Source organism: Hyperolius riggenbachi, chromosome 5 (assembly GCF_040937935.1).
Source record: "Hyperolius riggenbachi isolate aHypRig1 chromosome 5, aHypRig1.pri, whole genome shotgun sequence".
Lineage (NCBI taxonomy): Eukaryota > Metazoa > Chordata > Amphibia > Anura > Hyperoliidae > Hyperolius > Hyperolius riggenbachi.
The window spans coordinates 287,736,704-287,880,882 of record NC_090650.1 but is presented as its reverse complement, the minus strand read 5'-3'; the positions used below and the strand labels follow the sequence as shown (position 1 = coordinate 287,880,882).

The 144,179-nt window shown below is 46.1% G+C and overlaps 1 protein-coding gene across 1 annotated transcript; it reads left to right on the top strand.

The window, feature by feature from the left end:
• The first annotated feature begins 73,756 nt into the window (after positions 1-73,756).
• LOC137519395 (1,25-dihydroxyvitamin D(3) 24-hydroxylase, mitochondrial-like) lies at positions 73,757-128,077 on the top strand. Its single transcript, XM_068238349.1, has 13 exons — positions 73,757-74,250; positions 76,204-76,615; positions 80,614-80,622; positions 92,580-92,770; positions 95,942-96,035; positions 98,474-98,570; positions 98,648-98,739; positions 102,440-102,551; positions 104,658-104,800; positions 105,649-105,815; positions 116,452-116,530; positions 118,777-118,974; positions 127,845-128,077. The coding sequence occupies exons 1-13, from the start codon at positions 73,757-73,759 to the stop codon at positions 127,953-127,955; spliced, it is 2,199 nt and encodes a 732-aa protein (XP_068094450.1). The 3' UTR covers positions 127,956-128,077.
• The last annotated feature ends 16,102 nt before the right edge of the window (positions 128,078-144,179 follow it).

The window sequence follows — 144,179 nt, the reverse complement described above, 5'->3', positions numbered from 1 at the left end:
GGCCAGTGGCTATGGGAGGAATGTTGGCCACTGACGCTGCTGCTGCGGAACTGTGCATGGTGGCGCGGCCGCGGCCTGCCACAATGCTGCTCCCTCTCCTCCTGATTCCCTTGCTGCCCTTCCCCTTGCCCAAACCGCGCTGGCTGCCACTTCCAGACATCTTCGATGTTTTGGGCGTATAGACAAAAGTTTTTTAAAAGGGCGGGTGAAAAGTGGGGTACTTTAATGGAGTGGGTTGGTGGGTGAGGTGACTGAGTGAGTGTCCCTAGTACAGTAAGTAAGTAGTAACAGTCAGGAAGTACAACTAGCAGTTACAATAATCAGTAGTAATCACAAGTAAATTTAGTGTGTGTACACTACAGACAGTGAGTGCACGCACGCGCAAACACGCGCAGGAGCTAGCCTATGAACAGTGACTGAGTGAGTGTCCCTAGTACAGTAAGTAAGTAAGTAGTAACAGTCAGTAAGTACAACTAACTAATTACAATAATCAATCAGTTATCAGAAGGAAATAGAGTGTGTGTAGTGTGTGTACACAGACAGTGAGTGCACACACGCAGGAGCTAGTAGCCTATGAACAGTGACTGAGTGTCCTGGACTCCTAGTACAGTAAGAGTAAGTAGTAACAGTAAGTACAACTAACTAATTACAATAAGCAATCAGTTATCAGAAGGAAATAGAGTGTGTGTAGTGTGTGTACACAGACAGTGAGTGCACACACGCAGGAGCTAGTAGCCTATGAACAGTGACTGAGTGTCCTAGACTCCTAGTACAGTAAGAGTAAGTAGTAACAGTAAGTACAACTAACTAATTACAATAAGCAATCAGTTATCAGAAGGAAATAGAGTGTGTGTAGTGTGTGTACACAGACAGTGAGTGCACACACGCAGGAGCTAGTAGCCTATGAACATTGACTGAGTGTCCTAGACTCCTAGTACAGTAAGAGTAAGTAGTAACAGTAAGTACAAACAACTAACTAATTACAATAATCAATCAGTTATCAGAAGGAAATAGAGTGTGTGTAGTGTGTACACAGACAGTGAGTGCACACACGCAGGAGCTAGTAGCCTATGAACAGTGACTGAGTGTCCTAGACTCCTAGTACAGTAAGTAGTAACAGTAAGTACAACTAACTAATTACAATAATCAATCAGTTATCAGAAGGAAATAGAGTGTGTGTAGTGTGTGTACACAGACAGTGAGTGCACACACGCAGGAGCTAGTAGCCTATGAACAGTGACTGAGTGTCCTAGACTCCTAGTACAGTAAGAGTAAGTAGTAACAGTAAGTACAACTAACTAATTACAATAATCAATCAGTTATCAGAAGGAAATAGAGTGTGTGTAGTGTGTGTACACAGACAGTGAGTGCACACACGCAGGAGCTAGTAGCCTATGAACAGTGACTGAGTGTCCTAGACTCCTAGTACAGTAAGTAGTAACAGTAAGTACAACTAACTAATTACAATAATCAATCAGTTATCAGAAGGAAATAGAGTGTGTGTAGTGTGTACACAGACAGTGAGTGCACACACGCAGGAGCTAGTAGCCTATGAACAGTGACTGAGTGTCCTAGACTCCTAGTACAGTAAGTAGTAACAGTAAGTACAACTAACTAATTACAATATTCAATTACAATAATCAATCAGTTATCAGAAGGAAATAGAGTGTGTGTAGTGTGTACACAGACAGTGAGTGCACACACGCAGGAGCAGCTAGTAGCCTATGAACAGTGACAGTGAGTGTCCTAGTACAGTTACAGTATATAACTACAATACTAATACAATCAGTAGTAAAGGACAGCAGAAATACTGGTATAGAATAGAGAGAAATAAACAGAGGACAGGAGGACAGCTGCCCACACAGGCAAGGCCCTGAGGCCTAAAGCTGTAAGCCTGCAGCAGCTGGCCTGTCTCTATGTAACACAAAAGCTACTAACTAAAATACAATGTCTAACTAACTAACAACAATATAGGTGTGTATAGGAGGTGTATGTGAGCAAAAACGCTAGGTAAATGACCACAATAAAGCTCTTGCTAAGCCAAAGCACAAAGGAGCAACTTTCTCTCTATGCAAGTCTCAGGCAAGGACGGAGAAACGTAACATGGCGGCCGCTATTTATAGGGTAGGGGCTGGCCAGGGTCCCCCTCTGTGATTGGCTGCCGTCAGAGGGCCTGGGAGCCCTCTGATTGGCTCTAAGGACATCAATCTGGGCTATGACGCTATTCGAGCTCGGTACCGAGCTCGAATAGCGCCGTTTGCTTGAATAGCTCGAATAGTGAATGGGCTATTCGAGTGTACTCGAATAGCCCATTCGAATAGCTACAGCTATTCGGAGCTCGAATACCGAGCTCGAATAGCTGGAAAAGAGCTCGAATATTCGAGCTACTCGAATATTCGAGCTCTGCTGAGCACCACTGGCCGGCGGTGTGACTGGCTGCCTGCCAATAGTACAAGTGTATAACTGTCACTGAAATATACAAGTGAACACTGCAGCTGCACTAATCTGCCTGCCTGCACTACACACAGATAATCCCCACTCCCACTACACTGACTACACTGCAGCACTGAACCTGCCTGCACTACACACAGTTAAATAATCACTAGACTCCCACACTTCCACTACACTACACTGACTACAACTAACTACAGCAATCACTCACTGACTAGCTAACTGTGTACAGTATAAGAGCAGTGTTAGCAAAAAAAAACCCTTTGTTTTTAACACAATAAATGCACTTGCTCAAACAACAATGGCCTGGAGATAATCCTCTCAGCACCACAGTCTAGCAAGGACAGAGCTTTTCCATCATGGCCGCCGCTTTATATTCAGGAGGGGAGGGCATAGCTCCCCTCCTGTGATTGGTTGCTAGGGCCTGGCTGGGGCCCTCTGATTGGCCTGCAATGTGTCACTTCCGCATAGTTTGACGCATTTCCGCTAACCACGACTTCAGCGCCGGGTTTCACGAGCGTGAATGCGGATTTCTGTCCGCATTCACACGAAGCCGAAGCAGATTTTCGTGGTTGAAAATCTATTCACGGCTTAGCGTGTCCGAGGCTGAATGCGTCAAAATGGTCGTGAATCCACGCGTAAGCGTGATCACGACCTGGCGGTGAGCACCACTGGTCACAGGCAGCACAACGCAATAAAGGTACCACTGCCAGTAATCCTTCTCCCATGTCCACGCAGGCAAGGACAGGACGCTCCAGCGATCTCATGGTGATGTCGGACATGCAGACATTCTTTAGTCCCACGCCTCACCTTAGCCCTTCCGGATCCACCCTCCACCAATGCCTGGAGCGGCAGATAGCTGACTACCGGGCCTTAAGTGTGGATGAAGACACTGTGAGCAGCAATGAACCCTTGGACTACTGGGTGCACAGGCTTGACCTGTGGCCAGAGCTGTCCCAATTTGTCATCCAACTTCTGTCTTGCCCTGCCTCAAGCGTCCTATCAGAAAGGACCTTTAGCGCAGCTGGAGGCATTGTCACTGAGAAGAGAAGTCGCGTAAGTCACAAAAGTGTCCAGTACCTCACCTTTATCAAAAAGAATGAGGCATGGATCTCGGAGGGCTATTTCCCGCCCAAAGACTAAGTCAGTCCCCACACACAGCATCTCTGCCTGCACTCCGTGTGACTGCCTGCCCCATGACTAAGTCGCTCCCCACACAGCATCTCTGCCCGCAGGCTGTTTGACTGCCTTCTCTGCCACCACCAACAGGGTCCAGGACTCCAGGTGGATTCCTGAATTTTTAAGGCCGCTGCTAGCAGTGGACGCTATAATAATTTTTCTGGTGCATGTACATGCCTGCCTAATTTTTCTGGCTGCACTGCAGCTGCAACAACAAAATAAAAGGCATGTACATGTGCCAATTCCCCTTCGTGATCATAACCTTGCTGTGGTGAAGGGGCTTGCATATCACAATAAAGCAATGACCGCCGGAGTGTCTCGGGGGGGGGGGCACACCCAAGATAATAAGGTTGCTGCTTCATTGTGGACAGACCAAATTTGATCAGCTAGACAGTCACTGTTGTTCTATCATTGAGCTAACACCGCCCGGCGACCATATGGGCTTGAAAACCGCCATGGCCTGCACTCCCGCCATGGTGCGCACCGGTCCAGCATGGCCGCCACTACACAAACAGCTGTTTGCGGTGCGTTACACAGTGAGTTTGAGTGTCAGTGTGAAGCAGTACTCTAATTACACTCCCTAATTGATGTATACACATGCAAGATGTTTTAAAGCACTTTAGGCCTGCAATTTAGCATTCAAAGTGATTTCTGCCCTTAAACTGCTTTGCGTCAAATCCAGATTATTCCCCCGGACTATTGGTGTCTATACCACTCCGCCATGCCCCCCTCCAGGTGTTAGATCCCTTGAAACATCTTTTCCATCACTTTTGTGGCCAGCATACATTTTTCTAGTTTTCAAAGTTCGCCTCCCCATTAAAGTTTATTGTGGTTTGCGAAAGTTCGCGCGAAACGAACTTTCGCAGAAGTTCGCGAACCTAAAATCGGAGGTTCGGGTCGTCTCTATTTATTAATGTATTTTTTACTGTTATTATTATTATTATTATGCATTTACAGTAGGATGACACATTTTTCACAGAGCTTTAAATAGTATGCTGAAAAATCAGTGCTATGTAAGCTATGTACACACCTAAGGTAGCTGTTCTGCTCACAGAACAATTGTTCCTGATCATTTGAGGTGACAATCTAAGAATCAGTGTTTTAGAGAAACACTTTGGCTATCAGACAGCGATGCCACCTGTTTTGTTTAGTAGAGAGGTAGAGGACACGAGTGGGAAATAACAAGAGAGTCAACCAAGGGTTTTATGTCTTTTCTGATCATAGTAGGCCACCGACTTCAGGAGATAAGGGTACAAATGGCAGGGTTTCACCTGAAGTGATGAAAAACAAATGCATTGATTAAATGTAAGTTATTCATGTAACTTACCTATTCCTCAAGCAGGCTCACACACCTGATGTTCTGCAATCTAAGATTAATTTTAGGGGAAGCTGATTACCACATTACTATTTATCAGTGGAGAGAATGAGGTCAATCAGGCACTGAAAATATTCATTACCGCCATTATTTTACCATCGCTGCTTTATCCACAACTACAGTATTTGGAGTTTAGGTACATTGTACCTGAACTCAGCTCCTTTCGGCAGTGTCGGACTGAGAGGTGGTAAAGCTGAGGAAATCCACTTACTGGCAAAGTAGCAGTTATCATGTGTTGCTGTTCACAGTGAAGACTTGCTACAGGTTTCTATTGGGAGTGATAACACATGGTTTCTTCTGCTTGGCCAGCAAGTGGATTTCCTCAACTTTTCCACCTCCTAGTCCAACACTGTCTTTTGGCACCTGTTCAGCACCGCAAAGCACCTAATTTGAGATCCGCTATAGACCATAATGTTAATTACGGCTATAGGGGTGCAGGGGGAATTTATGTAAAATCACTGCTGTCAAGGTGCGGGCAATATCCGGACCCAAATTAAATTTCCAAAATGTCAATTTAGGTAATCAGAAGGGGAATAAATGTGTTATATTCCCCCATATCTTGGTTTCTCCCTGCACCCAAATAACCACCACAGGGAACTTGCATATGCCTTGAACTCCATGGGCCGACACTTTTTCCACCCAAAGATTTCGGAATTTGGTTATGTAATAGATGAACCCCGGCATCTCTGGTGCCCAAATTGTAGAATTTGCACTGCCATAGCTGAAATTAGCTTCAGTATATGGTAGGGTTCAAGTTTCTAGGTGTGCTATGTCCCCAATTCCTAGTTTGTTAATATTTTGAAAATGGCTACCTCTGGAAACTGCAAGTTATTGCATGCAGCCTCAATGACATGGTAACTGGCAGATACATATCCACAGACCAGAAAACCTTAAAGAGAATCTGTACTCTAAAATTCTTACAATAAAACGCATACCATTCTATTCATAGGGCTTGATTCACTAAAGGGTGCTAACACAGTTAGCACGCATAAAAGCTTTGCATGTGCAAACTAGGGTGCTAAGGTGGTTTGCACGGCAAAGCTGTTACTGTTCACGTGCTATTTTAGCACGCGCAAAAGTTTGCGCACGTAAAGTTTTACGCGCACTACTTTGCGTGCAAAATTAGCTGCTTCGCATGCAAAGTATGTTTATCACACTACTTAGCAGCGAAGCGGCTGATTTTGCATGCGAAGTAGTGCGCATAAAACTTTACGTGTGCTAAACTTTATGCACGCTAAACTTTACGCGCATTAAAGCGCAAAGAGGCAGTTTGCACGTGATAAGCGGCTTTTCATTGGCGTGCTAACACTTAGGACGCTTTTGTGAATCAAGCCAATTATGTTCTCCTGGGCCCCTCTGTGCTGTTTCTGCCACTCCCTGATGCAATCCTGGCTTGTAATTGCCAGTTTTAGGCAGTGTTTACAAACATAAGACATGGCATGTGATAGGCTGAGAGGAGCTCAGTCTGTGACTCATACAGAGCCTGCAGGGGGCCTGGAGAGGGTGTGTATAGCTGCTATCCTATCACAAACAGAGTAGCACATTCCTGCCTAAGTGCCTGAGCCCGACAAAGCCATCAGAGGAAAGAAGATTAGATTATATAACAGAGATAATACAGCCACTGTGCAACTAGGAAAGGCTGCAGTAAGACAGACCACATTAGAACATGTATAGGAACTTATAGGATAGAAGAAATAAGGCTGAAAATGTTGTTACAGAGTCTCTTTAAAGTAGTTTGGAAATCATTAGTGGACACAAGTATTCAACCACCGTTGGCATTGGGCAGCAAACATGACAAAACCAGGGCTAAGCCTTTCCAAGGATTATCCCATGTATTGCTATTTGCCAGCCATACACAAATGGCAAATGCAAGTCACATAATTTGGTCCCTAAACAATAAATGTAAACATCGGAGGCAATGTTGAGCCCTGGGCCCATATGCAATTAACTTTTTCTCCTGAGTTATCTCCAAGGAGATCATTTTTTATAGTCTGTTTAAAATATGTATTCAGCACTCTGCAATTGAGAAAGTACCAAAGAGTAGGTGAAAAAGTACTATAAAAATTATTTTGATTATTTTCTTGCTTGCTGTTGGTTTACAGGGCCCTGGTGTTTGCATACATTTGAGTTGAACAATATGCTAATTTTTGTCTCACCATTTTGATATATTAATGTCAGATGGTTACAGAACAGGTGTAAAAAAATGACACTGCTGATGACTGAAGTGAGGGAAGTAAAGTCTTTCCCTGGGGATCCTTCCTTGGTAACAGAGAAAAGAGCCTTCATGGATTGTGAAAGAACTCTGGAAGGAAGAATCATAACTTTACTAATGACCAGTGGCGTAGCTAAGGAGCTATAGGCCTTAGTGCAAGTTTTATATTGGGTCCCCCAAGCACTCTATAAATAACAAATGATACGACACAGCAAAACCTGCTACAGTGTCCGAGGTGCAAGAAGGGGATGGGAAACAGTTTGTGAATGATTACTACTATTCAAAGCACATATAGAAGTGATTATAGCCAGCACAGGGCCAATAAAGAGCTAATATGGCAGTTGGGAGAGGGCCCCTCTGGCCCAAGGGCCCTGGTGTGGTCGCAACCGCTGCGTCTGCTATTGCTACGCCACTGCTAATGACTTGTTTGTCAAACTCAAATTCAAAATATACCTTTGTAAGTCTAAGAGTAAGTTCACACTGATATTGTAAGCAATGTGCATGTGGCACATGGCAACAGATTTAAAAATGAATGTCTTCTGGTAATGCATACATTGCAATGTATGTTACCATGTTGTCAGTCATTTGTAACACGCAAGTAATATGTCTGCTAATGCACAACTCGGCTCACATGCTTATGTAATTCAACATGCATAGTGTGAATATACCCTTAATGTGAACTGTTCTTCTTTTCTTAAAGGAACACTACCCATAACCAAGTGTTATAAAATGACAATGTACACATAATGCCTAAATAGCAATTCTCATCTCAATTTGAAAACAAACAAACAAAAAAAAAAAACAAGTTAATTGATAGTGTTCCTTTAAGTCACATGTGTCGAACTCCAGGCCTGGAGGGCCAGATCCATGGCAGTGTTTAGGATGGACTGAGAAAAAAATGAATGTGTTCTACCTGATGGACCACACCTTTCCTGATTCAGACCCACCAATTCATTTGAGCTGTATCAAAAATGTGTGAGGATCTCGGCCCTCGTAGGACCGGTTTGACATACTTGCTTTAAGTGGAAAAATGCTTTTACAGTATGATAGAACAACAACTGATTTTACTGTTATGACTAATACTAATACTTTGAAATTAAAGTGAAATCTTTCAACTGTAATCCAAAGAAGTATTGTGCTTCTGAAAAGTTAGATAGTTAGATGTGAGCATTAATTACCTGAAACGCAAGCCATGTTCAGATGAGCAAATAAAGAAAAACAATTTTAGATCAGCAATATAGTTAACCTGATGAAAAGATATGTTGCTCCATTGTACTGTCTTTAATTCTAATGACACCATTATATAGACTTACTGAACACTCAGAACTTATGTTGAACAGATCAGCTTGATCCAGAAAGGATTTTCAGTGGATTAGTTTGAGGCAAGGTTCAAGGAAACCTGAAATGAGAGGTATATGGAGGCTGCCATATTGATTTCCTTTTAAACAATAACAGTAGCATGCCTGGCAGTCCTGCTGATTATTCTAGCATTAGTAGTGTCCGGATCACACACCTGAAACAAGCATACAGCTAATCTTGTCAGATTTTTATCAGAAACATTTGATCTGCATGCTTGTTTATGGTTTAAAGCTACAACTATAAAGGCTCGTACACACGCTTGATAGTCTGGAACGACGGGTCCGTCGGACCCTCCCGCTGGGCGGGCGTTGCAGCGACAGTACAGAGTGTGTACAGTCTGTCTGCAGACTGATAAGGCTGTTTCTGAGCGATCCGCCCGGCGGATCGCTCAGGAACAGCCTTTCAGCCGACAGAAGTGCGTGTGAATGCGGATCGTTCAGAAACAGCCTTATCAGTCCACCAACAGTGCGTACACACGCACTACTGTCGGCTGAACCTCCACCCAGAGGGAGGGTCCGGCGGACCCGTCGTTCCCAGCGGTAGTGCGTGTGTACACACCTTAACTCTATCACCGAACATTTTGAGTAGAGGATCACAATCAACAGTCGTAAAACATCAGACTTTCTAAAGAGGCCTGTTACCTTGGAAATGTCTTTACTTTCATACAAAGTAAAAAAAAAAAAAGTTTCATGGAGAAATCTGCAGTATTAGTTATGAAACTAATATATTTTGGATCACAAAATATACACTTGAGTAGAGAAACAGTAAGCAGAGAGAATATACAATAGCTTGCCCAACAGTGCCAAACTTTTATTTAAGCAAATGTGTAGACAAAGATTTATACATCTTTCAGCAACAGTTAAAAACTCTTCTGTAGCATATTCTAGTTTTCATTACTTTACTTTGCTTCCTGATTACTGACAAGTAAATTCAGCACCAGCCTGCCATCTAGAGGTTGATTGATGCAAAACACATAGGCGATTTTATTGTATCTAAGGGAAGCAAAAGTGAGAGAAATGAGGAGGCTGCCATTATCATTTCACTATAAACAATGCTAGTTGCCTGGCTGTCATGCTGAGCTTTTGGTTTTTGTTGTTCTTGAGTCACACACCTGCAGCAAGCACAAAGTCAGTTGAGTCAAGCCTGAGTGAAAGTATCCTATCTGCATGCTTATTCTAAGCTAATGTCTAGAGGCAGAACATCAACCTAGAAGGCAGGCAACTGGAATTGCTTAAAAGGGAATGAAAATGGCAGCCTCCATTTTCTTCTCACCTTAGGTTCCATTTAAAAAGCACCAACATGCAATATATTGTAGCATTTTGCAGTGAAAAACAGGTATAGATTACAAAAGCTGTAACAAACTGTCATAACAGTGACACTGAAGAAAAGCAAATAAAAAAAATGTCCAATGGGATTTACAAGCTAAACATTACTCTATTTTATAGCATTGCTTATTATAACAGAATGCACACACACATGCACACGCACACGCACGCACGCACACACACACACACACACACATCATGCCCCCCACCGCAATGATGGCCCCTGTAACATTCTCAAACCTTTCATTGCCACTCCTTGGCGACCCTCATTGCTTATCTTATAAAGATCATAAACCAAGTGAGGTCAACAGGATCTCCACACCCATAACACATGCAGCCACAAAAAGAACCCTTGATCTGGAGTATCAGAGGGAAGGAAGGTTAGTAGTTGGGGTCTCCCTGTACCTCTTGGCCCCCATGCAGTCGCAGGCACTGCTCCCCTATAGTTACACCTCTGGCAAAATACCTCAGGCACTTAACAATAGTACAATAAATGACCACACAAGAAGTTATTAACAAGCAACATGATGGTAAATTACTAAAAACACTATTATTGTTTACCTCACTGTGTAGCAAGCAACACCTTGTCACCAGGGCCGGATTTGTGAGAAGGCCCCCAAAGCCCAGGACTAGGGCGACAAAATTTGCTACAGTGTGTGGGGCGGGTGACGGGTAACTGCACCTGTCACCCTCCTCCACGACCACGATGTGTCCGAAGCTGATGAGCCAGCCACTCGCAACTGTCCGCAACCGCCCGCCCCGCTGGCTGCATTGCTCCACGTGTGATGTGTGCAAGTGGAGGCGGCCGCGGTTGCCTGGCAACTAGGAGGAGGGAGCCTGAAGAGGAGGAGATCGGAGGTGTGCGCGGCTACAATGGAGTGAAGCTGCCTGGAATCAAACGAGTCTGCCTGCACCAGTGGCAGCCAGTATGCAGACTCGTGTTTCCGAATCCCAGGCAGTTCAGGCTACAGACTTTAAACTTAAGTCGCGGCAGGGAGAGTGGACGGATCTTGCGTAAGGGTAAATCAACTTCACTGACATGACTATGCTTGTGACGTCACATCAGCATAGTGTAGGCTAGGAGACTTTAGTGGATGGGGAGGTCTCGCAGTGCAGCTGGGGCTGATAGATGCATGAAAGCCCCAGTGCACAGGCAGGGAGGAGAACGAGTCCCTCTTCTCTCCAGCTTTCACTGTCTGCACCCTGCACTTTAGACTTGAATGTAAGTGACCATCACCACAAGCTGTGCCTGTGTATGTTGCAGATGCTGCCCAGCTTCCTTTCCTCCTCGAGTCACAGGACACTATTCTGCCTCCATCCCCGTGGCTTCAGCTTGAGCAGGATCTCTCTCTCCTCCTTTTCTGTTTAGCACTCGGCAGCCTCTATATATCTCTGGCAGCTATCGTCATGACTCACTGGTCAGATGAGGTCAAAGGTCTTACAGCTGCCGTGCTGCTGGAGCTTACATTCCTTAACCAGGTAGCATGTGGAGGAAGGAGAAAGCTTTAGTAAGACACTCTCTCTCTCTTCCCCTCTCTCTCTCTGCCCCCCTCCCTCTCTTTCTACCCCTCTCTATCTGCCCCCCTCCTTCTCTTTCTCCCCATCTCTCCCTGCCCCCTCTCTCTCTTTCTCCCCCTCTCTCTCTGCCCCCCTCCTTCTCTTTCTCCCCATCTCTCCCTGCCCCCTCTCTCTCTCTTTCTCCCCATCTCTCTCTGCCCCCCTCTCTCTCTTTTTCCCCATCTCTATCTGCCCTCTTCCCCATCTTTCTCTCCTTCCCAACCCTCTTTCTCCCCATCTCTCTCTCCTTCCCATCCCTTTTTCTCCTCATCTCTGTCTGCTCCCCTTCCTCTTTCTCCCCATTTCCCTCTGCTCCTCCCTCTCTCTCTGCCCCCCCTCTCTTTCTCAACATCTCTCTCTGCCCTTCCCTCTCTTTCTCCCCCCCCTCTCTTTTTGCCAGTCTCTCTTTGCTACCCCTCTCTTTGCCCCCCCCCCATTTTCTCCCTGTCTCTCTCTCTGTACCCCTTCCTCCCCCCCTCTTTCTCCCTGTCTTTCTTTTCCCCCCGCTCTCTCTCTCTGTACTCCCCTCTCTCCCCCGTTTCTCCCCGTCTCTGTCTGCCCCCCCCCCCCCGTTTCTCCTCTCCCCTCTTTCTTTCTCTCTCTCAATCTGCCCCTCTCTGTCTCCCCCCTCTCTTTCTCCCCATCGGTCTCTCTGCCCCCTCTCTTTCTTTTTCCCCATCTCTCTCTCCCTGCCCCACCCTGTGTCTCCCCCCTCTCTTTCTCTCCACCTCTCTCTCTTCAGCCCTCCCTCTCTCTCCTCACTTTCTGCACCCCTCTCTTTCTTTCTACCCATCTCTCTCTGCTCCCTCTCAAAACACACACACACACACACACACACACACACACACACACACACACACACACACACGTGCACACACATCATACACACATACTCAACACATTATACCCACATCACACACATATACTCCATGCACATACAAATATCACACATATACTGCATTTAAATGCACACATTACACATATACCATACATAAGCGCACATCACTCATACACACACGATTTTACTTCCTGATGCACTTTTGGGAGAGTACATTCTCCCTGGGGGAAAACAGAATGCCCCCAGGAGATGACATTAAATCATTCTAGTGGATCCTGTAAACCTGTAAGTTTTTTCTGGGGTACATAGAGATCTATGGTGCTGTACAGGTAACATAGCTTATAGCTGCTACCTCTAGTGCTCCTGTGAGAACTATACTTCCCAGGGGGCATTATATTTCTGCTTTTATTGTGGGAGAATACTTCTGTTCACAGCGTTAGTTGGTAAGGATGTTAATAGTTGGGGAGGGTGGTTGATGACAGTGGGCCTTGGGCGGTAAAAAGTACAAATCCGGCCCTGCTTGTCACATGTTGGAAAAAACTTTAAACATTAAATTTGCCTAAGATGACGTATTAGTTCAGTTCTGGGACAGCGTGGGCAGCGCTGTTGCAGCTTTCTTAGGTCCATTTACTGTTTTATTGGGTGAGTCTTATGTCCTCTCTCCTCTGGTGTTGGTCATTATCTGGCTTAATCTTACACTTTATATTGGCATTTGTATATCACCATCCTTTCATGTTGCTGCTTTTACAGATCTACCTCCATGTTAATGTTTTATTTTTTCACTAATTTATCTACCTCATTGCTCTTTGCACATTCTTTGCATTGGTCACTATTTGTTGATGTAAATTGTTGTCAGGATGATGTGTTTATTTAAGATATATTATATTTAGACGTTAATGATTAGCACTGATTGGTGATTAAAGTTTAGCACTAGCACCTTATTTAGTGGCTACTCCAGAGGGGATTTAAAAATATTTTTGTATAATTATACATCTAGTGTTGTTTCCCTGTGGGTCTATATGTGGGGTGGATGTCTCTAGATAACAATATTGATAGATAATTCATGGGACACCACTTTGTAATTTTCCACATGATCCCCCAGGCAAACAATTGATTGATTTAGGCATTTTTGACATGTGACTCAGTGTATGATTTAATATTTTACATAGGGGCCTGTGACCTTGGTTGGCTGCTTGTTTTTAATTGTTGAGTTGGCTATTAATAAAGATTTTTCATCTTGATTCTATTGTCTCAGACTCTAAACTTTACAATTGCTCTATAAGCCATTCATTTATGATTAGTGAGGGGGAGTTTTGTTCTTTTTTGTGTTGGTCAGTTTAATTGGAGGTCGATGACCTCTTTCCTCCTGGTTATTTAACCTATTTAGGTTTATTAGGTAATTATTGTTGCCTAAATATGTCTGCTCGTTTGTTGTGGTGCTAATGACTTATTAGTTCATGTCAGCTCAATTGAATGGGTCATTAGGTTTTTGAAGGGCTAGATCCCCCCCCCCCCACACCCCTCCCCCGATAGGAATTTTATCTGATATTGGCATGGGAATTTTCCAAGGATATTGTAATGGAAACTTTATTTTTAAAGGTACAGTATTTATGACTAATTAGGAATATTAAAATGCGTTTCTCGTGGTTGTGTTTTCATTTCATTTAACCCTTTTTGTAAATGGATAAGGGGTACTCTTTACCCCTATACTTATTTCTCCTGGGGTGGGGGTAGGCATCCGGGGGTCACCTTTTTACCAGATGCCACCATGTGGGCTGGTATAGCTCAGAGTGCAAACCCACACGCAGCTGGGGCTCCACATTCTGGCTATCCCAGCCTGCATGGGGGACAAGGGGTTAAAGAGGCTCAAGAGGGAGGACCCCACATCATTTTTTTATATTTTCCACACTCTGAACATATATAAAAAATAAATAAATACATTTATATACATAATAATACATTACCTGTCATTTTACCGCAGTAACTTGGCTACTTTTTTCCTTTAAATGTAACGTAGATTTTCTCAAAAACTGTAAGGTCTTTTTTGAAAATTTTTTCAACTTGTTCCCACTGCCCTCCTTAACATACTCTGCAAATTTGGTGTTTCTAGCATCTTCAAGGGCTTTTCTATTAACCACTAAAGTTGGTGGCCGTTGAAACATTTCCCACACTCATAACAAGAACCTTAAAATTGATTTTCTCAAAAACAATAAGCTCTTTTTGAGAAAAAAAAATGTTTTCCTCTTGTTCCCACTCTCCTCCTTAAAGAGTAACTGTCAGGCTGCAAAAGCTAACTTAAACCTCTATTCTCCTGTGTTAAACAGTTTAGAAGGAAGCCAAAAAGGCAATACTGAAGTTAAAAATCTCTCTTACTTTGATGTTTGCTGAACAGCAAGGCTGTATATTCACAAGCCCCTAAGAAGAACGACAGGCCGCATAACAGATACTGCAAAGCATTCTGGAGCTCCTTCTTCTCCCCACTGAACTCCCTTGGCCCTCCCCTTCATTTACCTATCCCGCCCTAAGGCTGCTTACAGTGAGAAGTTACAGGCTCATGTTACAGCAGCTTGTAACCTCGTGCAGCCAAGCTCCCAGCACTGAAAAATCAACGTGCTTTTCACAGGGCAGGTTCCATTAGAGTATACTGCAGGAGTCCGCTATTGTTCCTAGCCACATGGCTAATTAATATTCACAGCACAGTAGTGTTCTCCGGATCATGAACCATTTTTTGTGAGTCGAATCATCAGGAAGCAAGGTGAGGGAGGATATTACATCACAATTGGCTTCATACAAGACAGACAAACATGAAACCTGCCATGAACTGTCAGGAGCATAATTCTCTGCAAATACTATATACAAATTCTGTGAAATCCAAACGTGGACAGTGAAATGCATATGTAATGTAAGTACAGCCAATATTTAGCTACTGATATATGTGTTTTTTTTTCTCTGAGACCTTATACCTAACAGCTCCTCTTTAAAGCGACACTGGAAAAAAACAACTTATGATATAATGAATTGTATGTATAATACAAATAATTAATAGAACATTAGTAGCAGAGAACAGCCTCATCTTTTTATTTTCAGTAATATAGCTTTTTTTTAAATAAAATTGGATCATTCCATCATATGAATCAGAGCAACGCTAATGATCCTTTGAACTCCCCTGCAGTAAAACCTTTTCTAAATCTGTCCCTGACTGTTTCTTTGATGTATAATTGCTTTAGAAAATAGCAAAAATCTATTAACCCTTCGCACACTCACATGCAAATGTCCAAACAATTGCATTCACAGATTCACTCATCCAGGCACAACTGTTATCCCTACAGCTAAATTAAAAGCCAGGGTTTTAGTTCACAGAAGAATGCATTCTTATGCTTAATCACCTATACTGCGCAGAAGTACCCAGGTAAACATAGGTGTCCTAACTCTGGCCCTGTAACATGCATAGTGCAGACATGCAAACACATTCATTGCATCAAACCTATCAATGGATTAGGAGCACACATCCTAACTTCCTCTCCTGGGAAAGACAGTGCATCTTACCAATCGCACAAGGGAGCTAATGTTATGTGTCCATGTGCACAATGCGCATACACCAGCATAAGCTGTCTGCATGCTGACAAACATACAGGGGAAGGGGGGAGTGCACCGAATTGGACCCTAGCCACAGGGGTCAATGATAAGAATAAACATACATATATCCAGGCACATCGCCTCTAGTTAGGACATTAAATAAATTATTAGGGAAAGGGAGGTGCTGAAGGGGGTGTGGCTAAAAAACAGCAAAAATCTATTAACCCTTCGCACACTCACATGCAAATGTCCAAACAATTGCATTCACAGATTCACTCATCCAGGCACAACTGTTATCCCTACAGCTAAATTAAAAGCCAGGGTTTTAGTTCACAGAAGAATGCATTCTTATGCTTAATCACCTATACTGCGCAGAAGTACCCAGGTAAACATAGGTGTCCTAACTCTGGCCCTGTAACATGCATAGTGCAGACATGCAAACACATTCATTGCATCAAACCTATCAATGGATTAGGAGCACACATCCTAACTTCCTCTCCTGGGAAAGACAGTGCATCTTACCAATCGCACAAGGGAGCTAATGTTATGTGTCCATGTGCACAATGCGCATACACCAGCATAAGCTGTCTGCATGCTGACAAACATACAGGGGAAGGGGGGAGTGCACCGAATTGGACCCTAGCCACAGGGGTCAATGATAAGAATAAACATACATATATCCAGGCACATCGCCTCTAGTTAGGACATTAAATAAATTATTAGGGAAAGGGAGGTGCTGAAGGGGGTGTGGCTAAAAAACAGCAAAAATCTATTAACCCTTCGCACACTCACATGCAAATGTCCAAACAATTGCATTCACAGATTCACTCATCCAGGCACAACTGTTATCCCTACAGCTAAATTAAAAGCCAGGGTTTTAGTTCACAGAAGAATGCATTCTTATGCTTAATCACCTATACTGCGCAGAAGTACCCAGGTAAACATAGGTGTCCTAACTCTGGCCCTGTAACATGCATAGTGCAGACATGCAAACACATTCATTGCATCAAACCTATCAATGGATTAGGAGCACACATCCTAACTTCCTCTCCTGGGAAAGACAGTGCATCTTACCAATCGCACAAGGGAGCTAATGTTATGTGTCCATGTGCACAATGCGCATACACCAGCATAAGCTGTCTGCATGCTGACAAACATACAGGGGAAGGGGGGAGTGCACCGAATTGGACCCTAGCCACAGGGGTCAATGATAAGAATAAACATACATATATCCAGGCACATCGCCTCTAGTTAGGACATTAAATAAATTATTAGGGAAAGGGAGGTGCTGAAGGGGGTGTGGCTAAAAAACAGCAAAAATCTATTAACCCTTCGCACACTCACATGCAAATGTCCAAACAATTGCATTCACAGATTCACTCATCCAGGCACAACTGTTATCCCTACAGCTAAATTAAAAGCCAGGGTTTTAGTTCACAGAAGAATGCATTCTTATGCTTAATCACCTATACTGCGCAGAAGTACCCAGGTAAACATAGATTAGGATGTGTGCTCCTAATCCATTGATAGGTTTGATGCAATGAATGTGTTTGCATGTCTGCACTATGCATGTTACAGGGCCAGAGTTAGGACACCTATGTTTACCTGGGTACTTCTGCGCAGTATAGGTGATTAAGCATAAGAATGCATTCTTCTGTGAACTAAAACCCTGGCTTTTAATTTAGCTGTAGGGATAACAGTTGTGCCTGGATGAGTGAATCTGTGAATGCAATTGTTTGGACATTTGCATGTGAGTGTGCGAAGGGTTAATAGATTTTTGCTGTTTTTTAGCCACACCCCCTTCAGCACCTCCCTTTCCCTAATAATTTATTTAATGTCCTAACTAGAGGCGATGTGCCTGGATATATGTATGTTTATTCTTATCATTGACCCCTGTGGCTAGGGTCCAATTCGGTGCACTCCCCCCTTCCCCTGTATGTTTGTCAGCATGCATACAGCTTATGCTGGTGTATGCGCATTGTGCACATGGACACATAACATTAGCTCCCTTGTGCGATTGGTAAGATGCACTGTCTTTCCCAGGAGAGGAAGTTAGGATGTGTGCTCCTAATCCATTGATAGGTTTGATGCAATGAATGTGTTTGCATGTCTGCACTATGCATGTTACAGGGCCAGAGTTAGGACACCTATGTTTACCTGGGTACTTCTGCGCAGTATAGGTGATTAAGCATAAGAATGCATTCTTCTGTGAACTAAAACCCTGGCTTTTAATTTAGCTGTAGGGATAACAGTTGTGCCTGGATGAGTGAATCTGTGAATGCAATTGTTTGGACATTTGCATGTGAGTGTGCGAAGGGTTAATAGATTTTTGCTGTTTTTTAGCCACACCCCCTTCAGCACCTCCCTTTCCCTAATAATTTATTTAATGTCCTAACTAGAGGCGATGTGCCTGGATATATGTATGTTTATTCTTATCATTGACCCCTGTGGCTAGGGTCCAATTCGGTGCACTCCCCCCTTCCCCTGTATGTTTGTCAGCATGCAGACAGCTTATGCTGGTGTATGCGCATTGTGCACATGGACACATAACATTAGCTCCCTTGTGCGATTGGTAAGATGCACTGTCTTTCCCAGGAGAGGAAGTTAGGATGTGTGCTCCTAATCCATTGATAGGTTTGATGCAATGAATGTGTTTGCATGTCTGCACTATGCATGTTACAGGGCCAGAGTTAGGACACCTATGTTTACCTGGGTACTTCTGCGCAGTATAGGTGATTAAGCATAAGAATGCATTCTTCTGTGAACTAAAACCCTGGCTTTTAATTTAGCTGTAGGGATAACAGTTGTGCCTGGATGAGTGAATCTGTGAATGCAATTGTTTGGACATTTGCATGTGAGTGTGCGAAGGGTTAATAGATTTTTGCTGTTTTTTAGCCACACCCCCTTCAGCACCTCCCTTTCCCTAATAATTTATTTAATGTCCTAACTAGAGGCGATGTGCCTGGATATATGTATGTTTATGCTTTAGAAAATAGGACTGCAGACAACCTAAATTGGGTCGCATAGTTTAGAGAAGCCCTTTTGCATAGTTAACAAGTGATGTTTCTTAACTCTTCCTGTACTGGAAACAATATGAGACTCTTTTCTTTGCTACTAATGTTTTATTTCTTACCTGTACTACACATACAATTCATTATCTTATAAGTTTATTTTCACTTCAGATTATTTTTAACATACTCTGTAAATTTGGTGATTCTAGCATGTATGGCGACTTTGCTATTAACCGCTGACCAGGGCTGGCCCGCTAATGAGGCGGGGTGAAACTTTTGCCTCAGGTGGCACTTCTAGGGGGCGGCACCCACCCGTCTGTGGGTGCGGGGGGCCTGCAACACCGCCCACTGTATTGTAAGTGGACGGCGTTGCAGGAAGTGACGTCAGTGGAGCGCATGCTGGAACGCGGAAGAGGTGAGTCATCCCCGTCTGTGCCTCTTACTATCGGCTGCTTCTTAACTATTTAAAGCTGAAGGGGGAGCGCAGATCGGGGGACCCAGGCGAGGGGGGGTCCGACCCCCCCTCCCCACCGCTAGGCCCAATACCCCCTTCCTGCCCGCTATCCCTCCAGCTTGGCGACCCCCCACCCACGGCTTGGGGGGGGGGGGCCGCAATTTTTTTTAAGTTTGCCTCAGGCGGCAAAAAGTCTAGGGCCAGTCCTGCCGCTGATGTTGGCAGCCAGTTACTGTAAAAAAAATGTGAATGCAGATGTGTGAACAGAGAACAGCCCAAGAAGGTCAGAAACTGTCCACCAGTGATAGCCCAAGATAGTTCAGGCTATCTCTCATCAATGTACTGTATAAAATCCAGAAATTAATAAACAGGATAATAGACAGGAAAATAAAATTCAAGGGAGGGAACAGATAATTTGGACATCAGTCAGTGCAATCTTCATATCTGTAATGGAGAATATGTCAGATCAGGTAAGATAATTAGTGGAAATGTACAATTTAGACAATTTAGTTACCTAGTCATAATTATGGTTAATTCATATCCATCATGATGGTTTGAAGACTATACAGCTGAGAAGTGATTGTCAGTAATGCTAATAATGGCATAAGTAAACGGAAATTATAGTAATTATTAGTTTGTAAACACTTTTTGGCAGTTTTCCTCTGTTTTTTTCCAGTTTGTTAAAGTGAACCTGAACTCAGAACTTCATATCTGCTCAAAAAGATACACAACAGCAGAATAACCTTTAAAGAAAAACATTGGTTTGTTACAGCTGATACAAATCCAGAAATAAATCTGCACTGTTTCTACTTCCTGCTTTCATGGAAGCAGACATATTGTTAACATCCTGTACTTTCAAATGAGCTTATCTGCCTTCTCTACCATGGCAGTCTGGTAACACAGCTAAGAGATCAATATACAACTTCTGATTAGACACAAATAAGGGAGCATTAGACAGACTAATCTCTCTAAATACATACATTTCTCTATATTTTCCTCTTGTCCTGAGCAAGAGTTCAGGAACACTTTAACTACACCTGTTATTCACACTGGAGGTAGATTGGTGTTTTATAAATATAATATAAATAATGACCAAGAGTACTGCATGATCCTCCACTATTAAGGTGTCGACTCCCAATGTGATTCTGCCTGCCTCCTGGTACAAGCCTGCATGTAAATGACCAGTCTAATGTACTTTTGACAAAATTACTACTTTCTAATGTAATTAACACAAAGAAGTTGAACATGAGACATTTTCATTCATGCATTAACCTTGTGAATGACAATAACATGGATAATTAGATAACAAGCAAAAGGAATCAACTTCATTAAGCAAGATAAGACCACAATAAACACTCATTAAGCAAGATAAGACCACAATAAACACGCAAATAGAAAATAATCCCTACATTTTTTTAGTAGATACATCTGACCTTTGAATGAAGATTCCTAATAGTTTGCTGCCACCAAGTGAAATTTGTTAGCACTACATCACTTACACAACGTTCTCATACAACCTGTTTTATACAGTTTTAAGTTCCAAAATAAGTGTTCCCCATTGAGTTAAATAAACAGAATATCTGCATTTTTTCCAAATCACCATTTTGAAAAATAAATCATTTTTTAAAAATAAATCCTGAACAGTTTTAACAATTGGGGAATGGAAAATTGTAAAATATTTTGCTCAGAGTGCTACACTCTTCTTGTAACAGTTGTGTTTCTTCCTCTACATTTCATCATTAATATTCCATACTACTACTTGACTAACTTCTAATTTATTGGATGATATTTTCACGTATCCCATAAAGTTTACCATAACTTAATGCTCCCTGATCTGACACTTTTTCAGAGATCCAGGGGCAGCATAATGGTGTAGTGGGTAGCGCTCTCGCCCTGCAGTGCTGAGCCCCTGGTTCAAATCCCAGCCAGGTCAACAGCTGCAAGGTGTTTGTATGTTCTCCCCGTGTCTGCGTGGGTTTCCTCTGGGCACTCCAACATCCCCAAAACATACAGATAAGTTAATTGACTTCCCCCTAAATTGGCCCTAAACTATGACACATGCACCACATAGACATATGACTCTGGTAGACTAGATCGTGAGCCCCTCGGAGGGACAGTTAGTTACAAGACAATATACTCTGTACAGTGCTGTGTAATATGTCGGTGCTTTATAAATACTTAAATAAATAGGATCCTAAGACTATACCGAATAACTCTGAGGCCCCTTTCACACTAGCTTTACCCTTTTTTACCACAAGGTAATGCTAAAGCAATAAAAGTCTATGGGACAGTTTATACCTGATGTGGTGCGAAGCATCACATCTGCCATGAAAGCATCAGTGTGCTATTGGTCAATATCCACAGCGATGTGCAGTGACTGGAAGTCATGTAAGTCAGTGGCGCCACAGATATTTTAAAATGTTTCGCTTTTGTGTGCATGCTCGGTAGCAAGTTTTGTCAATACACTTGCTTGCAATGCGTATTTCCGATACAGGAAGTGAGCGCTAGAGAGCCTCACTTAAGATTTGAATTGCTGCCAGAATTTACATAAAGGCACGGTGGTGGAAGGAATGAAGGAGACCACAGCAGCACAGGATAACCTAGACCCACATGTTCTTGTGAAATGGGGTGAGACAACTATACAGGATGGCAGCAAAATTTTGTTTTTACATAATGAACTGTACACACACATTGCCAAAGGAGACATAGACCGCAACAGAACAGATCTAAAACCAAAATTACAGTGGAATGTTGTTGAAACAGAGAGTTATCAGACATGACAACAAGCCTCAGTTGTGTGAATAACAGGTGTAGTTAAAGTGTTCCTGAACTCTTGCTCAGGACAAGAGGAAAATATAGAGAAATGTATGTATTTAGAGAGATTAGTCTGTCTAATTCTCCCTTATTTGTGTCTAATCAGAAGTTGTATATTGATCTCTCAGCTGTGTTACCAGACTGCCATGGTAGAGATGGCAGATAAGCTCATTTGAAAGTACAGGATGTTAACAATATGTCTGCTTCCATGAAAGCAGGAAGTAGAAACAGTTGTTTAGGGTTAGGCACTACTGGGGGGATCTTAGGGTTAGGCACCACCAGGGGAGTCTTAGGGTTAGGCACCACCAGGGGATCTTAGTGTTAGGCACCACCAGGGGGGTCTTAGGGTTAGGCCCCACTGGGGGGAGTCTTAGGATTAGGCACCACCAGGGGGTCTTAGGGTTAGGCACCACCAGGGGGGTCTTAGGGTTAGGGATAGGTGGAGGGAGGGTTCTGTGTGAGAGTAGGGTTAGGTTTAGTTGTAGTAAAATGTTAGTAATATTTACTAATGTTTTACTACAGTTATTACGAACGTACTTATATTATATAATAATATAATTATATTATATAAATATACCTATATATATTTTTTCATTGTTATAAACAATATTTTCAGATTTTATTACATGAAGAAGTGATAATTGAACGTTATACACAATATTCTACAATTATAACGATTATACATATATTAACATTTTCAGCGTTTTTTAATGGTTTGTTCAGTGTTATTACATGAAGAAAGAATAAAAGAAGGTTATACACAATATTATACAATTATACATACATTATTGTAAAAAAAAAAAATGTCCTCACATGGGCACCAGCTGATGTTGAACTGCCACATTTATTGGCAAGGTTTGCAATATGAAGGACAATACTGTACAGTAGAATGTATCCAATCGCAATACATCACCATTCCATCGGATAATTAGAGTTGGGCCGAACGGTTCGCCGACGAACGTGGTTCGCGCGAACGTAGGTGGTTCGCGTGCGGTTACCGCACGCGAACCTTTTGCGGAAGAAGTTCGGTTCGCCCCATAATGCACTGAGGGTCAACTTTGACCCTCTACATCACAGTCAGCAGGCCCAGTGTAGCCAATTAGGCTACACTAGCCCCTGGAGCCCCACCCCCCCCCCCTTATATAAGGCAGGCAGCGGCGGCCATTACGGCCACTCGTGTGCCTGCATTAGTGAGAGTAGGGCGAGCTGCTGCAGACTGTCTCTCATAGGGAAAGATTAGTTAGGCTTAACTTCTTCCTGGCTGCATACCTGTTCTGTTCAGTGAGCCCTCAGCCCACTGCATACCTGTACTGTGATCCTGCCACTGCATACCTGTTCAGTGATCCTGCCACTGCATACCTGTTCTGTTCAGTGAGCCCTCAGCCCACTGCATACCTGTACTGTGATCCTGCCACTCCATACCTGTTCAGTGATCCTGCCACTGCATACCTGTTCTGTTCAGTGAGCCCTCAGCCCACTGCATACCTGTACTGTGATCCTGCCACTCCATACCTGTTCAGTGATCCTGCCACTGCATACCTGTTCAGTGATCCTGCCACTGCATACCTGTTCTGTGAACCCGCCACTGTATACCTGTTCTGTTCAGTGGACCCGCCACTGTATACCTGTTCTGTGAACCCGCCACTGTATACCTGTTCTGTTCAGTGGACCCGCCACTGTATACCTGTTCTGTTCAGTGGACCCGCCACTGTATACCTGTTCTGTTCAGTGGACCCGCCACTGCATACCTGTTTAGTGAACCCGCCACTGCATACCTGTTGTGTTCAGTGAACCTGCCACTGCATACCTGTTCTGTGAACCCGCCACTGTATACCTGTTCTGTTCAGTGGACCCGCCACTGTATACCTGTTTAGTGAACACGCCACTGCATACCTATTGTGTTCAGTGATCCTGCCACTGCATACCTGTTCTGTGAACCCGCCACTGTATACCTGTTCTGTTCAGTGGACCCGCCACTGTATACCTGTTCTGTGAACCCGCCACTGTATACCTGTTCTGTTCAGTGGACCCGCCACTGTATACCTGTTCTGTTCAGTGGACCCGCCACTGTACACCTGTTCTGTTCAGTGGACCCGCCACTGTATACCTGTTTAGTGAACACGCCACTGCATACCTATTGTGTTCAGTGATCCTGCCACTGCATACCTGTTCTGTGAACCCGCCACTGTATACCTGTTCTGTTCAGTGGACCCGCCACTGTATACCTGTTCTGTTTAGTGGACCCGCCACTGTATACCTGTTCTGTTCAGTGGACCCGCCACTGTATACCTGTTTAGTGAACACGCCACTGCATACCTATTGTGTTCAGTGATCCTGCCACTGCATACCTGTTCTGTGAACCCGCCACTGTATACCTGTTCTGTTCAGTGGACCCGCCACTGTATACCTGTTCTGTGAACCCGCCACTGTATACCTGTTCTGTTCAGTGGACCCGCCACTGTATACCTGTTCTGTTCAGTGGACCCGCCACTGTATACCTGTTCTGTTCAGTGGACCCGCCACTGTATACCTGTTCAGTGAACCCGCCACTGCATACCTGTTGTGTTCAGTGAACCTGCCACTGCATACCTGTTCTGTGAACCCGCCACTGTATACCTGTTCTGTTCAGTGGACCCGCCACTGCATACCTGTTCTGTGAACCCGCCACTGTATACCTGTTCTGTTCAGTGGACCCGCCACTGTATACCTGTTCAGTGAACCCGCCACTGTATACCTGTTCTGTTCAGTGGACCCGCCACTGTATACCTGTTTAGTGAACACGCCACTGCATACCTATTGTGTTCAGTGATCCTGCCACTGCATACCTGTTCTGTGAACCCGCTACTGTATACCTGTTCTGTTCAGTGGACCCGCCACTGTATACCTGTTCAGTGAACCCGCCACTGCATACCTGTTGTGTTCAGTGAACCTGCCACTGCATACCTGTTCTGTGAACCCGCCACTGTATACCTGTTCTGTTCAGTGGACCCGCCACTGCATACCTGTTCTGTGAACCCGCCACTGTATACCTGTTCTGTTCAGTGGACCCGCCACTGTATACCTGTTCAGTGAACCCGCCACTGTATACCTGTTCTGTTCAGTGGACCCGCCACTGTATACCTGTTTAGTGAACACGCCACTGCATACCTATTGTGTTCAGTGATCCTGCCACTGCATACCTGTTCTGTGAACCCGCCACTGTATACCTGTTCTGTTCAGTGGACCCGCCACTGTATACCTGTTCTGTGAACCCGCCACTGTATACCTGTTCTGTTCAGTGGACCCGCCACTGTATACCTGTTCTGTTCAGTGGACCCGCCACTGTATACCTGTTCTGTTCAGTGGACCCGCCACTGTATACCTGTTCAGTGAACCCGCCACTGTATACCTGTTCTGTTCAGTGGACCCGCCACTGTATACCTGTTTAGTGAACACGCCACTGCATACCTATTGTGTTCAGTGATCCTGCCACTGCATACCTGTTCTGTGAACCCGCCACTGTATACCTGTTCTGTTCAGTGGACCCGCCACTGTATACCTGTTCAGTGAACCCGCCACTGCATACCTGTTGTGTTCAGTGAACCTGCCACTGTATACCTGTACTGTTCAGTGAACCCACCGCATCAGTGCGCATACCTGTGCAGTTAAGTGAACCCACCTACCTACGTGAGTGCACGCAGTGTGATATACCACTCCGTGCATACCCGATATGGACAAAACAGGTAGAGGAAGAGGAAGAGGTAGTGGCAGAGGCAGAGGAAGGCCACCCGGCAGGTCTGCGCGAGGTCGTGTAAATGTAATTTCGTGTGGACCTGGCCCACAGTACAGTGCTCGGAAGAAGGCACGTCCCATCACCTCCCAAGATTGTCAGGACGTGGTTGAGTATTTAGCGACACAGAACACCTCATCTTGCTCAGCCACCAGCGCTACTACTAGCACCACTTCCGCTGCATTTGACACTTCGCAAGAATTATTTAGTGTTGAAATCACTGATGCACAGCCATTGTTGTTACAGCCAGATGAATTTTCACCAGCTAATATGTCTGAGTTACGCGGCAACACTATGGATGTAACGTGTCAGGAGGATGAAGGACCTACTGATGGTGCAAGTTTGGATTTGTCTGAGGCATGCGAAGCTGGGCAGGATGACTACGATGATGACGGTAATAGGGATCCTCTGTATGTTCCCAATAGAGGAGATGAAGAGGGGGACAGTTCAGAGGGGGAGTCAGAGAGTAGTAGGAGGAGAGAAGTTGCTGAAAGAAGCTGGGGCAGCTCTTCGTCAGAAACAGCTGGTGGCAGAGTCCGGCACCATGTATCGCCACCTATGTACAGCCAGCCAACTTGCCCTTCAGCATCAGCTGCTGAGGTCCCCATAGTGCCCACATCCCAGGGTGGCTCAGCGGTGTGGAAATTTTTTAATGTGTGTGCCTCAGATCGGACCAAAGCCATCTGTTCGCTCTGCCAACAAAAATTGAGCCGTGGAAAGGCCAACACTCACGTAGGGACAAGTGCCTTACGAAGGCACCTGGAGAAAAGGCACAAACAGCAATGGGATGGCCACCTGAGCAAAAGCAGCAGCAGCACACAAAAGAAAAGTCACCCTCCTTCTCCTCTTCCTCCTTCAGGTGCATCATCTGCTTCTGCCGCTTTCTCCCTTGCACCTTCACAGGCACCCTCCTCCACTCCGCCTCTGCCCTTGAGCGGTTCCTGCTCCTCTGCCCACAGCAGCAGTCAGGTGTCCGTGAAGGAAATGTTTGAGCGGAAGAAGCCACTTTTGGCCAGTCACCCCCTTGCCCGGCGTCTGACAGCTGGCGTGGCGGAACTGTTAGCTCGCCAGCTGTTACCATACCGGCTGGTGGACTCTGAGGCCTTCCGTAAATTTGTGGCCATCGGAACACCGCAGTGGAAGATGCCAGGCCGCACTTATTTTTCGAGAAAGGCCATACCCCAACTGCACCGTGAAGTTGAGAGGCAAGTGGTGTCATCTCTTGCGAAGAGCGTTGGGTCAAGGGTACACCTGACCACGGATGGCTGGTCTGCCAAGCACGGGCAGGGCCGCTACATTACCTACACAGCCCATTGGGTGAACCTGGTGGTGAACGATGGCAAGCAGAAAGCGGCGGACCAAATTGTGACACCTCCACGGCTTGCAGGCAGGCCTCCTGCCACCTCCTCTCCTCCTGCTACATGCTCTTCGCTGTCCTCCTCCTCCTCCTTGGCTGAGTGGCAGTTCTCCTCTCCAGCTACACAGCCCCAGCTCCGCAGGGCCTATGCTGCATGCCAGGTACGACGGTGTCACGCCATCTTAGACATGGCTTGTCTCAAAGCGGAGAGTCACACTGGAGCAGCTCTCCTGGCTGCTCTTAAGAAACAGGTGGATGAGTGGCTGACCCCGCACCACCTGGAGATAGGCAACGTGGTGTGCGACAACGGCAGCAATCTGCTTGCCGCTTTGCATATGGGGAAGCTGACACACATACCCTGCATGGCACATGTCATGAATCTAGTGGTTCAAAGATTTGTGCAAAGTACCCTGGCTTAGCGGATGTCCTGAAGCAGGCCAGGAAGTTCTGTGGGCATTTGAGGCGCTCTTACACAGCCATGGCACGATTTGCAGAAATTCAGCGTAAAAACAACATGCCGGTGAGACGCCTCATTTGCGATAGCCCCACTCGCTGGAACTCGACCCTGCTCATGTTCTCCCGCCTGCTAGAACAGAAGAAAGCCGTCACCCAGTACCTCTACAACTGGAGTAGAACGAAACAGTCTGGGAAGATGGGGATGTTCTGGCCCGACAACTGGACACTGATGAAAAATGCATGCAGGCTCATGCGGCCGTTTGAGGAGGTGACCAACCTGGTGAGCCGCAGTGAGGGCACCATCAGCGACTTAATTCCCTACGCGTACTTCTTGGAGCGTGCTGTGCGTAGAGTGGCGGATGAAGCTGCGAATGAGCGTGACCAGGAACCGTTACGGCAGGAACAGGCATGGGACCAATTTTCATCAGACCCAGCTGTTTCCTCAACACCTGCGGCAGCACAGAGGGGGGAGGAGGAGGAAGAAGAGAGGTCGTGTGCAGAAGACGAGTCAGACTCAGAGGATGATGAGCAAGGTGTTTCTTTGGGGGAGGAGGAGGAGGAGGGGACAGCGGCAGGAGAACAACCGCAGCAGGCGTCGCAGGGGGCTTGTGCTGCTCAACCTTCCCGTGGTATTGTTCGCGGCTGGGGGGAGGAGGTTGACTTACCTGACGTCACTGAGGAAGAGCAAGAGGAGATGGAGGGTACTGGATCCGACTTTGTGCAGATGTCGTCTTTTATGCTGTCCTGCCTGTTGAGGGACCCCCGTATAAAAAACCTCAAGGGGAATGAGCTGTACTGGGTGGCCACACTACTAGACCCTCGGTACAGGCACAAAGTGGCGGACCTGTTACCAACTCACCGGAAGGTGGAAAGGATGCAGCACATGCAGAACCAGCTGTCAACTATGCTTTACAATGCCTTTAAGGGTAATGTGACAGCACAACGCCAGCAAGGTACCACTGCCACTAATCCTCCTCCCGTGTCCACGCAGTCAAAGACAGGACGCTCCAGCGATCTCATGGTGATGTCGGACATGCGGACGTTCTTTAGTCCAACGCCTCGCCGTAGCCCTTCCGGATCCACCCTCCACCAACGCCTGGAACGGCAGGTAGCCGACTACCTGGTCTTAAGTGTGGATGTAGACACTGCTGTGAACAGCGATGAGGAACCCTTGAACTACTGGGTGCGCAGGCTTGACCTGTGGCCAGAGCTGTCCCAATTTGCCATCCAACTTCTCTCCTGCCCTGCCGCAAGCGTCCTGTCAGAAAGGACCTTCAGCGCAGCTGGAGGCATTGTCACAGAGAAGAGAAGTCGCCTAAGTCACAAAAGTGTTAAGTACCTCACCTTTATCAAAATGAATGAGGCATGGATCCCGGAGGGCTGCTGCCCGCCCCAAGACTAAGTCAGTCCCCGCACACACAGCATCTCTGCCTGCACGCCGTGTGACTGGCTGCCTGGCCTGCCCCAAAAAGACTAAGTCGCTCCCAGTCCCTCCACACAGCATGTCTGCCTGCAGGCCGCTTCACTACCTTCTCCGCCACCACCAACAGGGTCCGGGACTCCAGGCGGATTGCTGAATTTTTTAGGCCGCTGCTAGCAGCGGCCGCTGTAATAATTTTTATGGTGCGTGTACATGACTGCCTAATTTTTCTGGCTGCACTGAGGGCAGCTGCAACAACAAAAGAAAAGGCATGTACATGCGCCCATTCCCCTTCGTGATCATTACCTTGCCGTGGTGAAGGGGCTTGCGTATCACAATGAAGCAATGACCGGCGCCTAGATGAGTGTCTCGGGGGGCACACAAAAGATAATAAGGTCGTTGCTTCATTGTGGTCAGACCAAATTTGATCAGCTGGACAGTCACTGTTCTGTCATTCAGCTACATCAGCCAGGCCGACCATATGGGCTGTAAAGCCACCAAAACCTGCACTCTCGCCATGGTGCGCACCAGTCCAGCACGGCCGTCACTAGTACAAACAGCTGTTTGCGGTGCGTTACACGGTGAGTTTGGTGTGTCAGTGTGAAGCAGTACCTTAATTACACTACCTGATTGATGTATACACATGCAAGATGTTTTAAAGCACTTTAGGCCTGTCATTTAGCATTCAATGTGATTTCTGCCCTTAAAACGCTGCTTTGCGTCAAATCCAGATTTTTCCCGGGGACTTTTGGCGTGTATCCCACTCCGACATGCCCCCCTCCAGGTGTTAGACCCCTTGAAACATCTTTTCCATCACTTTTGTGGCCAGCATAATTATTTTTTTTTTCAAAGTTCGCATCCCCATTGAAGTCTATTGCGGTTCGCGAACTTTAACGCGAACCGAACGTTCCGCGAAAGTTCGCGAACCCGGTTCGCGAACCTAAAATCGGAGGTTCGGCCCAACTCTACGGATAATACCACCCACAGAGACCTGTCCGGTCTAACATATATTATTGCTTTCAGTTTTGTAAACAATATTTTCAGATTTTTTTTATTACAAGAAACAATAAAATATGGTTATTGACAAAATCATTAAAATTCGCTACTCCATGCGCCATTTTTTCCAGGTGCCCTTTTTGATGTATGTGTGTGTGGGGGGGAGGGGGAGGAAGGGGGGAACAAATTAAAAGGACCAAAATAATGTTGAGGAAATGTAAATCAAATGTACAGCTGCTAGACAAAATTGTGAAGCAGATGAGGGCAGTGGCAAAGCAGGATGGTGATGGCAGGATGGCATTGCGCTAGGAAAATGTAGTGGTCAGACATAATGGAAGAGGATGTGGGGCAGCATTGATAACAGAAAAAAAAATAGATTTTGTTGTGAAATATTGCTAAAGTTTAGTATACCCATACTGGCGCATGGATCAGGAATAGTGGAGGATGACACAATGACAGCATCAGCATCAGCAGTCCATCAGCAGCCCATCAGCACTCCAGTGGGACCCAGAACTAAGTTTTCAAGAAATGCTGTAGATAAAAACCCTATGCTTGCAAGCATTATTGCATTTTTTATTCCTGTTACAAGCAAAGCATTTATTAAGCATAGGCCACATACCCAGCTAGCTATATTAGAGGTGTGCATTATATTTTAAAAAAATGTCCCTTACAGCTGTTAGGTTAAAAAAGTAAACAGTGATCTTAAATGGCATAGATATCAAGAAATTTCAACATGAAGTGTCTATATGTGTGCTGTATCATAGTTAACATAGTTAAAGAGAAAACGTGACCAAGGATTGAACTTCATCCCAATCAGTAGCTGATACCCCCTTTCCCATGAGAAATCTTTTCCTTCTCTCAAACGGATGATCAGGGGGCTCTGTATGGCTGATATTGTGGTGAAACCCCTCCCACAGTGTGATGTTAGGACCATGGTGCTGACATCACACTGTGGGAGCCTTGTTGCATTGTGGGAAATAACAGCTGTTTCCAACTGCCAAAAAAGCACTTGCACTGACTTCACCTGCCAGCAGTAAAAATGGCACAATATGATAAATATCAGAATGTAAATCAGGTAGAGGAAATTTTTTACAATGGGCAAACACTGACTAAATCATTTATACATAATTATTGTAAAAATTAAGTACTTTTGTTCATTACGTTATTTTCACTGGAGTTCCTTTTTAAGAGGATAGCACACTTGCCTAGCGCCACTAGGGCTGCTATCTATATGAACTTTCAGTTTTCTCTGCATTTGTGCGCGCTTCCTCTGGGTTCTCTGATTTCCTTCCACAACTCAAAAACATATTGGTGAAACTGGTTTCCTATTAAAAAAAAAAGTTACAGTGATGTAACTAAGGACCAATTGATATAGATCACAAATGCCTGCTAAAGACAGTATCCAAGTCAGAAAGATTTAAGTGGGGAAGGGAAACAGTTTGTAGATTCCTACCACTATTTAGAACTCCTACAATATATATGTGATCATTACCAGCACAGCACCAATTAAAAACAAATATAGTGGTTGAAGGAGTGCCTCTTGAGGGCCATACTGGTCCAGTCACAACCTCTTAATCCCATATCGCTATGCCACTGGAGGCCTTAGACCAATGATTTAAAAAAATGTCCAGGTCAGGGCATCCTTTTGACTGAAACTTTTTCAAGGCACCCCTTGGCACAAAGGAGACTGAAGGTGGTGAATTCACTACCTGTACACTGCTCCGTGCACCGGCCAGTGCTTGCTAGTGCTCAGGGCATGGTTGTTGGAGATGCAGCCACTGAAAAAAAGCTGTCACATCTGGGGTTACAAATTTCGCCATTCGGCTGTATTACACTGCAGCCAAAAGGCACTCATGGCCGGCAGGTGGGAAGATAAAGATACCACTACAGGCAGCAAGCACTAAGGACCCCCCAACCCCTTTAGATTGGCAGTGACTCTCTTAAATGAACTGTCCCTTCCAGGTAGGCAGTCACCTCCCTTTAATTAGGCAGCATCCCTCCTCCTTGAGTTAGCCAATGGTCCCTACTAGGTAGCACCCTCCGCTCCAGGTAGCCGTGTCCCTCTCCCCTACTAGGCTATCAGCAACTGTTCCTTACCCGTCCAGACTTTGTCCTATTCATCAGCCACAAAATTAACCTCCCCTAATCTTCTTTCTGCCACTTCCTTCCATCCCATGCTCCCCTCGCACTGCTCTGCTGCTTGTCTCATGCCTTTCAAATTATACAGCACCAAACTGCTTAGCATATATTTGAAAAAGGCACCTGTTTAAAATGGCACAGGATAGCGGTAGTAGAATATCCAGGGCCAGATTTGACTCTTTACCACCCAAGGCCACTTTCACCAGCCGGCCCCCTTCAGTATAGGTAGCAAGATGACCCCCCCCCCCTTCCCTCCAGTATAGATAGCTAGATGACCCTTCCCCCTTTTCCCTCTAGTATAGGTAGCCTGACGACCCTCACAGTATAGGTAGGCAGACTCTAGCTTAGGTTAGCACAAGGCTTAAATTAAAGAGGCACTGTAGTGACATATAGTAGAATACAGACATAAAGTAGTAGAAATAATACAAGCACTTTCTAGCTGGATCAATTCTCATAGGTCAAAGCAGCTGCCAGAGGCTCCCACTGTACTTTAGGTGCAACAGAATCACAGAAACAGCTTAAAGAGTAAAAAACTGTAAAAAATAATGTAATAAAAAAGTGCTCCATTTTTACAATAATTATGTATAAATGATTTAGTCAGTGTTTTCCCAATGTAAAATCTTTCCTCTCCATGATTTACATTCTGACCTTTATCACATGGTGACATTTTTACTGCTGGCAGGTGATGTCAGTGGAAGGAGATGCTGCTAGCTTTTTGGGCAGTCGGAAACTGCTGTAAACCCTTAAAGCCTCTGGCTGCGATTTGTTTGTTGTTGTACCTTTTAATGGTGGCAACTGTCCCAAAAAGTTGTACTTCCCTCTCGGACAGTTTGCCCAGCCTTTGTTCAGCAACCTTTATTCCAAGGACTTTGCTGGATGCTGTGCCCTTTGCTGTGTCCATCAGGAAGTCTGCCAGTCGCTGAGTCCATTTTGTACTACGGTAGTGGCAGGTCTCGTCCCAATCACAGATGTACCTTGCTGTGTTTCCACGCTCGTACTCAGAGCCTACATCTGTGCTCAGCCCCGAAGTAACAGTAGATATATTGGTAGAAGACAAGAAGGGATCGGCACTAGATGACTGGCAGACCGTTGAGGGGATCAGGTGCAATGCTGTGCCACCAGACCAATCAGACAGTCTGGGAGTCCGGGCATCACCAGGCATGAAATGCAATTCACCTTTATTCCATCCTCAACATACAGACAGACAGTGGTTGCATAGTGTATGGCCTGACAGCCTCTTTCACAGGATGCCCTATTTCACCAGAGGCAAAAACAATATACCGCGGTGGTGGCAGGTATTGTCCAAATTGTAGACGTACCTTGCTTTGTTTCCTGCTCATACTTGGAGCCTACTATATTATTTTTGCCTCTGACAAAGCAGGGTATCCTGCAAAACAGGCTTTCAGGACATACACTATACAACCGCTGTCTTGTAATTTCAGGCCTTCTGGTGCCTGGACTCTACTTTGCTTCTTTTTCTAAATTAAAAACATGCATATGCATAACCTGGGTGTGACAAGAAGTGCAAGTTTAAACATGCAAAAAAAGGGTAGATCAGGGCATCACCATGCCGCCTCTGATTGGGTACCAACAGCGATGCACTGAGCCCCTCCAGAGACAACAAACGCACCTTGAATCCAAAAACAGAAGCTCTGCATATACACGTGTTGCAAAACTATTAAATGGGAGTGACTCGCCATAGAATAAACTTACAATTTTTGTACACAGCAGAGAAAAGCAGCGCTACTTAAGACAAACTGAATTTAACCACTTCGCGTCCAGACCTTTTTTCCTACTTATTGACCAGAGCAGTTTTGACAGTTTAGCTATGTCCTTATTTGATCAGAAATAACTTTATCCCTACTTAGGACACAGAAATGAAATAAATATTGTTTTTTTTCAAGACAAACTAGGCTTTCATTGTATGCCATTTTTCCTCGAACAATTTTGTTTTCTATGAATTTTAATTGGAAAACAAAGAAAAAAAATAGAAAAAACATTTATTTCTCAGTTTTACCAGTTCCAGTTTAAAAATAAAAAGTGCTACTGTAGATAAAAAACAGAAATTTTGTTTTGCTATTCTTACTGCTTATCACAAAACTTAGATTATGTTCTGGTCACAATTTATGGTGAAGATATTTGATTCTGAAATAATGCTATAGAGTGTATTTTTCACTATGAAATGAGAAAATAAAAGTATTTTTAATAGTAAAAATCAATCTCATTAGCTCAGGAAACATATATTCCCATTCACCAATTTGTGCTGCATCAGATAGTGCCAGAAATGTGCACAGGACTCAGAGCAAGCCCAATCCTGCACAGCACTGCTTCTGTACAAGTCAGTAGATCTACGGACTTGTGGCTTATGCTGGGGATACACGGTACGTTTCTGTACCGTGTATCGAGCAGCTGATCCGGCCAGCTGATAATATTCACGCTGCTCGACCCCCGCCCGCTCGATCCCCGCCGGCGGACAATGGCAGGGAATCGAGCAACTGATAAGGAGCGATGGCGGGGACGAGCGGTAATCGATCCGCGCGCACGCGCGGACGAGCGGGGACGCGGCGGGGACATGGCAGGGGTATACCCAGCATTAGATGAAGTCACAGAGGACCTATATCTACTAACTTGTGGATAAAGTGGTTAAAAGACCAACTGCATGAGTGTGCAGAGCCTACTAATAGACCACATGAACACCTTCAATCAAATCGGATGCACCAAATTACCATTCGAGGATGTTGGTTTCCATAATAGCTTGCATGCAAAATATTACGTACGTGACCCTCCCACCACAATGAGGATCCTCCTCTGCGGAAGTGGACCTATCTCTAACTAAATTAAAAACATGCATATGCATAACCTGGGTGTAACTAGAACTAAAGTTTAAACATGAAAAAAAAAAGGTTAGATCAGCGCTTCACCAGGCCGCCTCTAATTGGGTACCAACAGAGATGTACTTAGCCCCCCCAGAGACAACAAACGCACCTTGAATCCAAAACAGAAGCTCCGCATAAGCACTAGTTGCAAAACTACTAAATGGGAGCGACTTGTCATAAAATAAACTTACAGTTTTTGTATACAGCAGAGAAAGACAGCGCTACTTTATACAAACTGCATCCAAATTAGTAGCTGCATGAGTGGGCAGAGCCTTCTAGTAGACAACATGCACACCCCTGCATTCAAATCAGATGCACCTAATTACCATTAGAGGACGTTGGTTTCCAAAATAACTTTTATGGGGGCAACATTTTCACCCTCTCTCGACAATCTCTACATGGGGTGGTGGGAGGAGGAGCTCCACATCTTTGAAGATGCGAACCCCTTTTCGGAGTATGTGGTTTGCTACCGTTTTATTGATGATCTTCTTGTGATGTGTGGTAGCCGTTCCTGCTCCTTTGCCCACAGCGTGCCTGCTGCCTTCCTTGAATGTGTGGTGGTAGCCATTCCTGCTCCTTTGCCCACAGCGTGCCTGCTGCCCTCCTTGGATGTGTGGTGGTGGTAGACGTTTCTTAGGCTCCCACTCCGGTCCGGAATCGAACCAGGATTCCCAGGCCTTTACCAGTGGTCACTCACAATGGCAGACTTGCCCTCCATAAAAGATTCTCATTGCAGGCACAGAACAGCAAGCAGTATTATAAGAAATTTTTGGCTAGGGTTCACGATATGTAATTCAAGTAGTAAAGAATTTATTGATAATACAAAAAGACACAATTACATAACTTGATTGCATGCAAAAATCAGTTTCATAAAAATACCCCAGTAAAAACTTGCGGAGCAACTAGGCAACTAATGAGAGATGTTATAACCTTGACTGCAATTAAACTAATCTAGGCCGGCATCATGCGTCCATCCATACAACCAAACAATGGCGCCCACTCACTCCTAAGCGTTGCTCGATTCCATTGCTGTGCGTATTACTTGGAGGGCTGCTCCCATAGGGGCCATAAAAGTCCACCTGCACAGCAGCGATGTCTAATGGGATAGATACTAATCTCCACAGGGATAAAGGATAACTTCCAACTTGAAAATCACTCTTACCACCTCCGTGATGACTGGCTGTGTGGATACCCACTTGATAACGCTTCACAATGTCCCATATGGTAAGTGGATGGATCAGCCCTTTTATCTGTGTAGAGCATACGCTCAGGCAGTCCTTCTTGTAGCGGTGGCCGTGATGAGGTATGTCTCGTCAAGGCAGCGCCTTGGTGCTGTGCTCTGCGTCAGCATCAGCCGTTGGCTATGTACCGCTAGTACAAGCCGCGATCAGCAATGGCGGCACACATGGAGAGGTATATTGCGGCTCCGAAAAGAATGTCATCCGCTGGTGTGGATATGACGTGCATAAGGTGCACTAGGCTCCGCCCATCGACGCGTTTCCCGCCCCTTACAGGCGATTCGTCAGGATGTACTGATAGGCGTACTCTTTCCTTCCTTTATACAGTGTGCAGTCCCTTGCTCCTCCTCCCATCTAGCAACCATTGCTAATGCATATCGCAAATCCGTGGAGGTAAGGGAAATTTTGAAAGATTGTCCCTCACAGACACAGAGTGTTCCAATCTATTTTGCGATGGTAACTGTATAATATTACGGTTCTTCTTGGTCAGATTGTCCAATAACTCACACACACTGTCTTTAGTGGCATTTCACTTCAACACGGCAAAAAGGGGAAGACAGGAGAGGTGAAATCACGGTGAATTGAATTCTTGGCATACACATATGTACTTCAAGATCACTCAGAAAGGTGGCAAATCAATTTCCTCTATCATACCTGCATTCACTCATAGGTTTTGACAGTCATTCGCCTATAGCTAGCTACAGGTGGGGAGTCTCAGTTGTATTTTTATCTCCTTCCAGTATATATCTGCTTTTTCAGGTATGGTCTTAAATTAAAATCATTGTTTAAACCATGGGGGTTAAGAGTCTGGAGTCGAAAGATCCACATCCCTTCTTTGCACAATAGTTCATTAGTGATGTCACCTCTCCGCCTCGACATATTTAATTTGTAGATACCCTTGAATAGTGTGCCCTGCAGTCTACTCCCATGTTTAGTGGCATAGTGTCTCCCTAGGGTCGTGTCCATATCTCCATTCACAATATTACACATATGTTCAAGGATGCGGGCTTTTAAAGGCCTCTCAGTCATTCCTATGTACATAAGGCCACATGGGCAGGATATCATATAGACTACATTTTCAGTATCGCAATTTATGAAAGATCTTATTTGGAATTCATTAGCACCTCCACTATCCCAAAACGTTTTGGCCTTATGTACATAGGGACATGCCTTACATTTTCCACACCTATGCATCCCCAGAATTGGGGTCCTGTTAAGCCAAGTCCTCAGGGGTGGGCTGCTCCTGTATTCACTGCTAACTAGCATGTCTTTCAAATTGTTGGCCCTTCTGGCCACTATCTTAGGAGTCGGGTCAATTATTTTTGCTATCTCGGCTGAGCCTGTCAAAAGATACCAGTGTCGTTCCATCAGTCGATATAGTTTGTCCCAGTGCGCCCCATATGTGGTGATTACTTTGATCTTATCCTCAGATGGACCACTATCCTTCCCACCTAATATATCGTGGCCTGGCACATCTCGCTCAGCTCGTCCATCTAGTAGATCATCTCGATTTTTATCCCAGGCCTTTTTCAGTGCCCTTTTGAGGATCTTATGAGGGTAACCTCGCTCACGGAATCTCTGGTACATTTCTCTAGATTCTTTCCTAAAATGGGTGTCAGTGGAACAGTTCCTGCGTAAACGCAGAAACTGACCATATGGGATCCCTCTAATTAAGTGGTTTGGATGATGGCTGGTGGCGTGGAGGAGGCTATTACCTGCTGTTGGTTTACGGTATGATGATGTACAAATCCGATCACCCTCTATGGTTAACAGCAGGTCCAGGAAAGATAGTTTTTCCTGACTGAAACTATAAGTGAGCTTTATGTTCCGCTCAACACTGCTAATGCGTCTCACGAATTGATCAAGTTGTTCAATCCCCGCCTTCCACACCACCAGCACATCATCAATGTACCTAATCCACAAGGCCACTCCCTCCAGGAAGGCTGGGTCAGAATAGACCACCTGCCGTTCCCAGAGGCCCAAGTGGAGGCAAGCGTACATCGGGGCGCACGCCGCCCCCATCGAGGTCCCCCGCATCTGTCGGTAGTACCGTCCCGAAAAAGAGAAGCAGTTGTTACCCAAAATGAGATGCATTGCCTCAACCACAAAAGCATTATGGGCATATGCCTGGGGGTAATGCTGATATGTGTAGAATTCTAGCGCCCTGAGTCCCTCCCGGTGAGGAATCGACGTATACAACGATTCAACATCAATGCTCACCAGGAGGGACCCAACTGGCATCCTGAACCCCGACAATGTCCGAAGGACATCTCTGGTATCTAAGACAAAAGAGGGGAGTGTCGTGACGATAGGTTTTAGACGGAGATCTATGTATTGCCCTAATCTTTCAGTTGGCCCACCATTCCCAGATACTATTGGACGGCCTGGAGGATTTTGGCTTTGTTTATGCACCTTGGGTATAAAATAAATCGTTGGCTCATTATATTCTACCACCCTTAGGTATTCCCATTCTTTGTGGTCAATAACCCCAGTGTATAATGCTTCATCAAGTAAGTCATTGACTTTTTGTTTTATTCGTGGGAAAGGGTCCCCATCAATTCTCTGGTATGTCTCGGTGTCGTCCAACTGTCTGAGGGCTTCTTTAACGTAGTCCCTCTCGTCAAGTAGTACTATATTCCCCCCCTTGTCACTAGGCTTAATAATGATCCCGTGGGCATTCTTTAATTCTTCAAGGGCTCTGAATTCATTAGGAGTTAGATTACCCTCCAACTTTGAGGAGGACCAATTTTCATCACGCAAGTCCCTTTCTATAGATTCCAGGAAAACTGACAGATATTTGTTGTTTTGTATAGGCGGTAGGAAGGTGGATTTTACTTTTAAGTTAGTATTTGGGGGTGGGTTTTCTTCAATACCATCGGGGGTAAAGGGCAGTAGGTCCTCAGGGTTGTTCCCAGCTCCATCCCATAAGGATTCCAGTGCCGCTAGGGCCTCTCTCTCGCCCAGTGTGAGGCCAGTGTAGACCGGGGCAGCTTGAGTGCTGTTTCCTTTATCTCCATATGTGAGTCTCAACATGATCTTCCTCACAAACATGTAGACATCTTTATATACATCAAACATATCGCCTCTAGACACTGGGGAGAAAGAGAGGCCCTTTTCCAATAATTGCACATGGGTGTCACTCAGGGTGAAGCTGGACAAATTTATCACTACACCTGTCCCCCCTATCTGTGCTTTTGTGTCTGTCTTTGTGCTTGTCCCCTCCGAGTCTTTACTCCCACTCCCTCCTCCTCCACGTCCTCCTCCTCCCCGTCCGAACTGTCTGTTCTTTCCTCGTTTTTTGATTGCTTAGGTTTACTTGCTTTCTTGTGCTGTTGTTTTTTTGTCTTTCTATTCCTATTCTGGTTCATCCCCCGATTTTTATCTTCAATGATAACATCTCGCCCTGAAAAAGTAACCGATCTTTTACTGGCTGCTGATTCAACTGAGGTGTCAGTTTCACCCTCTGAAAAGTCATGTCCACTTCCCCCAGTGTGCCTCCTTCTCCTCTTATTTCTCTGCTTATTTTTAATAATACGTTGTCTTGGATCTAGTGCTTCATCTGAGTCCCAGGCCAGAACAGCAAGCAGAACAAGTATTTAAAAAAATAGATGTAAGCTTTAACCACTTAACCACTTCGCCATATCTGGACGCATATATCCGTCCAGATAGGCAGTGGTGCTGCAGCCGTGTGGTGCGCGCGATCGGGCGCGCCCCCGCTGCCTCCCGCTGCCCCCCCGATCAGTGAATGGGAATATAATTCCCATTCACCGATCCAAGTCCCCGGCAGAAATACCGACGCTTTCTCATCAGAGAGCGTGGTATTTCTGCCCCCAGGAAACAACTTCTCTTCATTTTAGTTCCTAGATGCGACATCGTTCGCATCTAGGAACTTTTTGAATGTGGCCATCTTGTGGCCAAATAGTAAACTGCACCCACATACCTGTATTGAATAAAAAATACATTATTTTACACCCCAAGGTATTCTGTTAGGTGTATGATGAGTTCATAGAAGATTTTATTTTTTGTCAAAAGTTAGCGGAAATTGGAATTTTTTTGTTTTTTTCACAAAGTGTCATTTTTCACTACCTTGTGACAAAAAATAAAATCCTCTATGAACTCACCATACCCCTAACGGAATACCTTGGGGTGTCTTCTTTCTAAAATGGGGTCACTTGTGGGGTTCCTATACTGCCCTGGTATTTTAGGGGCCCTAAACCGTGAGGAGTAGTCTAGAAAACAAATGCCTCAAAATGACCCGTGAATAGGACGTTGGGCCCCTTAGCGCACCTAGGCTGCAAAAAAGTGTCACACATGTGGTATCGCCATACTCAGGAGAAGTAGTATAATGTGTTTTGTAGTGTATTTTTACACATACCCATGCTGGGTGGGAGAAATCTCTCTGTAAATGGACAATTGTGTGTAAAAAAAAATCAAAAATGTGCCATTTACAGAGATATTTCTCCCACCTAGCATGGTTATATGTAAAAATACACCACAAAACACATTATACTACTTCTTCTGAGTACGGCGATACCACATGTGTGACACTTTTTTGCAGCCTAACTGTGCTAAGGGGCCCAAAGTCCAATGAGTACCTTTAGGATTTCACAGGTCATTTTGAGACATTTGGGTTCAAGACTACTCCTCACGGTTTAGGGCCCCTAAAATGCCAGGGCAGTATAGGAACCCCACAAGTGACCCCATTTTAGAAAAAAAGACACCCCAAGGTATTCTGTTAGGTGTATGATGAGTTCATAGAAGATTTTATTTTTTGTCACAAGTTAGCGGAAATTGATATGTATTGTTTTTTTTTTTCACAATGTGTCATTTTCCGCCAACTTGTGACAAAAAAAAAAAAAATCTTCTATAAACTCACCATACTCCTAACAGAATACCTTGGGGTGTCTTCTTTCTAAAATGGGGTCACTTGTGGGGTTCCTATACTGCCCTGGCATTTTAGGGGCCCTAAACCGTGAGGAGTAGTCTAGAAAACAAATGCCTCAAAATGACCTGTGAATAGGACGTTGGGCCCCTTAGTGCACCTAGGCTGCAAAAAAGTGTCACACATGTGGTATCACCGTACTCAGAAGAAGTAGTATAATGTGTTTTGGGGTGTATTTTTATACATACCCATGCTGGGTGGGAGAAATCTCTCTGTAAATGGACAATTGTGTGTAAAAAAAATCAAATAATTGTCATTTACAGAGGTATTTCTCCCACCCAGCATCTGTATGTGTAAAAATAAACCCCAAAACACATTATACTACTTCTTCTGAGTACGGCGATACCACATGTGTGGCACTTTTTTGCACCCTAACTGCGCTAAGGGGCCCAAAGTCCAATGAGTACCTTTAGGATTTCACAGGTCATTTTGCGACATTTGGTTTCAAGACTACTCCTCACGGTTTAGGGCCCCTAAAATGCCAGGGCAGTATAGGAACCCCACAAATGACCCCATTTTAGAAAGAAGACACCCCAAGGTATTCCGTTAGGAGTATGGTGAGTTCATAGTAGATTTTATTTTTTGTCAAAAGTTAGCGGAAATTGGATTTTTTTTGTTTTTTTCACAAAGTGTCATTTTTCACTACCTTGTGACAAAAAATAAAATCCTCTATGAACTCACCATACCCCTAACGGAATACCTTGGGGTGTCTTCTTTCTAAAATGGGGTCACTTGTGTGGTTCCTATACTGCCCTGGCATTTTAGGGGCCCTAAACCGTGAGGAGTAGTCTAGAAAACAAATGCCTCAAAATGACCTGTGAATAGGACGTTGGGCCCCTTAGCGCACCTAGGCTGCAAAAAAGTGTCACACATGTGGTATCGCCATACTCAGGAGAAGTAGTATAATGTGTTTTGTGGTGTATTTTTACACATACCCATGCTGGGTGGGAGAAATCTCTCTGTAAATGGACAATTGTGTGTAAAAAAAAATCAAAAATGTGTCATTTACAGAGATATTTCTCCCACCCAGCATGGTTATATGTAAAAATACACCACAAAACACATTATACTACTTCTTCTGAGTACGGCGATACCACATGTGTGACACTTTTTTGCAGCCTAACTGTGCTAAGGGGCCCAAAGTCCAATGAGTACCTTTAGGATTTCACAGGTCATTTTGAGACATTTGGGTTCAAGACTACTCCTCACGGTTTAGGGCCCCTAAAATGCCAGGGCAGTATAGGAACCCCACAAGTGACCCCATTTTAGAAAAAAATACACCCCAAAGGTATTCTGTTAGGTGTATGATGAGTTCAAAGAAGATTTTATTTTTTGTCACAAGTTAGCGGAAATTGATATGTATTGTTTTTTTTCACAATGTGTCATTTTCCGCCAACTTGTGACAAAAAAAAAATCTTCTATGAACTCACCATACTCCTAACAGAATACCTTGGGGTGTCTGCTTTCTAAAATGGGGTCACTTGTGGGTTTCCTATACTGCCCTGGCATTTTAGGGGCCCTAAACCGTGAGGAGTAGTCTAGAAAACAAATGCCTCAAAATGACCTGTGAATAGGACGTTGGGCCCCTTAGTGCACCTAGGCTGCAAAAAAGTGTCACACATGTGGTATCACCGTACTCAGAAGAAGTAGTATAATGTGTTTTGGGGTGTATTTTTATACATACCCATGCTGGGTGGGAGAAATCTCTCTGTAAATGGACAATTGTGTGTAAAAAAAATCAAATAATTGTCATTTACAGAGATATTTCTCCCACCCAGCATCTGTATGTGTGAAAATACACCCCAAAACACATTATACTACTTCTTCTGAGTACGGCGATACCACATGTGTGGCACTTTTTTGCACCCTAACTGCGCTAAGGGGCCCAAAGTCCAATGAGTACCTTTAGGATTTCACAGGTCATTTTGCGACATTTGGTTTCAAGACTACTCCTCACGGTTTAGGGCGCCTAAAATGCCAGGGCAGTATAGGAACCCCACAAATGACCCCATTTTAGAAAGAAGACACCCCAAGGTATTCCGTTAGGAGTATGGTGAGTTCATAGAAGATTTTATTTTTTGTCAGAAGTTAGCGGAAAATGACACATTGTGAAAAAAAAACAATTAAAATCAATTTCCGCTAACTTGTGACAAAAAATAAAATCTTCTATGAACTCACCATACTCCTAACGGAATACCTAGGGGTGTCTTCTTTCTAAAATGGGGTAATTTGTGGGGTTCCTATACTGTCCTGGCATTTTAGGGGCCCTAAACCGTGAGGAGTAGTCTTGAAACCAAATTTCTCAAAATGACCTGTGAAATCCTAAAGGTACTCATTGGACTTTGGGCCCCTTAGCGCAGTTAGGGTGCAAAAAAGTGCCACACATGTGGTATCGTCGTACTTAGGAGAAGTAGTATAATGTGTTTTGGGGTGTATTTTTCCACATACCCATGCTGAGTGGGAGAAATATCTCTATAAATAGACAATTGTGTGTAAAAAAAATTAAAAAATTGTCATTTACGGAGATATTTCTCCCACCCAGCATGGGTATGTGTAAAAATACACCCTAAAACACATTATACTACTTCTCCTGAGTACGGCAATACCACATGTGTGGCACTTTTTTGCAGCCTAACTGCGCTAAGGGGCCCAAAGTCCAATGAGCATCTTTAGGCTTTACAGGGGTGCTTACAATTAGGCACCCCCAAAATGCCAGGACAGTGAACACACCCTACAAATTACCCCATTTTGGAAAGTAGACACTTCAAGGTATTCAGAGAGGAGCATAGTGAATCCGTGGCAGATTTCATTTTTTTTTGTCGCAAGTTAGAAGAAATAGAAACTTTTTTTTTTTTTTTTTTGTCACAAAGTGTCATTTTCCGCTAACTTGTTACAAAAAATAAAATCTTCTATGAACTCACCATGCCTCTCACTGAATACTTTGGGATGTCTTCTTTCCAAAATGGGGTCATTTGGGGGGTATTTGTACTATCCTGGAATTTTAGCCCCTCATGAAACCTGACAGGTGCGCAGAAAAGTCAGAGATGCTTGAAAATGGGAAAATTCACTTTTGGCACCATAGTTTGTAAACGCTATAACTTTTACCAAATCCAATAAATATACACTGAATGGTTTTTCTTTTATCAAAGACATGTAGCAGAATAACTTTCGCGCTCAAATGTATAGGAAATTTTACTTTATTTGAAAAATGTCAGCACAGAAAGTTAAAAAGTCATTTTTTTGACAAAATTCATGTCTTTTTTGATGAATATAATAAAAAGTAAAACTCGCAGCAGCAATCAAATAGCACCAAAAGAAAGCTGTATTAGTGACAAGAAAAGGAGGTAAAATTCATTTAGGTGGTAGGTTGTATGAGCGAGCAATAAACCGTGAAAGCTGCAGTGGTCTGAATGGAGAAAAAGGCTCTGGTCCTTAAGGGGCGAAAAAACTGTGGTCCTCAAGTGGTTAACAATGGTAGAGAATGAACCATCAAAAGTTGATAAGGCAGTCAGACATTACATGATACCACTGAGGAAGAACAATCTCGCCATGGTGCGCACCTTTCCAGCATGGCCGTCAGTAAGCAAACAGCTGTTTGCGGTGCGTTACACAGTGAGTTTGGTGTGTCAGTGTGAAGCAAGCAATACTCTAATTACACTCCCTGATTAGAGATGGGCCGAACCTCCAATTTTAGGTTCGCGAACCTTCGCGGAAGGTTCGGTTAGCGGAAAAGTTCGCGAACCGCAATAGACTTCAATGGGGATGCGAACTTTGAAAAATAGAAAAAATTATGCTGGCCACAAAAGTAATGGAAAAGATGTTTCAAGGGGTCTAACACCTGGAGGGGGGCATGGCGGAGTGGGATACATGGCCAAAGTCCCAGGGAAAAATCTGGATGTGACGCAAAGCAGCGTTTTAAGGGCAGAAATCACATTGAATGCTAAATTGCAGGCCTAAAGTGCTTTAAAACATCTTGCATGTGTATACATCAATCAGGGAGTGTAATTAGAGTTCTGCTTCACACTGACACACCAAACTCACTGTGTAACGCACCACAAACAGCTGTTTGCGTAGTGACAGCCGTGCTGGACTGGTGCGCACCGTGGCGAGAGTGTAGGGCGTGGCGGTTTTCAAGCCCATATGGTCGCCGGGCTGTGGTAGCTCAATGATAGAACAACAGTGACTGTCCAGCTGATCAAATTTGGTCTGACCACAATGAAGCAACGACCTTATTATCTTCTTGTATTTACAGTGGGTTGCAAAAGTATTCGGCCCCCTTTAAGTTTTCCACATTTTGTCATATTACTGCCACAAACATGAATCAATTTTATTGAAATTCCTCGTGAAAGACCAACACAAAGTGGTGTACACATGAGAAGTGGAAAGAAAATCATACATGATTCCAAACATTTTTTACAAATCAATAACTGCAAAGTGGTGTGTGCATAATTATTCGGTGCTAACGACTAAATAGAGTGCACCTGTGTGTAATCTAATGTCAGTACAAATACAGCTGCTCTGTGAGGGCCTCAGAGGTTGTCTAAGAGAATATTGGCAGTAGTGTTGGGCGAACAGTGTTCGCAACTGTTCGGGTTCTGCAGAACATCACCCTGTTCGGGTGATGTTCGAGTTCGGCCGAACACCTGATGGTGTTCGGCCAAACCGTTCGGCCACATGGCCGAACTAAGAGCGCATGGCCGAACGTTCCCCGAACGTTCGGCTAGCGCTGTGATTGGCCGAACGGGTCACGTGGTTCGGACCCGAACGCGCTCTGATTGGCCGAACTGTCACGTGGTTCGGGTAAATAAATACCCGAACCACGTCATATTTCCGCCATTTGTCTGTGGGTTTAGCTTTGGGTAGGCAGGCAGGGTAGTTCGCGCTCCAGCCACGCTAGCCAGGGTCCCCCCAGTCATTGTGTCGCTGCTGGGAATAGTAGTACACCGCTCGCTCAGCATTCTGTTTACTGCCACTCTGTGTACCTCGCTCAGCCACACTATATAGCATTCTGTTTACTGTTCTGTGTCTGCTGGGAATAGTAGTACACCGCTCGCTCAGCCACACTATATAGCATTCTGTTTACTGCCACTCTGTGTACCTCGCTCAGCCACACTATATAGCATTCTGTTTACTGTTCTGTGTCTGCTGGGAATAGTAGTACACCGCTCGCTCAGCCACACTATATAGCATTCTGTTTACTGTTCTGTGTCTGCTGGGAATAGTAGTACACCGCTCGCTCAGCCACACTATATAGCATTCTGTTTACTGCCACTCTGTGTACCTCGCTCAGCCACACTATATAGCATTCTGTTTACTGTTCTGTGTCTGCTGGGAATAGTAGTACACCGCTCGCTCAGCCACACTATATAGCATTCTGTTTACTGCCACTCTGTGTACCTCGCTCAGCCACACTATATAGCATTCTGTTTACTGTTCTGTGTCTGCTGGGAATAGTAGTACACCGCTCGCTCAGCCACACTATATAGCATTCTGTTTACTGTTCTGTGTCAGCTGGAAATAGTAGTACACCGCTCGCTCAGCCACACTATATAGCATTCTGTTTACTGCCACTCTGTGTACCTCGCTCAGCCACACTATATAGCATTCTGTTTACTGTTCTGTGTCTGCTGGGAATAGTAGTACACCGCTCGCTCAGCCACACTATATAGCATTCTGTTTACTGCCACTCTGTGTACCTCGCTCAGCCACACTATATAGCATTCTGTTTACTGTTCTGTGTCTGCTGGGAATAGTAGTACACCGCTCGCTCAGCCACACTATATAGCATTCTGTTTACTGCCACTCTGTGTCTGCTGGGAATAGTAGTACACCGCTCACCCGCCACTGTATAGCATTGTGCTCTGTGTCGCTGCTGGGAATAGTGGTACACCGCTCACCCGCCACTGTATAGCATTGTGCTCTGTGTCGCTGCTGGGAATAGTGGTACACCGCTCACCCGCCACTGTATAGCATTGTGCTCTGTGTCGCTGCTGGGAATAGTGGTACACCGCTCACCCGCCATTGTATAGCATTGTGCTCTGTGTCGCTGCTGGGAATAGTGGTACACCGCTCACCCGCCACTGTATAGCATTGTGCTGTGTGTCGCTGCTGGGAATAGTGGTACACCGCTCAGCCACACTATATAGCATTCTGTTTACTGTTCTGTGTCTGCTGGGAATAGTAGTACACCGCTCGCTCAGCCACACTATATAGCATTCTGTTTACTGCCACTCTGTGTACCTCGCTCAGCCACACTATATAGCATTCTGTTTACTGCCACTCTGTGTCTTCTGGGAATAGTAGTACACCGCTCACCCGCCACTGTATAGCATTGTGCTCTGTGTCGCTGCTGGGAATAGTGGTACACCGCTCACCCGCTACTGTATAGCATTGTGCTCTGTGTCGCTGCTGGGAATAGTGGTACACCGCTCACCCGCCACTGTATAGCATTGTGCTCTGTGTCGCTGCTGGGAATAGTGGTACTGTATAGCATTTCTGTACTGCCACTGTACTGCTGCCAGTCAGCGTGTACTGTAAGGATAAGTGAAATGAGGAAGAAATCCGGTGAAAGAGGGAGGGGCAAGGGAAGAGGTGTTTCCCCTGATGGTTCACATACAGGCCACAGGGGAGCACCCAAGAAAACCCACTCAATACCGCCCATGTTGTCCAGGACAACAACCCTCACAAATCCAAAAGAACAGGACCAGATAATTACTTGGATGACCTCTCAAGCGTCCAGCAGTGGGTTAAGCAGCACCAGCACATCACGCACGAGGTCCGAGTCCTCAGCCAGTTACAAGGAGCCAGTGGGCACAAAGCTGACACAACCGGCAGCGACACCACGCACACAACTGCCAGATAACCAGTCCGATGAATTACCTCAGGACACAATGGGGTATTCGCAGGAGCTATTCCCAGCCCAACAAACTTCCACCTTTCAAAGGTCAATGGAGGAACAGCCAGAAATGTTGTGCCCGGATTCACAACCATTAACTGAGGGAAATGCACCGCGCACTGAAATACAAGGCGAGTCCGAGGAGGACTCGGAAACCCAAATCCCAGAGCAAGTTGGGCAGGAGGGGTTGCAATTGCAGGAGGTCGGCCGACAAGATCTGGAAGACGACGTTGGAGTGAGCTGCGCAGAGGTTGTTCTGGGGAGCTCTACTCCACGGCGGCGGCCCCCCACAATGACATATGACGAGTTTGAGGAGATGGAAGAGGAGGGTATGGACAATGTGGACAGAGACCCAGATTTTGTTTGTGAACGAGAACATCGCCGTCGTAGCAGCAGCACAGATGAGTCTGTTGAAGAACCCACTGCTGCACGAGTTCGCCTTGTGCCACAAGGTAGGCGGCGCGCAATTTCAGGCACCACAAGCGTGGAAGTTCAAGTGAGAGGCAAAAGAGGAGCAAACAGAAATCGCCAGCAAGGCAGGTGCTCCAAAGTCTGGGCTTTCTTTGAAGACTGCACTGAGGATGTTACCATGGCGATTTGCAAGGTGTGCAAGACCCGCCTGAGCAGGGGGAAAAGTATTAACAACCTCTCCACCACCAGCATGAGCCGCCACATGCTATCCAAACATCCCACTCTGTGGGCAAACTCGGCAGGACAAGGTACCAGCAACACTGCCTCCCTTGGGTTCACCAGACTCACCACCAGACCCGCCTCAGCAGCAGCGGTAGCCCAGCCATTGCGTGGTTCACAACATTCACAAACATCAGACGACGCTGACACTGTCACTTTCCGGAGTAGTGCTCTTGAGGTCTCCCAGTCTTCATCAAACACAACAACCAACAGCCCTTCCATGTGCAGCGCTATGGTTCAGTTGTCTGTGTCGGAGATGTTTGAGCGCAAGAGGAAATTGCCAGCAAATGACCCCCGGGCCGTGGCAGTAACAGCCAGCATAGCCAAGCTTCTGGCCTGCGAAATGCTGCCATATCGAGTGGTGGAGACAAACAGCTTCAAGGGCATGATGTCAGTGGCCATCCCACGTTACGTGGTTCCCAGCCGCTACCACTTTGCGCGCTCTGCAGTGCCTGAGTTGCATGAGCACGTGGTCAGCAAAATAACCCGAAGCTTGAAGAATGCCGTTGCCTGCAAGGTTCACCTCACCACTGACACCTGGACGAGTGCGTTTGGCCAGGGTCGATACATCTCCCTTACCGCGCACTAGATGACCCTTGTGGAGCCTGGCAGCGATTCCTCACCTGCTACGGCGCGGGTGTTGCCCACGCCGCAAACAGCTGCACCGCCGTCCCTCCCACTGGATAACAACAGCAGCACCTACCTCTCTGACTCCTTCTCCTCCAACGCATCTCAAAGCTGTACCTCATCCGGAAACGCTAACCCAGCAGCAGTAGGACCGTGGAAGCAGTGCAGCACAGCTGTTGGCATGCGTCAGCAAGCGTTGCTGAAGCTGATCTGCCTTGGGGATAAGCAGCACACAGGGTAGGAAATTTGGAGGGAATAAAGGAACAGACGGATTTGTGGCTGGCACCGCTGGACCTGAAACCGGGCATGGTTGTGTGTGATAATGGGAGTAATCTCATTCGCGCTTTAAGGTTGGCTAAGCTGACACACATCCCTTGCCTGGCGCACGTGATGAACCTAGTAGTTCAGCGGTTCCTGAGGACATACCCAGGCGTGGCCGATCTTCTGTTGAAGGTGCGTCAAGTGGCCAAACATTGTAGAAATTCCAGTACTGCTTCGGGGGCACTCGCCAAGATGCAGGAGCGCTTCAATCTCCCCCACCATCGCTTGCTGTGTGATGTCCTTACGCGCTGGAATTCTACGCTGCACATGCTAGCCCGCTTTTGTGAGCAGAAGAGTGCAGTGGTCCAGTACATGACGGCGCAGTACCGAGGCGCATCCGGACAGCTGCCAAGCTTCTGTGGATCCGATTGGGCCAACATGTTGGACCTCTGCCAAGTCCTCCAAAATTTTGAGCAATCCACGTTGCTTGTGAGCAGTGACAACTCTTCAGTCAGCATTACCATACCACTGCTGTGTTTACTGAAGAGGTCAATGTTGAAAATCAAGGAAACAGCTGTCATGATGCAACTGGGGGAATCTGAAGGAGAAAACGATCAGCGTGATGGTACCAACATCAGGCCATCCGCCTCAGGGAACGCTGGCCCCAGCAGCTATGACGAAGAAGAGGAGGAGGAACAGCTGGAGTTGGAGCAGGAATTTCATGCCACCACTGACGAGGGCCAGAGCGGTGCACGTTGGACTTCCACAATTCAGCGCGAATGGTCAGCAGAAGCAGACCAGGAGGAAGGTGACGACTATGATGCATCACAACAACTATCACAACGCTCACAAGAGGATGATGAGGATTCTGGTAGGACTCTGGCACACATGGCTCAATTCATGCTAGACTGCATTGAACGTGACCCACGCATTGTGCGCATTTTGGACAACACCAATTACTGGGTTTATTCCCTTCTGGATCCACGGTACAAACACAATGTTCCAAAACTGCTTGAAGAAAGAGTCAGACAGGTCAAAATGGAAGAATACCAGCAGGCCCTTGTGGAGACTTTAGAGAGGAGATTGACATCCTCCCCCTCCTCTAGCCAGTTGTACGCCGACAGACTGACTTCCGCAAACCCAGGACGACCAGGAGGGCAGCAAACAATGCAAGCCGCAACTAGTGCCCAAAAGGGAATGGTATCGGCAGTGTCCTTGGAGTGGGAAAATTTTCTGACACCCATGCAGCAGCAGCCCACTGAACAGCAAGCGTGCAGATCCACCTCCAACACCGATCGCCTGGAGAAGATGGTCAAGGACTACATGTCAGATGATGTAGCTGTGTCGAACAATCCATCTGCACCCTTCAACTATTGGGTATCGAAGCTAGACACCTGGCACGAACTGGCAATGTACGCAATAGAGGTGCTGGCTTGCCCGGCAGCCAGCGTTATGTCGGAACGCTGTTTCAGTGCTGCCGGAGGCATCGTCACAGATCGGCGTATCCGCCTCTCCACAGAAAATGCAGACCGTCTGACTCAAATTAAAATGAATCAATCCTGGATTGGAAATGACTATGCAACACTCCAGGACCCCAACCAAGTAACATGACCAATGAACATCTGGGATGGCGTAGCGTTACCGGTCCCTGTTTATTGAACCTCTCATCTGTATTACATTTATGACTACATGGCGGCAAAAAGCATTGCTGCTATATCCGCACGCTTTTTGTCCTCATGCAAGGCCTGGGTGGTTGTGTCTCACAAAGCGTGGCCTTCTCCTCCTGCGCCTCCTCCTGTTCCATCACGTCTGCTGCTGCTGGGTTAGCGTTGCCGCGTGGTCCCTGTTTATTGAACCACTTATCTTTATTACATTTATGACTGCATGGCGGTACAAAGCATGCTATCCGCACGCTTCTTGTCCTCATGCAAGGCCTGGGTTGTTGTGTCTCACAAAGCGTGGCCTTCTCCTCCTGCGCGTCCTCCTGTTCCATCACGTCTGCTGCTGCTGGGTTAGCGTTGCCGCGTGGTCCCTGTTTATTGAAGCACTTATCTTTATTACATTTATGACTGCATGGCGGTACAAAGCATGCTATCCGCACGCTTCTTGTCCTCATGCAAGGCCTGGGTTGTTGTGTCTCACAAAGCGTGGCCTTCTCCTCCTGCGCCCCCTCCTGTTCCATCACGTCTGCTGCTGCTGGGTTAGCGTTGCCGCGTGGTCCCTGTTTATTGAACCACTTATCTTTATTACATTTATGACTGCATGGCGGTACAAAGCATGCTATCCGCACGCTTCTTGTCCTCATGCAAGGCCTGGGTTGTTGTGTCTCACAAAGCGTGGCCTTCTCCTCCTGCGCCTCCTCCTGTTCCATCACGTCTGCTGCTGCTGGGTTAGCGTTGCCGCGTGGTCCCTGTTTATTGAACCACTTATCTTTATTACATTTATGACTGCATGGCGGTACAAAGCATGCTATCCGCACGCTTATTGTCCTCATGCAAGGCCTGGGTTGTTGTGTCTCACAAAGCGTGGCCTTCTCCTCCTGCGCCTCCTCCTGTTCCATCACGTCTGCTGCTGCTGGGTTAGCGTTGCCGCGTGGTCCCTGTTTATTGAACCACTTATCTTTATTACATTTATGACTGCATGGCGGTACAAAGCATGCTATCCGCACGCTTCTTGTCCTCATGCAAGGCCTGGGTTGTTGTGTCTCACAAAGCGTGGCCTTCTCCTCCTGCGCCTCCTCCTGTTCCATTACGTCTGCTGCTGCTGGGTTAGCGTTGCCGCGTGGTCCCTGTTTATTGAACCACTTATCTTTATTACATTTATGACTGCATGGCGGTACAAAGCATGCTATCCGCACACTTCTTGTCCTCATGCAAGGCCTGGGTTGTTGTGTCTCACAAAGCGTGGCCTTCTCCTCCTGCGCCTCCTCCTGTTCCATCACGTTTGCTGCTGCTGGTGCTGGGTTAGCGTTACCGGTCCCTTTTCGTGGAACCTCTTATCTGTATTACATTTATGACTGCATGGCGAAAAAAAGCATGTTACCTGTGCAAAGAAACATGACATTTTCCACATTTAAAAGACAGTTTTTCCTTTGAAACTTTACAATCAATTTTCTCAAAAACTATAAGCTCTTTTTCAAATATTTTTTTCCCTCTTGTACCCACTCCCAAGGTGCACATACCCTGCTAATTTGGGGTATGTAGCATGTAAGGAAGCTTTACAAAGCATGAAAGTTCGGGTCCCCATTGACTTCCATTATGTTCGGAGTTCGGCGCGAACACCCGAACATCGCGGCGATGTTCGGCGAACGTTCGCGAACCCGAACATCTAGGTGTTCGCCCAACACTAATTGGCAGCAACAACACCGTGAAGTCCAAAGAACACACAAGACAGGTCAGGGATCAAGTTATTGAGAAATTTAAAGCAGGCTTAGGCTACAAAAAGATTTCCAAAGCCTTGAACATCCCACGGAGCACTGTTCAAGCGATCATTCAGAAATGGAAGGAGTATGGCACAACTGTACACCTACCAAGACAAGGCCATCCACCTAAACTCACAGGCCGAACAAGGAGAGCGCTGATCAGAAATGCAGTCAAGAGGCCCATGGTGACTCTGGACGAGCTGCAGAGATCTACAGCTAAGGTGGGAGACTCTGTCCATAGGACAACTATTAGTCATGCACTGTACAAAGTTGGCCTTTATGGAAGAGTGGCAAGAAGAAAGGCATTGTTAACAGAAAGCATAAGAAGTCCCATTTGCAGTTTGCCACAAGCCATGTGGGGGACACAGCAAACATGTGGAAGAAGGTGCTCTGGCCAGATGAGACCAAAAATGGTACTTTTTGGCCAAAATGCAAAACGCTATGTGTGGCAGAAAACTAATACTGCACATCACTCTGAACACACCATCCCCACTGTCAAATATGGTGGTGGCAGCATCATGCTCGGGGAGCAGTGGAGTACCTAGGGCATTTGACACCCGGTGCTGGGTGTTAAAAAGACACTCCCCCCCCCCCCCCCCCCCACACACACAAAAAAAAACAGCAAATGTGGCATGCTAAACGTGACACGGCGGTAGTGTTGGGCGAACAGTGTTCGCCACTGTTCGGGTTCTGCAGAACATCACCCTGTTCGGGTGATGTTCGAGTTCGGCCGAACACCTAATGGTGTTCGGCAAAACTGTTCGGGTTCGCCCGAACTGCGCAATGGCCGGCCGAACAGGGCCCTGTTCAGCCGAATACGGCCCCCCTATGGGGTCGCAGGCATAAGGGGGGAGCATGCCCCGATCACGGGGGGGGGGGGTCAGAAATTCCCCCCACCCCCTCCGCTAGTGATCCCCCCTCTGCCCGCTTCCCCATAAAAAAAGTTTAATGCAAGTTAAATAGTACCGGTGGCTGGCAGTGGAGTGAGGAGGAGGAGTCCGAGTAGGAGAGTGACGCGTACTACCGCTGAACCGCCCGCTGCCCGGCCTCAACGCGTCATACTCGGACTCCTCCTCCTCACTCACACCACTGCCAGCCAGCCACTGCAGCAGCCACCACCGGTACTATTTAACTTTACGCCAACTTTTTTATGGGGAAGCGGGCAGAGGGGGGAGCGCTAGCGGAGGAGGTGGGGGGAATTTCCGACACCCCCCCCCCCCCCCCCCGTGATCGGGGCATGCTCCCCCCTTATGCCTGCGACCCCATAGGGGGGCCGTATTCGGCCGAACAGGGCCCGTGTTCGGCCGAACTCGAACATCACCCGAACAGGGTGATGTTCTGCAGAACCCGAACAGTGGCGAACACTGTTCGCCCAACACTACTGCTGATCTATTTGGCTGCAGTAGTGAACTGAATTACACCAGAAACAATCATGCAGCTAATCTTGTCAGATCTGACAATATTGTCAGAAACCCCTGACCTGCTGCATGCTTGTTCAGGGTCTATGGTTGAAAGAATTAGATGCAGAGGACCAGCACAGCAGCCAGGCAACTGGTATTGCTTAAAAGGAGATAAATATGGCAGCCCAATATTATTCTCACCTCGGGTTCCCCTTAAAAGTGCAACACAAAGACAGTGGGCCTTTCCCCAGAAAATTCACATAATTGTTCAGGTTTTCTCAAGAAAATACACGTAATGTGAACAGATTTGCCCAAAAAACACGTTCAATCATGTCGGCAGATTTGCCCAAAAAACACATTCAATCATGTCGGCAGATTTGCCCAAAAAACACGTTCAATCATGTCGGCAGATTTGCCCAAAAACACATTCAATCATGTCGGCAGATTTGCCCAAAAACACGTTCAATCACGTCGGCAGATTTGGCCAAAAAACACATCCAATCATGTCGGCAGATTTGCCCCAAAAACACATTCAATCATGTCGGCAGATTTGCCCAGAAAATACATGCAATCATGTCGACAGATTTGCCCAGAAAATACATGCAATCATGTCGGCAGATTTGCCCAGAAAATACATGCAATCATGTCGGCAGATTTGCCCAGAAAATACATGCAATCATGTCGGCAGATTTGCCCAGAAAATACATGCAATCATGTCGGCAGATTTGCCCAGAAAATACATGCAATCATGTCGGCAGATTTGCCCAGAAAATACATGCAATCATGTTGGCAGATTTGCCCAGAAAATATATGCAATGATGTGGAAGATTTGACCAGAAAATACATGCAATCATGTGGCCAACCTGGCCAGAAAACACTTCAATCATGTAGCAGACCTGGCCAGAACAGTCGATACACCTGCTAATATAAATTAAATAAAAATGTACTCACCTGAAGCAGCAGCAGACCTCCTGTCCCGGCCTCCGTCCGGCGCGCAGCTCCCACGATCCTCTGCAGCCAGCAACTGAAACTCCCGCGCTGAGAGCAGGGCTACGGGAAAATGGCGCCCGAAGCCCTGCATTGCAGGCTTCGGACGCCATTTTACTGCCCTGCTCTGCCGCTGTTGGAGCTGCGGGCTGCTGCCATCAGTGAACTGACACAGCGTCTATTAGATGCCGAAAATCAGTTCACGCTGGGGGTGCTTCGACAATATTAGGGGGTGCTTAAGCACCCAACCCCCCCCTGGCACCGCCACTGCCCCAGTATAGCTAGTATAGTTGCCCCAGTATAGCATAGTGGCCCCAGTGTAGCATAGTGTAGCATAGTGGCCCCAGTGTAGCATAGTGGCCCCAGTGTAGCATAGTGGCCCCAGTGTAGCATAGTGTAGCATAGTGGCCCCAGTGTAGCATAGTGCAGCATAGGTGCCCCCAGTGCAGCATAGGTGCCCCCAGTGCAGCATAGATGCCCCCCAGTGCAGCATAGGTGCCCCCAGTGCAGCATAGGTGCCCCCCAGTGCAGCATAGGTGCCCCCCAGTGCAGCATATGTGCCCCCAGTGCAGCATAGGTGCCCCCCAGTGCAGCATAGGTGCCCCCAGTGCAGCATAGGTGCCCCCAGTGTAGCATAGGTGCCCCCAGTGCAGCATAGGTGCCCCAGTGAAGCATAGGTGCCCCCAGTGCAGCATAGGTGCCCCCAGTGCAGCATAGGTGCCCCCAGTGCAGCATAGGTGCCCCCAGTGCAGCATAGGTGCCCCCCAGTGCAGCATAGGTGCCCCCAGTGCAGCATAGGTGCCCCCCAGTGCAGCATAGGTGCCCCCAGTGCAGCATAGGTGCCCCTCAGGGCAGCATAGGTGCCCCCCCAGTGCAGCATATGTGCCCCTAGTGCAGCATAGGTGCCCCCAGTGTAGCATAGGTGCCCCCAGTGCAGCATAGGTGCCCCCAGTGTAGCATAGGTGCCCCCAGTGCAGCATAGGTGCCCCCAGTGCAGCATAGGTGCCCCCATGTAGCATAGGCGCCCCCAGTGTAGCATAGGTGCCCCCAGTGTAGCATGCAGCATAGGTGCCCCCAGTGCAGCATAGGTGCCCCCAGTGCAGCATAGGTGCCCCCAGTGTAGCATAGGCGGCAGAGGCGGCAAAAAATGGGCGTGGATAGAACCTGCGGCGCGTAGCGCCGCGGCAAAAAATGGGCGTGGCAATGACCGGATAAGGGCGGAGCTAACTGTAATTTAAAGTGATCCCGGGGTGAGAGTGATATGGAGGCTGCCATATTTATTTCCTTTTAAACAATACTAGTTGCCTGGCGGCCCTGCTGATCTATTTGGCTGCAGTAATAAACTGAATTACACCAGCAACAAGCATGCAGCTTAATCTTCTCAGTTCTGACAATATTGTCAGAAACCCCTGACCTGCTGCATGCTTGTTCAGGGTCTATGGTTGAAAGAATAAGAGGCAGAGGACCAGAACGGCAACCAGGCAACTGGTATTGCTTAAAAGGAGAGAAATATGGCAGCCTCAATATTATTCTCACCTCAGGTTCCCTTGAAAAGTGCAACGCAAAGACAGTGGGCCCAAGTTTTGGTGACCCTTTCCCCAGAAAATTCACATAATTGTGCAGGTTTTCTCAAGAAAATACACATAATGTGAGCAGATTTGCCCAGAAAATACATTCAATCATGTCGGCAGATTTGCCCAGAAAATACGTGCAATGATGTCGGCAGATATGCCCAGAAAATACGTGCAATGATGTCGGCAGATATGCCCAGAAAATACGTGCAATCATGTCGGCAGATATGCCCAGAAAATACGTGCAATCATGTCGGCAGATATGCCCAGAAAATACGTGCAATCATGTCGGCAGATATGCCCAGAAAATACGTGCAATCATGTCGGCAGATATGCCCAGAAAATACCTGCAATCATGTCGGCAGATATGCCCAGAAAATACGTGCAATCATGTCGGCAGATATGCCCAGAAAATACGTGCAATCATGTCGGCAGATATGCCCAGAAAATACGTGCAATCATGTCGGCAGATATGCCCAGAAAATACGTGCAATCATGTCGGCAGATATGCCCAGAAAATACGTGCAATCATGTCGGCAGATATGCCCAGAAAATACGTGCAATCATGTCGGCAGATATGCCCAGAAAATACGTGCAATCATGTCGGCAGATATGCCCAGAAAATACCTGCAATCATGTCGGCAGATATGCCCAGAAAATACCTGCAATCATGTCGGCAGATATGCCCAGAAAATACGTGCAATCATGTCGGCAGATTTGCCCAGAAAACACATGCAATCATGTAGCAAATTTGCCCAGAACATACATGCAATCATGTGGCAGACCTGCCCAGAACATACACGCAATCATGTGGCAGACCTGCCCAGAACATACACGCAATCATGTGGCAGACCTGCCCAGAACATACACCTGCTAAAATAAATAATAAAAAAAAACCATTTACTCACCTGCAGCAGCAGACCTCCTGTCCCAGCCTCCATCCGGCGCGCAGCTCCCATGGGTGGTTGGGTGGATAGGTAGCCTGGTGGGTAGGTAGGCAGCCGGGTGGGTAGGTAGGTAGCCCTTAGCCGGGTGGGTAAGTAGCCTGGTGGGTGGCTGGGTAGCTGGGTGGGTAGCCTGGTGGGTGGCTGGGTAGGCGGGTGGGTAGGTAGCCTGGTGGGTGGGTAGGTGGGTGGTTAGGTAGCTGGGTGGGTGGGTAGGTAGCCTGGTGGGTTGGTAGGTAGCCGGGTGGGTAGGTAGGTAGGTAGCCTGGTGGGTAGGTAGGTAGCCGGGTGGGTGTGTAGGTAGCCGGGTGGGTGGTTAGGTAGCCGGGTGGGTAGGTAGCCGGGTGGGTAGGTAGGTATCCGGGTGGGTAGGTAGCCGGGTGGGTGGGTAGGTAGCCGGGTGGGTAGGTAGCCAGGTAGATAGCCGGCAGGGTGGTTAGGTAGCCGGGTGGGTAGGTAGCCAGGTAGATAGCCGGCAGGGTGGTTAGGTAGCCGGGTGGGTAGCTAGGTAGCCGGGTGGGTAGGTAGCCGGGTGGGTAGGTAGCCAGGTAGATAGCCGGCAGGGTGGTTAGGTAGCCGGGTGGGTAGGTAGCCGGGTGGGTGGGTAGGTAGCCGGGTGGGTAGGTAGGTATCCGGGTGGGTAGGTAGCCGGGTGGGTGGGTAGGTAGCCGGGTGGGTGGGTAGGTAGCCGGGTGGGTAGGTAGCCAGCAGGGTGGGTAGGTAGCCGGGTGGGTAGGTAGCCAGGTAGATAGCCGGCAGGGTGGTTAGGTAGCCGGGTGGGTAGCTAGGTAGCCGGGTGGGTAGTTAGCCAGGTAGATAGCCGGCAGGGTGGTTAGGTAGCCGGGTGGGTAGCTAGGTAGCCGGGTGGGTAGGTAGCCAGGTAGGTAGCCGGCAGGGTGGTTAGGTAGCTGGGTGGGTAGCTAGGTAGCCGGGTGGGTAGGTAGCCGGGTGGGTAGGTAGCCAGGTTGATAGCCGGCAGGGTGGTCAGGTAGCCGGGTGGGTAGCTAGGTAGCCGGGTGGGTAAGTAGCCAGGTAGGTAGCCGGCAGGGTGGTTAGGTAGCCGGGTGGGTAGCTAGGTAGCCGGGTGGGTAGGTAGCCGGGTGGGTAGGTAGCCAGGTAGATAGCCGGCAGGGTGGTTAGGTAGCCGGGTGGGTAGCTAGGTAGCCGGGTGGTTAGGTAGCCGGGTGGGTAGGTAGCCAGGTAGATAGCCGGCAGGGTGGTTAGGTAGCCGGGTGGGTAGCTAGGTAGCCGGGTGGGTGGGTAGGTAGCCTGGTTAGGTAGCCGGGTAGGTAGCCGGGTGGATGGTTAGGTAGCGGGGTAGGTAGCCGGGTGGGTGGGTAAGGTAGCCGGGTGGGTAGCTATCCGGGTGGGGGGCCCGACTCCTATCCTCCCTCACTCACCTCGGGGCCCCCCTCCCGGTATGCGCTGCAGCCGGCGGGAGAGCAGAAAATACAGGAAGTCTCCGGCCGGGGCTGCAGCAGACGCTAGAGGCAGCTGCTGCTTAGTTTCCGATATGTCTCCAAAGTTGGAGACCAAGCGGCAGCTGCCGCCCCGGCCGGAGACTTCTTGTATTTTCCGCTCTCCCGCCGCATGAGGGGGGGGGGGCGAGGTGAGGGGGGAGGACAGAAGTTGGGCCCCCCAGGTTAAAAAAAAAAAAAAATAAATAAAAAAAAAAAAAAAAAAAAACCTGCAATACTTAATGGGCCCCTGAAGCAGCAGAACTTCAGGGGCCCTCGTGCGGCGGCACGGCCTGCACGGCCGTATGTCCGCCACTGCTAGAGGCCACAGCTTCTTAGCTACGCCACTGCACACGGTGGAGGCAGTGTGATGACTTGGGCATGCATGATTGTCAGTGGCACCGGGACACTAGTGTTTATTGATGATGTGACACAGGACAGAAGCAGCTGAATGAACTCTGAGGTGTTCAGAGACACACTGGCCCATAGGCAATTTACTTTTTCTCCATAGTGATATTTTGAAACTTGTCAATAAATTGTATTTTATATCACCAACAATCAAGAAAATACTTAAATCGGACCCAAACCAAACATTTTTTATAAATAAACACTCCTTCAAGCCTATGAGCATTTCAGTGCATGCTTTTCACACTTCTCTTTTCATAACTAGGGTTATTCAGTTGGCAGCCATTACTTCTGAGCTTAGTAGGAGGTTTTAGATCATGGGTGTGTTTTTCATCAGCTACCCTCCCTCACAGGGGCGTCGTCTATGCGAAATCTCACACAAGCTGAGATGACCTCCCCTGTGACATTAACAGTAGCAGCCTGTGTTTTGTTTTTTGTCTCCTCCACCATTCTGCTGGATTCTGTCCCGGCATAATAAAAGGAAGGGAGGGTTTCCTCCAATAAATGTAAAATATTTTATGTTTGTCATCAGGCAGCTGAATAAAGGCTGCTATTTATTATTATAAGTTAGAAAATAGATTTTATTTCTGAAATCTTGTATTTTTAATTTGGGTCCACTTTAAAATAATTGCGACAGTACCTTTCCACTTAATTTTTCGTAGTTTTTTTAATTGCAGAGTGCTGCAAAGTTATTCTAGCTGAAAAATTATCTCTTAGGAGAAAACTGAGGAGAAAAAGTTAATTGCATATGGGCCATGCTTTCTGCTCAGATCCAGCTAAATGCAGTCAAACTGATTGGGTGGCATTTCATGATACAGATGCAAAACATACAGCCAAAACAACTCAGGAGATGATTAACGCAAAGAAGTAGAACATTTTTGAATGGCCAATTCAGTCACCTGATCTTAATCCAATCTAGCAGCATGCATTTCACTTGTTGAAGATAGGGATGCTCATCCAGATTCCGTGGAAATTGCATTTCTGCATTTCCGATTGGAATTCCTTCTGCATTTCTGATTGGAAAATGGAAATACGATTTATGTGGAAATACTGCATTACTGCAACTCAATAACAAAACTCGGAAGCATTGGACCTATCAGAAAATGCAGAGTACACTCTGAAGTATTTGGCCAATGAGACGATGCAAAAAAAGACTGCTCGGAAATCGAAGTTGGAAATCGGAGAAATCTGCGGAATCGGTCATCTGCATTCCGCATAGATCGAAATTTCTGCGGAATCGGAAATTGGCATTTCCGACCATTCCTCTCCCTCTAGATTGTAAGTCTTCGGGCAGGGTCCACCTCCTTATGTCTCGTGCACCTCCATTGCCGTACACCCATCCTATGGATCTGAGTGAACCTAACTTGCCTAATCTCCATGCTCCCATCCAGTGACTGACTAAGCAATACCTTCTACTCATACTGTGCTGCGTGATCTGGTTTGCATGTATTCCTATATTGTCTTTTTGCTGTATGTCACCCCTAAATATTGTCTGTAACCTTAAAGAGAACCTGAACTGAAAATAAAAAGTCAAAATAATTATACACAGGTCATACTTACCTCCCGTGTAGTCTACTCTTCAATCTCCTTCTCCTTTCCAGCGTCCTGTTTGTCCACTGTGATCAATGGAATTCTCCATCCTCCATTTTAAAAATGGCCATTACTCCATAACAGCTTCCTCGACAGCACACTTTTAAACTGTAATATCGCCCACTTGAGCCATAGGGAAACATGGACCTTTTCTTGCTCATAAGTTGTCCTTTCAGTTATAACTGACAGAAACTGATATATAACTGACAGTGTAAGGAATTGCGGAGATGCTGCCGCATCAGAAAGTGGCATTGCGGCTATCTCCGCGTCTCAGCCGGCGGTTTACGCCGCGCAGATACATGATGGAATTATGCCTGGGATTGTGGGGAATGAGGAGGAAGACGACGCCTATCTGATCCAATTGCCGACTTAGCTTATCCCTCACTCTGATTCTTTCTTCTACCTTTGTACCGTATCTGTCCATGTGTTGCCGAACCTGCTTGTCTGACTCTTCTGCCCTCACCAGTGAGCTTAATCCTGGTGAGGGACTCTCAGTTTAGTATCATTTGCTTCTCAGGTTGATAGCAGCAGTATAGTCGGAATCACCTGCTCCTCCGATTGATAGCTGCAGTATAGTCTGAATCACCTGCTCCTCAGGTTGATAGCTGCAGTACAGTCTTAGTCACCTGCTCCTCAGGTGACTAGCCTTATATGCTGTCTGCGTCTCCTGCCTCTCAGGGGATTACCTGTTGCAGTACAGTCTGTATCACTCGCTCCTCGAGTGATCTCGCTACATTGTCTTACTGTGCATCACCTGTTACTCGGGTGAACCTATCATTACTCCTCCGAGTCTCCAGCCTGCTGGAATACTGATTACAGTGTTGATTAGAGATACCTCCCTTCACCAGCTGCTCTGGACAGTGGGTATCTCCATCTTTATTTACTGTTGCACCAAACACCATCCTACATCTTGTATCCTGTGTGTCTTGCTATACTTGTATTATTGGTGATTCTGCAGATCACCACATAATCAGGTATAACATCTGTATTATTGGTGATACTGCAGATCACCAATAATCAGAAAATCTGTTCTGGCTGACACCGATCGTTACAGAACAGCAGACCAAACAATATGTACGCACTGCGTAGTCAAGTTGAAGCCCTGATCACTACGGTAAACGATCTTACCGGAGGCTGGTGTTGTACTTTGTACTGGTTGGACTCGATGGGTGTATGTCTTTTTTCAACCAAAATAACTATGTAACTATGTAACTAAATTACGAATTGTTCATACCTTCCTTACACAGACATTTATGTTCTATACTTTGTTTGCTAATTTGGTCAGACAGGTGGATCACATTCTATCTACTGCATATGACTACATCTGTCTAAGTGAATCTGTAAACATTGTATGTTTATTTATTCTTCCGGTCTGGTTTCATTCAATAGCTGTGTGAACAAGAAAAATAAGAGTGTTCTCTTTTCATTGTTTTCCACGGTGCTGCAGTCGGCTGAAAATAGGGTAAAGAGTTCTACTCAAGAGCAACTTGTTTCATTGTTAAATATTCTAAATTAATTAAAGTAATTAATGGTGTGCCTTTTTATAGGAGCACGACTAAATATAACCTTTTTTGCAAAAAATATATTGGGCTGATTTTGCCTAAAAATAAAGCTCTTAGATAACTTTTTTTCTGTTACTAAAAGCCTCTGAATTCACAATTCCAAATGTCTTCCTAACATGAAAAAGACTCCTTTGTATTGTTCTTCATGTTCCCATGTCTTTTTACTACAGCTGGTTCAAGTGAGTTCAGTAGTACAGCTCTCACATACCTCTTTAGTTCCAAGAACAAAGACTCATCCGAGGTTACTGAGTTAGGTGCTCAAAAAGGTAAATTAATTCTATGTTTATACTGAATTCAGATGGTAATAGGTTTTTCTTAAGTGTTTTCACCGAGGATCTTCGGATTCTTCTGTAGTAGTGAGTGAGGGTTCTGCACCCTCAGGCGAACAATCAGGTGAGCATAAAAAACCCAGATATCCTCTGAGATTACTTGAATCAAAGAAAAAGAATCCTAAGACAGGGGGAAAAGGGAATAAACAGAAGTCTGATACTGAGGATTCTGACATAGGAGCGTGCGGTGGGTCGACATGTGGGCCAGGGAAAGAGATAGGTGGGGGCCATGGCTCCTTCTCCTCCTTTATACCATGCACGCCCGTTTCTAGGGCCATGCGGGGCGTGCCACTGCCCTAAGCGCTGTTGGGAGGGGGGCGCTGTAATGGAGGGGGGAGCCGGAGCCGCGGGGAGGGCAGCCCAATCTCTCTCTCCCTTCCTCTACTCTCCCGGGCCCGCCCTCCGTGCTCCCCCCTCAGATGCAGAGTGAGCAGGAAGCGCTGTACACAACTCACCTCCCTGCATTCCAATCGCCGTTCTCTCGCCGCCGGTCTTTTCCTCTCTGCACACACGCTGATACACACGCTGCTTCCTGTTTAGCAGGAAGCAGCGTGTGTATCAGTGTGTATGCAGAGAGGAAAAGACCGGTGGCGAGAGAGCGGCGATTGGAATGCAGGGAGGTGAGTTGTATACAGCGCTTCCTGCTCACTCTGCATCTGAGGGGGGAGCACGGAGGGCGGGCCCGGGAGAGTAGAGGAAGCGAGAGAGAGATCGGGCTGCCCTCCCCGCGGCTCCGGCTCCCCCCTCCATTACAGCGCCCCCCTCCCAACAGCGCTTAGGGCGCAGGGAGGTTGAAACGATTGGGTGCTGACGCTATACCTGATTATGTGGTGATCTGCAGTAGTGATGGGCGAACACCTGGATGTTCGGGTTCGGGAAAGTTCGCCGAACATGGCCGAGATGTTCGGCATGTTCGGGCCGAACCCCGAACTTTCCGAACATCCAGCTTTTGGGGGCCATATGGGGTCGCAGGCATAAGGGGGGAGCATGCCCCGATCGCGGGGGGGGTCGGAAATTCCCCCCACCCCCTCCGCTAGCGCTCCCCCCTCTGCCCGCTTCCCCATTCAAAAGTTTAAGCAAAGTACCTGTAGTGGATGGCCTGGCAGTGGGCGGCACTGTGGAGTGAGGAGGAGGAGTCCGGAGAGTGACGAGTTGAGGGAGGCCGGGCAGCGGGCGGTTCAGCGGAAGTACCCTTGTGGTACTTCCGCCCTTTCTCTGACCTCACGCCCGCTGCCCGGCCTCCCTCAACTTGTCACTCTCCGGACTCCTCCTCCTCACTCCACAGTGCCGCCCACTGCCAGGCCATCCACTACAGGTACTTTGCTTAAACTTTTGAATGGGGAAGCGGGCAGAGGGGGGAGCGCTAGCGGAGGGGGTGGGGGGAATTTCCGACCCCCCCCCGCGATCGGGGCATGCTCCCCCCTTATGCCTGCGACCCCATAGGGGGGCAGTATTCGGCCGAACAGGGCCCTGTTCGGCCGAACAGGGGCCCTGTTCGGCCCTGTTCGGCGGCCATTAGAAGTTCGGGGCGAACCCGAACTTAAAAGGCCGAACACCATCAGGTGTTCGGCCGAACGCGAACATCACCCGAACAGGGTGATGTTCTGCAGAACCCCGAACAGTGGCGAACACTGTTCGCCCAACACTAATCTGCAGTATCACCAATAATAGTAGTATAGCTGGCTGAGAGTAAGGTGTAGTGTTTGGTGCAACAGTAGAGTAAATGGATAGATCTCACCATAGGAGCTGGTGAGTACTATCTGCAACAACAGTGCTAGACCTCACCAGAGGAGCTGGTGGGTACTAGCTGCGAGAACAGTGCTAGAACTCACCAGAGGAGCTGGTGGGTACTAGCTGCAACAGTATAGACTTCTCCAGAGGAGATGAAGGGTCTATCAACACAAATAACAATACCTTACCAGAGGAGCTGGGAAAGTACTAATAATGAGAGAACTAAAGAAGTTTGGCTAAACCTTACCAGAGTGGCTGGTAAGGTACTGACAGTACAAATGACTGAATAGTTAAACTAGACCTTTCCAGAGGAGCTGTAAAGGTAATAACAGCACAAGTGACTGAATAGTTTAGCAAGACCTTTCCAGAGGAGCTGGGAAGGTAATAAAAGCACCAGTGACTGAATAGTTTAGCAAGACCTTCCCAGAGGAGCTGGGAAGGTACTAACAGTCACTGGAGCTTATACTAGTGAGTCTGAACCTCACCAGAAGAGCTGGTGGGTTCTAATGGCCAGAGCACCTCACCAGTGGCAAGGGCCCACTGGTGAGTAGAGTAGTCAGACAGGCAAAGTACGATAACAGGCAGGCAGAGACAGTACCAAAACGACAGGCAAGAGAGTAGTAATATCAGGCAGAGGTTCAGCAACTAAAGTCAGAAAGGCAGAGGTACAGAATCGTTTAGCAATAACAAGGTCAGAGAGTAGCCAGAATCATACACAGGTTATCAAAAATACAATGTAATAATAACTAACTATAGATAGATGTATATTGCAAACACTGCATATACATCTATCATCAACTGGAACCTCACTAGGTCTGAGCGCTAACACGAGTGTATTCGCAACAGCAGACGAGTTGCCAATGAACCGTGAAGGCTTAAGAAGCCGAGGAGAGCCCAGCGCCACGCCCCCCTAGCAATCAGCCAATCCTAGCGGCCCGATTCCATCCTGACGTCAGCCGACCGGCAGGTCAGCTGACGCGCCTTCTTCCAGCATAAAGCTCCTGTCTCCGTGCGCGCCCGTGCGATACAGAGACCCCATGAGCCAGAGACAATGCCATTCCCGGCGTGCTGGACGCCGCCGGGACGGATAAGGCCTGTGAACAAGGAACAAAGGCGGCTGCGGATCTATCCTGCACATCCGCAGCTGCCATAGCTTCAGACGTTACAGTGGTGAGTTGTATACAGCGCTTCCTGCTCACTCTGCATCTGACGGGGGAGTACGGAGGGTGGCCTGGGAGAGGAAGGGAGGGAGAGGTCGGGCTGCCCTCCCTGTGGCACCGGCTCCCCCCTCCATTATGGGGGGCAGTTACCTATCTAACCTATACTGGGGGGCACCTACCTAATCTAACCTATACTGGGGGGGCAGCTACCTATCTAACCTATACTGGGGGGCAGCTACCTAATCTAACCTATACTGGGGGGCAGCTACCTATCTGACCTATACTGGGGGGCACCTACCTAATTAACCTATACTGGGGGGCAGCTACCTATCTAACCTATACTGGGGCAGCTACCTAATCTAACCTATACTGGGGGCACCTATCTAATCTAGCCTATACTGGGGGGCAGCTACCTAATCTAACCTATACTGGGGGGCACCTACCTAATCTAACCTATACTGGGGGGCACCTACCTAATCTAACCTATACTGGGGCACCTACCTATCTAACCTATACTGGGGGGCACCTACCTAATCTAACCTATACTGGGGGGCACATACCTATCTAATCTATACTGAGGGGCACCTACCTAATCTAACCTATACTGGGGCACCTAACTATCTAACCTATACTGGGGGGCACCTACCTAATCTAATCTATACTGGGGGGCACCTACCTATCTAATCTATACTGAGGGGCACCTACCTATCTAACCTATACTGGGGGGCAGCTACCTATCTAACCTATACTGGGGGGCAGCTACCTATCTAACCTAAATTCAAAGTAAGAAAGATGAAATTCCAGCAATCTTCAACATTACAGCAGGAGACTGGACTCGACTCCACTTAGCTTTAGACTGTAAGGATGTAATTTCCTTAGAAGGCGTGCACAGGCTGTATAAAAGAAAGCAATCTTGTATGGAGAGGAGAGACGAGATGAAGCCAGCGAAGCGATTAGGATAATTTATTCAAAAGATATTGGTAAAACACGTACAGTCAGCAAAGGGTCAGATGCAATGCGGAAGAGTGAGCGCCAGGTCTATGTCCCGCTGCGGCAGGGCCAGCCCGCTCATGAGGCGGGGTGAAACATTTGCCTCAGGCGGCACATCTGGGGGGCGGCACCCGCCTGTCCGTGGGTGGGGGGCCGCCCGCCGAGCTGGAAGAGTAGCGGGCAGAAAGGGGGTATTGGATCTGGTTCTTCTGATCTGCGCTCCCCTCCAGCTGTAAATAGTTAAGTACCAGCGGCAGCGTATAGATTAAGAGGCAACGGGCGGGGATCACTCACCTTTTCCGTGTTCCAGCGAGCGCTCCACTGACGTCACTTCCTGCAACGCCGCCCACTTACTGGGCGGCGTTGCAGGAAGTGACGTCAGTGGAGCGCTCGCTGGAACGCGGAAAAGGTGAGTGATCCCCGCCCGTTGCCTCTCAATTTATACGCTGCCACTGGTACTTAACTATTTACAACTGGAGGGGAGCGCAGATCGGGGGACCCAGGTGAGGGAGGGGGGGTCCGACCCCCCTCCCCACCGCTAGGCCCAATACTCCCTTCCTGCCTGCTACCCCTCCAGCTCAGTGCCCCCCCCCCCCCCACCCGCGGGTGGGGGGGGTTTATTTTGCCTCAGGCGGCAAAAAGTCTAGGGCCAGCCCTGCGCTGCGGACGTCCGTTTCGCGCTGCTAGCGCTTGTTCTCCCCATTGTGATGAAGACCTCTTCCGCATTGCATCTGACCCTTGCTGACTGTAAGTGTTTTACCATTATCTTTGGAATAAATTATCCTAATCGCAGTGCTGGCTTCATCTCGTCTCTCCTCTCCATACCTATCTAACCTATACTGGGGGCACTTATCTAACCTGTATTGGGGGCACTTACCTACCTAGCTAGCCTATACAGGTGGCAATTATACTGGCTACCTATATTGGAGGCACCTACCTAACTAACCTATACTTGGGGCACCTACCTATCTAACCTATGCTGGGGTCAACTATTCTGGCTACGTATACTAGAGGCACCCACCTAGCTAACCTGTACTGGGGCACCTACCTATCTAACTTATACCGGGGTGCTTGCCTATCTAACCTATACTGGAGGCAACTATACTGGCTACCTATACTGGAGGCACCTACCTGGCTAACCTATACCGGGGGCAACTATACTGGCTCACCTATGCCTGGCTACCTATACTGGGGGGACCTATAGCTGGCTACCTATACTGGGGTACCTATTCTTGGCTACGTATACTGGGGGGACCTATACTAAGTGCAACTAGACCTGGCTAACCTATACTGCGGGCACCCATACCTTGCTCTGGGGGGGCTGCAATTTTTACACCATTGCCCTGGGTGCATTTTAGCCTAGAAACTGCACTGATACCGGGTGTTTTTTAGATCAATCGGGCCTTTAGGAGAAGACCATACGTGCTCCCTATCGGCCAAGATAAAACTAAGTGCTGGAGTTGCCACAAAGGACAAAGACAGTCTATGAGTAATCAATCTAACGGGCACTAAGTTACCGACCGCAGTGGAGTCTCTGCTGAGTCGAGGTTTGGGATATTGCCCTGTTGAAAAGTTAGACAAATTTGAATTTGTAGTTGATCTTCAACTGTTTTGTCATAAGTTACTGTTTAAATCCTTTCGTGGCAAACAACAGCCTCAACAAGTCTCCCCTAAATCTGGACTCACTAGTAGTGATTTAGATACATTGGAGGATCTTGAAGCCCTGTTTGCAGAGGGACAGATTGATGACTGGTCGGGGGCCGCGGACAAGGTAGCACTTCCGTCCCAGTCCTCAGCCGGCCCACAGAGGAGTCATGCATATACTGACATTAACAGTTTTGCTGTAAGTCACGTCGGTCCCCCCCCCCCCCCCCCCACTACAAATGCAGGATTAAGAATGTTCATACGGGCTGTGGAACGTGACATCTCACAGTTGAACATACAGGGCAATACTGTCCCCCCTAATTTGAGTGTGGAGGAGATGGAGGCGCTATCCTGGCTCAAGGAGAAATCAGATTGGACAATTAAACCGTCCGATAAGGACGGTAATGTCGTCCTAATGACTACATAAAATTACCGTAAGATGTGCCTTGAGCTGTTGGAGCATCCGGGGTGCTACCGGAGGGTCTCCCCGTCCAGGCTCATGAGATGTAGTGTGGAGCTGGGGGTGCTGGTCGATGATGCATTTAAAAGTGGGGTTATTGACACGCATGTGGTTGAATACTTAAGGTTATTGACCCAATAACTTCGACATTTTATAGCTTAATCAAAGTGCACAAACGGTTGGTTGATCCCCCTGGGCGACCAATCGTGTCCAGTAGAGGCGCCCTTACTGAAAAAATTAGCATCTATATCAACAGGCACCTCTATCCCCACGTGCAGAGTTTGCTATCCTATATAAAAGATACCACGCGCCTGTTGTGCGTATTAGATGAATTAATGGTGCCACCTGGCACCATTTTGGTGTCCCTGGATGTGGAGTTTTTGATGGGACCCACTACCTCCAGGTGCAGGGAGCAGCGATGGGCACAACGTGTGCTCCCTCATATAGCTAACCTGTACCCAGAGGAGTGGGAACGGTCGATTTTCTCAGATGAGGGTCTCGACCTGTACCTGTGCCACATTTTGTCGGGGCACGGGTTCACTGATGACATCCTCGTCTTATGGACCGGTACACGCGAGGAATTAACCCAGTTTGTGACAAGAATTAATGTTAATGATCGGAAATTGAGCTTCACTATGGCCTGTGATGAGACTACGATCTCATTTTTAGACATCCGTATTTCAATTCTGGAAAATGGCCTCATTTCAACTGATCTATTTAGGAAGGAAACGGCTACAAATGCCCTACTCCATGCCAGCAGCTTCCATCCCTTCCACACCATTAGGGGGATTCCATTCCAACTGGACAGTATCTGAGATTGAGGCGCAATTGCTCCTCTGATGTGAGTTTCAAAATTCAAGCAGATTTTCCGCGCACTCGTTTTTTAGACAGAGGATATCGGGATGGGGTACTCAGGAAAGCATTCAAGAGAACTAAGGGAAAGGATCATTCTAGCCTTTTATGTCATAGACCACGCGATACAATGAGACAGCCAGAGGTTGATAATGAATTACGCTTTGTGACAAGATACTGTACACAGCATTCTGCCTTGCGCAGTATCCTGCAGAAACATTGGTATCTACTATTAAATGATCCAGTAGTTGGTCAGGTGGTTCCTGAGCATCCGTCCCTCACTTTTCGGAGAGCTATGTCCCTTCGTGACACTCTACTGCAGAGTCATTTTGGTGGTGTGAATCCAAGACGGCACTGTATTTTGTTCTTGGTACATACACATGTGGCGGTTGCACCTTTTGTCGATACATAAGAGTAGGCAGAACGGTCCCACTCCCAAATAGAAGAACCTTCACTCTAAAGCACTATACTAATTGCCAGACTGAGTTGGTGGTATATCTATTGCTTTGCCCTTGTAGGGCCTTCTATATTGGCAAAACTAAGAGACCATTGTGATGACGAATTTCTGAACACATGCAAAATATTGGTAATAAAGAATCTCTAACTCCCATTGTGCGACTGCGACACGTGAGACAGTGTCAAATTTGCACTGGTGACAAAATACGGTTTGTAGGACTTGATAGAGTCCATGAAACTGTGCGTGGTGGCAATTTTGATTGTTTGTTGCTACAGCATGAAGCACGATGGATCTTTGAACTTAAAGCATGTCAGACCCCGGGCCTCAATAAGTCTTTTAGTTTTGCGCATTTTTTGCCTGTATAGAAATTTTCTACTCTGCTCTTATATTCTATCTCCTGCTCTTTTTATCTGCATGGGTGCCCCTGAACTCGAGATCTGTGTTGGCATCTGCCCTCCCACTGTGTGACATATATATTTAGAGCTGCATTTATATAAGCTGATTCCTGCCCAATATGTTTCCCAAAGCAATGGGATGTACATTAGCAATATTTGATGTCAATATACCTTTTTGGACATCATGCTATAACAGTAAAAATGTTGCTCTTTCTCCTTGGTATTTACTTATATTCAGTGACTTAGATCACTAGCTCATTACTTGACTGTTGTTATAGATTTGGAGGTGGCCTCTCATCCCGGGGGGGGGGGGGGGCGTTTTGTGGGTGGTTGGAGGGCCAGCGCGCGCGAGTCGTGGAGCGCATTCGTTTCCTCTGCTTGGGGCACGTGTCACTTCCGCCTCCCGCTTCCGTCCCTCGCAGCTGATTGGTTGCATCAGTGTATTTGTACGCATGTGTTGTAGTTAGGGACATGCCTTCTGATGACGCCAGAAGCCGGCGAAACATGTTAGGGCTGTGCACCCCTTAAGGCGGCTTACCGCTGACGATCTCCGCGATTTCCCACACCCATCATCCTCCATCTACCATTTGTGGAGCTGTACTGCTGGACCCTGCCTGGTTCCTGCCAACTATCCGGACAGCCCACACACACCCTCATATCCTCTTACTGGAGCCACGCTGCTCATCTGGCGGAGCTGCAGCTCACCTTGCAGGTGCTAACTTTGACACCAAGAACACTGATCTTGACCTCCTTTCAGGGTCTACGAAAATATCATCTATTGTGAGTATTGTGCAGCAGATACAGTCGAGGAGCATCCGAGGATTGGGTGAGACCACTGCGCTTTATTGAACTGTTTTGCATTTTGCATTTTACGCTCTACATACGCTTTGTGACTGGATATCTGCTACCTTCTGGCTTATCTGTGGACTTCTTGCTCTTTCGTCATGTGCATGTTCATGACAGGAGGCATTCATGCATGTTTGAAGCAGCTTTTTGCACATGGGACTACAGCTAGTGGACTATCTGCACAAGGCGACTATATAAGCTTATGAAGCACTCGAGACAATTTTCAACATCTCTGTGGAGCATTAATGCATTCCAGCATCATAATCATTCTGGCCAGTGTAGCTAGTGGATGAATGGAGTGGTGTGTGAGACGTGGTTGGCTGCTTGCTGGGATGGCCATCTCATATAATTTTAAATACATGTTTTTGTAAAGCATAGCGGAGATGCCGCCGCAACAGGGAGCGTTATGGCGGCTATCTCCACGTCTCAGCCGGTGGTTTCCGCCGCACGGGTACATGATGGAGTTGTGCCTGGGACTATGGTGAATGCAGGGGAGGCCGCCGCAGTGCTGAGCGGCATGGCGGCTGTCCCCGCGTCTCAGCCAGTGGCCTCCTCCATGCTGTTACATGATGGAACTTTGCCTGGTCCCTCAGTCGCACATAGACTGAGGTCTACGCGCGCACGCGCACAGATAGGACCTTTTTGCAAGCAGAAGGGGAATCAGCTGATCAGCCCGTCAGCTGACTCCAACACTGATCCTGATTGGCCAGGTGACTGGGGCGGTGCTAAGGAGCGCTCCCAGTATATATAGGACATGCCTGTCAGTTGTTCCTCGTCTGCTGTTGCATATGCTACGTGTTAGCACTCAGACCCTTAGTCAGATCCGAAAGTTTGCTAGAACCAGCAGGAGCTGGGGATCCACACTTAGCCAGTTTCTGTTGATAGCTTAAAGTACTAATTGAATTGTATTATTTGTTATGACCCTCTGCTAGCCTTGACTACTCTTCTGTCTTTTGATTCTGTGCCTTTGCCTATCTGATCTGGTTACCAACTTAGCTTATACCTCACTTTGATTCAGTCTTCTGCCTTTGTACTGTATCTGTCCGTGTGTTGCCAAACCTGCTTGTCTGACACTTCTGCCCTCACCAGTGAGCTTAGTCCTAGTGAGGAATTCTCAGTTTAGTAATCACCTGCTCCTCAGGTTGATAACTGCAGTACAGTCTGAATCACCTGCTCCTCAGGTTGATAGCTGCAGTACAGGCTGAATTACCTGCTCCTCAGGTAGATAGCTGCAATAGTCTTAATCACCTGCTCCTCAGGTAGATAGCTGCAATACAGTCTTAATCGCCTGCTCCTCAGGTGACTAGCTAATACGGTGCTGTCTGGATCTCCTGCCCCTCAGGTGGTCACCTGCTGCGGTGCAGTCTGAGTCACTCGCTCCACGGGTGATCAGTGTACGTTGTCTTACTGTGCATCACCCGCTCTTCGGGTGAACCTATCACTAACTCATCTGTGTCTCCAACCTGCTGGAGTACTGATTACAGTGTTCTTTAGAGATACCTCCTTCTACCAGCTCCTCTGGGATAGTGGGTATCTCTATCTATATTTACTGTTGCACCAAACACTTATCTTACACCTGGGTGTCCTGTGTCTTGCTATACTTGCATTATTGGTGATTCTGCAGATCACCACATAATCAGGTATAACATCTGTATTATTGGTAATACTGCAGATAACCAATAATTAGAAAATCTGTTGTTGCTGACACCGATCGTTACAGAACAGCAGACCAAACAATATGGACGCACTACGTAGTCAAGTTGAAGTCCTGACCACTGCGGTAAACGATCTTACCGGAGTTATCAATACCCAACAGACTCAGATCACCCAACTGTCTGGGACAGTTCAGGTACTTCAAACGACTATTGAAGCAGTGCGATCCCCTCCAGTAACGGACCTTCTCATGCCCGTACCAGAGAAGTTTTCTGGACATAGATCTGACTTTCAGAATTTTAGAAATCGTGTGCTATCCTATTTTGAGTTAAGGCCTAATCTGTCAGGATCTGAGAACCAGAGGGTAATATTTATAAAGACTCTTTTGTCAGGAGATTCACAAACATGGGCATATGGTCTGTATGCAGAGCATGAGGCTTTATCCTCAGTTCAGCAGTTTTTTAAGGCCATGGCCGTTATTTACGATGATCCGGACGTGGCTATTACGGCTGAGAGGAAGCTAAAGACTCTCAGGCAGGGTCGTAATCCGGTGGAGAATTATGCCGCAGAGTTTAGGAGGTGGGCTGTGTCAGCTAGATGGGGAACGTATGCCTTATTAGATTGTTTCCTGTCAGGGTTGTCCGATGCAGTTTCTGATTTGATGCTAGGGCATCCTGAGCCTAAATCCCTGGACGAGGCAATTTCATTGGCCGTGCGGATTGATCGCCGCATTTGCTATCAAAAACTAACCTGTGGGAAAAACGCTTTAAGATCTATTTCCTACGCCTCTTCTACACCTCCATCACCACAAGATGAGCCGATGCAAATCGGTCATTCTAGGTTAACTCAAGTGGAAAAGAATCGCAGAAGTTCAGAGAGAATCTGCCTATATTGTTCTGAGGAGGGTAACATTGTCCAGAACTGTCCTAAAAAATTGGGAAACGCTGCCGCCTAGGTTTAGTCAGAGGTAATGCCCTAAGCGAGCCGTTGGTACCTCTAAATAATAATCGTTTGTTCCTTCCCTGCTCCATTACCTGGGAGGGTCGGGCCACGCCCACAGAAGCGTTTGCAGACTCAGGTTCTGCAGCCAATGTTATAGATTATGACTTTGTCAAAAAATTGGGGATTCCCTTACTCCCGTTAGACCGTCAGATTCTGATCACGGCAGTAGATGACTCTTCGTTACAATGTGGACAGCCTCTTTCCCAGACTCCCTTGTTATTGTGTGAAATAGGGGTTCTACATAAGGAGAAACTACAGTTCTTTGTCCTGCAAATGGCAACTTCTACCATAATCCTCAGTATGCCTTGGTTGCAACTACACTCCCCTCAGATCGACTGGGCCCCAGGTCAGCTACAGAGCTGGTCAGCCCATTGTCATCATCATTGGTTAGAGAAAGTTGCTGCTTGAGTCACCAAGGTTCAGGTGAAATGGGTGCCAGTGCAGTACGCAGAATTTTCTGACGTGTTTTGCCTCAAATCAGCAGATAAACTCCGGAGTTTTGACTGTCCCATAGAGCAGAAATCAGGTTGTATGCCTCCTAGAGGTCATCTTTATAATCTGTCGGGGCCAGAGAAGCTGGCAATGCAGGAATACATTAAGGAAAACTTGGCCAAGGGCTTTATCCGTCCTTCCCGGTCACCTGCTGGGGCTGCATTCTTTTTTGTACAGAAAAAGGACGGTGGGCTTCGACCCTGTATTGACTATCGAGGGTTAAATAAGATCACAGTAAAGAATCGTTATCCACTGCCGTTGATTGCCGACTTGTTTGCCCAAGTTACCAATGCCAGTATTTTTTCTAAGTTGGACTTACGAGGGGCATACAACCTTGTTCGCATTAGGGACGGTGACGAAAGGAAGACGGCATTCAACACGCCTGACGGGCATTACGAGTATCTGGTCATGCCCTTCGGGTTGTGTAATGCCCCTGCCGTTTTCCAAGAGTTGATCATAGAAGTTTTTAGAGAAGTTCTAGGGAAATTTGTTCTAGTGTATCTGGACGATATACTGATTTTTTCACCCAATCTGACAGAATATCGGAAACACGTGAAGTTTGTGTTGAGAAAATTGAGGCAGAACTCCTTGTATGCAAAGTTAGAGAAGTGCCTGTTCGAAGTCACTAAAGTCCCTTTTTTGGGATATATTATTTCCACTTCAGGTCTCTCCATGGACCCTGAAAAAGTCTCTGCTGTATTGGAGTGGCCTCAACCCGTAGGATTGAAGGCACTCCAAAGGTTTCTGGGCTTTGCCAATTACTACAGGAAGTTCATCAAAAAGATTTTCTTCTGTGGTGTCACCCCTCACCAACCTCACCAAAAAAGGGGCTGACACTTACCATTGGTCAGCAGACGCACAGTCTGCCTTTGCTACATTGAAAAGGTTATTTTGTTTTGCTCCCATTTTGAGACACGTAGATGTCACCTTCCCCTTCATCCTTGAGGTGGATGCATCAGAGATTGGGGTTGGGGCTGTGCTGTCTCAGCGCTCTGGCCTTCAAGGCAAACTGCATCCCTGTGCCTTCTTTTCTCGTAGGTTCTCTCCAGCCGAGAGGAACTACAATATCAGCAATCGGGAGCTCTTGGCCATTAAATTATCCTTTGAGGAATGGCGTCATTGGCTTGAAGGTCCAGAACATACGTTTACTGTTTATACTGATCACAAAAATTTGGAGTACATCGAGGGGGCCAAAAGGCTTAGCCCCCGACAGGCTCGCTGGTCCTTGTTCTTTTCAAGGTTCAGATTTATTATAACGTATACTCCAGGCAGTAAGGATGTCAAAGCAGATGCATTATCTAGGTGCTTTGAGGCCGAGACAGTTCAGCCAGCAACCCCTGAGACCATTTTACCTCAAAGATTGGTGGTGGCCGCCACGGAAATTTGGCAGGATTGGGCGCTTACCTTAGGGCCCTACCAGCAGGATATCCCAGAAGGGAAGCCCGAGGGGGTACTGTTTGTGCCACTTCTCTTTCGCTTACAACTCCTACAGTTGTTTCACGCCCATAAGAATGCAGGGCATCTCAGGGCTGCTCGAACTCAGGATCTACTGGCCAGATGTGTATGGTGGCCTTCTTTGGCACTTGATTGCAAGGATGTGCTTGGAAGAACAAAGAGAAATCGAGAGCCCGATATGGTGTAGTATTGTTAAGTTGGTTGTGGTTAAAAGCAAAATATTTAGATATACTCACAAACATGGGTTACCCATAGGCAACCACTTCAAGTGCAGGTGGGGAGTATTAGAACCTGACCCCACTCAGGTTTTTAAGATGTCGCTCTCTGTAGATAGGAAACGGGGTAGCACCCCTCCACCGAGGGTGGACTCAAGATTTCAGCAAGGCTTGGTGTACAGAGGCGCCAGAGTAGAATAAAAACGCCTAAAAACCGTCCAAAAGAGGGGGATGTCCAGGCGGACCCACCTCCCTCAAAAATATAAAACTCAATTGAGTCACAATACATCAACACAAAAATATTTTATTGAACTCCACTCAGTGCAACGCGCCTCGCAGGTGCGGTCCTGCCCCACCAGGCAAACAGGAGTATAACTCAATGGGTCTAGATGCAGAAGTGAGCGCCTCTGTCCTGACAGAGGCGCTCACTTCTGCATCTAGACCCATTGAGTTATACTCCTGTTTGCCTGGTGGGGCAGGACCGCACCTGCGAGGCGCGTTGCACTGAGTGGAGTTCAATAAAATATTTTTGTGTTGATGTATTGTGACTCAATTGAGTTTTATATTTTTGAGGGAGGTGGGTCCGCCTGGACATCCCCCTCTTTTGGACGGTTTTTAGGCGTTTTTATTCTACTCTGGCGCCTCTGTACACCAAGCCTTGCTGAAATCTTGATTGCAAGGAGTTTGTGAGAGAGTGCTCTGTGTGTGCCAGAAATAAGCCCTCTCGTCAAGCACCAGTAGGTATGCTACAACCGTTGCCAGTGCCAAGTGAACCATGGACTCATTTGTCTATGGACTCCCCAGGTCTGAGGGCAAGACGGTCATCTGGGTGGTAGTTGATAGGTTCAGTAAAATGGCTCATTTCGTCCCATTGAAAGGACTCCCCTTGGCCCAGGAATTGGCTGATCTCTTCATCCAGCACATTTTCCGGCTACATGGCATTCCGGAGAATGTGGTGTCAGATAGGGGAGTCCAGTTTGTGTCTAAATTCTGGAGAGCCTTTTGCCAACAGCTCGGTATGGACTTGTCATTTTCATCAGGCTACCACCCACAGACCAACGGACAGACTGAGAGAGTTAACCAGTCCCTGGAGCAATTTCTCAGGTGTTATGTAGCAGATGCCCAGTCAGACTGGGTAAAGTTCTTGCCATTTGCGGAATTTGCACATAATAACCTGAAGAGTTCTTCTTCAGGTTTTTCTCCTTTTCAGGTAGTCTCAGGGAGATCTCCCAAATTCTCTCCTTTACCAGTGGCATCCTCCCTTTCCCGGCTCTAGAGGATTGGCAAAGGGCATTGAAGGAAGTCTGGGTGCTTGTAAAAAGGAATCTAGGAAAAGCCTTTCAGACGCAGAAAAAACAGGGAGATCAAAGGCGGTCTGTTGAATGGAAGTTTTCTCCAGGAGACATGGTGTGGGTGTCTACTCAGCATCTGGCGTTAAAGCAACCATCACCCAAGTTGGGACCCAGATTTGTAGGCCCATACCCGGTGTCCAAAAGAATTAATGATGTGACATATATGATTGATCTCCCAGCCAGCATGAGAGGTGTGAGATAATTTCATGTTTCCTTGTTGAAGCCTGCTGTGCAGGTGGATTCCTCTCTTCCCCCCCTCCCCTGTGATGATTGACGATCAACTTGAGTATGAGATCGAGAAGATTTTGGATTCTTGATTAGTGCAGAATTCTTTACAGTACCTGGTCCATTGGAAGGGGTATAGTCTAGAGGAGAGAACTTGGGTTCCGGATTACCGCATGCATGCCGAGGATCTAAAGAAAGAGTTTCATGTGCGATACCCTGAAAAACCGTGTAAGAAGTGTCCGGGCTCCACTCCTCGGGGGGGGGGGGGGGGGGTACTGTAAAGCATAGCGGAGATGCCGCCGCAAAAGGGAGCGGCATGGCGGCTATCTCCGCGTCTCAGCCGGCGGTTTCCGCCGCGCGGGTACATGATGGAGTTGTGCCTGGGACTATGGTGAATACGGGGGAGGCCACCGCAGCGCTGAGCGGCATGGCAGCTGTCCCCACGTCTCAGCCAGTGGCCTCCACCGCGCTGTTACATGATGGAACTTTGCCTGGTCCCTCAGTCGCACATAGACTGAGGTCTACTCGCGTGCGTGCGCACAGACAGGACCTTTATGCAAGCAGAAGGGGAATCAGCTGATCAGCCGGTCAGCTGACTCCAACACTGATCCTGATTGGCTGAGTGACTGGGGCGGTGCTAAGGAGCGCTCCCAGTATATATAGGACATGCCTGTCAGTTGTTCCTCGTCCGCTGTTGCATATGCTACGTGTTAGCACTCAGACCATTAGTCAGATCTGAAAGTGTGCTAGAACCAGCAGGAGCTGGGGATCCACACTTAGCCAGATTCTGTTGATAGCTTAAAGTACTAATTGAATTCTATTATTTGTTATGACCCTCTGCTAGCCTTGACTACTCTTCTGTCTTTTGATTCTGTGCCTTTGCCTATCTGATCTAGTTGCCGACTTAGCTTATACCTCACTTTGATTCAGTCTTCTGCCTTTGTACTGTATCTGTCCGTGTGTTGCCGAACCTGCTTGTCTGACTCTTCTGCCCTCACCAGTGAGCTTAGTCCTGGTGAGGGATTCTCAGTTTAGTAATCACCTGCTCCTCAGGTTGATAACTGCAGTACAGTCTTAATCACCTGCTCCTCAGATTGATAGCTGCAGTATAGTCTGAATCACCTGCTCCTCAGGTTTATAGCCGCAATACAGTCTGAATTACCTGCTCCTCAGGTAGATAGCTGCAGTACAGTCTTAATCACCTGCTCCTCAGGTAGATAGCTGCAATACAGTCTTAATCGCCTGCTCCTCAGGTGACTAGCTACTACGGTGCTGTCTGGATCTCCTGCCCCTCAGGTGGTCACCTGCTGCGGTGCAGTCTGGGTCACTCGCTCCACGGGTGATCAGTGTATGTTGTCTTACTGTGCATCACCCGCTCCTCGGGTGAACCTATCACTAACTCATCTGTGTCTCCAGCCTGCTGAAGTACTGATTACAGTGTTCTTTAGAGATACCTCCTTCTACCAGCTCCTCTGGGATAGTGGGTATCTCTATCTATATTTACTGTTGCACCAAACACTTATCTTACACCTGGGTGTCCTGTGTCTTGCTATACTTGCATTATTGGTGATTCTGCAGATCACCACATAATCAGGTATAACATCTGTATTATTGGTGATACTGCAGATCACCAATAATCAGAAAATCTGTTCTTGCTGACACCGATCGTTACAATTTTATAACAGTTAATAAACTGATTTTGATAATTTTTGAATATATTTGTTTATGTGTAGTGATTTAAATCACCTATAGCCTTTACTGCCTCTCCTTTTTTTGTGCACATTGTGCATAGGACTACATCTGCTTAAGTGAATCTGTAAACATTATATGTTTATTTATTTTTCCGGTCTGGTTTCATTCAATAGCTGTGTGAACAAGAAAAATAAGAATGTTCATTGTTTTCCACGGTGCTACAGTCGGCTGAAAATAGGGTAAAGAGTTCTACTCAAGAGCAACTTGTTTCATTGTTAAAGATTCTAAATTAATTAAAGTAATTAATGGTGTGCCTTTTTATAGGAGCACGACTAAATATAACCTTTTTTGCAAAAGATATATTGGGCTGATTTTGCCTAAAAATAAAGCTCTTAGATAACTTTTTTTCTAATACTTAAAGCCTCTGAATTCACAATTCCAAATGTCTTCCTAACATGAAAAAGAATCCTTTGTATTGTTCTTCATGTTCCCATGTCTTTTTACTACAGCTGGTTCAAGTGAGTTCAGTAGTACAGCTCTCACATACCTCTTTAGTTCCAAGAACAAAGACTCATCCAAGGTTACTGAGTTGGGTGCTCAAAAAGGTAAATTAATTCTATGTTTATACTGAATTCAGATGGTAATAGTTTTTTCTTAAGTGTTTTCACTGAGAATCTTCAGCTATTTTTAGCAAGCGCAGCATTGAACTATATGCACCCTCAAATAACCAGTCTTTAGAAAAGTATGCCCTTTTTAAGAGTGAAAACAAACTTAAAAAGGAAAGACTAATCAAAAGGATTTATACTTTTAAACAGTGACAAAAGGCTTCTTTAATGTCCAATAATCTTACCATACAAAACAAACGCCTGGATCTGAAACTAATTAATTAGATTACATTATTCCAAATTCTCATTTGGAAATTTAGCTACAGCCCTACGAATTGTATTTGCTCTGCGACCTGTGTGATCACAAACAAAATGAGAGCAATGAGTGCATATGAATATGAAGAGAATTAATTATTTAGAAAACTTAATCAACAATTACTATTAGTAATGAGTGAAACATTAAAAATGCTCTTTGCAGTCATTCACGTGTTTAGGACTACTATTAATTTTGTGGCGATTTTTGCCCATGGCAATCTTAAACACATAGGAAAGCGTTAGAAAGCTTGGTGTATGTGAGTGTGTGTTTGTTTGTGTGTATGTGTGTGTGTAAGTGTGCATGTGTATTTGTGTGTGTGTGTGTGTATATGTACAGGGGCGTACCTAGAAATCCCCGGGCCCCCCTGAAAATAAAAATTCGGGCCCCCGCCCCCTAGGGCCCGCTCAGGGACTTTTGGGGGGCAGGAGGGGTCGCAGCATAAGAGGAGAGTGTGGCAGATCGGTGGGGAGGGGGAAATCTCCCCCCCTCCCTCACCTCGGGCTCTCCTCTCAGCGCCCCCCCCTCCTGCAAGCAATCATTGGTGGCAGCGGGCAGGCAGCAGCAGCAGCAGCGGCGGCGGCAACTGAATACATTACCTCATTCTCGCCTGAACTCTTCCGTTCCCTAAGAGCAACTTCCTGTGTAAACTGCAGGGGTCGCATCCACTATTGTTACGCCAGTGTATGTGTGTATGTGTGTGTACATGTGTGTATGTGTGTGTGTGTGTGTGTATGTGTGTATGTGTGTATGTGTATGTGTGTGTAAGAGGGGGAGCGCTGAGAGGAGAGCCCGAGGTGAGGGAGGGGGGATTTTCCCCCTCCCCACCGATCTGTCACACTCTCCTCTTATGCTGCAAACCCTCCTGCCCCCCAAAAGTCCCTGAGTGGGCCCTAGGGCCCCCCCAACCCCCCGTGACGGCAGGGGTCACATCCCCTATTGTTACGCCAGTGTATGTGTGTGTGCATGTGTGTATGTGTGTGTGTGTGTGTATGTGTATGGGTGTGTGTGTGTGTGTGTGTGTGTAAGTGTGTGTGTGTGTAAGTGTGTGTGAGTGCATGTGTGTGTGTATATGTGTGTGTGTGTGTGTGTATGTGTGTGTGTATGTGTGTGTGTGTGTGTGTGTGTGTGTGTGTGTGTGTGTGTGTGTGTGTGTGTGTGTGTGTTTTGTGGAAGATCTAAAAAGAATGTTTCTCACTAATGATGTAAAATGATGTAGGAACACATTCATTGTGGACCAGCATACATATAATCGGGTATGATGAGTGCAACAACCTTTTCTGTTGTCTACCAAGTAATCAACAAGCCATTCCTTCAAACTATACTTAACTCAGCTGCTCCACCTCTCTTCTTGTTCATTAACCAATGCTAAGCTCTTCATTGGCTTCCAGTTACCCAAAGGTTCAACTTCAAAATCCTAGCTTGAACCTACAAAGTTCATCACAATCTTTATCTCCTACACATCTCTTCACTAGTTTCCTCTAAGCATTTAAGCTTCTATTCACAATTAGATTTACCTCTTTACTTTTACTTTTCAAAGGCTTATCTCATCCTCTATAATTCCATTTCCAAAACACATCTGTTACTCTCCAATCCTTAAAGAGAACCCGGGGTGGGATTTAATTATGTTACTGGGGCACAGAGGCTGGTTGTGCACACTAACACCAGCCTCTGTTGCCCCATGGTGTGCCTCCAGGACCCCCCTGCGCACTCCTGGAAACACTTAACTGTATGTTACTGAACGGGGGGGGGGGGTGGGCACTTGGGGGGCACAGTGATTCCCATGGAGGGCCAGTGCCTAAGTGTAGCGCTGTCCCTGCAATACATAAGTTGTGGAGCTTCATTTTATTTAATATTCTACATTGTGAGGATCTTGGTTAGAGGCTGGAAGGGAATGGCCTAGATTGGACTATGTGCCTATATGCACAGGTGAGATTAGAGGGTGCACTTAAACGTTTTAAAGAGAACCCGAGGTGGGATTTAATTATGTTAGTGGGGCACAGAGGCTGGTTGTGCACACTAAAACCAGCCTCTGTTGCCCCATGGTGTGCCTCCAGGACCCCCCTGCACGCCGCTATACCCCCCGCAGTGCTAGCGACATGCAGCGTGTCGCCAGCACAATGTTTACCTAAGCCTGTCTGTTAGCGCCACTCCTCCGCCTCCTCTGTATCGGCGCTACCCGCCCGCGTCCCCTCCCTCCCACTGATTGGAGGGAAGTGACGCGGGCAAGTAGCACCGATACGGAGGAGGCGGGGGAGCGGCGCTAACAGACAGGCAGAGGTAAACATTGTTCTGGCGACACGCTACGTGTCGCTAGCACTGCGGGGGGTATAGCGGCGTGCAGGGGGGTCCTGGAGGCACACCATGGGGCAACAGAGGCTGGTTTTAGTGTGCACAACCAGCCTCTGTGCCCCACTAACATAATTAAATCCCACCTCGGGTTCTCTTTAAAACGTTTAAGTGCACCCTCTAATCTCACCTGTGCATATAGGCACATAGTCCAATCTAGGCCATTCCCTTCCAGCCTCTAACCAAGATCCTCACAATGTAGAATATTAAATAAAATGAAGCTCCACAACTTATGTATTGCAGGGACAGCGCTACACTTAGGCACTGGCCCTCCATGGGAATCACTGTGCCCCCCAAGTGCCCACCCCCCCCCCCGTTCAGTAACATACAGTTAAGTGTTTCCAGGAGTATACACTGAACAGGATAGGGTCTGTATAAAACTGTAGGCCTGAGCCTATGTAGGTGTTGAGTAAACCAAGGGTCCTATCTGTTTGCCATAAATACCTCACAATCTTCAGATAATTAACATACAGTATCTGAATGACACTTAGGTATTTGCAATAGCTAAAGCTCACCATAAGTTTTGATCACCCAAATGGGCCCCACCAGCCAGCCATCATCCCCCCTTTGTGTCCCCCTCAAAAAATTGGAAGCGAGAGCCGCCACTGTGTATTGCCTCACCTGTTATTTACAACCCCTGAGACAAAACTAACCACAGTTTTCCAAAAAAAAAACATGTCTCCCAGAGACTTATGTAACACGTAGTAATGAGCTTGAATTTTTGCCAAAGTCATTTTCACATCAAAATTTTCACATTTTTGTTTGACTCTGGGTGTTTTGTAATATACACATTTTTTGAAAATACGGACTTTCTTGAAAATGTGTTTTTCCATTGACTTCAATGCATTTTGGGAAGAAATATTTTCGCATACATACCCATACATTACCATACATTTTTGAATATATACTGATAAGTGTGAAAATGTGTCACCCACCCACTTTGTCAAATGCTGTTTACGCAAACATTGTAAGTGCAATTGCTAAATACACTGAGGAAGATCTATAACAATAAACTGCACACCCCCTCCCCCTCTTCCTTATATTAGCCCACCAGGATTCCTGAGCTGGCTGCTACCACTGCAATCACCTCCCTTAACTTTACTGTGCTCCCTGGGGCCCCTGCACCATTTTTTGTCAGAATAGCAACTCACCTGTCTGGTATGCTGCTACAGTCCATGCACAACTCTTCCCAGTGATGTATGTTATGTGTCATGAGTAATGGAATGCAATGGATCATGGAGAAGAGGCAGCCAGTGGAGATGAAGACAAGGAGCATCGACAGAGCAGCGTGGTGGAATAGGTGAGCTGTTACGCTGACAAAACTTTGCAGAGGCTCCGGGGAGCACAAGTCAGGAGGATAACCGGGGTGGAGGGAGGGAAAGCAGCTCTTTAGGACCCTTGGGCATTTGCCCCATTTGCCTCTATGGTAGCACGAGACCTTTACTTAAGGTGTGTTGTGAAAGATAGTGTAGGACCCAAGAAAATAAAGTGAAGAAGTATAGTAGGACAAGAAGATCATTTTCCTAGTCTGCATTTTACTAGTGTATTATTTCACCGAACACTGTCTTTTCACTTAACATTCCACATACATATATTATAAATGAAAGGTTTGATTTTACTATTCTGCATGATACAGTTTGCTAGTGCATCATTGCACAGAGTGTTGTCTTTTTAGTGATCAGTGCTATTAAAAAGACCAACATGGAAAAATGAACATGAAGGGGCAACTGTAATAGTCTTATAGTGGGGTAGGCAAAGTAGTAAATTGTGTTCACAATTAGCACCAGCAGAACCAAGCAGGAATAGACTTTCACAGCTTCCAAGAAGTCAGTTATGCCTGCCATTTTTTTCACCTGGCTTTGACCATGCCTTACAACCTCCTAATCAACACAATCTGGAGTGGAGGTAGTATATAATATGATATAGTTAGAACGGCTAACTCAAAGTACCTGCTCTTCATCCAAGACAGAGAGCAAACTAGTACTGGTAAGCTATGAACAGGCTCTATTTGCTTTCTCAGCTGAAAAATATCCCCAAAAGTTTGAAGCAGTTGACAGTGACAGGTGTACAACTCTGGAGAACCGTTTCAGCATAGCATATTTAGCCCAGTGAGGATTCAGTACACACAGCCAGAAGGAAAGTACCAAGATATACCATGCACTGATGCTCTACAATGCACACACAATTTCTGAGGTCTTCTTTTCTGGTAGTCCTTGTGCCATGTGCACTTAGACAAGGCCATTTGTGCCAATGGTGTTATCCTGCTAACAGTGGTTCATCCTTAGAGATGACCCAAACGGTTCGCTGGCGAACTTGTTCACGCGAATCTGAGTGGTTCGCGTTTGCGGCGATCCGCGAATACATAGCGAGTTCGACCCGCCCCCTATACCACATCATTGGACTAAACTTTGACATCACAGTCAGCAGACACATAGCAGCCAATCAGGCTGCACTCCCTCCTGTACCCCCCTATAAAAACACTGCAGCGTCGGCCATGTTCTCACTCTGCTGATCTTGCTATAGTGAGAGGAAGGGACAGAGCTTGCTGGAGATAGGAAAAGAGTTAGTTAGGCTGTTGTTAGCTTGCTCCTTGCTTATATTTGTTGCTGAAAGAACCCCAAAACAGTTCTTTTGAGAGCTAAAGTTCTTCTGATGTGTTTTTTTTTGTGTGTGCCACAGTGACTGACACTTCATATATACTACAGCCCTGTCTGTCACAGCTGACCCTTGCTGTACTGTGCCAGGCTCAGCACCCTGTATTATACCAGTCACTGTATACCTTTCACAGCATCTGTGTGACTGCACACTGTATTATACCAGTCACTGCATACCTTTCAATGCATCTGTGTGACTGCACGCTGTATTATACCAGTCACTGCATACCTTTCATGGCATCTGTGTGACTGCACACTGTACTATACCAGTCACTGTATACCTTTCACGGCATCTGTGTGACTGCACACTGTTTTATTCCAGTCACTGCATACCTTTCACTGCATCTCTGTGACTGCACACTGTATTATACCAGTCACTGCATACCTTTCATGGCATCTGTGTGACTGCACACTGTATTATACCAGTCACTGCATACCTTTCACTGCATCTGGGTGAATGCACACTGTGTTATACCAGTCACTGTATACCTTTCACAGCATCTGTGTGACTGCACACTGTATTATACCAGTCACTGTATACCTTTCACGGCATCTGTGTGACTGCACACTGTTTTATTCCAGTCACTGCATACCTTTTACTGCATCTCTGTGACTGCACACTGTATTATACCAGTCACTGCATGCCTTTCACTGCACCTGTGTGACTGCACACTGTATTATACCAGTCACTGCATACCTTTCACTGCATCTGTGTGACTGCACACTGTATTATACCAGTCACTGCATATCTTTCACTGCATCTGTGTGACTGCACACTGTATTATACCAGCCACTGCATACCTTTCAGACAAAAGAAAAAGTGTGACTGCACACTGTCTTATACTAGTCACTGCATACCTTTTACTGCATCTGTGTGACTGCACGCTGTATTATACTAGTCACTGCATGCCTTTCACGGCATCTGTGTGACTGCACACTGTACTATTCCAGTCACGGTATACCTCTCATGGCATCTGTGTGACTGCACACTGTATTATACCAGTCACTGTATACCATTCACTACATCTGTGTGACTGCTTTCCTTGACTTGTGGGATTTAATATGTTCCTCATTTTATCTTATGTGTTTTATATTTTTGTATATTTGTATGTTTTTTACACGAGTAGATTTGGTACATGTGTAGGTTATCCGAGTGTATTTGCCCATCTCTATTTGCTCCTTACCCCCTTTGGGTGGAGTGATGGGCGGCCATAATGCACTGGGATTCCTACGTATATGGCCATTTAGCCAAAGTATTGTTAGCTATGATTAAGGACAGATAGTCTGAAACATGTTAGCTACTTAGATGTTGCCTTGGCTGTTATGGATACGTCCTTTTAATAAAGGTTACTTCTCATGACAAGTGCGGACCCTTCTTCTCCTTACTGTGTGACTGCACACTGTATTATACCAGTCAGTGCATATCTTTCACTGCATCTGTGGCTCCCTCTCTGGACTGGAATCAAACCCTGATTCCCCGGTCGTTACCCGTGGTCACCATGGTACTGAGAAAGTACCATGGAAAGTTTATCACACAGTTGAAGGAATGGCAGACTTGCCCTCCATAACAGATTCCTGTTGAAGGAACTGCCCAGAAAGCAGAAAAAGTAATTTAAAAAAATAGATGTAAGCTTTAAAGAGACTCTGTAACAAATTTTTCAGCCTTAGTTCTTCTATCCTATAAGTTCCTATGCCTGTTATAATGTGCTCTTACTTACTGCAGCCTTTCCTAATTGCACTGTCTCTGTAATAAATCTTATCTCCTTTCCTCTGTGGTGTCTGTCGGGCTAAGGCTTGCATGTGTGGAATGTGCAGGGCTGCTTGTGATTGGATAGAAGCGATACACACCCTCTGCAGGCCCCCTACACACTCTGTATGACTCACACACTCTGTTTATGTGAGCCTTTCACAAGCTGGTTAGTTTGTTTGTAAACACTGCCTAAAACTGTTAATTATAAGCCAGGATTGCAGCAGAGAGTGGCAGAAACAGCACAGAGGGGCACAGGAGAAAATAAGAAATAGAACGGTATGCTTTTTAGTGTAAGAATATTAGAGTACAGATTCTCTTTAACAATGGTAGAGAAAGAACCATTGAAAGTTGATAAGGCAGTCAGACATCTGAATGCATCGTCACGGGGACGTGCGATTGGCCCAAGGTTATCTAGTCAGCTCTTGTCGGCAGGTATTAGCTCTGGAATTACCACAGTTATCAAAGTAACATATATCAGGAAAAAAAATTGTAGAATTTTATAAGTAACTTGAATTTTCAATTATTCAAAAAAACAAACAAACGTATTTTTCAATTTTCATCATCATGGCCCGCACTCTCGCCAACATGCGCACGAGCACGGCCATCACTACACTAAAATTTCCACCGAGAGGACTGACAGTTTATATCCTGGGCTGGGAATGTCAACTGAAAACCCTTTGCGGCTGTTTGCGGCAGTGCGTTAAACAGTGAGTTTGGTCTGTCAGTGTGAAGCAGTACACTAATTACACTACTGGATCCATGTATACACACGCAAGATGTTTTAAAGCACTTTATGCCTCCAATTTAGGAATGCAATGTGATTTCTGCCCTTTAGGGATTATAACCCTGCTCTGCGTCAAATCCGTAATTTTCCCAGGGACTTTTGGCGCGTATCCCACTTTACCATGCCCCCCTCCAGGTGTTAGACCCCTTGAAACATCTTTTCCATCAATTTTGCGGCCAGAAACAGTGTCTGTAGTTTTTCAAGTTCACCTGCCCATTGAAGTCTATTGTGGTTCGCTGAGTTCTATGGTTTGCACACTTTTGCAGAAGTTCGCGTTCGCGGTCCGCGAACCTAAAATCTGAGGTTCGGCCATCTCTATTCATCTTTGACAATTCAAACATGTACTTAATGTGCCGCATGCACTTGATAATAGTTAATTGCTTTTTACTGAGCTACCCAGGGTTACAAATGTTACTGAAAAAAGGTTGGTATAGTCTATGTTTATTATTGGTGGATTTTACACAGCCACTTCTTACTTGGCAGGACAGGAGCCCAGCACCAATAACATATGTCCCTGCATTCTGGGATTCTTATTTATATGTGCTGCAGTGCCTGTGCCAGGCCAGCAACAGAGAGAGAGAGCAACCATGGAGTATGTTGCCAAATATATGCAGATGAAAATCTGTCAAAAATATTTCCAAAATATGATGAAGCAACCTGAACGGTCAGTTCTGATCAAGCAGTCATCAGTGACCCCATTCCAATTGATTGCCAATCGGCACAGATATTTAGGCAACTCACCAACCGGAAGATGATATCCCAGTAAGAGGAGGAAGAGCTGATATTCTCTAAGTCTCTCTAGCAGTTCTACCTGAATAATGGCTAATGCTGCCACAGGGCAGGGACTTGGCCAAGAGAGAACAAAACAAGTTTCCAAGACTTTATATTTCCTTAACACATGTTTCCATCCATGCATGGAGGAAGAGGGTAGGAAGGAAGTAAAAGAAAGGGGATCTAAGGCACAGGAGAAGAGGAAGATAGGGGCATCCAAACTAGCAATTGTCCAATGGGAGAACTATCCAGCAACAGGAATGCACATATTAATTCTTGCAGATCTGAAACCCATGCCAAACAAATAGGAAGCAATGAACAGCATTGTGCTCACCACCAGGTGATGTCTAACAGATGCATTGCAGAGTTTTTTCAGGCAAACAAGGTTAACAATCTATAGCTTCCAAAGTGAAAACAGTGGATTTGTGGGTGTGCAAAATGTACAAGTGGCAGAATATGCTCTAAAGGTTCTAGCCTGCCTTGCAAAGGGTATTCAGTGCTGTTGCAAAGGAGAGGCATGATTGTGACTGGCATTTGCATCCACCTTGCTACTGGCATTGTGGACTGGACTTTATTAAAGTGAACCATTTTCATACCATTTATTAATTATTGTATTGAGATGAAATTGCAATTCACCATGTTAACACTAGTCACTTTATTGCTTTTATGCTAGGGACACTTTTGAAGCAGTATAGTAACCCCCACCTCTAGAAAATGTTAATAGTTTTTGTATTAGTTTTTAATGATTGAAGATATGTTGTTTTAAATAAAATGTCATACTTACTTAATATTGTGGCACCTATTATTGTCTGATTCCTACCTTGTCAATGGATAGTCTTGTTTCCTTCTTTGTTTTGCATTAATGGAGAAACAAAAATGCAATGATTGGGTCTCTCACCTGTATGGTAAGTAGCAGGACATGTGATACACCATTTATTATGACCTTGGATGTGGAAGGGGTCTGGCTTGAGAGGCTAAGAAAGGTCCAGTTCCCTGGAAGAACTAAGGATCCATCAGTCAGAGGTAAGGCATTACTTTTTTTTAGTCCATGTGAAGCCTAAAAAATGCAGCTGTTAAGATGTTAACAAATGTTTATTTATTTTTAACCTGGAATAAAAATGTATACTTTACCTCTGATTGACGGATCCTTAATCTTTCTTTGGGAAGAGCAGACATCCCATCGGTAAGCATAATGATCAATAGGTGAAATTATGTAGCACTGCCACTACCGACCCCTCTCAGGTTGCAATACAGTAAAAGGAGCACCGCAATCCAGTAGAAGGAGGAGCACCACTATAGAGCATTTTTTAATCTGCTGCTAGAGCAGACCAATTGACCAATGGGAATGCCAGTTGGCCCAATGGGGAGCTCATGTAATTTAGAGATGCTTTCACCAGACCTCCCCTTACTGTATTGTGGCCCAGGAGTTTATTTATTTTGGCTGGAAAACAGTTGGTGTAAAATGTCCATAGGATGCTTATACTCACGAAATTGTAGGTCAAAATCCATGTGCGGGGTATGTTTCACCTCAGATAGGACACCATGACCCTGCTCAGTGATGCATATGATTTATTTGGCCATTGCAAGACCTGAGAGATTAAAACTTTTCCAAATTGTGCACAGTGAACAGTACATATATCCAATTCTAGATTTCCAAGTTCTGCAATACATAGGAATTTGATGTTGTTAAGCTGAACAATAACAGGGACAACATTCAGCAACCAGGAAGCAATCAACAAAATTGAGTTTATATTGCCTTGGTGACATAATTTAGAACATATGCAGTGTTCCTGGCCAAGAATACCAAATGCACTGTCACTGAAGAGAATGTCTAGTTGCCAAGAGATGCCCCAGTTTTATTATAGACCGAATTAGTGATTTATATACAGAAAGTGTGGTAGACAGGCAGCAGTGGACTCAGAGCAAGCCATGGAATCTGTGTGGAGTGCTGTTTTGAGAACTGCTGTGCTGCTAACAAAGGCCGTATGGTTCACAGGGTTCGTCTTCTTTTCTTTCTTTCTTTTTTTTTTTTTGCATCAGTTTTATTTAGAAAGCCAGTCTTGAAGCTGTTGACATCTATTGTCGATAGTTTTACAAATAGCTATGAAAAGTTTATGATTTACAACAAGGGCATGTTTTCCACAACCTGCACCACATTACAAATGTTGTATAAAGTAAACATATTAGATAGCTAAACCGTATAAATACCATGCTAGTATTTTCATTTTTAAAACATAGGTTGATATTGTGCATTCAAAGATCAACTTTTAAATGTGTTATGCTATGTACAGTACGCATATAATGGTCATGAGGATTTTTTTTTAATTTTACTGAATAATAAACTGGCTTATGTAACCAGGTAGAAGATGTGCATATTTGTATTAGCAAGATACTGCCCCCTTGGGATGTTTCAAGAATAGTAAGAAGTGCACTTGAACATCAGTCTATTGACCTTGTCCATCTATTTAATTAGCAAAGGAAAAAAAGTCTTACTATCCCAGTGTAAACAGTCTCCTAGTCTTTTCAAACACTTTAAAGCTCGTCCCCTCAAAACTGTCAGCCAATGATATTGCAGACTACTGTATTCCCTTTTCTGAGCTACTCCATATAAAGGAGTTTATACCAACAAGCGTTTATACACTTTGCTGATTTATGATGTGCATATAGTCTACATAGATAACTATTGAATTCAGCATTATATATACTTTTGTCTATAGCTTGTTGAACAATTACATCTACTATGAAGACTTTTTCATTGCTCTTGCCTCTAAATGTACCTGAAACTTTCATATCTAAGGCATTTTTTCACACACCAGCCAAATGTGTTGGCCACACAAGAAGACATTTACCTTTTTCTTCCATCCCAGGTCCAGTTGACCTTCCAGGCATTGGAAGCCTCCTAAATCTTCTTTGGAATGGAGGTTTGCAAAATCAGCATGAGATTATGGTAAATATGTAGCCTGAACTTGTTATTGCAACCAATGTCACTAATGCGTTTTACTAAAATGTATCTTTAGTTTTACTTCTATTACCAATTATAATCCACTGGGACAAATACTAATACTACTTTTTTACTATTACTTGATGCTGCTATTATTATTAATAATGTTATTATAGACGTCACACTACACTACACTACTACACTACACTTTATATGCTACAGTTCACAAATATTAGCAATGTAATGAATGATGAGTTTTTGATTTAAACCAATAAAAAAATGGTAATTGCTGTTTTAATGCTCTTTAGCTAAAATACCATCAGCAGTTTGGTGGAGTTTTCAAGATGAACCTGGGATCTTTTAAGTCAGTACAAATTGGAGACCCAGTTTTATTAGAAACCTTTTTAAGAAGAGAAAGCATGTATCCCAAGAGAATGGAGATTAAACCCTGGAGACTGTACAGAGAGCACAGAGGGGAAGCTTTTGGTCTGCTTACATTGTAAGTATACATCATATTCATAGTTCAGATACTGTGTGTATATTAATACATAGATGTATCTCATTAGGAAATATTTTGATAGACAATGGATATTTTCTTGTGTTTACTTTTTTTTGCAGGTAGATGGCTGTAGTCTAAAATAATCACCACAGTGTAATTACAGTTATAGGTTAATACATTTACAGTATTAATACAAATAAATTCAGACTTATTTATTAATGTCAACCTAGACTGGTATTAAGATAAAAATGTTGTCTTTGTTAAATTGTAGTCAGCTTTATAAGATGTTGTCTGCACATTTCACATCCATAATTCACTCCCATGTATTAGGGTGAAGCCAGAATGAACAAGTGTACACTAGTCCACCAATATGACAGAAGATAGTAATTGAAAAGAGCACATCAATAATCTATTGTTTGTCAGATCTATGGATCCCAGCTCCAAAATGTTGATTATATGCAACTCCAGAGGAAACCTCATCTTTATTTCTCTCAAGATAAGGCTCCAGTGTATAAAACAGCCCAGATTCAACAGAGAAGGGTTGCTATGGTCACTGTGGTGCAACAACATGTATTGGAAGAGGATGATGATGGCTTTTGTCTTAAAGGGAAACTCCACTATTACTAAGAAAAGGGCAATTCCTCCAACTCTGCTCTGTTCACTGCAGTCATTAATGGGGGAAACAAACAAAGCACATTTTTTTTCAGTTTGCTTGCATGTAAGCATATCAAACATGTATATGTAGAACACAGATATTTCACAAGATTTATAACTGTAAACTGGTTATGTCCTAGATTGTTGCTAGTTAATAGATTAGTCCAGGTGTGACCAATTAGCAACAAAGCTCCTACTTTGTGCATTATCTTACTTGAGAAGCAAGAGTGGAAGTTTTTAAGAAATCCATACCCCACAAAGAGTACACATCCTGCAGAAAAGTGAAATTTCAGCTTCAGTTCACTTTGGAAAATATATATCCAGCTGCAAATTGAAAAAGAAATATGGTATTCCTTTTAATAACAGTACATTACAAAAAGTCTCCTGAAGCTGTGACATATCTTTATAACAATTTTTAATAGAATAGGAACCACACCAAGGGAGGCTTGTTTAACTTTGAAACAACTCTTTCCCATTAAGCAACACCTTCAAGAAAAACAAACCTCTGATTGGCCAGTTTGTATGTAAACAAAGACTCTGTTTGGCAATACATTTTGTCCAAGATCCTTGCATCCTTATGTCTGTTTACTTGAATTTTTGTTGAGTTTGAAAAAGTGGGTATACATAAGAGAAGATTACAATTTTTAGGGAAATAAATACGTTTAGGGATGTGGTGCATGGGTGGAGCCCTTTCCATATTTGTTGGATGCATTTTAGCTGAGGGGAAGCAATAAGTCCTCGTTGCTAGTGAAAATACGGACTGCAACTGAAGGGGACTGTAAGTAGCTAGTCTTGCAGCTTACCTTTTAGCAACAACAATAGACTCCTTCTATAACTGAAGCACTACTATTCATGCACAATGGGGTAGGCAAATGTATTTTCCATAGTCACGGAGGCACAGTCTCTATTATGAGAGAACAATGGGGTATTACTTCAAGACTATCACTAGAATAGTTTTTTTTTTCCTCATCTTTAGTTTTGGATATTCTGGAAAAAGATAAACAACCATGTCCCTGGGACTTGCATAAAAATTTTTGGCTAGGATATCAAAACTGAAAGTCCCATCCTGTGGTACTCCCAGGGATAGGAAATGAAAGTCAGACTCAACAATATTTTTCCGTCCTCTGCAAAAGAAAACAAAAACCTGTATTTGTTGAAATCTCTGTCTTTGAGCAGGTAGGTATGTTTTCCACACCAGAAAAAGTACCATAAACCAATCCCTAGGACAGTAATTACACACAAAAGAAATCTTAATTCCACACTGTGCTGTCCAAAACTAATAAATATATTTAAATTGGCTCACCCATCCATCCACTCTCCCATTCACCCACTCACCTACCTAGCTATCCACCCATCCATGCACCTATCCACCTATCAATCCATCCTTCCATCCATCCACTCGTCCAATCAACCACTCACCCACCCATCCATTTATTCACCAACTCACGCATCCAGCAACAATTCCTGCATTCATCCATCCATCCATGAAGCCCACCACCCACCATTTTACCCTCCCACCTATGCATTCACCCATCCATGCACCCACCTAATCAACCATCCATTCACCCACTCACCCATCCATATTTCCATCCATCCATCCACTCTCTAACCCATCCATCCACTCACTCACTCACTCACTCACTCAAAGTCCACTCACCCATCCACCCACTTAAACATCCACCTACCAACCCATTCAATCACCTATCTATCCATCCAAGATCCATCCACTCATCAATCCACCCAATCAATCAATCAATCAATCAATCAATCAATCAATCAATCAATCAAATCACTTATCCATTCACCTTTCCATCCATTTGTCTACCTAACCAACCATCCATTCACTCACTCACTCAAGTCACCAATCCATTCATCCCTAAAGCCATTCATCCACTCATCCACCCAACCACCCATTCATTCACACACTAATCCACCCATCCACCCACTCAACCATTCACCCACCAAATCATCCACCCACCACCCACCTATCCATCCACCCACCCATTAATCCAAGAGTTATCCATTCATCCATCCATTCATCCATCCACACACCCATCTCTCTATCCATCCATCCACACACCCATCCCTCTATCCATCAACCATCCACCCATCTATCCATCCACCCATCCAATCAACCAACCAACCATCTACCCACTCATCCATTTAATAATCACCCACCCATCCATTAAGCCACCCATACACCCTCCCACCTTTCAATTCACCCATCTATCCACTCACCCACCTACCCACCAACCATATATTCACCCACTCACCTATTCATCCATCCATCCATCCATCCATCCATCAATCCATCCATCCACTAACTCATCCACCCAATCATCCATCCATCCATCCATCCATCCATCCTTTTTTCTTTCTTTCTTTCTTTCTTTCTTTCTTTCTTTCTTTCTTTCTTTCTTTCTTTCTTTCTTTCTTTCTTTCTTTCTTTCTTTCTTTCTTTCTTTCTTTTTTTGCAATAGTCATACACATCTTTATCTGTATGTGATCACTTTGCAGGGAAGGAGAAGAATGGTATCATATGAGAAGGATTGTGCAAACTCATCTCATGAAGCCTAAAGAGATATCAAAAATGGATGTAAAGATTAATGAGGTGATTTCTCTTTCACACCATTCAATGAGAGAAACATAGATTAGCAGGATTGTTGTGCATTTCTAAGACAAGCAATGACACTAGCAAGTGTTCAAAGTTCACCAGGGTTTGGAAGAGGGGATGTGAGCAAGACAAAGTAAGTGGATCTGGTTCCCTGTCATATTTTGCAGACCTCAAATGGAGCATTGGCTGCTCCTCACAGGGACTCACTCTCTAATCTTACAATACTCTAGGGCCAATTTAGGGGAAAGCCATTTAACTTATCTGAATGTTTTTGGGTTGTGGAAGGAAACTGTAGTGCCCAGAGAAATCCCACGGTCACTATCTGCACAGAGTTTGCAAATCTACACAGAGTTTGTATGTTTCTCTGTGTCTGTGAGAGTTTCCTCCAGGCACTTCGGTTTCCTCCATGCACTCCCCAAAGCAAACAGGTAAGTAAATTGGCTTCCCCCTAAAATTGGCCCTAGACTATGATAGGATTACATTGTAACCCCCTTTTAAGGGGCAGTTAAATGAGAATACTATGTATTCTGTACAGCACTGTGGAAGATGTTGATGCTATATAAGTCTAAATAATAATAATGATAATCTTGATGAGCTGAAGACTCTGGCCACCCAGTGCTAATGATTCTCATTTGTCTCTCCACTATCATCATTGAAAAGTCCATTAAATCCTAATAGCAATAAATATTTCTCATTATTACAAAATCATTTTATGTTGGCTCTTGGCTGTGAAATTATAATAAGCATTTTAAAGTCTGTCTAAAGTCTGGCATAACATGTAACTAATCAATATTTATCGTATCTATCTATGACCCAAGGTAATACCATCTATTTGAAAATTACAATGTCCCTTGAGGTCACAGCAGCTAGTGCTAAAAACTGCCATCTTGAATAATAATGTAATGTTCAGTTCAGTCTGGAGGAATCACACTGCTATGTTTTTCTGATTGTATGTACAGCTTGCTATCTATTTTTTCATTTTCAGCTCAAAAAGTGCCACAACCCTTGTTCTTACAATGTCTAAGTAGTGCAGAAAGCCTCAATGCCCTTCCCAAACATATGGGAATGGAATACTCTGTATTTTGTTGCAGTAGTAACATGTATACATACCACAGACTATGGGGATGATTTTGTAAAGTTGAAGAACAGAGGAAAACACTTGAGAACTGAGAAGATACATGTCTCAGTGGAGTTTTTATTTGTTAAATGCAATCACACTATGAAATGAAAAAGGGGCACCACAATTTCTATGACAATCACAGTGCCCTTGTGTTTTGTGGAATACAAACCTTCTGCAAAATGCAACAAAGTGCATACAGTGTACATAGTTACATAGTTATTTGGGTTAAAAAAAGACATATATCCATCGAGTACAACCAATTTATGTAGGATGACTCTAAATAAAAATCCAGAACAACATAGATATGCAACTACACTGTCACATTCATTGTACATGGGAATGCTGAAACTTGTTGGTAGGGATACTGAGGGTGGCATATTTTTTTTCCGTACACTTACTTTCTAGATGTAATTCCAGTACCTTGTATGGCGATATCCAGAGCTCAAAAGGTAGGCTAGTATAAGGGCCAGTTTCCACTAGTGCCGCACATGGCTGGGAGACGCGCGGCGGCACTTCCTCTTTTGCAGGAACGCTGACAAATCCCATAAGCCGTGCCATGTGGAAACTGATGGCAATAGCGATTCGGCCAGCGGCGCCATTGTTTCCTATGGCAGAATTTCCCCACTCGATTTGCCTGCGGGGAAACTCTGCGGATTCGGACCGGTTTCCGAGCTAGTGGAAACGGGCCCTAATATATTTTGTTTAAATATTTAGTCGATCTGCTGGAGACCTTTTATTTCTTTGTGAAAGCAGAGTTACACCTTTAAAATTCCAACCATCCATTATTTTAAACAGATATGTCAAGCGTGGAACCTTTACAATTGCTCTAGTGTACACAGATATGTAACTACAACAGTAACAGTGTTGTATGAATTAATTTATACATAAAACCACTAACCTATTGGGTACTGAAACTAAAGACCCATACACACTCTTGATTGTTAGTGCCCCAATGGGGATTAGGGCCCAATCACTCGGGCGGCATCACCGGGCCAAGGCTGTACAGACTCAGAGTCAGCTATACATATGACAATGCGTTCTTTTGCAATATGGGAGTGAAGGGCTGATGGAGCTGCACAGATATGACATCAGATGCTGGGCAGGGTGAACGGCACCAACAAAGATATTGGCCATCGCTTTAACAAGCTGATCTGCCTGGCAGATTGTTGACCGAGCAGCGGGCGGGGGTCACTGGTGGATTATTGGCCACCTCAGCCAAATTGAATTTAGTGCATCTACGGGGCTTTAGTTTCAGCTACAAACTACACTAGTGGAATTACATTTATACAGCTTAACTTTCTATATATTTTTGCAGGTATTGCAGGATTTTATCACATATATTAGCCAGAGATGTGACCAAGATGGAAAATTTGATAATTTGTATTTTGAATTGAATAAACTTTCATATGAAGGTAAGTAAACATATAAAAAAAAGTCTAGTGCATTATGTGGATGTGTAGCTATAAATAATGTTTACATTCTTTTCCAGTAATTTGCTCAGTCCTGTATGATGAGAGATGTGGACTTCTGCAGGAGACTTGCACAGAAGAGGCCCTTACGTTCATAAAATCAGTAAAAAAGGTACAATTCCTATACTCTATTTACTGCAGAATTTTAGCTTGAAAAGAAAGTGCCCTTTCCTACCAGCAGGTTACAAAAGAGGAACTCATCAACATGAGAAGACAAACAGTTCCTCAATCTGTCCATTCATAAGTTTCTTCTTTTTTACACTAGTTGGAATAGCTCTCCTTTCATGGCATTGCCTGGACTCAAAAAACCCATTGGCCTTGCTGCAGAAAATGATACACTGGGAAGTTGCAACAGATTGTAGTGTGTGGTGAAAATCAGTCACAAATAAGGCAGCACAACCAGTTCTAGTGGTGGTGTACTGGTTAGCACTCTCACCTTGCAGCGCTGGGTCCTGGGTTCGAATACCAGCCAGGTCAAGATCTGCAAAGAGTTTGTATGTTCTGCGTGGGTTTCCTCCCACATGCAAATAAAAAATAACAAAATAATGCTAGTCACTGAGCCTGATGTACTAAGGCATTTTCAGAGACGTCCAAGAAGCTACAGAGGTGAAATCTTAAAGCGGAATATAACCCTGCATTTCAACTTTGCTCTAAAACATTATTTACAGCATATTATATGCAACCAGCATTTTTTTTTACTAGACCAGCATTGGAAGGATTACACAGAGTTTTAAAGTTCCTGGAGATTTCTGCAGACGCATCCGAAGCTGAAATAGATACATTTTGTTTACATAAATGTATCTAAGTGTTGAATGTGACTCACTCTCTCTGACTGAGCTGGAGGACAGCCAAAGTGTGTAACATTCAACACTTAGATACATTTATGTAAACAAAATGTATCTATTTCAGCTTCGGATGCGTCTGCAAAAATCTCCAGGAACTTTAAAACTCTGTGTAACCCTTCCAATGCTGGTTTAGTAAAAAAAAAAATGCTGGTTGCATGTAATATACTGTAAATAATGTTTTAGAGCAAAGTTGAAATACAGGGTTATATTCCACTTTAAATGATCCTGCAAACCTGGACTAGAACTTTTTAAATTGTTTACTATTAAAAGATAAAAATTTGCAACCTCATACTGAAACATACTGACAGTTGCTGCTGAAGGCTATATTCACACTGGGGCACTGTGGTGCATTGTGTCGGACAATATAATAACATTGGTAACGCAATGCAATTATATTGCAATGGTGCATTCACATCTAGACAACTCATTGGGCCCCCGGGCAATAGGAGATTATCAAGCCCTGTACAATGCAGACATTGCGGCAACTGTCTATTGCGGGGGAGCACAGGAGGGGGCCCATGGAGCTAAATAATGTAACTTTGTGGCTCTGAGACAGTAGTCAAGTTTCCTCCTACACACAGGCAAATGAAGCCACTATAACCATCAAATAAATAAATGTAGCAACCATTACCTCCAACACATGAAATGCAAGGGGGGCCAATTAGGGCGTGAAATTTACGTCCTGAAATCTTGCTTAGTTAAACACATGAAATGCAAGAACCGTTAGGTCCCACATATGCAATGCAAGAACTGTTAGCGAACTGTTAGCTCCCACACAGGAAATGCAATAATCATTTCCTCCCACACATGAAATGCAAGAGCCGTTAGCTCCCACACATGAGTGCTGGTTGGGTGGTTTGGGTGCTGGGAGGGTGGTTTGGGTGTTGGTGGGTGGTTTTGGTGCTGGGTGGGTGGTTTGGTTGCTGGAAGGGTGGTTTGGCTGCTGGAAGGGTGATTTGGGTGCTGGAAAGGTAGTTTGGGTGCTTGGTGTGAGGGTGGTTTGGGTGCTAGAAGGGTTGTTTGGGTGCTGGGAGGGTGGTTTGGGTGCTGGGTGGGTTGGAGGGTGGTTTGGGTGCTGGGTGGGTTGGAGGGTGGTTTGGGTGCTGGGTGGGTGGGCGGGTGGTTTGGGTGGGAGTTTTGGGTGCTGCTTGGTTTGGGTGCTGCTTGCTTTGGGTGGGAGGTTTGGGTGCTGCTTGCTTTGAGTGGGAGGTTTGGGTGCTGCTTGGTTTGGCTGCTGGCTGCTTAGTTTGGGTTGGCGTTTTGGGTGCTGCTTGGTTTGGGTGCTGGCAGTGGTGCCGAGGGGCCCCCCAGTGTTGCTAGCGGACTAGTTGGCTTGTCACAGATACTTACGTGCTTCAGGGCAGGCTCCAGCAAGCAGCAGTACTGACTGCTCTCTGTTAGCCGCTAGCATCCTATCTTCCAGCTTGCAGCGCCTCCTATGACGTCATATGAGGCGCCGCCGAAACCATGGGGAAAGGACACCAGAGGCACAGAGAGCAGTAAGAGGGGCGGTGCTAGAGGTTTGAACACGTAAGTACTTAAAGTATCTGTGCCAACTAGCCCTGCTTTCAATTCTGCAGGGCAGGCGGGGGGCCCCGGCGACACCAAAGCCAGCGCTCAAATCAAGCAGCATGGCACCCAAACCTCCAGATTGGAGAGGCACCGGGGGCAGGCCTCCGGCTGACCTCAGGCCTTTGGTCCATGCCCAAGTGCTGGATTGGTCAGTCCGTCCCTGTTCACATCAGCATGTGTGGTGTGGTGTGACACAGAATCCATTGGCATAATGCAAGCCATGCTCTGTGGTAATGAAACATATTTTCCATAAACGACATGCTTCATCATATGCATTACATATCACATCCAATGTGGCTTTTGCCCCAGTATAAACCCAGCTGAAAGATCACTAATTTAGCACTTGTGTGGTTGCAATTCCATTTTAACTAGTTAACCACTAAGGGTTTTCTCCCTTTAAAGAGACTCTGTAACAAAATTTTGAGCCTTATTTCTTCTGTCCTATAAGTTCCTATTACTGTTCTAATGTGGTCTGTCTTACTGCAGCCTTTCCTACTTGCACTGTCTCTGTAATAAATCTTATCTCCTTTCATCTGTCGTGTCTGTCGAGCTGAGGCTGGAATGTGTGGAATGTGCAGCACTGCTTGTCATTGGCAGAAGCCTTACACACACCCTCCAAGCTCTGCATGAGTCACACAGTAAGCTAGTTCTCAGCCTATGATACTCTGGTTAGAAGCCAGTCTTTTGTTTGTAAGCACTGCCTAAAACTGTTAATTACAAACCAGCATTGCAGCAGGGAGTGGCAGAAACAGCAAGGATCGGCCCAGGAGAGCATACGGAATAGAATGGTATGCTTTTTATTCTAAGAATTTTAGAGTACAGATTCTCTTTAAGGACCAAACCAATTTTCCCCTTACAGCACTCCTCCCATTCATTCGCCAATAACTGTAATCCTACTTATCACAAAGAAATAATCTATATCTTATTTTTTGCCACCAATTAGACTTTGTTTGGTTCATAAATTATGCTAACAAATATTTTATTCTAAATGCATTTTAATGGGAATCATACGAAAAACATGGAAGAAATTAATTATTTCTTAGTTGAGCAGCATCCTCTTTCTTTCATGAAAACTCCATTGAGCATCAGTTTCCCTTTTGTCACATGTTCCCCATTTCAGCCTTCTCAGTCATATGTAGCAAATCCTATTTTCCATGGTCAGATGTCCCTTGGCCTGCAGGCGCCCAAGGCCCAGCCTTTGTGGCCTTTCCAAAAATCCAGCCCTGAGGATTAACACAGAAGAAAAAAGAGAGGATACCAGATTCCATGACAGTGTGTGGCAAGAATAATTCTTTTAACTAGGTATTAGTTTTCCTATCCTTGTAATTAAGTAAGCTCAATTTTATATAATGTACATCTAGTAGGTTAATGTGCATGTTGTTGTTATTTTTACAGATGATGGAATACCTAGGTCCTCTCATTGTAACCTCAGCCGACCTTCATAAGCAGTTTAACACAAAATCGTGGCAAAACCATACAGAAGCCTGGGATGACATATTTTCAACAGGTAACCAGCTGAGATGGGTTCATATCAGAAAACATGATTTCAATTCTGACAAATAAAACAAAAAGCTTAGTTCATTTATGTTTTAAATGTTAAAATATGAGAAAAAGACACCCCTTGTGTGTAAAAACCCTTACTTTCATTGCAGAGTACAGTAAAATAGTGGCTGGATAGTGTACTGGTTCAGGGCACTGCCTTTGATGTAGGAGACCAGGGTTTGAATCCTGGCTAGGGTCAGTACCTATTCAGTAAGGAGTTCAAGGCAAGACTCCCTAAGACTACAGGGTGGCCTCTGGAGCGTGTCTCAGTGGCTGCAGCGCTTGAGTAGGGATGATTGGAAAGAACAAATTCCGTTCCGCCGGAATTCAAGGATTCCGCCAGCGCTAAATTCCGTTGCTATGACATTTCCGCCGGAATTTCGCAAAATTAAAACTTAAAGTAATTGCAAATGAAACCTTGTTTATGCTAACTGGTAGACCATAGCACCTGTTGGCTGTTCCCCCGGTCCTTTTTCTTCTTCCCTCCTCTTCCTCCTCCTACTCCGGAGGATCTTGTCTTCCAGGGAATTGTAGGATGTCGAAAGCCAGCTCCCATACAATAACCAGGAATCGAACCCAGGTCTAGTGCTTGGAAGGCAGCTCTCCTCACCGCTATACCACCACCAACATTACATGCTGAAGCCAGCCTAGCATGTACCATTGTGATATATCCAAGAGAAAAATGAGCTTGCTTAGGGATTTGTAGGATGTTAAAAGCCAGCTCACATACATTGGCCAGGAATCGAACCCAGGCCTACCGCTTGGGTATATCACAATAGTACATGCTAGGCTGGCTTCAGCATGTAGCATTGTAGTGCGTAGTGTTGGTGGTATAATGGTGAGGATAGCTGCCTTCCAAGCGGTAGGCCTGGGTTCAATTCCTGGCCAATGTATGTGAGCTGGCTTTTGACATGCTACAATTCCCTAAGTAAGCTCATTTTTCTCTTGGGTATATCACAATGGCACATGCTAGGCTGGCTTCAGCATGTAGCATTGTAGTGTGCAGCGTTGGTGGTATAATGGTGTGGATAGCTGCCTTCCAAGCGGTAGGCCTTGTTTCGATTCCTGGCCAATTTATGTGAGCTGGCTTTTGACATCCTGCAAATCCCTAAGCAAGCTCATTTTTCTCTTGGATATATCACAATGGTACATGCTAGGCTGGCTTCAGCATGTAATGTTGGTGGTGGTATAGCGGTGAGGAGAGCTGCCTTCCAAGCACTAGACCTGGATTCAATTCCTGGCCAATGTATGTGAGCTGGCTTTTGACATCCTAAAATTCCCTGGAAGACAAGATCCTCCTTCTCCTCTGGAGGAGTTGTTTGTGTGGAAATTCTAAGTCTGGCAAGCAGAAAATCTTAGTTTTAGGCAGAAATGCATTTGGTGGCAAAACAAATTTGCATTCCGCGGAATTCCACTTTTTTCTGCGGAAATTCCGCCATAGCGCTATAGCAATTCCATTCCATCGCAACGGAACTGGAATCACCAAATTCCAGATGGAATCGCGGAAATCTTAATTCCGCGGAATCTAGCGACCATCCCTACTCTTGAGCACTTTGAGTCCAACAAGAGAAAAGCGCTATACAAATGTTTGGATCGGATCTTAAAATGTTGGGATATGATGCTATTTCATGCTTATCGACAAATACATCATTGACAGTCAGGATGAGCTCTCTGCCTGGTCTCCTTACTCTGTGCCCACTCTCCTCTCTGCTGAATGAATGTGTTGCTGTGGCAACAGCTGAGTCACTTCAGGAGAGGAGGGAGTGGGAGCAGAGAGAAGATACCAGACTGAGATTGTAGCCATCTATGATTACATTTGCCGGTGTTTAAAAATAAATAAATAAATAATAATAATAATAACTTCCCAAAGCAGCAACATAGGATATTTGTCATCAAATCAGATATGTAACACACCTCCCACAATTCCGGAAGGGGAGAGGAATATGAAATCACCTGCACTCATAGATATCACTGAGGACTGGGGACTTTATTAATAATATGTTCATTTTTTATTCTTGGCTAGGAAAAAGGCATTGTATTTATTTTAGCATTTTCTGTTTTCTTTATCCAGCAAAAGGCTTCATTGATAAGAAACTAAATCCCAGTCCTGGATGGAATAATCATTTACTTAACAGCATCTGCTCCAATCATGTTCTAACCAAGAAACAGCTGTCTGGACTTTTCACTGAACTGCAAATTGGTGGTGTAGAAACTGTAAGTTTTTCATCTTTATACTTACACTAAAAATGTTATTATATATTGAATAATATTTAAAGATGGGATAACAGACTTACTGTACATATTTCAAACAAATAGGAGCTTATTAATGTTTTCATACAAAGAGAGAGTCTCTGCAAAACACCTCAGCCAGTCCATGCTTAGATAGCACACATTTGTTAATAACAGCATTTTTCAGATTGAATACTTATAAAAGTGGCAATTAGATGAAATAATTGACTTTATTAATATTTAAAGAAACGTAAGTGTTGATTACCATATTTATAGATATAAGAGGGGAGAAGTTTTAAGGGAGGTGGTTTCGGGAGAGGGCTAGTGATGATAGGGTGTATGTATGGTGTACAAGCAAACTATTATGCAAAGATTTTCCCAACAGCAGGAGGGTGCTGATGAAGCCAATCTTTGTTTGGGATAAGGCGTATTTATCGCTGCTGATGGTTTGCTAGGAAAAAAAATGATTACCATATTTATAAAGGGGAGGTCAGCTGGCAAACACTTTGAAAAATAGTGGTACATGGTGGCAATGAGCATCTATGGACCATGTACTTTTTTAGCAAGAAGTAACATTCACATGAGCCTCTCCTCCATTCAGGGGATTAGAGCTGCAGATTACTAATGTATGTGAAATATTGTACTGGTGATCAAGCACTAATCACCAGCAACCAAAATATGATCAACCTTTTATAATGTGTGTCGCATCATATGGCATTCTTTTCATAACTAGGCCTTTTAGACAGTAACGTTTTACTGAACTCTGCTGTATTTTACTGTGTGTACTATAAAACAGAAAGTCTTGCAATTTATCATGGAACCTTTTTTTTCAGACAGCTAATTCTATGCTATGGCTGATCTATAATCTATCAAGAAACAGTGATGTTCAGGAGAAGCTTTTAAAGGAAATCCAGACTGTACTGCCACCAGCACAGTCACCAACTGCTGATCATTTGCAAAAGATGCCATATTTGAAGGCCTGTATTAAAGAGTCTATGAGGTTATTAATCTTATTAGTTATAGAAGTGTAGCAGTAGTAGTAGTAGTAGTAGTAGTAGTAGTAGTAGTAGTAGTAGTAGTAGTAGTAGTAGTAGTAGTAGTAGTAGTAGTAGTGGTGGTGGTGGTGGTGGTGGTGGTGGTGGTGGTGGTGGTGGTGGTGGTAGTAGTAGTAGTAGTACATTAAAACTAGAAGCAGTAGAAGTATACGATTATTAAAATGTATGTGAACTCTAAACGTCCTCTGCTCTAAAAGATAAGCAGCAGCATAATATCCTTTAAAGAAAAACATTTCTTTGTTACAGCTTATTCAAATCCTGCAATACATCTGCACAGTTTATACTTGCTTATACTTGCTGATTCATGGAAGCAGACATATTGTTAACAGCCTTTGCTTTCATATGAGCTTCTCTGCCGTCTCAGCCATGGCAGTCATGTGACAAATAGAGTTGGGCCGAACCTCCGATTTTAGGTTCGCGAACCGGGTTCGCGAACTTCCGCGGAAGGTTCGGTTCGCGTTAAAGTTCGCGAACCGCAATAGACTTCAATGGGGATGCGAACTTTGAAAAAAAAAAATAATTATGCTGGCCACAAAAGTGATGGAAAAGATGTTTCAAGGGGTCTAACACCTGGAGGGGGGCATGGCGGAGTGGGATACACGCCAAAAGTCCCCGGGAAAAATCTGGATTTGACGCAAAGCAGCGTTTTAAGGGCAGAAATCACATTGAATGCTAAATGACAGGCCTAAAGTGCTTTAAAACATCTTGCATGTGTATACATCAATCAGGTAGTGTAATTAAGGTACTGCTTCACACTGACACACCAAACTCACCGTGTAACGCACCGCAAACAGCTGTTTGTACTAGTGACGGCTGTGCTGGACTGGTGCGCACCATGGCGAGAGTGCAGGTTTTGGTGGCTTTACAGCCCATATGGTCGGCCTGGCTGATGTAGCTGAATGACAGAACAGTGACTGTCCAGCTGATCAAATTTGGTCTGACCACAATGAAGCAATGACCTTATTATCTTTTGTGTGCCCCCCGAGACACTCATCTAGGCGCCGGTCATTGCTTCATTGTGATACGCAAGCCCCTTCACCACGGCAAGGTAATGATCACGAAGGGGAATGGGCGCATGTACATGCCTTTTCTTTTGTTGTTGCAGCTGCCCTCAGTGCAGCCAGAAAAATTAGGCAGTCATGTACACGCACCATAAAAATTATTACAGCGGCCGCTGCTAGCAGCGGCCTAAAAAATTCAGCAATCCGCCTGGAGTCCCGGACCCTGTTGGTGGTGGCGGAGAAGGTAGTGAAGCGGCCTGCAGGCAGACATGCTGTGTGGAGGGACTGGGAGCGACTTAGTCTTTTTGGGGCAGGCCAGGCAGCCAGTCACACGGCGTGCAGGCAGAGATGCTGTGTGTGCGGGGACTGACTTAGTCTTGGGGCGGGCAGCAGCCCTCCGGGATCCATGCCTCATTCATTTTGATAAAGGTGAGGTACTTAACACTTTTGTGACTTAGGCGACTTCTCTTCTCTGTGACAATGCCTCCAGCTGCGCTGAAGGTCCTTTCTGAGAGGACGCTTGCGGCAGGGCAGGAGAGAAGTTGGATGGCAAATTGGGACAGCTCTGGCCACAGGTCAAGCCTGCGCACCCAGTAGTTCAAGGGTTCCTCATCGCTGTTCACAGCAGTGTCTACATCCACACTTAAGGCCAGGTAGTCGGCTACCTGCCGGTCGAGGCGTTGGTGGAGGGTGGATCCGGAAGGGCTACGGCGAGGCGTTGGACTAAAGAACGTCCGCATGTCCGACATCACCATGAGATCGCTGGAGCGTCCTGTCTTTGACTGCGTGGACACGGGAGGAGGATTAGTGGCAGTGGTACCTTGCTGGCGTTGTGCCGTCACATCACCCTTAAAGGCATTGTAAAGCATAGTTGACAGCTGGTTCTGCATGTGCTGCATCCTTTCCACCTTCCGGTGAGTTGGTAACAGGTCCGCCACTTTGTGCCTGTACCGAGGGTCTAGTAGTGTGGCCACCCAGTACAGCTCATTCCCCTTGAGGTTTTTTATACGGGGGTCCTTCAACAGGCAGGACAGCATAAAAGACGACATCTGCACAAAGTCGGATCCAGTACCCTCCATCTCCTCTTGCTCTTCCTCAGTGACGTCAGGTAAGTCAACCTCCTCCCCCCAGCCGCGAACAATACCACGGGAAGGTTGAGCAGCACAAGCCCCCTGCGACGCCTGCTGCGGTTGTTCTCCTGCCGCTGTCCCCTCCTCCTCCTCCTCCCCCAAAGAAACACCTTGCTCATCATCCTCTGAGTCTGACTCGTCTTCTGCACACGACCTCTCTTCTTCCTCCTCCTCCCCCCTCTGTGCTGCCGCAGGTGTTGAGGAAACAGCTGGGTCTGATGAAAATTGGTCCCATGCCTGTTCCTGCCGTAACGGTTCCTGGTCACGCTCATTCGCAGCTTCATCCGCCACTCTACGCACAGCACGCTCCAAGAAGTACGCGTAGGGAATTAAGTCGCTGATGGTGCCCTCACTGCGGCTCACCAGGTTGGTCACCTCCTCAAACAGCCGCATGAGCCTGCATGCATTTTTCATCAGTGTCCAGTTGTCGGGCCAGAACATCCCCATCTTCCCAGACTGTTTCGTTCTACTCCAGTTGTAGAGGTACTGGGTGACGGCTTTCTTCTGTTCTAGCAGGCGGGAGAACATGAGCAGGGTCGAGTTCCAGCGAGTGGGGCTATCGCAAATGAGGCGTCTCACCGGCATGTTGTTTTTACGCTGAATTTCTGCAAATCGTGCCATGGCTGTGTAAGAGCGCCTCAAATGCCCACAGAACTTCCTGGCCTGCTTCAGGACATCCGCTAAGCCAGGGTACTTTGCCACAAATCTTTGAACCACTAGATTCATGACATGTGCCATGCAGGGTATGTGTGTCAGCTTCCCCATATGCAAAGCGGCAAGCAGATTGCTGCCGTTGTCGCACACCACGTTGCCTATCTCCAGGTGGTGCGGGGTCAGCCACTCATCCACCTGTTTCTTAAGAGCAGCCAGGAGAGCTGCTGCAGTGTGACTCTCCGCTTTGAGACAAGCCATGTCTAAGATGGCGTGACACCGTCGTACCTGGCATGCAGCATAGGCCCTGCGGAGCTGGGGCTGTGTAGCTGGAGAGGAGAACTGCCACTCAGCCAAGGAGGAGGAGGAGGACAGCGAAGAGCATGTAGCAGGAGGAGAGGAGGTGGCAGGAGGCCTGCCTGCAAGCCGTGGAGGTGTCACAATTTGGTCCGCCGCTTTCTGCTTGCCATCGTTCACCACCAGGTTCACCCAATGGGCTGTGTAGGTAATGTAGCGGCCCTGCCCGTGCTTGGCAGACCAGCCATCCGTGGTCAGGTGTACCCTTGACCCAACGCTCTTCGCAAGAGATGACACCACTTGCCTCTCAACTTCACGGTGCAGTTGGGGTATGGCCTTTCTCGAAAAATAAGTGCAGCCTGGCATCTTCCACTGCGGTGTTCCGATGGCCACAAATTTACGGAAGGCCTCAGAGTCCACCAGCCGGTATGGTAACAGCTGGCGAGCTAACAGTTCCGCCACGCCAGCTGTCAGACGCCGGGCAAGGGGGTGACTGGCCAAAAGTGGCTTCTTCCGCTCAAACATTTCCTTCACGGACACCTGACTGCTGCTGTGGGCAGAGGAGCAGGAACCGCTCAAGGGCAGAGGCGGAGTGGAGGAGGGTGCCTGTGAAGGTGCAAAGGAGAAAGCGGCAGAAGCAGATGATGCACCTGAAGGAGGAAGAGGAGAAGGAGGGTGACTTTTCTTTTGTGTGCTGCTGCTGCTTTTGCTCAGGTGGCCATCCCATTGCTGTTTGTGCCTTTTCTCCAGGTGCCTTCGTAAGGCACTTGTCCCTACGTGAGTGTTGGCCTTTCCACGGCTCAATTTTTGTTGGCAGAGCGAACAGATGGCTTTGGTCCGATCTGAGGCACACACATTAAAAAATTTCCACACCGCTGAGCCACCCTGGGATGTGGGCACTATGGGGACCTCAGCAGCTGATGCTGAAGGGCAAGTTGGCTGGCTGTACATAGGTGGCGATACATGGTGCCGGACTCTGCCACCAGCTGTTTCTGAAGAAGAGCTGCCCCAGCTTCTTTCAGCAACTTCTCTCCTCCTACTACTCTCTGACTCCCCCTCTGAACTGTCCCCCTCTTTATCTCCTCTATTGGGAACATACAGAGGATCCCTATTACCGTCATCATCGTAGTCATCCTGCCCAGCTTCGCTTGCCTCAGACAAATCCAAACTTGCACCATCAGTAGGTCCTTCATCCTCCTGACACGTTACATCCATAGTGTTGCCGCGTAACTCAGACATATTAGCTGGTGAAAATTCATCTGGCTGTAACAACAATGGCTGTGCATCAGTGATTTCAACACTAAATAATTCTTGCGAAGTGTCAAATGCAGCGGAAGTGGTGCTAGTAGTAGTAGCGCTGGTGGCTGAGCAAGATGAGGTGTTCTGTGTCGCTAAATACTCAACCACGTCCTGACAATCTTGGGAGGTGATGGGACGTGCCTTCTTCCGAGCACTGTACTGTGGGCCAGGTCCACACGAAATTACATTTACACGACCTCGCGCAGACCTGCCGGGTGGCCTTCCTCTGCCTCTGCCACTACCTCTTCCTCTTCCTCTACCTGTTTTGTCCATATTGGGTATGCACGGAGTGGTATATCACACTGCGTGCACTCACGTAGGTAGGTGGGTTCACTTAACTGCACAGGTATGCGCACTGATGCGGTGGGTTCACTGAACAGAACAGGTATACAGTGGCGGGTCCACTGAACAGAACAGGTATACAGTGGCGGGTTCACAGAACAGGTATGCAGTGGCAGGATCACTGAACACAATAGGTATGCAGTGGCGTGTTCACTAAACAGGTATACAGTGGTGGCGGGTCCACTGAACAGAACAGGTATACAGTGGCGGGTCCACTGAACAGAACAGGTATACAGTGGCGGGTCCACTGAACAGAACAGGTATACAGTGGCGGGTTCACAGAACAGGTATACAGTGGCGGGTCCACTGAACAGAACAGGTATACAGTGGCGGGTTCACAGAACAGGTATGCAGTGGCAGGATCACTGAACACAATAGGTATGCAGTGGCGTGTTCACTAAACAGGTATACAGTGGCGGGTCCACTGAACAGAACAGGTATACAGTGGCGGGTTCACTGAACAGGTATACAGTGGCGGGTCCACTGAACAGAACAGGTATACAGTGGCGGGTTCACAGAACAGAACAGGTATACAGTGGCGGGTTCACAGAACAGGTATGCAGTGGCAGGATCACTGAACACAATAGGTATGCAGTGGCGTGTTCACTAAACAGGTATACAGTGGCGGGTCCACTGAACAGAACAGGTATACAGTGGCGGGTCCACTGAACAGAACAGGTATACAGTGGCGGGTCCACTGAACAGAACAGGTATACAGTGGCGGGTTCACAGAACAGGTATGCAGTGGCAGGATCACTGAACACAATAGGTATGCAGTGGCGTGTTCACTAAACAGGTATACAGTGGCGGGTCCACTGAACAGAACAGGTATACAGTGGCGGGTCCACTGAACAGAACAGGTATACAGTGGCGGGTTCACAGAACAGGTATACAGTGGCGGGTCCACTGAACAGAACAGGTATACAGTGGCGGGTTCACAGAACAGGTATGCAGTGGCAGGATCACTGAACACAATAGGTATGCAGTGGCGTGTTCACTAAACAGGTATACAGTGGTGGCGGGTCCACTGAACAGAACAGGTATACAGTGGCGGGTCCACTGAACAGAACAGGTATACAGTGGCGGGTCTACTGAACAGAACAGGTATACAGTGGCGGGTTCACAGAACAGGTATACAGTGGCGGGTCCACTGAACAGAACAGGTATACAGTGGCGGGTTCACAGAACAGGTATGCAGTGGCAGGATCACTGAACACAATAGGTATGCAGTGGCGTGTTCACTAAACAGGTATACAGTGGCGGGTCCACTGAACAGAACAGGTATACAGTGGCGGGTTCACTGAACAGGTATACAGTGGCGGGTCCACTGAACAGAACAGGTATACAGTGGCGGGTTCACAGAACAGGTATGCAGTGGCAGGTTCACTGAACACAACAGGTATGCAGTGGCAGGTTCACTGAACACAACAGGTATGCAGTGGCGGGTTCACTGAACAGGTATACAGTGGCGGGTCCACTGAACAGAACAGGTATACAGTGGCGGGTCCACTGAACAGAACAGGTATACAGTGGCGGGTTCACAGAACAGGTATGCAGTGGCAGGATCACTGAACACAATAGGTATGCAGTGGCGTGTTCACTAAACAGGTATACAGTGGCGGGTCCACTGAACAGAACAGGTATACAGTGGCGGGTTCACCGAACAGGTATTCAGTGGCGGGTCCACTGAACAGAACAGGTATACAGTGGCGGGTCCACTGAACAGAACAGGTATACAGTGGCGGGTTCACAGAACAGGTATGCAGTGGCAGGATCACTGAACACAATAGGTATGCAGTGGCGTGTTCACTAAACAGGTATACAGTGGCGGGTCCACTGAACAGAACAGGTATACAGTGGCGGGTTCACTGAACAGGTATACAGTGGCGGGTCCACTGAACAGAACAGGTATACAGTGGCGGGTTCACAGAACAGGTATGCAGTGGCAGGTTCACTGAACACAACAGGTATGCAGTGGCAGGTTCACTGAACACAACAGGTATGCAGTGGCGGGTTCACTGAACAGGTATACAGTGGCGGGTCCACTGAACAGAACAGGTATACAGTGGCGGGTCCACTGAACAGAACAGGTATACAGTGGCGGGTCCACTGAACAGAACAGGTATACAGTGGCGGGTTCACAGAACAGGTATACGGTGGCGGGTCCACTGAACAGAACAGGTATACAGTGGCGGGTTCACAGAACAGGTATGCAGTGGCAGGATCACTGAACAGGTATGCAGTGGCAGGATCACTGAACAGGTATGGAGTGGCAGGATCACAGTACAGGTATGCAGTGGGCTGAGGGCTCACTGAACAGAACAGGTATGCAGTGGCAGGATCACTGAACAGGTATGGAGTGGCAGGATCACAGTACAGGTATGCAGTGGGCTGAGGGCTCACTGAACAGAACAGGTATGCAGTGGCAGGATCACTGAACAGGTATGCAGTGGCAGGATCACTGAACAGGTATGCAGTGGCAGGATCACAGTACAGGTATGCAGTGGGCTGAGGGCTCACTGAACAGAACAGGTATGCAGTGGCAGGATCACTGAACAGGTATGGAGTGGCAGGATCACAGTACAGGTATGCAGTGGGCTGAGGGCTCACTGAACAGAATAGGTATGCAGTGGCAGGATCACTGAACAGGTATGCAGTGGCAGGATCACAGTACAGGTATGCAGTGGGCTGAGGGCTCACTGAACAGAACAGGTATGCAGCCAGGAAGAAGTTAAGCCTAACTAATCTTTCCCTATATGAGAGACTGCAGCAGCTCGCCCTACTCTCACTAATGCAGGCACACGAGTGGCCGTAATGGCCGCCGCTGCCTGCCTTATATAAGGGGGGGTGGGGCTCCAGGGGCTAGTGTAGCCTAATTGGCTACACTGGGCCTGCTGACTGTGATGTAGAGGGTCAAAGTTGACCCTCAGTGCATTATGGGGCGAACCGAACTTCTTCCGCAAAAGGTTCGCGTGCGGTACCCGCACGCGAACCACCTAAGTTCGCGCGAACCACGTTCGCCGGCGAACCGTTCGGCCCAACTCTAGTGACAAAGGGGAGAGCTCAAATTACAACTTGTGATTGGACACAAATGAGGGGGAATTAAACAGGCTAAACTCTCTAAATACAGACAGGGTGCATTTCTCTATGTTTTCCTTCTGCCTTGTGCAAGAGCTCAGGTCCATTTAACAGTAGCAGCAGTGGTAGTATGAGTTGTGAAACTCAATTTTTTTTTTGAGAAAATAACCCTATTTTGTTCAGCACTACATGTTACCGGGATTCATGACAAACAATTATTTCAACATGCTCATTGTGCATATAACGATAAAGCCAAAACAAGTTTACAGGGATTCTACCAAAGCCTATTAGATTATTAGCATCAAAGCTGCTGCCAGTCTCTCAATAAGTATAGGTGAGTGAAACAAGTAACAATTGTTTCTGCTAGATACAGCTAATTAGTCATGCAGGAAGAGAAAAACACCTGAGATACTTCTGCAAAAGGGAATAACATTGTGAAGATTTGTTTTTATTATTATTATTATTACTGTAGAAAGAATGCCACAAGTGTGTTTAGCATTTATATCGACCAAAGGTGGCTATTTTGATTATTCATAAACTTAGAATTTTTTTTTGGTTTATATATACATTTTATGAACTCTATTATAACTTCAATTCTTTTTCTTTCCCATTTTTTTCTTTTTAGATTACAAAGAGACATTGAACTATTTGTATGTCAATTAAAAAAAAAAAAAAAAACTACGTACCTTCAGGGTACTTCCACAGTCCCCTTCTCTCTCTGGCCCTTCTTGTCTTCTGATTTGGTTATGCATGCATGCTTGGGATGATGACATCATTGCACCCAGCACTCACTGAGCCTGCCAGGCTTGGGCTACTTTGTCCCACAGCCTTGGCAAACAATAGAAGTAATATGATATAGGGGTCAGGGGGATGGGGAAGGTGGTTTCCTAAAATGAGATGAGATGTGAGATGAGGGAGTGGTGCAGCTGCAGCATTTTGGATTCATTCGCTGCCAACTCTCTCTGCAGCATTGGCAAATTGTAACGTTTGCCGAATTGTTTCTGTGGTCAGCGCACAAGATGCGCGCTGACACAGCGGAAACCCTCCACAAGCGTATAATAAGATAAAACCCAGCTTGAGTGCAATGCACCAGTAGAGGGCAATTCCCACTGGCAGATGGGGCTGTGAAGTGCAGATGAGCACAGCCTCTGCACGGCCACAGATGGCAGATGGGAATTGTATGGATTGGCAATGCAGGGCTGAACAGCCCTTAAAGAAAAAGAGCACAGAGACAGGATGAATGTGTGTCCACCAATCTAGTCGCCACCCAGCGACGGTGAACACAAATCAGCAGAAACAAAGTAAGAACGCAATTGCAATGACTGGCGATTGCCAACAGACACAAGACCGAGCAGGACAGAGCACGAGAGTAGCAAAGGCACAGCAAACAACAATCAGATGATAAAGAAAATAACAAACGCTAGGTAAACGCGAACACCGCACTCATTCACAACAGAGAACGCATTTAAGCATGATCACCGCGCGTTAGGTGCCCAGTGACTAACCAATGACACACAAACCCAAAATAGAGAACACGAACGTTTGCTAAACGGTTACCTCACCGAGCCTACAGCAAGCGTTCGTACAAGACAGACAGATGGAGCAGCCAGTAGCAACCGCAGCTCTGGCCTACACTCCCAGACAGAGTTCAGAAGGAACCACCGCTGCTGCCACTAGAGCGAGTGCGATCCAGACCGATGAACAGATGGGGCTACCAGTAGCAACCGCTGCTCTGGTTAGCACCCCTGAGGCAGAATACAGAAGGAGGCACTGCCACTACCACTAGGGCGAGTGCGCTCCAAACGGATAAACAGAAGGGGCTACCTGTAGCAACCACTGCTTTGGTTAGCACCCCCAGACAGACAGAACAATCTCCTGTCGACCGCCGCTGGCGACAGGACAATCGCAGCAGAGAGACAACACAGGCAAAACAGATAATGCAACCTGACTGCACTAGAAGAACTGCCTAGTGCAGTCCCAAGGAATTACTCTAAGGTAAACTTTGACAAACAAACAGGGCTGATACTCTAGGAGAGTTTGTCAGTAACAAACCATGAAAATGACCAGCAAAGGATTCTGGGAGAACATGGTATTTATACTGCCAGCCTTCAAAGGAGGCAGCTAGGCAATTTGCATGACAAGTGTATGCAAATTCCTCAGCAGCAGAGCAAGTCAGAAACTTGCAAAGTAAAGACAGGTCTCTTTTCCAGAGACCTGCAGCCCTCAGACTTAAGGAATGGTCAAACAGCTGTCTGTCAGTGCAGACAGCTGAGCGGATCATTACACAAATGTAATTAAAGGGAGTTGGAGCCATTGATGAAAAACTACTTTCATTAGTATTTTGTTTGTCTAGTTTTGGCCTGCTTTACCTATGAACACCCTCCATACTTGCCAGTTAAGGCAAGTAAGCTGGATTAGTAAAAGTACATTTTAATTCAGGGTTAAAATGAATTATATAAGTAGCAAAAGTAGTTACATAAATTAAACAACCAGTAACAGGAGAATATAATGTATGTTATTGTCAAAGGCTGCCAATACTAAAAGAAAATGCATGGACATCTTATCATTATTATTATTATTATTATTATTATTATTTATTGTATTTATAAAGCGCCAACATATTATCGTCCTAACAGTTCTCTTATTGCTTTCTATTCCTGACTATTAGAGACCTCGAAAGCCTCCACTTATTGCTTGTGTTTCCTCCAGACTGAATACATTACGAATACTTTAGACTGTTAGCGGTTCCTTTGAAATCTAACTTCATATATGTTATTTCACAGATTAACCCCAACGGTGCCTTTCACCAGTCGCACATTAGAGGAAGACACAAACCTTGGCGGATATTTGATTCCAGGGGGAGTATGTATTTTTTATGTTTAGAAATAAGCCATTTTTAAATATGTTTGCTTTAGATCCATTACTGTTATTTAGCACACGTACAGTACATTGGTACACTTATTAGCATTGAGGATGGACATGCTTTTCTGCTACATGGCAACCAACCATGTTTCAGTCTTTCATATTTGAATAGGGAAATGATACTGATGTTTCTGGTTAAGGGCCAGTTCACACTTGTTTTAAAAACGTATCCATGGGATACTTTTTTAAAGCTCTGCAGAAACGCTGAAAGCGGGTCCTGTGTTAAAAATAGGACCTGCTCCCACTCGTGCAGAAACACGGATCGCACATGGATCCATGTTGCATGGAACAAAAACATTGCAGAGATTCTGGATTTGACACTTTTTCCCAGGCTGGACGAGAAAACGTGTCCAATGCAAGCCTATGAGAACGGACACTGTCCACTTTCTTTAGGCTAGTTGCCGCGTCCGCATCGCCCGTTTTTGGCTGCATCCCATCTCCGTTGTGACATCATACTCATGTGTCCCACCGTCCATTACCACAGCTTGGTCCATTCTGAAGAGCCCGGAGGCCGTCAGAAGCATGGGGATTTTCCATTTGGCTGCAATGGGAATCCTCAGCAACAGAGAGAATTCTCATTGGCACATGTTGAACCAATGAAAATTCTCCATGTTGCTAGGCAGAATTTGCCTGTTACAGCCTATGGAGAGCCACGCTTCTGCTGGCCTTCAGGCTGTGGAAGGGACAGAGCGGCAAGCAGTGGGAAAGGCGGCGGGACAAGTGATGGCGGCGAGACAGGTGAGCAGCCAACGCATAAGTACCAACGCAATTAACGTGCGGACGCGAAACGTGCCCTACCATCCAAATGACATCAGAGTTTGGGGAGTGTGGCAATGCTTATTATGGCACTAGAGGCAATTGGATCTTAGATAAACATAATTCAGGCCTAAAGATCGTACAAAATTGCAAACTTTATGACTATAGCAAAATTGATTAAAACCATTTACATTGGATTGTTTGAAGATTGAACTCCCATAATGAATGATCTTTGCTTTTTAATGATTTTAAATAATATAACCTATGCATTTGTTTATTAGAACAGAGATTTATCTCAATTACAATCTTTATGACTATAGCGAAAACGATTAAATTCATATACACTGGAATATCTGACAATTGAATCCTCGTAATGAATAATCTTTGGTCATTAATTTATTGAAATAATATGACCTACATCTTTGTTTATTAGAGCAGATTCATCTCATAGGTAGCAACGTTTATGTAATAAATCTTTGTTGGTTGCTATGGGCAACAACATTACACCTTCGTTCGGCACCATATCACAGGAAGTGTGATAGCTCGACTCTCATCACAGCAACCGTATAGGAGATAGAACTTCTTAGACGTCGTCAAAGTTTCAGGAGTTTATTCAGTAAACAGATATATAAATGCTTATCTCTACATGTTCGTTACACCTCAGCAAAGCAATTGGTCTGTGGTGAGTCCTCTTTGCGTTACAGGCTCTTGGTCCATTACTTTTGAATGGCAACCAGGCTTTCGCTTATGTTACCTCTATACTACGTTGCACTTAGGCCTATATACAGCATACAGATAAGATGACAAGACATTACAAAAAGAGTAGAAAGTGGAAGTCATCAGCCAGAAGTCAGCAGTCAGAAGCAGCCCCCCTGGGAGCTCGTTAGCTCTTCTTATACTAACTCTAAAGAGTTAAATGTGACATCATCTGAGCAGGGACGGATCAATACCTCATTGCCTGCTATTGGCTGATAAGACCCTGTGATATCATGACAAGCACAGTCGTTACTGCGCATGGCCTGGAAAATTCCATGTTCCAGGGACCTGACTCTTAATCTAAAAAGAACATTGTTTAGCTTTAGGAAATATGAAAACACTCAATGTTTACAGAACAAGACTGCCTCCCTGTCAGTAAATCGTAGCCTTGTACCGTCTGAATCACACTGTTCTTCAGTGCTTTTAGAAATGCTCCTTAAAGGTATATTCTGCAAATCAAGTCTTTTAACTAAACTCAGTTAAAGTAACTGAAGCCTACGAATTCATATAATACTTAAATTCTAACAGTTCTGTCCGTTAAAAAGCACTTGGTTGCACATTATAAATAGCATTGTTCATACTAAACAGCAATTCGTTTAACATAACATAATGTAGGCAAATATTGGTTCTCTTTGATTCATAATTGATATTTTGCTTCATGTTATTTGCCACAGACTACCGCTATGATTAATTTTCATGCAATGACTTGGAATGAAGATCACTTCCCTGACGCTCGAGAATACAAACCTGAGAGGTGGCTGAAGCCAAGGTCGGCAATGAACCCATTCGCAAGCACTCCTTTTGGAGTAGGAAAAAGAATGTGTGTGGGAAGACGTCTGGCAGAGCTGCAGCTTCAACTCACTTTGTGTTGGGTAACAGTGTTTAATGTGCATTTGGAGAATAGCTAATGTAGCTGTTGATACATGAAAGGAGACAAAATTAAACAGCATGAATACATTTATTTTTTCTTTAAAGGAATACTGTAGGGGGGTCGGGGGAAAATGAGTTGAACTTACCCGTGGCTTGTAATGGTCCCCCGCAGACATCCTGTGCCCGCGCAGCCACTCACCGATGCTCCGGCCCCGCCTCTGGCTCACTTCTGGAATTTCCGACTTTAAAGTCAGAAAACCCCTGCGCCTGAGTTGCCGTGTCCTCGATCCCGCTGATGTCATCAGGAGTGTATAGCACAAGCCCAGTATGGTCTGTGCCTGCGCAGTACGCTCCTGGTGACATCAGGGGAAGCGAGGACACGGCAACGCAGGCGCAGGGGTTTTCTGACTTTAAAGTCAGAAATTACAGAAGTGAACTGGAGGCGGGGCCGGAGCATCAGTGAGCAGCTGCGCAGGCACAGGATGCCTGCAGGGGACCATTAGAAGCACCGGGTAAGTTCAACTCATTTTCCCCTGACCCCCCTACAGTATCCCTTTAAGTAAACATTTTGCTTTCCTGGGGGAAAAATTCCTCCTAGCCTTTCATACCTTCCCCTTAGTTCCAGAGGCTACATATCATAGTCCAAGCATGCCATCTTCCTTCATATGTTGATAGTGCTACCAGACAAGGGCCAAGGGTAGTGTTACTGACATCATCATTGCAGTTCTCTTTAGTGAACATCAGAAATACTTTGGCTAAATTGGTAGCAGTAAAAATATGTGGAGGCAGATATCTTCCTTTGTCTATTACATGATGTGCCTAGCAGTGAAAAGAGGATAGGGCCACTTTTGTTTATTTCCTCACCATTTACAGAGATGAGACTATTTGCTAAAGTATGTAAGCACAAAAAAAAAACACATTGGGGTAGATTCACTAAGATGTGGTAAGTAAAATAACATGCGTTAAGGAGGAACTTTAACCTCAGATTAAACTTCATATCAGTAGATGATAACATCTTTCCCATGAGCAATCTTAACATTTTCTCAAACAGATCATCATGGACAGCTGCATGGCTGATATTGTGGAGAAACCCCGCCTACAGTGTGATGTCAGGACCATGGCCCTGACCACTACGGTCTATGAACCTCATTGAATCGTCAGCAGAGATGAGCTCTGGATCAAATTGTTTCATTCGGATGTCATCCACCTAATTAGTGCTGTTGAGCGTGTGTGTGTGTGTGTGTGTGTATGGGGGGGTGGTTAAAATTACCCAGCAACCTTCTTTTTTAACCTGTCCCATGGCGCGTTCCATGCTGTGTTCCAAGTAGTGTTGGGCGAACAGTGTTCGCCACTGTTCGGGTTCTGCAGAACATCACCCTGTTCGGGTGATGTTCGAGTTCGGCCGAACACCTGACGGTGCTCGGCCAAACCGTTCGGCCATATGGCCGAACTAAGAGCGCATGGCCGAACGTTCCCCGAACGTTCGGCTAGCGCTGTGATTGGCCGAACGGGTCACGTGGTTCGGACCCGAACGCGCTCTGATTGGCCGAACTGTCACGTGGTTCGGGTAAATAAATACCCGAACCACGTCATATCTCCGCCATTTGTCTGTGGGTTTAGCTTTGGGTAGGCAGGCAGGGTAGTTCGCGCTCCAGCCACGCTAGCCAGGGTCCCCCCCAGTCATTGTGTGTCGCTGCTGGGAATAGTAGTACACCGCTCGCTCAGCATTCTGTTTACTGCCACTCTGTGTACCTCGCTCAGCCACACTATATAGCATTCTGTTTACTGCCACTCTGTGTCTGCTGGGAATAGTAGTACACCGCTTGCACAGCCACACTATATAGCATTCTGTTTACTGCCACTCTGTGTACCTCGCTCAGCCACACTATATAGCATTCTGTTTACTGCCACTCTGTGTCTGCTGGGAATAGTGGTACACCGCTCGCTCAGCCACACTATATAGCATTCTGTTCACTGTTCTGTGTCTGCTTGGAATAGTGGTACACCGCTCGTTCAGCCACACTATATAGCATTCTGTGTACTGTTCTGTGTCTGCTGGGAACAGTAGTACACCGCTCGTTCAGCCACACTATATAGCATTCTGTGTACTGTTCTGTGTCTGCTGGGAACAGTAGTACACCGCTCGCTCAGCCACACTATATAGCATTCTGTTCACTGTTCTGTGTCTGCTGGGAATAGTGGTACACCGCTCGCTCAGCCACACTATATAGCATTCTGTTCACTGTTCTGTGTCTGCTGGGAATAGTGGTACACCGCTCGCTCAGCCACACTATATAGCATTCTGTTTACTGTTCTGTGTCTGCTGGGAATAGTGGTACACCGCTCGCTCATCCACACTATATAGCATTCTGTTCACTGTTCTGTGTCTGCTGGGAATAGTGGTACACCGCTCGCTCAGCCACACTATATAGCATTCTGTTCACTGTTCTGTGTCTGCTGGGAATAGTGGTACACCGCTCGCTCAGCCACACTATATAGCATTCTGTTTACTGCCACTCTGTGTACCTCGCTCAGCCACACTATATAGCATTGCGTACTCTGCCAGTCAGTGTGTATATTGCTGGGATCAGTAATACTCCACTCACCGTCAACCACTATATGAGCTCAACATGAGTTCCCCAGAGACCTCCGCTGTGAGCAGCACTCCCAACAACAGCAACAGCCAACGCCCCACGCAAGCTATAACATCCACCCCAGCAGCCAGTGGTCAGCAGCAGCCCTCCCCGGAGGAGAACGTTGTGTCCATCAGTCCGTCGCCAGAGCGATTAATGAGGGCTGCCATTGAGGAGATGATGGGGCCTGATGTGGAGGAGGAGGTCTGGCTCAGGCCAGCATCCCAAGTTAATGTTGAGGACGATGAGGGGTCTGTGTCTGGGGATGTTGGGGTGGCAGAGGTGGTGGGTGGGTCAGACTCAGGAGAAGAGTTGTATGATGAGGATGATGATCGGGACCATCTGTATGTGCCTCAGAGTCCGACCCCGGAAAACATGTTGTATCGTGTGTTTAGGTACTAAAATCTGCGTTCCCTCCCAGTAGTGTTGGGCGAACAGTGTTTGCCACTGTTCGGGTTCTGCAGAACATCACCCTGTTCGGGGTGACTATATAGCAGACTATATAGCATTGTGTTTAATGCCACTCTGTGTACACGGCTCAGCCACACTATATAGCATTGTGTTTACTTCCACTCTGTGTCTGCTGGGAACAGTAGTACACCGCTCACCCGCCACTGTATAGCATTGTGCTCTGTGTCACTGCTGACAATAGTGGTACACCGCTCACCCACCACTGTATAGCATTTCTGTACTGCCACTGTACTGCTGCCAGTCAGCGTGTACTTTAAGGATAAGTGAAATGAGGAAGAAATCCGGTGAAAGAGGGAGGGGCAAGGGAAGAGGTGTTTCCCCTGACGGTTCACGTACAGGCCACAGGGGAGCACCCAAGAAAACCCACTCAATACTGCCCATGTTGTCCAGGACAACAACCCTCACAGATCCAAAAGAACAGGACCAGATAATTACTTGGATGACCTCTCAAGCGTCCAGCAGTGGGTTAAGCAGCACCAGCACATCACGCACGAGGTCCGAGTCCTCAGCCAGTTAAAGTCTGGGCTTTCTTTGAAGACTGCACTGAGGATGTTACCATGGCGATTTGCAAGGTGTGCAAGACCCGCCTGAGCAGGGGGAAAAGTATTAACAACCTCTCCACCACCAGCATGAGCCGCCACATTCTATCCAAACATCCCACTCTGTGGGCAAACGCGGCAGGACAGGGTACCACCAGCAACACTGCCTCCCTTGGGTTCACCAGACTCACCACCAGACCCGCCTCAGCAGCAGCAGTAGCCCAGCCATTGCGTGGTTCACAACATTCACAAACATCAGACGATGCTGACACTGTCACTTTCCGGACTAGTGCTCTTGAGGTCTCCCAGTGTTCATCAAACACAACAACCAACAGCCCTTCGGTGTGCAGCGCTACGGTTGAGTTGTCTGTTTCTGAGATGTTTGAGCACAAGAGGAAATTGCCAGCAAATGACCCCCGGGCCGTGGCAGTAACAGCCAGCCAGCATAGCCAAGCTTCTGGCCTGCGAAATGCTGCCATATCGAGTGGTGGAGACAAACAGCTTCAAGGGCATGATGTCAGTGGCCATCCCACGTTACGTGGTTCCCAGCCGCTACCACTTTGCGCGCTCTGCAGTGCCTGAGTTGCATGAGCACGTGGTCAGCTAAATAACCCGAAGCTTGAAGAATGCCGTTGCCTGCAAGGTTCACCTCACCACTGACACCTGGACGAGTGCGTTCGGCCAGGGTCGATACATCTCCCTTACCGCGCACTGGGTGAACCTTGTGGAGCCTGGCAGCGATTCCTCACCTGCTACGGCGCGGGTGTTGCCCACGCCGCAAACAGCTGGATAACAACAGCAGCACCTACCTCTCTGACTCCTTCTCCTCCAACGCATCTCAAAGCTGTACCTCATCCGGAAATGCTAACCCAGCACCAGCAGCAGTAGGATCGTGGAAGCAGTGCAGCACAGCTGTTGGCATGCGTCAGCAAGCGTTGCTGAAGCTGATCTGCCTTGGGGATAAGCAGCACACAGGGGAGGAAATTTGGAGGGGAATAAAGGAACAGACGGATTTGTGGCTGGCACCGCTGGACCTGAAACCGGGCATGAAGCTAGACACCTGGCACGAACTGGCAATGTACGCAATAGAGGTGCTGGCTTGCCCGGCAGCCAGCGTTATGTCGGAACGCTGTTTCAGTGCTGCCGGAGGCATCATCACAGATCGGCGTATCCGCCTCTCCACAGAAAATGCAGACCGTCTGACTCAAATTAAAATGAATCAATCCTGGATTGGAAACGACTACGCAACACTCCTGGACCCCAACCAAGTAACATGACCGATGAACATCTGGGATGGTTTAGCGTTTCCGGTCCCTGTTTATTGAACCTCTCATCTGTATTACATTTATGACTGCATGGTGGCAAAAAGCATTGCTGCTATATCCGCACGCTTTTTGTCCTCATGCAAGGCCTGGGTTGTTGTGTCTCACAAAGCGTGGCCTTCTCCTCCTGCGCCTCCTCCTGTTCCATCACGTGTGCTGCTGCTGCTGCTGCTGCTGGGTTAGCGTTGCCGCGTGGTCCCTGTTTATTGAACCTCTTATCTTTATTACATTTATGACTACATGGCGGTACAAAGCATGCTATCCGCACGCTTTTTGTCCTCATGCAAGGCCTGGGTTGTTGTGTCTCACAAAGCGTGGCCTTCTCCTCCTGCGCCTCCTCCTGTTCCATCACGTGTGCTGCTGCTGGGTTAGCGTTGCCGCGTGGTCCCTGTTTATTGAACCACTTATCTTTATTACATTTATGACTGCATGGTGGTACAAAGCATGCTATCCGCACGCTTCTTGTCCTCATGCAAGGCCTGGGTTGTTGTGTCTCAAAGCGTGGCCTTCTCCTCCTGCGCCACCCTCCTCCTGTTCCATCACGTGTGCTGCTGCTGGGTTAGCATTACCGGTCCCTTTTCCTGGAACCTCTTATATGTATTACATTTATGACTGCATGCCGACAAAAAGCATGTTACCTGTGCAAAGAAAACAGACATTTCCCGCATTTAAAAGACAGTTTTCCCTTTGAAACTTTAAAATCGATTTTCTCAAAAACTATAAGCTCTTTTTGCTAAATTTTTTTTTCCTCTTGTACCCACTCCCAAGGTGCACATACCCTGTAAATTTGGGGTATGTAGCATATAAGGAGGCTTTACAAAGCACAAAAGTTCGGGTCCCCATTGACTTCCATTATGTTCGGAGTTCGGGTCGAACACCCGAACATCGCGGCCATGTTCGGCCTGTTCGGCCCGAACCCGAACATCTAGATGTTCGCCCAACACTAGTTCCAAGCAGCGTCACATGACTACTACGCTTCCTCCTGCAACCTAGAAGGAGGAAGTGTCTGTAGTCACGTGACTGTGGCTTGGAACGGGTTATAGAAGAAGGCTGCTGGGTAAGTTTAAACCCCCTTCCCCCCGCACACACCCACTCAGCTGCACTAATTAGAAGGATAAAATCCGAATGAAACTCAATCAGATTTCATCTGCATTTGATTCAGAGCTCATCTCTGATCGTGGGACATAACGGCTGTTTTAAACTGCCAAGCATACAGTATCTCCCTTTGTGTAATGTTTGTTTACTGAGAGTTCTATGCACAAACATCACCTGGCAGGACTAAAGGTGTTGCCACCTGTGATAAATTTCAGAATGTAAGTCAGGAAGAGGGAAGATTTTACAATGGGCAAACACTGAGGAAATAATTAAGAAACTACTATTGTAAAAATTAGCAATGTTATTCAATATGTTATTTTCACTATAGTTCCTCTTTAAGTCTTACGCATGATGTGTAGAGTGTAATGCACTGCATGTAATGTATTGCATTCTGCTCTACTCATAGGGCTTGATTCACAAAGCGGTGCTAACCTACTTATCACATCTAAAATCTTTAGACGTGCTAACCAGGGTGCTAAGTAGGTTAGCACCGGATTTCTCAATCAGATCGCGTAAAGTTTTACGCGTAAAATTTTACGCGCACAAAGTCCTATGCGCTCGCTAAGTCCCATAGGCTTTAATGGGCACTACGCGCGGAGCGCCCTGTGCTCTGTGCAATGCGCGCGCATGCTAAGGGGGTTTTCACAGGCGTGCTAACAGTTAGCACCGCTTTGTGAATCAAGCCCATTGTGTTACTCTGCTTACATTAGTTCAGTGAATACAACCCATTGTCAGCAAATTTGAATGTTCTTTTAACATGTTTTCAGCTCCCAATAAAGAAGTGTTAAGTTAAAGTAAACCTGAGATGAATGAAAAAAAAGTTTTATACATTCCTTGGACTTCCTCCAGCCCCTTCAGGTCACGCGCCCCATCCCCGAGAGCATTCTGTGCTTTGCAGTACTACCGTGCAGGCTCAGAATGTTCCCGCCAAGGGAGAGTGATGGAGGAGCGTGCATGGCCGGACTGTGTCTGCACCAACTGGCGCCGACTGACTGGATTACCACACTGAAGTATGGAGATCCAGGAGGTATACGAGGGACCAAGTAGCCTGAAAGGGGCTGGAGAAAACTCCAAGTATGTATAAAACTTTTTTTTTCATTCATCCCAGGTACTCTTTAGCCCTTTGGGGACCGGCTGCCTAACCCCCCTTAAGGACTAGGCCATTTTACATGCGGGAGGGGGGCGTTTGAGGGGGGTCAGGCAGCTGTATCCCCCGTATAGCTAGCTAGGCATGGTGTCCCCAGTGTAGCCAGGTGTCCCCCGTATTGCCAGCAGCCTTTACTCACCTCCCAGGCTCTAGTGATGAGCAGCTCTAGCCCCCTTCACTCTGGCCGGCAACCTGCCATTAAGTTCCGGGTCTCGGCTTGATGACATCATCAAGACGGGACCCGTCACTTAAAGCAGAGCGAGCTGGAATGAGGAGGGGGGCAACGATCGCTGGTGGAACGTCAGGAAGAGGAGTCCCTGTCCTCTTCTTCCCCTCAAACCGCCGCTGCTAATAATGATCACTACGATCGGCCAATCCCGATGGCTCCTGATCACTAAGGGGAGATGTCAGCTGTCATATGACAGCTTAATCTCCCCTCTCGGGTATGCAGGATCGTGTTGGGAGCAGAAATGGCGGGTGGCATAAATCCTCCACTGCATCAGGCTTAGGCATCTACAAGTGCGACGTAGGATTTACTACACACGGTCTACAAAAGGTTAAAGGATACCCGAGGTGACATGTGACATGATGAGATAGACATGTGTATGTACAGTGCCAAGCACACAAATAACTATGCTGTGTTCCTTTTTTACTTTCTCTGCCTGAAAGAGTTAAAAATCAGGTATGCAAGTGACAGTTTCTGTCCGGGTCATGACCGGTATGGACTATAGCGTAACCCTCCCTGATATGGAATTACAGCCATAAAACACATTCCTGGCAGAAAAATGGATTCTGAGAACCGCAAAGACATAAAAAGAGATAAAAAGAAACAATAGTTCATAGATTTTGGCTCTGGCATACTTTAACCCCCTTGGCGGTATGAAAAATACCGCCAGGGGGCAGCGCAGCAGTTTTTTTTTAATTATTTTTTTTTAAATCATGTAGCGAGCCGAGGGCTCGCTACATGATAGCCGCTGCTCAGCGGCATCCCCCCAGCCCCGCCGATCGCCTCCGGCGATAGGCGATCAGGAAATCCCGTTCAAAGGAGGGCTTCCTGGAGGGCTTCCCCCGTCGCCATGGCGACGGGGCGGAATGACGTCACCGACGTCAGCGACGTCGGGACGTCATTGGGAGACCCGATCCACCCCTCGGCGCTGCCTGGCGCTGATTGGCCAGGCAGCGCTCGGGGTCTGGGGGGGGGCCGCGCGCCGCACCGGATAGCGGCGATCGGGCGCGCGGCGGCGCCGATCGGGGTGCTGGCGCAGCTAGCAAAGTGCTAGCTGCGTCCAGCAAAAAAAAAATTAAGTAAATCGGCCCAGCAGGGCCTGAGCGGCACCCTCCGGCGGCTTACCCCGTGTCACACACGGGGTTACCGCTAAGGAGGTTAATGAATGTGCCATATAGCAGAGACAATGAAACGGTAAATTAAATTTAAATATAAAATAAAACTGTGGGATAACTAAAAAAAAAAGTCATTTTTAGGAAAAGGAGGACAATTGTTTATCTCATCATTTTTTTTCACCTCGGATGTCCTTTAAGTATGCTGAAGTAAGAAATATAGCCAAAATCAAGAGTCCATGTATATTTCAGCTTAGACTGCAACATTCAGTGAGATATGTATTCTTTAGAATAATCATTATGCTATCTTTATTTATGTCTTTCTAGATAATCCAGAACTTTCACATATGCACTACTGACGATGAGCCAGTGAAAGCTGTTGTCTCAGGACTCATGATTCCAACACGTCCCCTGCCTGTAGCTTTAAAGAAACGATAGATGTTCTTACCTTTTTTATTTCAGGTGCTTAAGATTGTAAGCTCTCAAGGGCAGGGATTTCTCACTCTTTTGTGTTTTGGAATTTTTTACACATTTATTCATACCGGTATTAATTTTGCCACTGTAATTGCCAACTCTGTATTTTGTACCAACTCTGTATTTGGTATATTGGTGTATACCATTGTCTGTATTATTATGTACCCCATTTTAGTTTCTTACTTTGTACAGAATATGTTGGCACTTTATAAATCAATAATAAGAATACAATACCATTTGTGCGGGTAATAAATTATAGACCATTACTGTCAGCTGTATCCAACTGTAGCTATTTGTAACTATTAGCACATGTTAAATTAACCACTTCACCACTGAGGGGTTTTACCCCTTGAGCACCAGAGCAATTTTCACCTTTCAGTGCTCCTTCCATTCATTCGTCTATAACTTTATCATTACTTATCACAATTAAATTAACTATATCTTGTTTTTTCCGCCACCAATTAGGCTTTTTTTAGGTGGGACATTATGCCAAGAATTATTTTATTCTAAATATGTTTTAATGGGAAAATAGAAAAATGTGGGAAAAAATTCATTATTTTTCAGTTTTCGGCCATTATAGTTTTTAAATAATGCATGCTACTGTAATTAAAACCCATGAAATGTATTTGCCCATTTGTCTCGGTTATAAAACCATTTAAATTATGTCCCTATCACAATGTTTGGCGCCAATATTTTATTTGGAAATAAAGGTGAATTTTTTTCAGTTTTGCGTCCATCCCTAATTACAAGCCCATAGTTTATAAAGTAACAGTGTTGTACCCTCCTGACATAAATATTTTAAAAAATTCAGTACCTAAGGTAACTATTTATGTATTTTTTTTAATTGTAAATTAAAAAAAAAATGTATTTACAAAAAAAAAAAAAATGGGGAGTGTGGGGGAGGTAATGAGTTAATTTTTTGTGTATAAGTAATGTATTTGTATGTGAAAAATGCTTTAGGGTGTAGTTTTACTATTTGGCCACAAGATGGCAACAGTAACTTTTTGTTTAATGCGACCTTCAAGCGTCCTTCTGGACGCTTGGAGGAAGTACTAGGAGGCTGGGAAAGTTTTTTTTTTTTCACAATGATCACGCTGCGTATCGGTGAAGCAGCGGATCATTGCGGGGCTTAGATCAACGAACGGGAATGGATTTTCCCATTCATTGATCTCCGGGCGAGTGGCCGGTGGCGTGTTTATGAGCGGGACTGCGCGCTAGAGCGAGCGGGAGCGCGGGCAGTGGCGGGAGCACGGAAAGTATGGATTTTTCCGTCCCTGGGGGTGAAAGGATGGAAAAAGGGATGGCGAAATTCATATGGGCGGGGGTAAAGTGGTTAAGCCTGGAAACATCTGTTTACTAATAATGTTTTTTGCATTGTTAAAAACTCAATATGTGATCCATTTTAACAGTTTCCAGACAGACGCAGTTGAAATCTACGTCCCGCATGTGGCAGCGTGGACCTGACAGGACGTAGATTTCAACAATTGTCGCTGTGCAGTCACGCCGCACACGGCGATCGCGCCATTCTCTCCCCTCCGCAATACACTCACTCTGCCGTCTCTATGACGGCAGAGCTTTGTGAGCCAGTCAGGAGCCGTCTTTATTGGCTCCTGACCCTGTCACCACTGTAACCCAATCCCATTAATTGACAGGGTCAGGAGCCAATGAAAGCGTCTCCTGACTGGCACACAGCGCTCTGCCGTCATAGAGACAGCAGAGAGAGAAACCTGCGATGATGGGTGAGCGGTGTGACCGGCAAGAGTGGCGGAATTGCACGGAGATTTGTCGGTAAGCGCTGCTTTGTGCCGCTTTGCTGTACCCAGCAGTCTTTGGTCCTTAAGGGGCCAGAGACAGCTGGTACAGAACAGGTTAATGTATGCATACTGTAGTTATAACATTTGTTTATTTACTTAGACAAGTCAGTAATCATGATTGCTAAATTACTATATCTTAATAAAAGTTTGTAAAGAATGTAAACTGTGCTTCATAGATACACTCAAACAGCTCATTAACAACATGTAAGTGAACCTGTAGACTTGCTTGCATGCTGTGGTGGTGTTGCTAAGATTACAGAAAATATGGGACACCAATGGACAATAAGAAAAGGGCTATCTGTGTAGCACATGCAGCGCAAAGCAGCAGAAAATGAGCAAAACCATGAGAGATTGTTGACAGGTAGGATAATGGGCAAAATAGAAAAGATTGTGGTCCTTATTCAATTACTTTTCCTCCCAAGTTTTCATCTCAAACATATTTTGAGTATTTCCTTCCCTACCTATCTGCAGCAAGTCTGCCCCTGCTCTCACTAACAGTCAGCAGCTAGCAGAGAATTGATCCAATATGGCCTCCACAACTGCTTTTTGATAGGGGGTGGGGGTCCAGTAGGGATGCTGCCAGTGGCGTAGCTAAGGAGCTGTGGGCCCCGATGCAAGTTTTACATAGGGCCCCCCCAAGCACTCTATACATAACAATGGATACGGCGCACCAAAACCTGCCAATGGCAACCACAGTGTCTGAGGTGCAAGAAAAGGATGGGGAACAGTGTGTTCTTGATAACCACTATTCAATGTATCTATAGAAATGATTATTATGAGCACAGGACCAATAGAAAGCTAATACTGCAGTTGAGGGAGGGCCCTTCGGGGCCCCTCTGGCCCAAGGGCCCCGATGCGGTCGCTTCCGCTGCAACCCCTATTGCTACGCCCCTGGATGCTGCCATGTGTCTGCTGACTTTGAGGTAAGGGGCCAAAGTTTAGCTCAATGATAATGTATAGGGGGCAAATGGCAAATTCGCTGTCCGCCAGAAATGTGAACAGCCAATGTTCACAGAATACTGCTCACCGGCGAACTGTTCAGGCCATTTCTAAATATCACCTAGTCAAAAGTAGAGATGGCCCGAATGGTTCGCCGGCGAACGGTTCCTGGCAAACTTCCGGTGGTTCACGTTCGCCATCTAAGGCAAACTTTTCCGGAAGTTCGGTTCGCCCCCATAGTGTACCATTAGGGTCAACTTTGACACTCTACATCACATTCAGCAGGCACATTGTAGCCAATCAGGCTACACTCCCTCCTGGAGCCGCTCTCCTCCCCTTATAAAAGGCAGGCCCCGCTGGCCATTACACTCACTCGTGTGCCTGCATTTATTAGAAAAGGGACAGCTACATCAGACTCTCTCATAGGGAAAGATTAGTTAGGCTCTTGTATGCTTGTTAGCTTGCTCCTTGCTGATTCTTATTGCTAAAATAGCACCCCACAACAGCTCTTTTTAGAGCTAATCTTGTTCTTGTGATCTATTTTTTTTTCTATGTGTCCCACTGACACTTGTGTTGCTGTTGCATAGACAGCCTTGCTAATTCATACTGGGCCTGATTCACAAAGCGGTGCAAACTTTTTCGTGGACTCTTGCGCGCGCAATTTGCCGCGATTCGCGGCAAATTGCGCTCACAAAAGTCCGCGATCGCGCGAATCGCGGCAAATTGCGCGCGCAAAAGTCAGCAAAAAAGTTTGCACCGCTTTGTGAATCAGGCCCATACTGTGTGTGTGCCACTGCCAGCCAGGCCCAGCACATTCAGTGACTACCTGTGTGTGTGACAGGTGCACATTTTAATACCCAGTACTGCATATACCTACCAGTTCAGTGAACCCACCTCATCACTGCATATACCTACCTTTTGTGTTGAGTGCACCCACCTCATCACTGCATATACCTACCTGTGGTGTTCAGTGCACCCACCTACCTACATGAGTGCACGCAGTGTGATATACACCTACCTACGTCAGTGCATGCAGTGTGATATACCACTCCGTGCATACCTGTTTACTGCACCTATGTGACTGCACATTGTATTAGTCAAGTCAGTGCATACCTTTCACTTCATCCCCCCCAATATGGACAAAACAGGTAGAGGCAGAGGCAGGCCACCTGGTAAGTCAGTTCGAGTTCACGCTGTCGTGATTTCGTGTGGCCCTCGACCAAAGTTTAGTGTTCAGAAGAAGGCACGTGCCATCAACTCCCAATATTGTCAGGACGTAGTTGACTATTTAACACAGAACACCTCATCTTTCTCAGCTTCCGCACGGAAGCGTGATATATTCCTCCTCCTGCTCTGATTCTGGCACCCCACTTAACACTGAGTCGGCCGCCACCACCAAAGTGCCATCACCCCAGGGCTCAGCGGTGTGGAAATTTTTGTGTGTGTCTGCCTCAGATGAGAGCAATGCCATCTGTACTCTCTGCCACTGAAAAATGAGCCGTGGAAAGACCAAGACCTGCGTAGGGACAACTACCTTAGGAAGGCACATGATTACAAAGCACAAACTGCAATGGGATGACCACCTGAGGAAAAGCACACATTAAAAAAAAAAACACATACTGCAGTGGAAGATACCAGGCCGCAATTTTTTCTCAAAAAAGGCGATACCTAAACTGTACCGTGATGTTGAGAGGCAAGTGGTGACATCTCTGGCACACAGCTTTGGGTAAAGGGTCCATCTAACCACGGATGCCTGGTCTGCAAAGCACGCTCAGGCCTGCCCGAATACTAAGTCTGTCCCCACACACAACATCTCTGCCTGCACGGCGTGTGACTGCCTGCCCCAAGACTAAGTCGCTCCCCACACAGCATATCTGCCCGCAGGCCGCTTGACTGCCTTCTTCGCCACCACCAACAGGGTCCAGGACTCCAGGCAGATTCCTGAATTTTTAAGGCCGCTGCCAGCAGCGACCGCTATACTAATTTTTCTGGTGCGTGTACATGCCTGCCTAATTTTTCTGGCTGCACTGCAGCTGCAACAACAAAGCAAAAGGCATGTACATGGGTCCATTCCCCTTCGTGGTCATTACCTTGCCGCAGTGAAGGGGCTTGCGTATCACAATGAAGCAATGACCGCCGGCTATATGAGTGTCTCGGGGGGTGGCACACCAAAGATAATAAGGTCATTGCTTCATTGTGGACAAACCAAATTTGATCAGCTGCGCAGTCACTGTTGTTCTATCATTGAGCTACCACAGCAGGGCGACCATATGGGCTTGAAAACCGCCACGGCCTGCACTCTTGCCATGGTGCGCACTAGTCCAGCATGGCCGTCACTACGCAAACAGCTGTTTGCGGTGTGCTACACAGTGAGTTTGGTGTGTCAGTGTGAAGCAGTACTCTAATTACACTCCCTGATTGATGTATACACATGCAAGATGTTTTAAAGCACTTTAGGCCTGCAATTTAGCATTCAATGTGATTTCTGCCCTTAAAACGCTGCTTTGCGTCAAATCCAGATTTTTCCCTGGAACTTTTGGCATCTATCCCACTCCGCCATGCCCCCCTCCAGATGTTAGACCCCTTGAAACATCTTTTCCATCACTTTTGTGGCCAGCATAATTTTTTCTAGTTTTCAAAGTTCACCTCCCCATTGAAGTCTATTGCGGTTTGCGAAAGTTTGCGCGAACCAAACTTTCGCGGAAGTTCGCAAACTCAGTTCACGAACCGAAAATCGTAGGTTTGGGCCATCTCTAAGGTTAGGAGAAAAATGAATAGAATAAAGGCCAATGAATTTAGGCTACATGCTTTAGGTTCTGTTTTAATTTTCTGACTTTCACAATATGCTGTATATATTTCAGAGCATGTCGTAGTGTCATACATACTGTACGCTCCTAGGGTAAAATACATCAAAACGCAAAAATTGAAAAAAAAAACAAAAACAAAACACCAAAAATGCACATTACCTGACTGCAGGAGCAATGATTAGTAAATACCAATATTATATTTAATTTATCAGCAACAATGAATGGATTCCCATGATATGTGGATGCTATGCCATGTCTTCTACCCTCAGGGAGTTATCCCACCCCCATACAACCTTTAGCATCTGGCTGTTATAAAGATCCATCAAAAAATTCAATTTTCATGTAAAAGATGGAGGGGATCACCAACACAATAAAATGTTTAAAACAGTTGAAAAGGTGGTAGGCTTAACAATAATGCTAAACCTGTTCACATGTAGTAGTTCCACTGGACATTTTTAACAGATGCTTTTCATGGGCAAATTCCACTTCCTGAGGTCAAGATACACAAAAGTGCCTTACTATACAGTGACCAGATTTTTATGGGTCCAACCTGGGATGGGAGGGGGGGGGTGTTCGCCAAAAAATGTGTGTGGGGGGATTGGGAGGGCGATCGAAAAATGGGCGTGGCCATGACATTGTTTGGACGGAGCATAACCGTAACCCCAAAGCAGCAAATATAGCCAACTATGACCATTAAATAATATATGCAGCAACTGTTACCCCAGACACCAGAAAATAAACGCAATGTGGACAGAATTTCAGCAGAAAACAAACGCAATTTAGGCCACATTTCAGCAGAAAATAAATGCAATTTGGGCCACATTTCAGCAGAAAACAAACGCAATTTGGGCCACGTTTCAGCAGAAAACAAACGCAATTTGGGCCACATTTCAGCAGAAAACAAACGCAATTTGATACACATTTCAGCAGAAAACAAACGCAATTTGGGCCACATTTCAGCAGAAAACAAATGCAATTTGGGACACATTTCAGCAAAAAACAAACGCAATTTGGGCCACATTTCAGCAGAAAACAAATGCAATTTGGGACACATTTCAGCAGAAAACAAACGCAATTTGGGACACATTTCAGCAAAAAACAAACACAATTTGGGACACATTTCAGCAGAAAATAAACGCAATTTGGGACACATGTCAGCAAAAAACAAACGAAACTTGGGACACGTTTCAGCAGAAAACAAACGCAATTTGGGCCACATTTCAGTAAAAAACAAATGCTATTTGGGACACATTTCAGCAGAAAACAAACGCAATTTGGGCCACATTTCAGCAAAAAGCAAACGCAATTTGGGTCACGTTTCAGCAGAAAATGAACACAATTTGGGCTACATTTCAGCAAAAAACAAATAATTTACTCACCTGACAGAAGTCACCTCTCCTGGCCTCTGGCGCGCAGCTCCTCGGACGATCCTCCTCCAATCTCCCGCGCAGGCAGAGCAGGGCTAGGGGAAGATGGCGTCCGAAGCCCTGCTCTGCCTGCCGAACACTATGCAGGCTGCTGGAGCGGGGCTGCAGGCTATGAACTGGCACGGCGTCTATTAGACGCCGCATGCCAGTTCATGCAATGGTATGATGGCCAGAGTCCCGAGGCCAGGACGTCCCGCAGCTAAAAGCTGGACGTTTTCCGGGACCTCATGCAGCCTGGGACAAGGGACCCCGAATCCGGGACCTGTCCCGGGTAAAGCGGATCGTATGGTCAGCGTACTTACTAGCTTGTGTAGAGTGCCAGAGCACCTGAGAGGCCAGTGAGTCATGTTGTCTGTTTACAATGTCCAATGAAACTTGATCAGGATTGGCCAATGGTAATGCCTCCAAGTTCATATGTTTTTAATTGTTTTCTGTATTCAGTGCCTCTTTCTTGTAATACAGTTATACTCATTTCTGGTGGGAAGTTTCAACTTTTTCCTGGATTTTTAGTGGCAGGCTTCTCTTACTCACCACCAGCCTGAGTGGGTGGTTGACTCCTGTTTGTAAGTATTCTACCTTTTCAATTTACTTCCCAAGATGCAAACCTGCTACACAAGATTGACTTTCATTGTCTGTGTTGTTTTTCATTTTACAGGTCTTCCTTGGTGTGTTCTCCAATTACACATTTCATTTTTATGTTTTTCAATAAAACGTTTGTACAGCAATTTTTTTTTTACTGATAAATTCTTATAGCTAAACAATATTTTCAACCATGTTAACTTTAACGGCAATCATACATACATACATGCATACATACATACATACATTCCTACATACATGTATGGTACATTAACTGAAAGTTCCTCTGAAATTTGTGATCTCATCTGTTGGTTGAATCAATTCATTTCACAGAAGAAAACATTCAGAATTGAACTACTGTATTGTCATGTTTAAATCAGTGAATATGTTACATTTTTTTATTTTATTTTATATGTAGCTTTGTTTTCACAAATGTACGTGTGAGGATGAAGACACAATGATGCCGATGCAATTATCTTATTCTAATAATCCCAAACAAAAGTTGCCTTTGAATGCAGTATATTTCACCGAACAGCGATTTGAAAGTTTCAGCAAAATCCACTAGATGGCAGAATTTCCCACAAAATAAAATCTGAGGACCTGGTAAAATCTTTTCTTGTACAATAAATCGTGAATGCATGGATGTATTATGAGGCTATTAAAAACATACAAAAAAGAAGATACTAAAAGGTTATTGAACATTTAAAACAAACTGTAGATTTAGGTAAAAATTATGTATGCATACACTTTGCTTTCTGAGATTGAAATCTGTTTTCCAGAACTGCACATAGAGTAGCTATATGTTATTTATGAACTATACAGCTTCCAGGCAAAACTGTTTTTCTAGTCCTGTATAGGAAGGATTGGGGACTTTTCATTGCTTATATGCTTTTGATTACCTGAAATGAAATAAATTATTTTAAAGAATCTGGAGCTCCATTCACTAGCTCTGTCCTGCACTCCAAGCTTTCATTACTGTAGATGTAGTCTTCTCAAATGAATCAGTCAGTGCACCGCACCACCTTATGGTGTGAACAGTATGATGATTCAACCCAAGCAGAAGCAGCGTTTGATTCCTCATTTTAAGACTCAAAGCATTTATGTACTCTGCATATTAATTCTCTCCTTAGAACTATGCCTGAAGTAGGGCTTTTAACTGCTTGCGGACCACGGTAATTGAAATCTACGCTCTGTTTGGCACCTATTATCCCTGCCAGGACGTACATTTCAATTACCATGCCACACACTCGATCCACTACTGCCAATTGCGCAGCTCTCCCATCGCTGCGGGCCACTCACTCTGCCGTCACTATGATGGCAGAGCTCTGTAAGCCAGCCAGGAGCCTATTTGATTGGCTTCTGATCCCTTGATCTCTGTAAGCCAATTTCATTGGCTCAAATTGATCACAGAGTTAGGAGCCAATGAAATTGACAGGATCACAGAGGTATGCCATCATAGCGATGGCAGAGGGAGTGAGATTCAGCGAGGGCGTGCGGCACCATCAGCGGTAGTGGCAAGTCATCGGTATGCTCCATTTTTGGTACCAGCAGTCTCTGGTTCTGAAAGCGGATCCGAGATGAAAAACTATAACAAGTAACTTGTCTATATATCTTATCTAAAGTTTAGATAGTTTACACAGCAAATCTAGCTGCAAACAGCTTCAACAGTTTATGATTATTTATTCCTGTGACACAATGAGAGCGGCCATGTTCTGTTTGTCACATTACACACAGGTAAGCTGATCTGTATCTCCAGCCATCAGCCTGTGACCCCCCCCCCCCCCTCCTCTATCCTCCTCCCTCCTCCCCTCTGCCTCTGAAATCTCTGGCTAGTAACCTCCCCCTCCTGGTTCCCAGACGGGGCTCCCATAAGCCCTTGCTACTAAGGCTCAAAGTGCCAAGTCTCTCTGGAGAAGCTGTGGGTGAGGCTTGTTTAGTTTATAGGGAATTAGAGTATTAAAACAAAACAAAAAAAGTATTTGGCTTGAGGAATGCCCTATAAACTATATGAAAGGAACACAATTATGCAATGAGTAAAAGTTCATCTTGGCTCCACTTTAAGTGGCCAGATACTGCAAAGGCCAGAGCCTGCTGGTACGCAAGGGGTTAAATAAAATTCAAGCACAACCTAGACATGGCTATAACCCACTGATTATGTTTTAATTAAGGAGGCACAATAACTTTTTCATTATTCAAAATACCCATGTCATGACTCATGAAACATGAAACTAACAAGCACAAATAAACCAAACTAAACACTATACTCACCACTGCATGTATAGTAAAAAAAATAATACAAAAAAGTTAATTAAACTGTGTTCACTGGAAGAGCAGCTGCAGATGTCAGCCTAGCCTTAACCACTTTTTCCACCGGTACAGTATATCTACGTCATCTGTGGCACCCTACAAGCAACAATGACGTAGACATACCATTTTAGCTTGCAGCCCTGCTGTGCACATTCGGGTGCCCCCTGCACTGTCAGCTGCATTACTAATCGGTGAAAGGTAACATGTTCCCTTGTAGCCAATTAGTGACACCCCCCCACACACTTGCGAAAGAACGATTACTGCTGTAGTCAACAGCAGTGATTCTTCATCTCTCCCCTCCATGGGCAGATCATTAAAAAAATGCCCCTGCAAGGAAAATATCTCACCTTACCTGGTTCCTGCGCTCATGCTGCAGCTCCAGCCTCCATTCACCGCTCTTCACTCAGCCCTGTGACGCTGAATATCTGGGTCCTGGCTTGATGACGTCATCAAGCCGGGACCCAGATGTTCGGTATCACATGGCTGAGTGCAGTGCAATGAACAGAGGCTGGAGCTGCAGGATGAGCGCAGGAACCAGGTGAGGTGAGATATTCTCCTTGCAGGGACGGTTTATCTGCTACAACTGTCCAGTGTGCTACCGCTGGCTCTCCGCTGTGGTTAACCACAGCATTTCTGTACTGAGGAAGTCCATGTTACATGGATGCAATGCGTATATAGGTGTGGAGTGACGCACTGGAAGGAGGGAGTCCTTGTGGACATGCCAATGTGGGCGATGCAAGCCTGAAAATCCAGTGAGAGAAGCGCTACGCGCAACTACAGATACCTGTATCACTGCGGGATGCTGCAGTGCACAAGCTGTATCCAATCTGAAGATCTTCAGGAGGAGGTAATATCGAATGCTATGCGGAGAGCCAGCGGTAGCACACTGGACAGTTGTAGCAGTTAAAGAGTCAGCCGATATTACCAGGAGTAAGATGCTGTATCTGGTAGCTTACCTGCAGTTAGTGTGAAATGCGCATATTATTGGACTCCGCCAAGAGAAGTAAGTTGGAGTCGGTGAGCACGTGGAATTGCATCTGAGTGAGGGTGCTCTGTCATACAGGACTTTAGGTGCTCTTATAAGAAGGCCCAATTGATACTGCACGCCCGGCGGACTTGTATGGCCCAGCTTGGTTCACACAAAATTGGACGTCCAGGATTATATCTGTGGTGTGGAAGTGAGTGTGCATGTTCATAGGAGTGATCCTTATGGAAACCAGTGGGTCTGGGGGATTGTAGTGGGTTTGGGAGGGGTGTGGGGAACCAGTTTATATCCACTGCAAGTTTGAAGTAATAAAGTTGTGTACGTTTATAGTAGATGAGTGGCGGGTTCTCATTTGTGTACTAGTTCAAGAAAAATCCCTCCTTCTTTAAGTACCCATTGAAGGCAGAGAGGTATCTAGGGTACCTAACACCCGCTTCCTGGACACCACCATCACCAGGGAAATGGGAAAAAACCCCACCAAAATCCTGAAAAATCCCAACAAAGGCTATTCTACCTGAAACAACTGAGAAAATGTGGCATGTTGGAACTTCTGACCAGCTTCTGTTCTGCTTCCACAGAGTCAATACTATGCTCCCCCATCATTGCATGGCGCATGGGTGGCTCCATGAGCAACAGGTACAAATTACACCAGAAAGGAAGTGAAATCTTGCGCTGCTAGGGCGATGGACAAGGATGGCTGAATGAAGTCACACTTCCTTAGTGGATGCACCTCAGACTGCCGTGGCCATCGGAGTCGAGTGGATCAGGTGGAAAGCGACCCTAGATGCTCCCCCAAGGGATAAGCGTGTGCTGGTGGCGTTATTACGCGTTTAGGCGTTCCACGCCTTCGTCAGATCTGATAATAACGCCACCAGCACACGCTTATCCCTTGGGGGAGCATCTAGGGTCACTTTCCACCTGATCCACTCGACTCTGATGGCCATGGCAGTCTGAGGTGCATCCACTAAGGAAGAATTTTAAGGTTGTAAAGCCTGACTACATGCTCGTATTCAACTTACCTCTAGTAAGTGAATTTTTATTTTGCGCAATTTGTTTTAATAAAGCGTTGTTACACGATGGAGTGCTCCTCCTTTTCTTTTTTACAAATTACACCAAGCCACCAATGCCACTGAGATGACACCAGCACCCCCCCCCCCCGCCCCCAAACACACACACAACCCCAACAGTTCTCCCATCCGTATATATGTGTCTATTTATGTATGTAACCTATGTACAGCTACTCTTGAGTTTTGCACGTTATCTTATCACTGTCTGTCACATAACACTACACCTGCTGACCACCATACTCCAGCTGAGTTCAGTAGCTGTTACAGCTTAGCCCTAACTGAGAAAACTAGCTTTATCAGCTTGCTACTCCCCCCCCCCCCCCCCCCCCACACACACACACACAATTTATTGTCAATAATGTTCTCTGAGCTAAAGAGAAAAAAAGACGAGAGGGAAAGAAAAAAAGAAAGAAAACCGCAAACTTTTCCGGAACTTCGGCTTGCCCCCATAGTGCACCATTAGGGTCAACTTTGACCCTCTACATCACAGTCAGCACAGCAGGCACATTGTAGCCAATGAGGCTACACTCCCTCCTGGAGCCCCCCCCCCCCCCCCTTATAAAAGGCAGGCGGTGTCAGGCTTTTCACTCACTCATGTGCCTGCAGTAATTAGTGAAGGAATAGCTGCTGCAGACTCTCATAGGGAAAGCTTAGTTAGGCTCTTGTAGGCTTCTTAGCTTGCTCATTGCTGATTCTTATTGCTAAAAAAGAACCCCACAACAGCTCATTTGAGAGCTAATATTGTTCTTGTGATCTATTTTTTTTTTGTGTGTGTGTGTCCCACTGACACTTGTGTTGCTTAGACAGCCTTGGTAATTCCTACTGTGTGTGCCACTGCCAGGCCCAGCACATTTAGTGACAACTACCTGTGTGTGTGACAGGTGACCTGTTGTTCACTGTGCACCCACCCACCCATGTGAGCGCACGCAGTGCCATTGTGCCTGTCCGGTACCTGTCTGTGTGTGACAGGTGCACATTGTACTACCCACTGCATATACCTAACTGTTGTTCACTGTGCACCCACCCACCTACGTGAGAGTACGCAGTGTCACTGTGCCTGTCTGGTACCTGTCTGTGGGTGACAGGTGCACATTGTAATACCCATCACTCCATATACCTACTACTACCTGTTGTTCACTTCAGTGCACCCACTCACCTACGTGAGCGCACGCAGTGTCACTGTGCCTGTCCGGTACCTGTCTGTGTTTGACAGGTGCACATTGTAATACCCATCACTGCATATACCTACTACAACCTGTTGTTCACTTCAGTGCATCCACCCACCAACGTGAGAGTACGCAGTGTCACTGTGCCTGTCTGGTACCTGTCTGTGTGTGATAGGTGCACATTGTAATACCCATCACTGCATATACCTACTACTACCTGTTGTTCACTTTAGTGCACCCACTCACCTACGTGAGTGCACACAGTGTCACTGTGCCTGTCCGGTACCTGTCTGTGTGTGACAGATGCACATTGTACTACCCATCACAGCAAATACCTACTACAACCTGTTGTTCACTTCAGTGCATCCACCCACCTACCTCAGCGCACGCAGTGTGATATACCACTCTGCGCATACCTGTTAACTGCACCTGTGTGACTGCACATTGTATTACTCAAGTCAATGCATACATTTCACTTCATCCCCCTGATATGGACAAAACGGACAAAACAGGTAGAGGCAGAGGTAAAGGCAGACCCAAAGGTAAAGGCAGACCCAGAGGAAGGCGACCCGGCAGGTCTGTGCAAGGTCGTGGTGATGTGATTTTTTGCGGCCCTGGACAAAGTACAGTGCTCAGAAGAAGGCACGTCCCATCAACTCCCAAGATTGTCAGGACGTGGTTGACTATTTAACACAGAACACCTCATCTTCCGCAGCCACCAGCGCTACTCGAAGTACCACATCTGCTACATTTGACAGTTTGCAGGAGTTATTTGGTGGGGAAATTACTAATGCACAGCCATTATTGTTACAACCAGATGAAGGCGCTAAGCAAGTTACACCACCTCATATATCTGAGTTAGGCAACACTATTGGCGTAACATGTGCAGAGGGGGATGATGAAGTACCTGCTGTTGGTGCAGTTTTGGAGGTGTCTGAGGCAAACGAAGCTGGGCAGGATGATTATGATGATGACGATGATACAGATCCCACGTATGTTTCCAATAGAGGAAATGAACAGGGGGACAGTTCAGAGGGGGAGTCAGAGAAGAGTAGAAGGAGATGAGTTCATGAAAGAAGCAGGGGGAGCTCGTCGTCAGAAACAGCTGGTGGCAGTGTCCGGCGCCATGTATCGCCACCTATGTACAGCCAGCCAAGCTGCTGATGCCATCATAGTGCCTCAGATCGGAGCAATGCCATCTGTTCTCTCTGCCTCCAAAAATTGAGCCGTGGAAAGGCCAACACCCACGTAGGGACAAGTGCCTTACGAAGGCACATGGAAAAAAGGTACAAACTGCAATGGGAAGAGCACCTGAGCAAAAGCAGCACACAAAAGAAAAGCCACCCTCCTTCTACTCTTCCTCTTTCAGGTGCATCATCTTCCCTTGCACCTTCACAGCCACCCTCTGACCTTGAGCGGTTCCTGCTCCTCTGCCCACAGCAGCCAGAAGTCTGTGAAGGAAATCTTTGAGCGGAAGAAGCCAATTTCTGCCAGTCACCCCCTTACCCGGCGTCTGGCAGCTGGCTTGGCGGAACTGTTAGCTCGCCAGCTGTTACTATACCAGCTGGTGGACTCTGAGGCCTTTCGTAAATTTGTGGCCATTGGGACACCACAGTAGAAGATGCCAGGCCACAATTATTTCTCTAAAAAGGCGATACCCAAACTGTACCGTGAAGTTGAGAGGCAAGTGGTGTCATCTCTGGCACACAGCATTGGGTCAAGGGTCCACCTGACCACGGATGCCTGGTCTGCCAAGCACGGTCAGGGCTGCTACATTACTTTCACATCCCATTGGGTCAACCTGGTGACGGATGGCAAGCAGGGAGTATGTGGCTGTGCAGCGGACCAACTTGTGACACCTCACGGCTTGTAGGCAGGCCTCCTGCCACCTCCTCTCATCCTGCTACATACTCTTTGCTGTCGTCATCCTCCTTGGCTGAGTGGCAGTTCAACTCTACTGGTGCTGCGATCTCCTCTCCAGCTAAACAGCCCCATCTCCCCAGGGCCTATGCTGCATCCCAGGTACGACAGCGTCACGCCATCTTAGACATGTCTTGCCTCAAAGCGGAGAGTCACACTGGAGCAGCTCTCCTGGCTGCTCTTAACAAACAGGTGAATCAGTGGCTGACCCCGCACCAGCTGGATATTGTCAACGTGGTGTGTGACAATGGCAGCAAGATCATTTCTGCGTTGAATTTGGGAAAGCTGACACATGTACCCTGCATGGCACATGTGCTGAATCTAGTCATTCAAAGATTTGTGTTAAAGTACCCAGGCTTAGAGGACGTCCTGAAGCAAGCCAGGAATTTGTGTGGGCATTTCAGGTGGTCTTACACGCCATGGCACACTTTGTCGAGATTCAGCAGAGAAACAAGTTGCCGGTGAGACGCCTCATTTGCGATAGCCCGGCTCGCTGGAATTCGACCCTCCTTATGTTCTCTCGCTTGCTAGAACAGGAAAAAGCCTTCACCCAGTAGGTCCTCTACAATTTCAGTAGAAGGACACAATCTGGGGAGATGGGGATGTTCTGGCCCAACAACTGGACACTGATGCAAAATGCATGCAGGCACATGCGGCCGTTTGAGGAGGTGACCAACCTGGTGAGTAGTAGTGAAGGTAGCATCAGCAACTTTATCCCATACGCTTTCTTCCTGGAGCGTGCCGTGCGTAGAGTGGTGGTTCAAGCTGTGGAGGAGCGTGAAGAGGAACAGTTACAGGAGAAAGCGTTGTGGGATAAATTCTCATCAGAACCAGATGTTTCCTCAACACCTGCGGCAGCACAGAGGGGGGAGAAGGAGGAGGAGGAAGAGTCATGTGAGGAAGAGAAGTCAGACTCGGATGATGAAGAAGGTTTTTCTTTGCAGGAGGAGGAGGCAGTGGCAGAAGAACAACCGCAGCAGGGCTCTTGTGCTGCTCAAAGTTCCTGTGGTATTGTTCGTGGCTGGGGGGAGGAGGAGAACTTACCTGACGTCACTGAGGAAGAGCAAGAGGAGATGGATAGTACGTCTGGATCCAACTTTGTGCAGATGGCGTCTTTCATGCTGTCCAGCCTGTTGAGGGACCCCCCGTATAAAAAAACTCAAGGGGTATGAGCTGT

Bases quoted from the DNA above. Each gene is read 5' to 3' on its own strand.
- LOC137519395 (XM_068238349.1), top strand. From the start codon at position 73,757: ATGGACGCACTACGTAGTCAAGTTGAAGTCCTGACCACTGCGGTAAAC. The intron at 102,552-104,657 runs GTAACCAGCTGA...TTCTTTATCCAG, and splicing joins GGATGACATATTTTCAACAG to CAAAAGGCTTCATTGATAAG. The intron at 118,975-127,844 runs GTAACAGTGTTT...ATGTCTTTCTAG, and splicing joins TTCAACTCACTTTGTGTTGG to ATAATCCAGAACTTTCACAT.